The following is a 131,746-nucleotide window of genomic DNA, read 5'->3' as shown; positions in this document are numbered from 1 at the left end:
TTTCGTCCTATCTATCTGTCTGTCTGTCTGTTTATCTATTTGTCTGTCTGTCTGTCTCTTCTGTCTGTCTATATAGATGTCTCTCTGTTTCGGCGTATCTACCTGTCTGTCTGTCTGTCCTGTTTGTCCTTTCTATCTCTTTTGTCTGTCTAGTCTTATGTGTTGTGTTGTGTTTGTGTGGTGTTGCTTTGTCTGTCTGTCTGTCTGTCTGTCTATCTATCTCTTCTGTCTGTCTATAAAGATGTCACTCTGTTTCGTCCTATCTGTTTGTCTTTCTGTCTATCTATCTATTTGTCTGTTTGTCTGTCTGTCTATCTCTTTTGTCTGTCTATATAGATGTCTCTCTGTTTCGTCGTATCTGTCTGTCTGTCTGTCTGTCTGTCTGTCTGTCTGTCTGTCTGTCTATCCTGTTTGTCCTTTCTATCTCTTTTGTCTGTCTAGTTGTCTCTCTGTCTTGTCGTGCCTGTCTGTCTGTCTAATGTGTTGTGTTTGGGTGGTGTTGCTTTGTCTGTCTGTCTGTCTGTCTATATAGATTTCACTCTGTTTCGTCCTATCTATCTGTCTGTCTGTCTATCTATCTATTTGTCTGTCTGTCTGTCCTGTCTATCTCCTTTGTCTGTCTATATAGATGTCTCTCTGTTTCGTCGTATCTATCTGTCTGTCTGTCTGTCTGTTTGTCTATATCTGTCTGTCCTGTCTATCTCTTTTGTCTGTTTAAATAGATGTCTCTCTGTTTCGGCGTATCTACCTGTCTGTCTGTGTGTCTGTCTATCCTGTTTGTCCTTTCTATCGCTTTTGTCTGTCTAGTTGTCTCTCTGTCTTGTCGTGCCTGTCTGTCTGTCTGTCTATATAGATGTCACTCTGTTTCGTCCTATCTATCTGTCTGTCTATCTATCTATTTGTCTTTCTTTCTGTCTGTCCTGTCTATCTCCTTTGTCTGTCTATATAGATGTCTCTCTGTTTCGGGGTATCTACCTGTCTGTCTGTCTGTCTGTCTGTCTGTCTGTCTGTCTGTCTATGCTGTTTGTCCTTTCTATCTCTTTTGTCTGTCTAGTTGTCTTTCTGTCTCTCTGTCTGTCTGTCTGTCTCTTCTGTTTGTCTGTCTAGTTGTCTCTCTGTCTTGTCGTGCCTGTCTGTCTGTCTGTCTAATGTGTTGTGTTTGGGTGGTGTTGCTTTGTCTGTCTGTCTGTCTGTCTATATAGATGTCACTCTGTTTCGTCCTATCTATCTGTCTGTCTATCTATCTATTTGTCTGTCTGTCTGTCCTGTCTATCTCTTTTGTCTGTTTAAATAGATGTCTCTCTGTTTCGGCGTATCAACCTGTCTGTCTGTGTGTCTGTCTATCCTGTTTGTCCTTTCTATCGCTTTTGTCTGTCTAGTTGTCTCTCTGTCTTGTCGTGCGTGTCTGTCTGTCTGTCTAATGTGTTGTGTTTGGGTGGTGTTGCTTTGTCTGTCTGTCTGTCTGTCTATATAGATGTCACTCTGTTTCGTCCTATCTATCTGTCTGTCTGTCTATCTATCTATTTGTCTGTCTGTCTGTCCTGTCTATCTCTTTTGTCTGTCTATATAGATGTCTCTCTGTTTCGTCCTATCTATCTGTCTGTCTATCTATCTATTTGTCTGTCTGTCTGTCCTGTCTATCTCTTTTGTCTGTTTAAATAGATGTCTCTCTGTTTCGGCGTATCAACCTGTCTGTCTGTGTGTCTGTCTATCCTGTTTGTCCTTTCTATCGCTTTTGTCTGTCTAGTTGTCTCTCTGTCTTGTCGTGCCTGTCTGTCTGTCTGTCTAATGTGTTGTGTTTGGGTGGTGTTGCTTTGTCTGTCTGTCTGTCTGTCTGTCTCTTCTGTTTGTCTATATAGATGTCACTCTGTTTCGGCCTGTCTGTCTGTCTGTCCTGTTTGTCCTTTCTATCTCTTTTGTCTGTCTAGTTGTCTCTGTCTGTCTGTCTGTCTGTCTCTTCTGTTTGTCTGTCTAGTTGTCTCTCTGTCTTGTCGTGTCTGTCTGTCTAATGTGTTGTGTTTGGGTGGTGTTGCTTTGTCTGTTTGTCTATCTATCTGTCTGTCCTGTCTATCTCTTCTGTCTGTCTATATGGTTGTCTCTGTCTCGTATCTATTTATCTATCTGTGTGTCTGTTTGTCTGTCTAATTTGTTGTGTTTGGGTTATGCTGCTGTGAAAGATCACGGTCTTATGCAGCCTTTGTGCTTTCACTTCATGCTAACATGCTGTAAACGTTTCTGGTTGTCAGAGTGTTTGCTGTCACGGAGCAGTTAGGAGATCAGCACATATGCGGTGGTCGCGTGGCCCTGCTGCATGCGCCGCTCGCTGTGAATACTGATTTGGAGTTGTACATTAGCTCTAGTGCTGTGTAAATGTGCTAAGACAGCACTCTCACTGCAGAGAGATGTTATGTAAGCCAAGACTAGCGAGACCCATTACATCTCTCTGTTTCTTAATAAAGTTCATCTCTTTCTTACTGTCTTACTGTTGCTTTGGAGTATTTCTCGAATCATACATAAAAATGTGCAAAAGTGCTTTCTCAAAAAACATTTCATGCAAACAGCACAACATTATGCAATGCCTGCAAAAGCCTGTCATTCTCAAAAGTACATTTTTATGTCAGTGAACATCAAAATGACAACTCCTAATGTCATTGTTCATGACAGTCAAAATGTGTAGTCAAGTTGTCAATCTAACAAGAGTACACAATTATCCTGTAGTTGTGAGTATTTTCTGATGTGAACTACAGTGTATGTCGACAGATTTGATAACGATGACTAACCTAACCTAACAAGGTGGCACTTTATCAGTTTAAACAGTATGTGTTTTCTTTGTAAAATATCGATTGCAAGAGATCAGGCAGAATTCACATTTACACTCTTACTTTTTTTCTCTAAACAAATTACAATGACATTGTGATACCAAGCCTATTTAACAATACAAATAAAAAAGAAAGTTTTTTTTAAACATACACTGTAAAATCTTTCAAAACCCAACATGGCCTTATCAGCTAATCTTATTTAAAGTTCTCTTAATTACTAATAAGTCATTTAAAACGACTCATATTGGCATCCATTATATTTAAAGGAACAGTATGTAAGAAATTTATATTAATTAATCATAAAATTGGCCTTATATGTCACTAGACATTAAGAAATCATTTTCATTTCAAATACTTAAATCACTGACAACAGCAGTCCTGCCAGGATATTGTCATTTAAAAAGTGGAGTTGCAGCCCTCAACTGATGTTTATGTTGTCATTTTGTGTATTGGCCACCAGTTGTGTGATTGCAGTACCAGTTTTAACCACAAGTTTTGTGATTGCAATACCAGTTTTGGCCACAATCCTACATACTGTTCCTTTAAGTTTGGACAGGTTAGTTAAAATGACGGAGATTGACTAAAGCATTCATAGTGTTGCCAGATCCCATTGTGAAAAATCCTTTTTAGATGTGTTTAATGTTTTAGCAATTCATGTGAAACTTTGGGAAATTTATAAAGTGAGAATGTGCAGGTTAGTGTTAGCGATGTATCTGATTTATTTCTGAAAAACAAGGTCTGAAGTTATTTTTTTCTTGATGCCATTGTTTGTTTTCCTTATAATATCTGTCAGTGGCGGCCGGTGACTTATTTTTTCGAAGGCACTCTATGCGAAGTTCGTCACAACATGTATTTTTATGTACTAAATTTAATACATTTAAATAAATATACTAATAATATACCAATAAAAGGTATAGTTCTACTTGAGTAGTACTTCGATGTACCTGAATAAGTTTACTAAATACAAAATTTCTAGTGTATTATGGTGCCTCAAAATAGCGTAGTTAACACATAGATGTTCTTTAATTTATCTAAAGAAGTACTAAAGAATTTTTTTTGTTATATTAACTACAAAATTAATGCACAAAATAGTACATTTACTAAATCATCATCATTTTTGCCACAAAGAACATATTTTTTATTTTTCTTGGTGAAGATGACAGTGGTTTTGATAAACCATTCTCTGCAAGCATTTGAAAAATAGGTCATTGAAATCTGACTCCTCTTTGTGATGTCAGAAGGGGATAATACCGCCCCTTAATCTGCACTATCCAACCACGGCACTGCCATTTAGTGCAGAGATCAGCTCATTTGCATTTTAAAGAACACACCCCAAAAACGGCACATTTTTACAAAGTGTCAATTTTAACATGCTATAATACATTATCTATATAGTATTTTGAGCTAAAACTTCACATAATATGTACTCTGAGAACATCAAAAATTTATTTGACATCTTAAAAAAGTTTCTTTTAAAAAGGACCCTTTAAACTGTATTAAAACTGTGAACTGTTGGGGTCAAATAAAGTCTATTAAATTTAGAAAAATCCTCAAAAAAACGTGATTTCTTCTTGAGTGAACAAAGAAAGACATCAACATCTTTGACATGGGGGTGAGTAAATTATTGGGATTTTTATTAAAGTGAGAATCTATGATATTATTATCCCTATAGATTGAGTATCTTCTTTAGTACATATAAAGAGAAAATATTTAGATCTACAGTAATATAATCCAGACGGGATACAACCAAGTCCTCCTCTGAAACATGCGGTCCCTCTTTTTTTCTGTTTTAATTGGGATAAATAGATAAGATTGTTTTTTTTTTACATGAATGAAGCATCTTTCTATCTATATTTGGTGGCCCATCTACTGTAAGCCTACACAGATCCCCATTACACCCATTATAAAAGTCCAACATTGAAGTCCATACCTCTGCCTCACCTCATCTCACTTCTCTCTTTATCTGTCTATCCTTTGCTCACTCTTTCCCGTCACCTTTTGTTCAGTCCTGTCCTTCGTTCACACAAAAACCATCATCCTTACATTTTCCCTGTCTCTATGGTGACAGCTGCTCTACTTCCTTTAATTTCAGTTAAACAAGACTCTCAGTTTCAGCGTATCATCTCTCGCTCTCATTGTCTCAAACTTTAGAGGTCATTCAGAGTTCACACTGTTTGGTTTCATTCTTCATCCACTATCACATTAAAAAGCTGCATTTATAGTTTTCTCAGTAGCCTTGGAGCATTTCTCAGATCACAACTGACTAGATGATGAGGAGGTTAAACAATGTGTTTAGAAAAAGTAATTACATTTTTTTATGTAAGTTTCATCAAAATGCATTATACTGGTTTTCTGTTGAATAGTCTTCCCACGCAAACATCTACGAACTGTCAGTAAACTGTAAGTGTTTTCTTTTCAACCTTTTGTTAATGTGAATTAAATTGATAAATTGCTATCAAGTGAATCTTGTTTTTATATTTGAAGGGAAATTAATATGTGAAGTGTTGGGATTTTGAGTTTTGGTTCATGGCCGTAGCCAGAGTTTGAAAATTAGTGAGGTACAGGGGTGTTAAGAGTTAAAAAATGCTATTCCAGGAGAAAAAGACTGAACAAGAAAAACATAAACATCTTGGATAACATGGTGGTGAATTAATTATCTGGATTATTTATGAAAGTGAAATATTCCTTTAAAGGGATGGTTCACTTTAAAATGAAAATTCTGTCATAATTTACTCGTCCTCATGTTGTTTTTAATCTGTATAAATTTCTTTTTTCTGATGAACACAAAAGAAGATATTTTGAGAAATGATGGTAAACACACAGCAGTAAGTGACCATAAACTGCCATAGTAGAAATAAAAATTATGATGGAATTTAATGAGTACCATCAACTGTGTGCTTACCATCATTTATCAAAATATTTTCTTTATCACAATACTTCCAAAATATTTTTTCCTACTAAGTCAATGGTCACTTACTGCTGTGTGACCATCATTTTTCAAAATATCTTCTTTTTGTATTCATCAGTTTATGTTGTGTGAGAACGTGAAATAAGTAAAAAAGCTATGCCAAATCTGATCAGTTATCAGAACTAAAACAGATTTCCAAAAATGCCATTTGAATAGGATTTCAAACCACATATATCATGAATATGGATATCATACGTTTATTTTTTTTGCCATTCACACTTGCTAAATATGATCGGATTCCAATCGGATATCTAAATCGGATTTTGACTGACAAGGTACATAACAACAACATAACAGGCGCATAACCACTTGCCTTTTCTACCAGATTCTCGTTTAGTCATCTCTCTTTCATTCTTCCTTTGTAATTGCACTTTAAATAGAAAAGACAAGGAAGACGAGATCTGTTTACGTGTTTCCTAGCACGCGCACTAATAAGGGATTGGGTGTTGCTGATAATCTGCCAATCATTGGCTTTATATGGGTCAGTCTCACATGGCTCAGCATGCGGGCTGACTCAGTAAACAGATTCGCTCACTCGCCCGTTTCCGCGGCAACGTCATCCTTTTTCTTTTATGCAGTGACGATGACACCGGGAGCATCTGGTTCATTTGGGCAACCGGAATTTGCAGGGACATTTGCCTGGCAAATAAGAGTCGGATCAGTCACGACAGATTTTTTTTATCTTGAGATGGCAATCGGAAAATAACGTTAAATAAGTCAGAGCCCTTTTTATTTGTCCCTCACTCTTTTTATCTAGGGTGTGTTTGATTTGATCTAACAGTTGTTGATAATAAAATGAGTGCTTTGTTCTCTTTGAAACGTACAGTATGTCCAAGGCTTTGACTGAAACTGTACCTGCCAAACTATACACGACCTACAACCATACAGATGAAGTTGGTTGATGATGTTCTGTAGAAGTTTGCGGTGGACGGATGATAATTGAAATTCAGTGTGAAGCTCATATCACGTCTTCAGCTTTTTTGGTGAGGTGTTTTGTGTGTTTGGTGAGGTAAATTTGAACTTCATTCCGATGACATGAGTTTAGGTTTGTATGATTGGCAAGCTGGTGCATGCCTGAAATAACAATGACATAATACTTTTAATAATACTTTTATAAGTGTGAAAGTAAAAAATATGTCCAGTTGTGTTTTTAGACTTTTCCACATACACGACAAAATGTTTTTACTCTTTAGTAAATAAAAATGGTCATAAATGGTCACTGGGACATTTCTAAAGTAGCCCTTTGCACATAAAAAAGTTAATATTTGTACCTCAAAGGTACATGTTGGAAGAAGGTCCTGATATGTAATATTTAGATACAGATATGTATACATTTGGTACCAATATTTGAGGTAAAAACATGCACTCTTTGGTAGCAATACTGTACTTTATGTACCTTTGAAGAATCAATATGAACTTTAAGGGTGCAATGGTGTACTTTTTGAAAGGGTACTGCCCCAGTGAAAGCTAGATACCATTTCCAACAATTGTTTCTGACAATGTGCTGCCACAACTGAACATGAATAAATGTTTTGTATATGTGCTACTTTTTACGAAATAGACACAGATGTGAGACACTATGTCACTGTTAAAAAATGTCCCTACTGTATCTGTCTAGGGCAATACCATTTTAAAAAGTAGGCCTTCACACGTAAAAAAATTCATATTAGTACCTCATTTTGGTACCAAATTTATACATATCTGTACCTAAATGGTACATATTAGGACTTTTTAAATGGTGCTATCCCAGTGAAAGCTTTGAACCATTTTTGACCATATTTCTCTACTGTGTTTGTAAAAATGTCCCATAGTATGCCTTCACTTCATCTGATAACATCACTGTTTAGTGAACAGTACTATGTAGTAGAGAGAAAGGGAGGCGAGAAGAGGAAAGGAAGAAGTTAACACAAAGTGATTGATAGTGTATGTTTTCACTGACCCACTAGCCTGGTAGCGCGTTGCCTGGAGTCACATCAGATAAGCAGACTCAAAACAGCAGAGATTAGAGAGCCTTTAAGATGGTAGAAAAGCAGGGGATTAATGAGAGAGTGAGAGAGAGAGGTGGACATGGGGGAGCGGGATTATGGCCGGATCAAACATAATCCCTGTGCATGCTGAAATCTCCGTCTCTGAGAGCGAGAGAGAGGATTTACACATCAATCACTTCATCAATACTCCATTTCCAACAACATTAAATTTCCAGATCAATTAATTTGCTCTTTTCATTAAAATCTCAGTTGCAGTGCAAAATGTTTAACCCATAACACACTTACAGGATGACATTATCCTTGATCTCAGGATCTTTGATAACGTTCTCGTTTGTTTTGTTGAAGTTTTCGTTTTGCTAAAATCAAATACACTCACCTAAAGGATTATTAGGAACACCATACTAATACTGTGTTTGACCCCTTTCAGAACTGCCTTAATTCTACGTGCATTGATTCAACAAGGTGCTAAAAGCATTCTTTAGAAATGTTGGCCCATATTGATTGGATAGCATCTTGCAGTTGATGGAGATTTGTGGGATGCACATCCAGGCCACGAAGTTCCCGTTCCACCACATCCCAAAGATCCTCTATTGGGTTGAGATCTGGTGACTGTGGGGGCCATTTTAGTACAGTGAACTCATTGTCATGTTCAAGAAACCAATTTGAAATTATTCAAGCTTTGTGACATGGTGCATTATCCTAGCAATCAGAGGATGAGTACATGGTGGTCATCAAGGGATGGGACATGGTCAGAAACAATGCTCAGGTAGGCCGTGGCATTTAAACGATGCCCAATTGGCACTAAGGGGCTTAAAGTGTGCCAAGAAAACATCCCCACACCATTACACCACCACCACCAGCCTTCACAGTGGTTACAAGGCATGATGGATCCATGTTCTCATTCTGTTTACGCCAAATTCTGACTCTACCATCTGAATGTCTCAACAGAAATCGAGACTCATCAGACCAGGCAACATTTTTCCAGTCTTCAACTGTCCAATTTTGGTGAGCTCGTGCAAATTGTAGCCTCTTTTTCCTATTTGTAGTGGAGGTGAGTGGTACCCGGTGGGGTCTTCTGCTGTTGTAACCCATCCACCTCAAGGTTGTGCGTGTTGTGGCTTCACAAATGCTTTGCTGCATACCTCGGTTGTAACGAGTGATTATTTCAGTCAAAGTTGCTCTTCTATCAGCTTGAATCAGTCGGCCCATTCTCCTCTGACCTCTAGCATCAACAAGGCATTTTCGACAACAGGACTGACGCATACTGGATGTTTTTCCCTGATGTTTCACACCATTCTTTGTAAACCCTAGAAATGGTTGTGCATGAAAATTCCAGTAACTGAGCAGATTGTGAAATACTCAGACCGGCCCGTCTGGCAACAACAACCATACCATGCTCAAAATTGCTTAAATCACCTTTCTTTCACATTCTGACATTCAGCTTGGAGTTTAGGAGATTGTCTTGACCAGGACCACACCCCTAAATGCATTGAAGCAACTGCCATGTGATTGGTTGATGAGAAATTGAACAGGTGTTCCTAATAATCCTTCAGGTGAGTGTATATAAAAATAAGCAATATGGAGCTATAAAAATGATATTATAAAAGTATCAAATATACTATAAAAACTGTGGTCTAATGAGAAACATTTATATTGAAGTGTAAAATAACATTGACTTTTAATTGAAGAATGAACATCTGACCTCAGTTTGTGACATTGTTGGGATCTCTTCTGCAACTTTAATGGAGAAATTTCTGTGATTTTTTAATCTTTTTGTCATAAAAATATCTGAAAAAAATCTTTCCTCACAATTCTAATACTGCTGTCTCAGAGAAACGTTTGAGATATTAAGGAGATCTCATCTATAATTTTTCCTTTTGGTTTTGGGAGGTAGCTAGGTGGTTTCTCAATGGCCAAAGTTCAGAGTCCACTGCATTGCGTTAGCAGCACAAAGGTCATGGGTTTGAACCCAGGGAACACATTTACAGATAAAAATGCATCACTTGTAATGCACTGAAAGTTGCTTAATAAAAGCGTCTGCCAAATGTGTAAATGTATGAATGCTCAGACACACCTTTCCTAAACAATTTAGCAAAAATGGTGAATGACAAATCACCCGATTTAAATAAATATAGGGTTTTAGGTCAATGTAAGAGATAGGACACTCCATGTCATCTCCATATAACACTGCAATGTGTTCACACAGATTTGAACATTAACTGCATTTTGGTCAGAATTTTTTTTATTGTTCATATCCATTTATCATGAATCATATCTGTTCATCTGTATTCTCTCACACGTATAAACCATCTGTATGGATTCGCTCACGCCCCCACCCAGCCCTTAATTGTACGATTACGTAGGTTTAGGGTCAGGATGTCACGGCTGTTGCTATTAGTTACTGTACCAAGCAAGCAGGAACACACGAAAGCTTGAATTTAACTCAACAACAATACAGAATAAAGAGATATTGATTATAATACAACAAATCCAGATGTGTACAAAGCTCTTTCTGTTTTAGCTGTGATGTTCATTGCATGATAGAGACAGATGAGCGTAGACGGTGAAAAGATGAAAGACATTCAGAATAACAGGGGCTCTGCGGGCTAGTCTGGTAAACAGACTGTATCAAAAAAAAAAGAGGCAAAACATGAAAAGAAACAAATCCTATAGGACCTCAAGCTTTAAGGTGAAGATGAGAAATGAAGTGTGAAGAGGGTAAGGGGTTGATGGGGAGGAGCCATGGAGAGAGTAGCACATTGTGTGCTGTCTGACTTGTTCCACTAACCTACTTACTAATCGCTGTGTGTTTCATAAGAGCCGCTGCCATAAAATTGCATCACAGAGTTTATTTCTGCACGCAGTCCCCGCTCCTCTCGTCATCGCTGCCATTTAGGAGTTTAAAAATGATCTGCACACAGAGGCACTTGGGTTATTTCTTTGCATCGCATGGCTCAACTTTCATTATTCAGAAAATTGGCTTGTGTTGGAACATTTTTCTTTTTTGTCATGATATGTTACTGTTACTATATATACAAATGTTACTGATATATAATAATACATAAAAGACTCAATGTTATTTTATCTTTGTATAAGTTTGAATAAATGAATGAAAAGAAATGAATGAATAATAACTCATGTGGTTGTTCAGCAGATATACAAAGATTAATGGACCATTACAGGACCTTATTTATTTAATGACTCAGTAATTTTCTTCTACAAGGATTGTGATTAATAAAAGAGCCCATTTTGCATAATAAACCTCAAATAGCTCCTAATGGGTGTGCACATAGGAAATAACAAAGCACTGGTGACAGCTTCAAACACATTAAACATTATAATGTGACTTATTGTATTTTCCTTGTGCTAGACTCTAAATATGATTTAGTGAGTCATTACAATTATACTTGAAAGAATCAGACAAAAACGTCAGTATAAACAACAGTGAAATACCCATAATCCACTGCATTTAATTAATTGAAGGGTCCCAAAGGGTCTTAAGGACCTATGGGAACCTATGTGCTTAGGGACCTGTGGGAATGTGAATTATTCTAGTTTTATTAAAGCTCTATTTGTCTTCTTAATACCAGTTTTGTGTGACATCATCACCAAGGGTTATTTTAAACTATTTCCCTATCAGTGCAAAAACGTTGACAGCACTGTGTTCATTCACATGGTTATAATAATCAGCATAATAAATCAAATTAAATACAATCATTACGGTTAAGTAATTGCTCGTCCCACCTTAAGCGCTGAAGGGATGCGCGTCCCCGTGAGGACCAGGCGAAAGCGCTCGAGATCATGTGAGAGTCCACGCGTCAGAAAGTAGGTTAGCAGGGTAGAGTGAGAGAGAGTAGAGCACAATTCAAAGCGTAAACACATCGCGAGCCGACAGAAGACCGATTCAACTTACTTTGAGGATCTCTCCTATGTTATTACAATGTTCACAGTCGGACCTGAAAAGTTATTTTCTCGTGGCCGTCTCACCTAAGTCAAAATATTGCTTCGCAGTTCGCACCCTGAGGACTTTCAACAAACCTTTCAACAAAATGAGAGGTAAGATGTTTGCCATTTATTTGTTATTAGGTCGACTGTGGAGTCTATGAAAAGTACGCAGAATTGTTCGTAAACCTGAAGTAAGTTAATACGTGAAGAGATTTTGACAAACGTGAATTTTCATGCAGGATGACTCTAACGATCTGCAGATATTACTGACAGATTGAAATAAGCAGACTTGTACAGTAGATTAATATATTATTTTTTTGTCGTTTTGCTGGTTTTCTCCCTGTGACATCATTCACGCGAACATTAACGCGATGTTTTGCGGCGCTATGTTTGATGTTTATTATTAGATGTTTTAACGTAGCACAACGCAAGTTTGAAATTCTGACGCTTTTTGTAATTTTTCGCTTGATAAAGCTGCTTCAATGTTAATTTCATTATGGTTATAAGTAAAATCTAGTGTTTTTTTACGAAGAAACCTAAATTATTGCGTTAATACCCATGTATATCTTCTGAAAATACGCACGTCGCAAAGAAGCACTTTTAAACAAGATAATAATACTGTAAATCTTTCAGTGCTAATGTGATATGGTTGTATGTAAATGTCGGGGAGGGTCTACTGTGTTGTTGTTTTGCGAAAGCAGCATGGCCGGCTGTGTGAGGAGCTTTTTAGAATCGGCTGTTCTACTGACCTAGTTATGTCACTGAAGATTACACAGCAACATTCACGGGCGGGAACCGGGATGGAGGGGGCGTGGCTTCGACAAAGTTGCGCAAACCCACGCGCTCTGTCTGTGATCGACACAGCCCTTGAGGTTCAACCTGAGTTTGATCCTGACTTCTAAGATTCAAGTTTTGACATTAACAAAATACCAAAATTGAAATGACTTTTTTATACCACTAATGCATGCCAATGTTGTCATTTAATATCAGTTTTGGCAATAAACATTGTTTTAAATATTAGTAGATGTTTATGTAATCAATATGAATTAAATTTAAATCTAATACGCTTAAATAAATAAAAATAAATTTTAGAATGTTCTGATTTGTCATGTAATATAATTGCAATTGTGTAATTTAGTATGGTTATCTTGAAAAATTGAGAACACACCCCTTAGAAAAGAATTTTTATGCATTTTATGTTTATTAATAAATATCAAAGTTGTAGCATGCTTACCATCTTTAACACTTTCCACATTCACTAATTGTTACTATTGTAAAACAATAATAAATAGTAGGGCTGGATATCGATTCAGGGGTGCGTTTCCCAAAAGCATCGTTAGCCAACAAACATCTTAAGTTCCATCGTTACTAACATCTTTCAACGATTTGGTGTTTCCCGAAACCATCACTCAAACAAACATTCGCAAACTGCATCGCTAACTTGTGCCGTTGGAACGACAGCTCTTGACCTGTTGTTAGAAGCATCGCTCCTTGTTATTATTATATGTAGGCTTTTGAACAAAATAAGCAAAAAACATGTAGTACAGTCTATATCCATCATTCGAAATATATTAAAATTTTATTTTACGTCTTTAAATTTGTAAACAGAATGAAAGCGCTGCATTTAAAAACTGCGCATGTGCACAGACATACAAGCATACAAGACCCTGTGAGGAGTGACGTAAGAGGGAACTTGCGCGTGAATTAAATATCTTGAAAATATATTATATTGAAAATAACGATGCAATATATGTTATTTACAGCAATAATCTGACATTAAATCGATTTGCACAGATTAATTAGTACTTCACCTCCCACGTGACATCATCAACTATGTTGTTAAACCAACATCGTTCAAACGACGAATGTGCGACAAAGTTACATGCTTTCGGGAAACAGTTGTGACAAGGTAGTTTGTTTCTCCAACGATGCATCGTACTATGGTCGTTCAGCAACGAGTGACGTCGTTGTTTGGGAAACGCACCCCAGATCTCTTTGATTTCGATTCACAAGCTATGAAATCGGTTCTCCTTTCGTTTTCGATTCTTGGATTGATTTTTATGCTCGATTCTCGATTCGACACAAGGAAATAAAGATTAAATACAGATACTATATTTATTAAAAATAACAGGGAGCATACGTTTGCAAGTGGGTAATTAATAAAAAGTAAATAAGAGCCACAAACCTGTATATTAAACTCTTTTATTTTAGGTACACTAAGTTGGGTACATTAAAACAGAACCCATCTCAAATTTTCATATGCATACAGTTATGTTAAATACAATACAATTTTGATGCAAGATGAAAATGTATGCTGAAAAAAGTCAGAACAGTTGCATTCCTTAATCAAACAGGATCAGGTTATTTAATTTTTTTAAAATTTATTTGTGGCCTTTGAGAATCGATTCTGAATCGACCAGGTAAAAAAAAACGATTAATCGCAAAACCAGCCCTAAAAAAACAAGATTTTTTTGATTAATCGGTTTTTTATGTGGTCGATTCAAAATCGATTCTCAAAGAGCAGAATCGTTTTTTTTTTCATATTTATTTCCGCAAACATTGAAAATAAGATTAACGTTAATCTAATTACTAGTCTTCTTCACTAGATCTCACCCTCTTTTTTGCCTTGCGCGATGTTACCAAGGAGCGAGAGGCGAGCCTGTCATTCATTTTTTCAGTGCTTAAAATAGTGTTTCAGGTGCTTCATCGACGTTGATGCCACCTTCACATAAAAAGTCAGAGGTATAAAATCATTTTAGATTTTACAAGCAAGACGACGACGTTAGTGTTGTGGCTTTTAATTTCTTTTTATTAATTACCCACTTGTAAATTGCTGTTCACTGTTCTTTTTATTATTATAGTATTTGTATTAAATCTATCTTCATTGAGTTGAATCGAGAATTAAGTATAAAAACCGACCCGAGAACTGGAATCGGAGCCGACCTTTCTGCTGTACATAAAGTAAATATTGCAATTGTAATTAATTTTCAATTTACTTAACTAGTGGCCCAAAAATGTTGGGTTTCTTTTGTCTGTAAGCACAAAGTGAGGATTTTCTTTCTCGGTTTATAAGTCCATCGACAAATGTCAAAGCCAGTTGCGAGTGTACATGTCCGGGCACACTGTCGTGAGGTGGGGCTGTGTTTAAATATACACTACATGGCTTATATTCACTAGGCAGCTGAGCATGAAAACACTGTGTGTCTTGATCGGTGTCACCAAATAATATAATCTGAAAACAGCCGGTCTAAATCAGAGAAAATCTGCACATTATCAAAAATATTTTTTTACGTAAATCTTGACATCACGTTTTTTGCATGGTCTGTCTTCTGTTATAATGTAACCTTATGGAAACTCATCATTTGGTCATTTCATTTAAATAGGCTGAGTAAAATCTTAACATTAATTATTATGATAAAAGTCTTTAGTTTCATTTTGTAAATGTGTGTTGCTGTTATGTGGTTACTATTTGTACCTGCCTCCACCCATGTTACACAATACCAATATGACGATACTCACCTTCTGTCAAAGAGATACCACACACACGCACACATTAATTAACACATAAAGCATATTTTCCAAAAGGTCGATTGATAAAGGTCATAAAGTCTTATTTTGGAGTGTAGCCATATGCCTCTTCTAATGTTTGCTTTGGCAGTAATACAGTGGTTGACCTTTGGTCTGCAATGTCCAGACAGCTGGAACATATTGTACGAAGCATAACTTAAAGTGACTGACACTTTGACTGTTTTATACTGTATTATCATGTCACTGGGTGAGAACGGGTGTATTATGTAAAATAGGCGAGGTATTACTGTAACTCACTTTTCTTTACTCTGGCCTACATATGCAAATCACATTGTCAAAAATCCTTACGCTCATCACTGTGACAAAGAAGGAGGAGCGAATTGTATGAGTCTAAGAATAAGTCTTTAAATAGACAGGACAGATATACATTTTTCAAGTAAGCTTGACCAAAATATTGATGACTCATTCTGCACTGCACAGATTTTCCCCGAACAGATTCTCCCTATAATGCTGGGTACACACCGAAAGATTTTTTACATCTTATAAGATTTTTAAAAATGCGATAGACCACAAACATGACAAAAAAATCCTAGATTTAACCGTTTTGCTCCTATAGTGTGTGGTGTGCCATTATGTGTCAAAAGACAGCACACCACACACAAACAGATTTGTAACCAGAGTCTCGACTGTGAACACAGGAAATCCCACAAAATCTCGCGAGACTTCAGAATAAGCATGGTGGACGATATGCAGGAAGACATTTCAATGATAGTGCTTGGAATAAATTTTTCAAGACACGTTGTATAAACATTTGTGCTGTTGCCACAAATCAACAAGCTGATCCTCAATCTCTGCTGTCCACATTAACTTCACTTTGGCCGTTTCTCAATCCGAAGGCTGTAGCCTGCAGAGGTCGCATATGCAGGCTGCATACGTCATGAAACCTGGTTTATTCAAGTTAACTGAGCATTACATTCGCAAGTCATAAGTATATTACAACAATATACGATAAATTAGGAATAATAGTCAATTTTATAACTGTTAATGTTCTGAAATAAGACTTGATGACGTATATGCAGCCTGGAAATGCAACCTACGGATTGAGAAGCGGCCTTTGTGCTGCGCCATGACTGCTTCCGTCTTCCCTCATCTCACTTTCTGATTGGATATGATTTAGTTTCACGTGATAATCTCAATAGCGTGCTCGCGTTTGTCTTCATGTTGAATATTTACGATTCATGATCGGCGCGGCTCCGACGTTCTTCCAAGTAGGTTCGGACACTCTTAACACACCTCACACGAAGGGACAATCTGATAAAATAATCTGTACAACCATTGCGATACTCTGGGCATAGCTAGGATTGTCAGAAGGGGGGAAATCGGTCGATTATCTTTTGGTGTGTACCCAGCATAAGGAGGTCATTTCCATTTACAATGCCCTCCATAAGTTTTGGGACAATAAATCAAAATGTGTGTGGCAGGTCTATCAAAAGACGGTCCAGATTCTATTGGGGTAGGGGCGTTTGTTTAGGTGATTTCAAATATCAACATTGGCTTTCAGAGATCATGCACCCCGCCTTTAAGTGATGAGCTGTATCCTAATGCATTAATTGTTCACATATAAAAAGCAGAGCATGTAAAAGTTGTAACTTTGTGTGCTCTTTAACATTAACATTACATTTTTATAACAATATTATAACATGATTCAAATAAAAAATTGTACATTAACAAAGATAAATAAATGCTGCGCAAATATTGCCTATTGTTGGTTCATGTTAGCTATCCCTTACGAACATTAACCATGGTTTATTGTGATAAAAGTGTAACCATGTTTTTAGGTGTATTGATTACTATCAGCAAAACTATGGTTTTACTACACTACCCATGGTTTAATTATGGTTTTGAAAACCATAGTTGTCAAAACCATGGTTATTTTGTGGTTACCATGGTTAATTTTCATAAGGGATGTGTGTACAATTTATATAAATATATTTGCAGTCCTTTGTGAGAATCAGTCATGTGACCCTTGCCCACAAAATCATAATTCTCATGGGGTATATTTAGCCAACAATCCAACAACATTTTTTTTTGCCAAAAAGTAAAGACCCATGAAGATATTTTGTAAATTTCCTACTGTAAATATACCAAATATATATTTATTATTAGTAATATATGTGTTGCTAAGAACTTCATTTGTACATCTTTAAAGGCCATTTTCTCAATATTTAGATTTAATTTTTGCAACCTCAGATTTTTAAACAAGAATTTCTTTGCCAATATTGTCCTATACTTACAAACCATACATCGAAGCTCATTTATTCAGCTTTTAGATGATGTACAAATCTTGTTTTGTGGTCCAGGGTCACAGATTAGTTCATTTCTGTGTTGTATGTATTTGTCGTGATTGGTTCCACCTTAAGACAGTGTAAGGGAAAGGCCTATTCAAATTGCATGTTCCAGGGATCCTCCCATAATAGCCCTCCCCTTTTTCAGTGAGAAAGTATGTCAGTAGGACAGCGAGTCCACATGGGCTTAGAACCAAGATGAATGAAGTGACACTCGGAATCAACCAATCACAGACGCAGCTGTTCAGGCCACATCCAGTAGGCTGGCAGAAGCAGAAGGGGGCGGGGCCTCTCCATTATTAGACTGAGCATCCCTGAATGGCGTGTTAGTGGAATGTTTGCAGACGAAGGTTATATAACACGGAGAGCCGTATGGGAGGGGCACCTGAGGGCTTACCGATTTTCCATTGCATGCCACTGTGTATCTTGGTCATTGCTTTCAGCTGACAGACGAACCAGAAAGACAAAATGGAGGATGTTTTTATGCAAGTTACAGCAGCTTTGTTTTGTTTTTCACGTCACCACTACATGCAAAGTTTGCTTTTTGTTACATAACACTCAATGCATTTTCTTTTTTTTCATCATTTAATGATGATGTGTGAATAATAATTAAGGACTTTAAGAAAATTTTGTTTATTTATAAGCAGATATATAACAATTTTGTGTTTTTATTACAGCTCAAATTGAGATTATACCGTGTAAAATCTGTGGTGACAAATCCTCTGGAATTCATTATGGAGTAATCACGTGTGAAGGATGCAAGGTACCCATAATCCTCCATCAATTTTATTACTGTAAAAAGTACAAACTATGCAGCTTATCCCTATTTCTGGGTCAGTTTATATCACTAAATATGTTTTTCATTCAATGCAAAGACATGCCCAAGAAAAGCCGCACCTTGTTTGAGTCATACAGTACAGTTGGATAACATCTTTATTGTTCGTAGGGTTTTTTCCGGCGCAGCCAGCAGAACAATGCCATGTACTCGTGCTCGCGACAGAGAAACTGTCTGATCGACCGAACCAATAGAAACCGATGCCAACACTGTCGCCTGCAGAAGTGCCTGGCACTCGGCATGAGTCGTGACGGTGAGCTTGAGTCTAAATGTTGAATTAGGATACTTGGAGAAGGACGTTACTTAACTTTCTCTTGTTTACTTTCTGCAGCGGTGAAGTTTGGGCGCATGTCAAAGAAACAGCGAGATAGTCTGTATGCAGAGGTACAGCGGCACCAACAGCTGTCTCAGGAATGTCTGGCAGGTTTGGGGGGCCGTGAGGAGACAGGCGATGACAGCACGCATAGCCGGCCGTACAGCAGCGGTGAGTCCAGCGATGCCCTCAGCGACCTGGATGACATCGCCACGCTGCCCGACGGTTTGCTTTTCGACCTACCGTTGACCCCGGAGGAGGCGAGAGAATACTGCGATCTCGACATACTAGGGGGCGGATCCGGAAGCGTGGGAAGTGGAAGTTCGTCCAGTCAGAGCTCGCCAGAGCCGAGCACTGTAGATTTCACAGAAGCTGGTAATGGGAAACATGAGTACATGCTGTCTGAAAATAGTCGACTTATGCACTCAATCTTGGGGTCCCTACCAGAAACATTCTCACTAAATAATATAGGTAAGCTACCTTTATAGATTCGCTTTAATGAATTGAGAGAACAGATTTGTGCTTATGTTGATTGTGTGCATTTGTGTTCAGAGCGGATCACTCAAAATGTGGTGAAGTCTCACTTGGAGACGTGTCAGTACAGCGCAGATGAGTTGAAGAAACTCACCTGGAACCTCTACACACCCGAAGAAACTCGTAGCTTTCAGCTCAAGGTAAATTTGCAGCTACACATCTGTACTAGATCATGTGAATGTCATTGAATGTGAACTTTAGCTCAGAAATGAATACTGGAATCACATACCTCAGAATATAATTCTTCATAACCTAAATTAAGTTTTTTTTCTTATACATATTTCTACACCTTTCGGTTGGAGTGTCCACTTGTTTTTTCTCCGTTTTTATGCGGGTTCGTTGAAGGTTACAAAGTAGACAATACTGGACATTATTGGAGTATATTCTTTAGGGCTGCAACTAACGGTTATTTTCATAATCAATTGGGTGATTATTTTTAGATTAAAGGTGCAGTGTGTAAATTTTAGCAGCATCTAGTGGTGAGGTTGCGAATTGCAACTAACGGCTCAGTCCACTGCTCACCCCTCACTTTTGAAACGCTTAGAGAAGCCACGGGAGCTGCCACCGAAAAAACATGTCATTGTCGGAGACAACTTGGTAAAAAAAGTTTGTCCGTTAAGGGCTTCTGTAGAAACATGGCGGCACAAAATGGCGACTTCATCTTGGTGTATGTAGATAAAAAGTCTCATTCTAAGGTAATGAAACCTAACGTTTCATTATAAAAAGGTCTTTATACACCCCTAATAATATAGTTTTGTATATTATTTAGCATTTCTGTCAAGAGATCCTTCTAAAAATGACACACTGCAGCTTTAAACGACTAATCGGTTAAAACCTAAATATCTACTCAAATTCGATTTTTCACTTAATATAATTAAATACAACCCTAAATTATAGGGCATTCACGTGTAGAAGTGTAATAATAATAATATAATATTATTTAGTTACATTTATATGGCGCTTTTCTGCAGCACTCAAAGCGCTTTACATATGAATGGGGGAATCTCCTCAACCACCACCAATGTGCAGCATCCACCTGGATGATGTGACGGCAGCCATATTGCGCCAGAACGCCCACCACACACCAGCTTATTAGTGGAGAGGAGACAGAGTGATATAGCCAATTAGTAGATATGGGGATGATTAGTAGGCCAATGGGCAAGTTTGGCCAGGGCACACCCCTACCCTTTTTCAAATGACATCCTGGGATTTTTAACAACCACAGAGAGTCAGGACCTCGGTTTATACTTGACAGTATAGTGTCCCCATCACTATACGGGGGTGTTAGGACCCACACAGACCACAGGGTGAGCACCCCTTGCTGGTCTCACTAACACCTCTACCAGCAGCAACCTGGCTTTCCCAGGTGGTCTCCCATCCAAGTACTGACCAGGCTCAGCCCTGCTTAGCTTCAGCGGGCAAGCTGTCTTGGGCTACAGGGTGATATGGCTGCTAGTTAGTAGGGTTGTGGCAATAGACGATAGTATCGTGTATACACGATCGTCAGACATATCGCCAATAGCATGCTTTCATGACAATAGTTGGCGATGGTTATTATTATTATCATCTTAGTTTCACATTAACATGCACATTGCGTGCCTTTCCTTGCATGAGAGGGTTTGTGGGCTTCACTTTGCGCGAGAGAACTTGTAACGCGACTCTTGCTTGGACCTGAATGTGCACGGCATGGACTCCTTTTGTAATGCTCATGATTTGGACTTTTCATTGCAAATGAGCTTGCAATACGGATGGCTCTGACATTTCCTTTTACTAGAGAGGTTGTTACCGCCCAGAGGGTTAAAAGCAACGAGTGTGTTGTTCCCGCTTCCTGGCACACAGGACATGGCTTTTTTCATGCTCGGATTAATGGCATCAGTTTTAAGAAGGTTGCGGTTATGACAGTGTTGCCCTTGCTTCTTTTTTGTCTATCAATCAAGTGACTTGTCATAAATGAGTAAAAATGAACAAATAAATAAACTAAAAGTAAACTACTGCCCTGCCCCCGATACTATCTTGTAGCATATCGCCCAACACTAAAGTGTACTTTTAAAAGTTTGAGTTTTGCTAATCTTTCTGATTTTGATATTTTAATCCTTATACATGTATACATAAAGTTTGTGCAGCTTTTAAATAGTAAAACATCTGTAAGAAGACTTTAATAAGTGCACAACTTGGGCTGTATGAAGCAGACGTGTGTCCCTGTCCAAAACTACGGTGGTGCGGGAATGGATGTGACATTAAAGAACAACTAACCGATAATGAAATTTGTTAACAAGTATTTTAAAAATGATTGTCGATTTTATTGGTTAATTGCAGCAGCTTTAATATTCTTCAGTTCATGCTTGTGTGACTTTGGTTGATAAACTTCTGATGTCGCCAGGATTCCCATACAGCAAAATATTAATTTTAATATATATTGTAAAAAACTGTATATTCTTGGCAATTTTTGATATTTTAAAATATATTTTTAAAATAAATATATTTTAAAGTATTTATAGACGGTTACATCGGACGCAAGTGATACACGTCTGGATCCGAACTTTACTTCCGGTTTCGTTTTTTTAATGGTCTGACTAGTTGCTAAACTGATCTCTTGAACAAATACCTCGTCGACAATAACAAATGTTTTGGTTTCCTAGGTAATCTATGTGTTGTTTTTTTGCTTTTTATATAAATAAACTACGTTTAAAGTACTTTGTGGTTATTTATTCTTAGCGGAGTTTACTGGAAGTTACGTGCGGGCCGCGACAGCCGCTTGTTTATGTTGTTACTGCTGAAACCGTCTATATTTACGTTGCGTTAAAATGTGGAAAAACAACGTTGTATATTACAAACCTGAAACAGAACGAGTTTGAAAGGTTATAATTAAGTATATTTTCAGCTGCAAAAATGTACTTTTATATTACTTTACAAACATTTATATTTTGGCAAAGAAAAATATATATTTAATTTAATTTAGTTTAATTTTATCTTTCTACAAAATGTATTTTGCATATATTTAAAACAAAATTTTGCCTCGAGAAATGTATTGTTTTACCATATGGGTTGAAAGTGTTCAGCCAATGTCAAGAACTTCTTGTTTACAGGAAGCATATTGGCAGCTTGCAAATGGTACTGTAATACATGATCAAAATACATCTGTATGCGTTATTTACCTTTGTTTTATTCAAATTAAACTTAAAGTAGCATCAAAATGGAGAAAAAACGCCTCTAGTGGACATTACATCGAAAGATGCAGTGATATGTACCTGGATGAATGTATTTTAGGTTGTGCAAAAATGTTTGCAGAGGTACATATGTAGCTCAGTTGGTAGATCATTGTGTCATGGGTTTTATCCCAAAGAAACACACATACAGATCAAATGTAAAGCTTGCAATGCACGTTAAGTTGCTTTGGATAAAATGCATAAATATCTAAAAAGTGGAGGTAAGTTTGACATTTCTAAAAAGCTACACCACTATTTTGAATGTGTCTAAATCTGCGCTTGTTCAGTCTGCAGAATGGATGTGGCAACATTGTGCCCTGCACCTCACGAACGCCATTCAGTATGTTGTGGAGTTTGCCAAGCGCATCTCTGGGTTTATGGACCTCTGTCAGAATGACCAGATTATCTTGCTCAAAGCAGGTCAGTGCCGTCTTCATCTCATACAGATTACACATTACTAATCCCAGATTAGACACCAGATTTATTGCTGGTATCAATTCATCCAGTCAAAGACATGATGTGGCATTTCTGATGTACACTCAGTCTTTATGAGTTTCAATAGTGTTATGATAACGTATGTGATTAGATAATTACAGGTGGTTATCAGTATATTTTTATTATGCACAAAAGCAGACGTTTTTAACAGATTGCACACACAGTGTTCAGTTCTGTCCACATTATTCTGTGTTAACTGTTGAACTATAAACTAATGTTTGTCTCCTTTTGTGTTTGTTTCTCCAACATTCTTTCTACTTCAATTTTTTGTGCATACCATATGAAAAATTTTATCCCTTCATGATGACGCTACATTTTGGTGTTTTGGAAATATTTGAATTTTGATTTTCAACTATTTGAAAAACAAAATAATTACAAATGTCTGTTTTTTATTTTTTTATTTTTTGCATGATGGAGCATATTTCTGTTGCTCCTGTCTCCTCTCTATCCTATCATCTCTTTTTCTGTCTGTCTCTTCCTCCCCTTTATTTTTTTTTGCTGCTGTCTTTCTTTCTATAACTGTTCCAGGATGTTTGGAAGTGCTGCTGATACGAATGTGTCGCGCTTACAACTCTTCTAATAACACTATGTATTTTGACGGAAAGTTTGCCAGCCCTCAGCTCTTTAAAGCTCTTGGTGAGTCTCTGGTTTTGCTTATATTAACTTACTGCCATAAAATATACAATTTCTGCAGTGTAGAGTTTAGTATGGATAATATGCATTTTATACTTAGATGGCATAGGATACTAGATCATGTGTATTACATTAACCTGATCATGCTGTGCTGGGTACTGTTTCCCACAATGCAACATACTTAATGAATCCATAAATTTCCAAAAGTGATATCAATCACAATTTTTACAGTTTCTTCATTCAGATGCAAAATCCGCTAAGTGCGTATGACATTGTTTTTTATCAGACTCTTAAAGGAACACTACATATTTTTGAAAATATGAGTTAAACATTTGATTTTTACAGTTTTGGAATCTATTATGTTGATCTCTGGGTCTGGCGCTAGCACTTTTAGCATAGCTTACCATAATCCATTGAATCTGATTAGACCACTAGCATCGCGCTCATAAATAACCAAAGAGTTTTGATATTTTTCCTATTTAAAACTTGACTCTTCTGTAGTTACATTGTGTACTAAGACCGACGGAAAATTAAAAGTTGTGTTTTCTAGGCCGATATGTCTAGGAACTATACTCTCAAACTGGCGTAATAATCAAGGACTTTGCTGCCCTACCATGGCTGCAGCAGGGCCTGAAAATAGTCCCATTAGCCGTGTTTGCACTATCGGGCTTTAAGCGGGCGTGCCAGTGCCTGCCGAGGCCTGTGGCGTTTGCATTGTCACTTCCGGGGCATGATCGTGCTTCACTGGTGCTTCGTTGGGGCTTAAGGCCCGGCTTTTCTGGCCCGCCGAATTCCTTGGGCCAGAGCGGGCTTCTCGGGGCTAGGGGAGTGGTAAAGGTCAAAGGCGGAGTTTATCTGAGTCTCTGGCAAGATGCTTATCCATCTGGTTTTCTGAAGCGCTGCGGAGCTATTGGCTTGATTTTGTGATCGTGTTTTGGCTACACAGCTGGAGGTCTGAGGCTATTGGCTCCGTGAGGCCCATTTGAAGCCCTGGCTCGCACAGGCCCGATAGTGCAAAAGCGGCTATTGGTAACTTTCAATAGCAGGGGACTATTTTCGCGGTGCTGCGTTATAAAATTGCGCCTGCTGCACCCATGGTATGGGTAACACCGGAATGAGAGTATAGTTCCTGCAATATCTGCTTAGAAAATCGCAACTTTTAATTTTCCGTCGGTCTTAGTACACAATGTAACTACAGAAGAGTCAAGTTTAAAATAGGAAAAATATCAAAACTTTTTGTGGTCATTTTTGGGCGCAATGCTAATGGTCTAATCAGATTCAATGGATTATGCTAAGCTTTGCTAAAAATGGTTCAGCCAGACACAGAGATCAGCTGAATGGATTCCAAAACGGTAAAATTCAAATGTTTAACTCTAGGAGAGCTGGAAAATGAGTATATTTAAAAAAAAAGTGGAATGTCCCTTTAATAAATTCTGGCAACAAACCGATATTTCTAAAGGGCTTGAGGCCAGAATTCAGTGGATTTGATGTAAAAATTATTTGATGAATGAATAATATGTGCTGAGAGCATTCGGTTAATAACATCTCATTTTAGATGGAGCAAGTGTTTAGCGGCTTTTGTCTTAATTGTTTATATTTATCGACAATATCCATATGTGCACAGGCTTGTAGTGTTTCTTTACAAAGTAACATCGCCATCTACTGGCCTGCACAAGTTATACAAAGGATTTCCTTGTTTGTAAACACTGATTTTTTTGACAGCATTGTCTGTGTATGTTACGCAAAGGAAAAACTTCTCAATTTTTTGTCTCCTTTGTCTTGTATACGCAGCCGCAAATGTATGGTTAAGTAACCCATCAGTACAGTAACAAGTGTGTGTATGTATTTCTAGGGTGTGATGACCTGGTGAATGCAGTCTTTGAACTGGCTAAAAACCTGAGCCGTCTGCAGTTAAGTGACGAAGAAATGGCTTTATTCAGTGCTGCCGTGCTGCTGGCACCAGGTAAGATGCTCATGCCTGTGTCTGGTACAAATAAAGGCTGGATTTACACTGCAGATCTTGTTGCCCAATTCCGATTTTTTGACGACCTGTTTACATCATCTTTTAAATGCGACTTGTATCTGATATCAGCATTTACACTAAACACTTGGCAAAACAATTCGAGGTAGACATACTGACACGTAACAGCTTAAACTACTGAGGAAGTAAAACGTTGCGATATGCAATGTACACAGTCACAAAACAAGACATAAAACTTCCAACATTACTCCAGTAAGTGAAGCCGTTGTCCTACATTGCACTGAAAATATCCCATTCTTCCGCTTACATTGCGGACGCAAATGCATGTATCCGATTCATATCCGATTTATTTCCACATATGAATGAGGCCTGAAACCGATCGGAGAATATCAGAATCTATGCGCTTTTTTCCTGCTTACACCTCCGTGGGTCATATCCAATCTGTGCCACTTGAGATAAATAAATTGGAATTGAGGAACTTCAAACATGCAATGTAAATGCGGCCTTGACCCATTTGGTGAAATAGTAAAATCTCTGTTTTTAAAAGCCATGTGTATTTGCTTCAGCAAAATGAAATGCTACATGCTCTCACAGTTTCAAACATTACATTTATCAGATCGGCCGTGGTTGACAGAATCTCAGAAGGTTCAGAAGCTTCAGGAAAAGGTTTACATGGCCCTGCAGCACAGCTTGCACATGAGCGGGGCCGCCACTGAGAAGCTGGACAAGGTATGTAACCAGAGTCTTTTTTAAAGACACATAGATAACAAATCTGACCACTAAGTCTGTCTGTGTGAGTACGTCAAGAAAAATAAAACCCAACAAAGACTAACTTTTATTCAAGGAGTCTCAGTAATGGATCTACAAATCTAGGAATGGTTCTCGGTTCATTTTAAGTCAGACATGACTTTTTTTAATACGGTAATATGCATTGGGGTATATTTACAAAACAGACTCTTTTAGGGAACTAAAACTACTAATGAAATGTAGGCCGCTTCAGAACAAGTATCTATCACATGCATAAATGTAACTATAAAGTGTACTTGCAAAAGTGAGAAAAGGTATTAAGTGTTACATCCTGTTATTGTACTTTAACCTGATAACTACCTAAACCACAATGTTTTATCTGACACTTTGACTTCTTTAGGGAGTGAGCAATTATGATAGCGAGCGTTTTATTTATCAGATCTTGTTCTGCTTTCCTGTTGCATGCAACCTATGAACTGTATAGTGCCGCTGCAGGATATACATATATACAAATTTATTAAATGATATTTTCTTTTCTAAGACAGGTTTGGTATCTGCAATCGGTGCAAAATATCTGATTCATTGGACTGACTGTTGTCATCTTACGTTTGCAGATGGTGTCTAAACTCCCACGGATGAAGTCGATCTGTAACCTGCACGTTGACAAGCTGGAGTTCTTCCGTCTGGTTCACCCAGACACGGCTTACAACTTCCCACCTTTGTACAGGGAAGTGTTCGGCAGCGAGATCAACTTCCCTGACTCCACCAACAGTTAGGAGGAGAGAGAGAGAGAGAGAGAGAGAGAGAGAGAGAGAGAGAGCACACTGTAGAAAGAGAAGAGATCATTAGATGTAAAAACATACAGGGGCCAACACAGTATTTTAGATTACATGCTGGCCTGCTGTCCAATACAGAAATAATTATTTTGAAAAAAAAAAAATTAGACAGTAGGATTATTCCTGGGATTGTGCCACCTTATCTAGCTGTTTTATTTTACGGAAACACTCCTAAATTATCATTTATGTACAGAAGAAACAGCCATATACAACTGATGTATAGGCAACTCTGTACACAAAAGGATAAAGGAGTTTATATGGTGATTTTTTGGATTAAATGCCTTTCATTCCATTGACTTCCATTTAATCGCGCTCGTTGCATTTCACTACGTTCAAAAGTTAAATTTTGTTGAACTCCGATCTGCGAATTCATCACCAGTGAACAGTAGGAGATCTTGGAAATCCAAGATGTAGGAAACATGAATAGAAGCAATGTCGCACAATCCCCTCTTGTTCAACACTGATTTGAAAGATTATAAAAATCATTGGATGACTATGTCACTGCATAGTGGACTGGATTATTAAAATATTTTCTTTCAATATAAATTTGGTTGTAAAAAACGACTTGCGTGATGTCATATCCTGTTTGTCAGGGGTCTGCGTAGAACTTTCGCATGTTGAAAGTCTAATGTGACCGCTGCAAACCTTTCTTCCACATACTGTAGATCATAAACCTTCTGGAGAGCACAACACCCTTTAAATGAAGTGTTTAAAACGAAATTTACCTCACCTAATCGCTCTTTTAGTGTTCATAGCATTCCTGTCTCCAATTTGTTGACTTTGTCTGAGTTGTTTCAACCTCAGACGAATCATGAATGTATCCCACAAGCTAGAGCACTTATTTTGTTTTGAGACAGAATGTAGATGTTGCACTTTCAGTCCGAAGTTACGCTTTAAAAAACGTTGACAATCTACTTTCTAGAAAAAAAAATCCCAGGTATTTAGTAAAAATTAAGGGACCAAAATTTTATCACTGCTGTTTTAAATGAGTATTCTGAGTTATATATATAAACAGACGTAGATCCTCTGTTGGCCATACAAAAATGCACGGACAAATCTCCATTTTATATTGGACAAATGGTTGCCCAAAAACTGCTATTGTAAATGCGTCATAATATCTTTTTATATTTTAATTTGTTTTTTTACAAACTGAGAGCCATTTTGGTTATTTTTATAGTAGTTGACAGCTTCACTTGTATTTAACTTGGATTAACTTAAAATCAGTTTGTTGAACTATTATTCAATATGCAATCAAAAGTAGATCTGTCCGTTTTTCTTTGAACAATTAACCGGGTAATTATTACTACTACTCTATAGTCGTTGCCAAACGTTTGTTTTTACGATAAAGAAACGAAAACCAAATGCACAATATCATCACATTCACATTTGTTTAAATAAATGAATACCTCAATCTGTTTTAGAGTACGTTTATGAAAACAAGTTTTGGTGAACACAATATTTAAAGCAGTTATTCCACCCCGTACGTAAACATTTGCTCAGGCACATTTTGACAGTGTTTGGTGCTGCTCCTTGTTATACATTTTTAGATTTATTTTATTTTTTTATTAAGTCAATTTAATGAGAAACCTCAGTCCTTTGTCCCTCTCCCTTGTAAATGCCACTTTAAAAGAAGCAACTTTCATTTAATTTATATTATCATTTAAATGATTATTTTAAATAGGAATGTATATAAATTAGCATATTTAAAAGAGAGAGAGAGAGAGAGAAAGAGAGAGATGTAAAGGTGGAGCAGGTTTACTGGAAATGGGAATGTTAAAGGAGGATCAAACCAGGACTATTACCAGCTGGCTCCTGCGTGTACATGGAAAATCGTACCAGAGAAGTAAAAGACTTTGCTTTGGACGGACTTCCACACACTTTGTTGCTGCTGGACATTGCAACCTGGCCTCCAGAGGTATCCATTCTGGTCGAAAAATCTCAGCCAAACTGGATTGGGATCAAAACAAAACAATGTTTTCTGGAACTCTGATAATCTGGTTTTTCACACACAAAGGACAGTAGGATGTTCAGAATGTCAGTGGGATCTCTGTCCGTCAAAGGATACGGATACATAAAGTTATACTGCGGCTGCATTGAAAATGACAGTGATTTCTGTTGTAATATTTTGTAAATTGTTGATCACCTCTCATATGTCAATGTTTGTGGTCGAGATCTCGTCCTTCCATTGTTACCTGCATGCCCACGCAGTTTTGACTAAGTTATTAAAGGCTATTCCTCTGAATCATGGTTCACAATATTGTTTATACTAGTATATACTGTGCAATGGTTTTAGGCAATTCTCAAATGAATGAGTGATCATACAATCTACATGAAAGACTCAAATTAAATGATATGGCGTTCAAGTCTGTCATATTTCTATGTGGCCAGCCATGTTCAGGAAACTTCATTGAAAGGTGTGGTTCATAAATATGGGAATTCTGTCTATGTAACGTGTTGTTTTGACAACCCCAACCTCTAGGCCTTTGACGCATGCCTTTCTGTTCAGAAGAAATTGTGTTGTCTCATTTAGTCACTTTGTACAACAGTATATATGTGGTTCCACGTTTATTTTGTTTTTTTCTGTAGAACTGTGTTTATCACAAAAAAAGAGTTATTCTCAGGGAGACAGCTGGTCTCTGTCTCAGCCAGTATCCTCTGCCGACTATACACACATACACACTGTCGTATACCCCCCACATATGCACCCATACACATGTTGCACCGAATAGGAGACCCGTATTCTCGATCACTGTGTCCTGTAGCTATATTTAAGAAAAATATATATATATTTTTGTGAATGTCAATCACAAAGTGTCAAAGACCTTTCCTTTTTCTGCTAATGTACTTTTAACAGGTTCTTTCAGCTTGAATTGTATAAGACATAGAAAATGAGAGAAAATTAAATAAAATCAATAAAAACTAAAAATGGATTTTATTCTTTTAAAATGAATGCCGTTCTCTTTTGTGGTTTTCTAATGAATTTTTTATACATTTACATTTACAGTAGCCTATATGTGCTTATATATGTCATCGTTCCTACCTAACTTAACTTAATGCAATTAGTTTGACACACCTTAGATGCTATGCTTATCTTAAAATAAAACAGTAATAATAGTACATGTGTAAAAACTAAAGGTGTGTTTGTAACAATTTCTTACAGAAATAGTTTTTGCTTGCTCAAAAAAAAAAAAAAAAAATCAGTACCAAAACAGGCAATGGTGTTTTTAATATCATTTACAAACAATTACCATGGCAACTGTACACTGATAAATGTTTACCCGGAAGTTTACCAACGCAGGCAGTCTACCCGTTTACAAAGTTTACTACATGTTTAATAATACATCGTTTATAATATTTAATATGTAATATAAATAAAATTACAAAATACCAAATATACATGAAATCGTGACGTCGAACCCAGTCGACCAATCGGAACGGTGCTTTTATATGCGTCCGCCGCTTGACAGCTTCCTTGATTGTAATGAAGCGTTCGTGTGACGCTGAGCTTGGCAGGTTAAACTGAGCAGGAAGAAGCGATAGTTCACAGCACTTAGGAAGTAAACATTTTCTTCTTTTTCAAACAGTCTTTGAGTTAAATTTAAAGAGACGACGCGAAGATGTCTGTTGCCGGACTGAGGAAACAGTTTTATAAAGCCAGTCAGGTGAGTAGTGTTTCCACGTCAGCCAGTGCACGAGCGCAAATCTGAAAGTATTTTGCGGCCAAAACTATTCACGACTCTAATTTCACGACTTATGAAGTAACCGATACGACTTTTGTCGTTCTTTTATTTATTTATGTTTACCGAAAGCATTTGCTGTCACCTGTTACGATGAGGTAAAAGTTTGGCTATGTGTCTGAAAGAAAAGTGAGTTGTTTTGATAGGTGATTACTCACTAGATTTTGAGACAACCCCTTTATAGTTTGAAAAAACTTTGTTTCTTAAAACAATTTGTTATCCATATAGTTGTTTTACTGATTTTTTTTAATGTAATGACAAAGGTGAGTGTAAGGATTCAATATTTTAGTTGTTATACAGGGAGTGTAGGGTGAAGGGTGGGACACTTTTCTATTCATTGCATTGACAAAAAATGTCTAACTATATCCTAAAATACCCTATTGTAATGTGCATAATAGTGTATTATCAAATGCTTAAATGTCATGCAGCTTACTGGAAGAAGAGCACTATAGCATTGCATGCAATTTTGGCCAGGATGTGGCCAATAGTTTGGTATAGATCAGGGGTTCTCAACTTTTTGCAACTTACAGCCCACCAATGACTGTTAAAAACATCCCGAGGACTACCTTTCCAAACATGATAGTATCAACGCACAGATAAACGATGCATTTGTGACATGCCTTTCATGTCTCTTAAGTCGCAAAAGGTACCTGGTGGTACCCCTTGAGATAAAGGAGCAATATCATTTCGAGCAGAAAAAAAAAATTTAAAGGGGTCATATCATGAGAAATTTTTTACGATATAAAATAAATATTTGGTATCCCAGGATTGCGTATGTGACATTTTAGCTTATTATACCCCATAGATAATTTATTATAGCATGTTAAAATTGCCACTTTAGGTGCACGCACAAATTTGGCATTTTTGGGTGTGTTCTTTAAAATGCAAATGAGCTAATGAAATGCACAAATGAGCTGATGAAACACTGATCGCCATGATGGTGGTTTGTTAAAATTGAGGGTATCCCACACAGGAGTCACAGGGAAGTGCACGGACAGCTTGATTCTGTGTTTGAATTTTAAATGTGATGCAATGCAGACCTGCTGTTTGCACCCCTTAAGTGTTACTGCATCTGAATGAACATACGTTTTATCTGACCTGACGTGATTGCTGTTGCGATATTCAAACATAAATGAGCTTTTACATCATGCATTTTGAATGAGCGTTTTTAATTTATATTAATTCCTAAAAAAATCTGTTAAAATAAGATATACTGCCTACGCAGCCCACCAGATGGCGCGTCGAGGACCACTGGTGGCCCATGGCGCACCTGTTGAGAATCACTGGTATAGATCATGTTTTGGATTAAGTAAGATGTATGTTCACACAGTGGCGGCCGGTCAATAGGGAAAAAAACTACTTTAAGAAAGCAACTTTACCACTTAACTATCACCCCCTTTTTTTGAGTGTGGGGTGAAAAGTTGATGTGCACCTTCAAATGAATATAACTCTGGCATTTTTGGTCTAGAAGCCTAATCTTGGTCTTATTTTCAAGAATATTGTTTTTCACTGAAGTGTCTTGGCTTGGGGCGCAGCACTCTGCCAAACCCTTCCACTTATGTTGTTAGCAAATCAATATTGTTTTTATGTTTTTGAACTCATGTGATTGGACCAGTTTCAGGGAGTCCCTTACCACTCTGCAGATTGTCATTTAACTGACAGTACTGACCAGTGGAAGCAAGTGAAATATCTGGAGATAACAGAAAATCTGGTTTTATTCTGACAAAACCACCTTGCGATGCAAGTCATGCCTTTTATTGTTTCCCTGTTTGCTATTTTAAAGTGCTGGCACCAAAATGTTGGCACTAAAATGCAGCCTATGTTATTCGTAAGCGATTTTGGACAAATATGATGTTATTTATTGTGAGTGGCGCTCTGTGGTGTGAGATTTATAGCTGTCACAGCGGACAGAAAATAGAAAATGTGTTAGATTTTTAAATACATGGCGCAGTGTGTTGCTGCGCTGGGCTTCTCACCCGATGTGTGACCTCCTTGAGGCTCAATTTTTTTGGAAGCTTACTGTGTTTAAGGGAACCTCGAGACCCATGCAGAACGAGCTGTATGTTGTCTGTTGTGAGGAAACACATAATCCAAGAAGCACAGATGAGCACGTTTCTCTCAATCCAGGCCGACGCGACCACTGATGTTGCCACACAGTGCCAAGTTGTGCTTGTGCTGCTCTACATTGATAGAAATAAACAACTTATTGGCCTGTGATTAGGCAATTTCACTGTGTGTGCATGCGCGCGTGCGTGCGTGTGTTTGAATGATCACCTTAATTTGTATTACTGATAATAGACTCACATTAAACTCAGATTCACAGACTCATAGTACATTTATTGCATGCTAATAGTTGACTTTAACCATAAAACTTTAAGCATTTTTGCTAAACAGTAGTGATACATCACCTGATAAATGGATATTTACAGTCCTGCATTACTACAGTAAAAGTTTGATTTTAAGTTTGTTTGCCCCCTCCACATTTTTTAAGCACCAGCCTCCACTGCATTTACAAGTAGTGTCACCCAAACAAACCTATTTAATTCAGATGATGTACTCTTTAAAGGCTTTAAACCAGGGGCGTAGGAGCTATTTATATATATATATATATATATATATATATTACACACATATACACACACACACACACACACACACACACACACATATACATATACATATATATATATATATATATATATATATATATATATATATATATATATATATATATATATATATATATATATATATATATATATATATATATATATATATATATATATATATATATATATTACACACATATACACACACACACACACACACATACATATATATATATATATATTATATATATTATTATTTCAGATTTAAAAGTCTACTTGCTGTCCCAGTGACGAGTGACTTTACAGCTTTGCGTTTTTTATATCTCGAGTCAGCTTGAACTTTGCTTGTTCAGTGCAATTGGCTCGAAATTAGAATAGTTTTTTGCTACCATCTCTGTGCAAATTTTTTTGATTTTAGAAAAAGATTTGGTTTATTAATAATAAGATTATAAAAAATAGGAGAAAGAAAATGCAGGAAGAGACAGTTGTTATTGCCATAGAAAGCGGAGACACGCTGAAACAGCACACAAGCTTTAGCTCGGTAGCACTCGCGGCCGTTCTCTGATCGACGGGGTTTACACAAATATTAATCAGACTTGAGACGCGAAGTAATTAAACTAGGACCGACCTGGGCCCGACTAACCATTTAAAAAGATACCGCACGGGTCCCGCGTCCTCCGTGAAGACCTCTAATGGTAAAACTCTGCTCAAGTTCAGAAACATGGAAGGTTACAATGTGACACTGAGCTTGCTTCACGTCACACCCAATTCATTGAGAAACAGAGAGCATGTGAACGCACACACCGAACTCATCGTGGGAGAGACACGACGTTTCTTGAAGGCTCACGTTATAAAAACGTATTCTTTAAATACACATATCTGTTTTAATAAATGCTCGTAGTAAATCATTGCATATTGCCTAAAACATAAGGTAGGTACAAAAATAATCCGTGATACATTTGCGACCCATTAAAAATTAGGGTCGCAATGGCATTTCAATAGGTCCATAGCGACAAAACGACCAACTTTCGGAACCTGCACTTAAGCCTATAATTTCTTTTAAATGCATGATTAATTTAAACAAAAGTTGCAGAATGGATTAATTTGGCGACTCTTAAATCGGCAGAGATAGGCAGGCAATGCAAAACAAAATCTGACAATGGGAAATAGTGAGGAGGACAAAACTTAGATTTTGAAATATGGGGGCGATCTCTCCCCACTGCGATCAGTGGTGGTTCTGGTTGTTGTAATGTTTGATGTTTAATTGCTAATATGGAAATGCAATTGTTTATTGTGAGAAGAAACCATCTAAACACTGTCTTGATTCTCATTACTGTGATAAAGTTTTTACTGACCCAAATATTGTTTTAAATGATTCACCAGTGTGCAAATTTTACGATATAGACTTATGTAATGCCTTGTAGGAAGTTATGACTACAAGTGATGTTATTTTCTAAGTAGTGTTATAAGCCAGCCACATTATAAATAGCACTGCTTAATTTCATTGTATTGTTGGTAAACTATATTAAAAAACAATTTTGTGTCGTGTTTTAAACACAGAGTCAGCAGATAATGAACATAACTGTGAAGGGAGATTTATAAAAGTTAATTTGTTTAGCTGGATTAACTTTAAATCATCTGGATTTAAGATCGTCATTATGCACTTAATATTACGGTACCTTGTTTATTAAACACAGCACCTGTTAAGATTTTTACATTCAGTATCAGAGACACAAAGAGGCAGTTTCTCAGACAGGGTTTATCCTATTCCTCAACTAAAATGCATGTTTGTGCTGCCTCAATTTACTGTATAAACATCTTGCACTGACATATCTTGACATATATCAATGCCATTGTTTTCTCTCAAGATGCACACCTGTATTGTTTATTTGTAAGTCGTGTTTGTAAAAACTGACCTAATGTCCTAATATAACTAAGGGCTTGTCCAGGATTAATCTAAACCCTGTCCGGGTAACCCCCCCAAAGAGGTTTTGAAGTATGTTTCGGCCTTCAGTTCCAACATTCCTTCATCCTTTTGCCGGAGCAAACAAATCAGACATGCATCTACATGTCTCCGAAATATCAGAGTAAAGCATCTTATGAAGGCATTGCATACAGCGTGATTATGAGAGAGATAAAAACATGCTGTGCAAATATATGTCAAACTTAGTTTTTTTTTCTAAATAAATAAATAAGTTAGAGGGATAGTTCAGCGAAAAATGGAAATTACCCCATGATTTACTCACCTGCCTCAAGCCATCCAAGATACATATGTCCATCCTCTTTCAGGCTAACCTTAATTGAGTTATTTTAGAAAATTCCTTGGCTTTATAATAGTGGAAAACAAGGTTCACGACTTTCAAGCCCAAAAAAGTGCATCCATCCTTTACAGACAAAAATAACTAGCTTATTTTAATATCTATGATAACTAGCTTCCGGTTGACATTTGCATCAAATTGCCCATATTTCCCCTTTGTCTTAACGTTTAAAAATATTTTCATATTATCTGATTATCCTAACAAGTGTAGTGCTGGAGTTGCAGTATTTTTTAAAGAGGTCAGTTAACGAATACAAATTCTTTAAGAAAAACGTTTCACAGCAATGCTATACAAGAACCATTTATTTTTACCTTTTTTTTTACCATTTAAAGAGCTACAAGTATAGTTTTCCCCTTTATCTGAGGGGCTGTCCACACGGAGACGCGTATCACTGTATACGTATAAATTTGTTATCGTATTGGCGTTTCATCCACACGGATCCGGCGTTTTGGGAGACTGAATCCGCTATTTTTTGAAACCGGGTCCTAAAGTGGATAAATCTGAAACCGACACCCTTGCGGTTTCGTCTGTACAGCCAATCCGTATATTTTGTGAAGCAAAAACGTCATCACATCACGTGTCGGAAGCGTCACACGTAACAGCAACAACAATAACGGCGGACTACGTGATTGTGTTCGTGCTACAGAAGCTACTAAAGCCTACTAGCTTTATTACAGCTAAATATATTGCTTCTATGCAATTGTGTGACCAACAAGCGATAATGGACAACACCAAACGTTGGTTATGCGCATGCTCAAAGTCTTCTTCTCCGTGTATAGTGTATATCTGTGGCAGAATTACAGCGCCCCATACTGGTCCGGCATATATACTACACCGCTTTCAGTCGGTTTCAGTGGTTTCGTGTTTACGGAAATTTTTTTAGAGGAAGGAAAAAAATTATCGGATAGGGAATGCACCGGCTTCGTGTGGACATAGCCTGAATTTACAACGCTGATTCCACTCAAAATAGACTGTTCAACATTCAGACGTTATCACACCCTGAAAAAAATTTACTTGCTTTGCTTTATTTTCCAACTAGTGTTGTTAGTGGAGGCGGGTTAAGGGGCGGGGACATACATTTTAGGGTTGGACAAGTTAGTACTTTACTGTATGTATTCTTTGACCATTATATAAATGCAGGCAAAAGCAGATATCCTGAACACAGTTACACAAAAGGGAACAAAAGCAAGGGTCTCAAGTTATGTTTTTAACTTGATATGCCTTTGTAATATGCAATGGTGGTGAAAAAATAGCGAGGGCACTTCCTGCTTGAAAATTTCTTTAGTAGTCTCTCTTTTCATTTGGCTTATTTCCAGTGACATATTTATCACAGCCTCCGCAAGGAGGAACTTAAATTTGTGGGCTTGCTGTCAGTGAGATTATGATCTCTAAATTGTGGGCCGGCAGTTATCTAGATGGAGAATGCTTTTTGGAGTTGTGCTGGCCGAAATCCTATTTGATTTCACCTGCTTGATTTTGGAAAAGTAAAACTGTGTGTGTGTGTGTGTGTGTGTGTGTGTGTGTGTGTGTGTGTGTGTGTGTGTGTGTGTGTGTGTGTGTGTGTGTGTTGGATCATGCACACCCAAAAAGATTCATTACAGGTGTGTTAGGAATTCATTTAAGTTTAGTCACCAAACTGGATTCCTATTCACTTAGTGTACACGCCCACAGGAGTAGTCAACAGCCAGGTTTCTTTGAGCCTTGTAGCATGTGTTTCTCTCCCTTTGTAATAATTTCTTTCTCTCTTTATGTTTTTTACTCTGTTACACTCTTTTGTAAACTTACATACTGTTTTTGGAAAATGTTTATTGTCAGTCTTTATTAATTATTGTCCTCTGTCAGTCGTAACTAATGTTTGTTACCATGTTGGCATTTACGTTTGTGTGTTTCCTGCTATGTAAACATGTTACAACATTGCCATTGTTCATGTAAGTCTGTAACACTGCTGTGTTAGATTTGCTTTAGGCCAAAGATAATAATGCAAACAGATCTGGAGTTTGTTTAAACTGCTTGACTTCCCTTTTATGTCAAATTATGCAGCACTTTAACTAAATTTTATTAGTATTAGTCACATCAGTGTTAGAAATGTCCGCTGAAAATACACTTTTATGTGTGTTACATTAAGTAATAATTTTATCCATCCTGTCTGTGCTCAGTAAATTAAATATATAGTTCACCTGTCAAAATTACTCTCTCTCATGTTGTTACAAACTTGTATACATTTCTTTGTTCTGATTAGGGATGCACCGATATGGAAATTTTGGCCGATACCGATAACTCTTTATATTTGGGGGCCGATAACCTATATATATATATATATATATATATATATATATATATATATATATATATATATATATATATATATATATATATATATATATATATATATATATATATATATATATATATATATATATATCAGACCGATAATATTAAAAATAAGCAGTTATCGGCCGATAATGATATGCTGGCCGATTTATCGTGCATCCCTAGTTCTGATGAAAGATATTTTGAGAAATGTTTGAACCAAACCATTTGTGGACCCCATACACTTTCATAGTAGGAAAAAAGAATACTATGGAAGTAAATGGGGTCCACAAACGGTAATACCTAATATCTACAGTACACTGCCATAAAAATGGTGGGTTATTTTCAAAAACAGATGAACACATCCAGTTAGATTGTAGTATAACCTAGGCTGGGTTGTTTCAACCCAAAATGCTGGATTGTTCAAAAATAAACTTTTTTGGGTTAATTTTAACCCAATGTGGCTGGGTTTGTGCCCGTTTTTAACCCAACGTTGGCTTGAACTTGAAAATAACCCAGCATTTTGTAGTGTGTACTTCGAATTGTGTTTGTGTCCAATGTTAAATAGATTAGTTAAGGTACAGGCAGTTAATCTAGAACTTTATAGATGTACAGTAAAATAACAATGGTTAAGTTAGCTTAGCAGATTTTTAAGTCATATTGATAAAAAAGTAGGTATGTTTACATGCAACCAAATTTATAATCGTATTGATGGCTCAATCGGATTGAAAAGCCTTTATGTAAACACCTTAATCAATATGTTTGAGTTCGATCAGATGCAAATTTTGAACATATGTGATCGTATGTGATCTGATCATCAGGAGAAAAGTATGCATGTAAACACGTTCTCAATTATATGCAAAAATACCTTGTGCACATGCGCAGAAAAATTGTGCTTAAATTATATCTTATATTTACCTCATTTTACGTATATCACATATCACATGATTCTCGTCACAGAAAACGCAATGGCCACACGCATTCTGCAGGGTTCATGTGTACTTCATAGCATTACATAAAGCAATAAAATAGCTTTGTGCCTTTCGATAAGTGTGTTTTCTTTGCCTATATCTGAAAACTTCATAAGAACAACTTTCTCCAACTCAACTTTGACTTTGTACATTTATCCAGAGATAAAGCATGAACTCGATGAGAGATGCTGTGCTCTGTGTTGCAAAGTCATTGCTTTTTGGCAGAGTTCAGATTTCGGGCTACTTTTAAACTGCTTCGGAGAGTTGATTTTTTTTCCGTGGGTTAAAGATCAAAGGATTTTGTTGATAAGTTAATGGTATTTGAGCTCCGAATAGTCTTTATGATGCTTTTGGGATAGTTTTGAATGTCCATTGGGTTGATTTTGATATGTGAATCTGGCAACCCTGGCTATGCGCAGACAAAGTTCTTCTATGGCATTGTGAAGCAGTGTAGTCCATATATAGACATTCTTCAAGGCCTATTTTAAAATAAGATACAAAAATGCTTGTGAACAGGTGAACATAAGTGCTAAATGGAGCAAACAATTCATAGGTCAGGGTTATTAAGTTTTTTCAGTCATTATAAGGACTGGATATCAGGTTTTGCCACCCAGGCTTGCTGCTTGTTCTGTAATATTTTCTAATTGAGAAGATTACAGTACATTGTTTCTTGTTTAACACATCACGCCATACACACGGCCTTATGAGTGAAGCTTGAAAATATAAGAGAAATTTAAAAAGAGAATATTAGTGAGGATGAACATTGCCATACAGGAAGTCTTTGATGAACAACAGGAAAAGTTTGCATGAGAAACTCCTCAGATAGAAGATTTAATCTCTGACTCCCTCAGAAAATGAGTACAGAGAGATTTATCACCCTCCATTTGGTATTATTTTCCTCTCTGCCATGCAATTCGCCATCTTATTACTATTATTTATGTGTCGTAATTCTTTATCACAGTGAATGTCAAACTGGGGGCCCTGAGATGGTGCCAGGGATTTAGGTTTAATGACATTTTATAAAAATACATTAATTTATCATAAATTCTGTGTATTTAAACCTCAGAAAAATAAGGCTACTAACCAACAGCAGTACATTGTATAATTTAATAGGTTTATAATGTTTTATGTCATACATTTTTTGGGGGGGGGCACAAAAGGACGCACCATACGCAAGCCGAAAAGGTTTGAGAACCACTGCTTTATCATGCTAACTTTTTTAGGTTGTATTGCTGAAATAATGCATGTTTCTGGTAGGTTAATAATATAATAAAGATAAATGTATAAGCCTAATACTTGTCTTTATGTGCATTTTAGCTGATGAGTGAGAAGGTGGGTGGTGCAGAAGGAACAAAACTGGACGAGGACTTTAAAGACCTTGAGAGGGTAATACATTTTAAATATTCACTTTGTGATGTTAAAACTATGAGCTAAATCTCTTTTTACAAGAATTTGTACTGTACATTTTAAAATGAACTGGATATGTTAAAAAATACCATCATCGAGATTCAGGGATTTAATTCTTAGCCACTGGACACAAAGTCGTTGCATGTATGTGTTAATACAATATCAAAAATTTTATATAAACATTATTTACAGCTTAAATTCTTTTAACAGCATCTGTGTCTGCAAGTATGTAGCACCATGATCAAATATTTAATATATGCAACTATCATATTGTTTCAAGTATATAACCATAAAGGCAAATTCACACAGATCCAACAAACTCATTTATTCCTAATGAGAATGTTTGTTATCGGTTATGTTGTTTGCCGTTTGTTGGATCAGTGTGAATTAGTTTATTGGTGTTGGTTGTCATTAGGATGTGATTTCATATCATTGATTTTACATTGATTTCAATCTTTGACATGACCTTACTCGGTTAATTTTAAAGATGTAAAAGATAAGGTAGTATTTTCACACAATGTTCTTTACATTATGTTGATTGATGATTTTATGTAGAAAACAGTAAATAAAAAAAGACTTCAGATGAGTTTTATAAATATAAATATTTTCAAGTGTTTTCTACTTCATATGGTGCCAGTACTGGCCTTGTGCAGTGGGATTTCTGAATTGCCGTATTTTAAAGGGGTACTTCAGTGAAAAATGAAAATTACCCCATGATTTACTCCCTCAAGCCATCCTCGATGTACATGATTATGTTTTTTTTTAGATGAACACAATCAAAGTTATTTTAGAAAATGACCATGCTCTTCAAACTTTATAATGGTAGTAAACAACAACTTCTGAATTTGAAGCCCAAAAAAGTGCATCCATTCTTTACAGACGTAATCCACATGACTCCAGGGGGTTATTAAAGGCCTTCTGGGGGTAATTGACTTGATTTTGTACGAAAAAATCTTTATAAACCATAATAACTAGCTTATATATAACTAGGTATCGGCCAATACCATAGACTGTAAAAAATATGGACATGGTGTCCGTGATTCCACCCATAGGTTTGTGAAGAGCTTTTATGAAGCTTGAAGTAGGCGGTGCCTGTCATCGCCATCTTGGTCGTGCATCATTCGCAGATAACCAAAAATGGGTAAAGAGGCGGGACGTGGGTAAAGCTGAGGCTAGCTATATAGACAAAAAGAATTGTACCAGGCTGTAAACATTATTTTCTCTTTTTTACCTTTACAAAATCGCAGAAGGCCTTTATTAATGTCCCCTAGAGCCATGTGGATTACGTCTGTGAAGGATTGATGTACATTTTTGGGCTTCAAAGTCAAAATTTGTTCCCTGGACCCTGTTTACGACTGTTACAAAGCTTGAAAGAGCAAGGACATTTAAAAAAAATTGATTTTGTTTGTCTGAAAGAAGATAGTCATATGAATCTCAGACGGCTTGAGGTTGAGTAAATTATGGGGTTATTTTAATGTTTCACTGGAGCATCACTTTAAGTAGGTGTGACCGGTGACATGCTCCTTGTCTTTGTTCACGAGAGCTGTAGATCAGCGTAATGGGTGGCATGTCTTGTGTTGACAGTGTGATGTAAACTAACTCACACACCTGTTCTCTTACCTTTGTGCTTTACAGAAAGCTGACATCACCAGTAAAGCCATAACAGACGTACTCTCTAAGACCACAGAATACCTGCAGCCCAACCCAGGTAAAATACACACGGTCATGAGACAATACAGTAAAACCAGAGGAACTCTGATATTGTGCTTGTGCCAATTTGTCCACTTTGGGGCACCAATGAAACGTGAAGAGCTCTTTATAGTATTAACTCTTTATAGTATTTACAAAATTTAATGTTGTGAATTTAAATTGATAATTTTATTATATAATTTTGATGTTGTGATGTCCTGTCTGAGTGTTCATTTTAAAATTTATTTATATCCACTTTATTTTTGACATAAATGTGAGTGCCGCCATCTTTGAGCTCCTTTGTGTAAGACTTCCAGTGAGCCACTAAAGCTAATGGTAGTCATATTGCGAAGGACACAAGTGTGCCGTTTTGACCGGCTTCATTATGAAATCCAGGAAGACTGGCATAATTTGACATTTAATCAATTAATATAATAGATGATAAGTATTCAATTAAATAAATAATTTTTGTCAACTACTTATTTTTTTCAATGCTAAAATTGGGATGCTAAATTAAAAATCAGTGTGATTTAACGATTGTAGTATCAGGCTTGCAACATAACAAAATTGAAGAAAGTGAAGGGGGTCTAAATGCAAACTGAATGCTCTGTATATGCCTGATTGTCTCTTTATCTGTCTGCTTACTTTTCTATCTGTTTCTCTACATAAAACCTTGACTGTGTGTCTGTTTCATTTCTCGGTCACATCCGTATGTGTGTCCTATAGCATCGAGAGCAAAGCTGACCATGGTTAACACAATGTCTAAGATGCGTGGTCAGGTGAAAAACCCAGGATACCCACAGGCTGAAGGACTTCTGGGAGAATGTATGTTGAAATACGGGCGAGACATGGGAGAGGAGACCAACTTTGGTAAGTACAAAAGCCTGAAAGTTACCGGTTTTACTCATTAACATTTATCAAATGCTATAATCATAAACTATACAGTACACACATTAATTTTAGCATATGTGTATGTAAAGAGGTGGAGTATGAGTTGTGTGTTATATGTGCAAATCCTGGAATATTTTAATGGATTTTTTCATTATGTTATTTTGTTTTTTAAAGGTTTCTTATTATTATTTATATTAAGGTTAAATGAGATGTTTTTCACATCTTCTGTAGGTGGTGCTTTAGTGGAGATGGGAGAAGCCATGAAGAGACTGGCAGAAATAAAAGACTCTCTGGACATTGACGTCAAGCAGAACTTCATCGACCCTTTTCAAACTATAGTTGAGAAAGACCTAAAAGACATACAGGTAGAAAACAGCAATCTCATTGCGAGTCAGATCATAAAAAGATTTTTATATACATAAATTATGAAATTTGATAGTCAAATGCATGGAGTGCATAGTTGTTTGCCCTTTCCCTGATAAAAGAAAACTGTTTTACACGTTTACATGACCATACGTGTTATTAGTTGATTAAGCAGAAGCAGAGTAACCCCTCGTTCAGACAGCCAGCGACGTTATCGCTGTGTGTCGCCCGTCTCTTTCAATGAGGCGTTTCTAAATCTGCTTGTCATAAACAAATGAGTACCATCCACGCCAGTAACTGACGAGAGAAGGATGACGTGAACTCCACTGCTTTGTTCTCATTGGTAGTCGCTCCCGAAAGTCGCTCGACATTTGCATAAAGTTAAACTTTCTCGCGTCGCTGGACACGCCCATACGGTCGCCAACGGTCACTTTCGCTCGTGTCGCCGGAAGTCGCCAGGTTTCCATTGAAATGTATGAGATCGCGTCGCTCTGCTACTGCTTGTCGTTGGCTGTCTGAATGGGGCGTAAGACTGTACATGTAAATGCACTCATTTGAAAGGGTGTTTATTGTTCCTCAGCATCACCTGAAGAAGCTGGAGGGCCGTCGTTTGGATTACGACTACAAGAAGAAGCGTCAGGGAAAGATTCCCGATGAGGAGCTCAGACAGGCGATGGAGAAATTTCACGAAACAAGAGAGGTGGCAGAAACAAGCATGCAAGACCTTCTGGATACTGATGTAAGATCTCCTCCACCTATCAAAATGTAATCTAAAGCAGGGGTTTTCAAACTGGGGTCCCTCAAAAATATACTAAATAATAGGGGTGCTCCGATCAATGCCGATATACACTAATAATACCTGGCCGATCACTATTCTGAATTGCACAGCCGATCTTATTCACAGCTATTTCATGTACTACGGCTTTTGATCAGTAAGTCCTTATCGATCTGATATCACTGTTAGTTTGAGTCGTTTATAACATGCATTTGAAAAAGCAACACTGGCAAACATAATCATTATACATATTCTTTATTATCATGAATATACCTGAAAAGGTTTGAAGAACAGCAATATAAATATATCCTTAAGACATTTCCTGGAGCTGCGTGTGTATGGTTCTTTGTCTGCAGCACATATTAAGTTTCTGCACGAGAGCGCCCTCTGGCTTTTGGATGTAGTGGCATTTCACCGTAATTCATTGAGAAGCATAGCAAGCATCATCGGCTGATCGATCAGAGCATCCCTACTATAATGCCAATTATTTGGAAACAATCTTTAGCTGTCTTTATAATAAAATTACTATTTCTAACAAAGTTTAAATGTTTTTATACAAAAATATATATATAAATGGATATATTTCATAAGTGCATGTCCTTCTCATAAAGTTCATCATATTTGGGGGTCCTTGCCATCATAAAGTTTGAAAACCCCTGATCTAGAGCTTCTGAATTCTTATGACTATGTTAGGAATAATTGACGACGGGCCATTCGAAAGTAATGCACAGCAAATACTTTGAATAATTCAAATGACCTGAGTCGATTATTCCTCTTATACCACGGTAACCACAGACATTGCTCCTGATGTTTATTTTAAGACATTCGACAGGTCAGGTGTGCATTTATCAAAAAATAATGCATACCTGTGGGACATTTCTCAAGCAATCAGAATAAAACATTCAACAGGCCTGTGGTATAAACCATGTTAAATGTAAAAATGTATATGTCACACTTTACATCGTGGCAACGTAGCATTTGGCTTATTGCAGTTATTTATTAGGTATCTAAAATGAATTGCTTGCTGGGGAAAGACTTGTCTGCCGAGAACAACAATGTAAATGAGGTGGTAGGAGGTACTGCTGTGTTTCAAAGCCATATGCAAACTGCAAACTGTCTTTCACATTGAGGTGCCAACTATCTGGTGTTGTGGTTATAAGGATACAAAGACAAAAAAATAACTCTTTCACTGGATCTTTATTTATAAGCATCAAATGCCCTTGTGTTATCATCATTACTATTTTTTACACTGTCATGCGCACATCATATGTCCTACAAGTAGATGCAGTGTTTATCACAAACTTAAAAGATGCCGCCTTCACTTTCCGGTTTCCCGCGGTCTGTTTGCAATCGCTGCAGTGGACTGGCAATCTGAAGCACCGGGAGACCCCTGTCTGCTGCCTGCCTCCGGAAGGGAGCAGATGGAACCGGGACGCGATCAGACAGGGGAACTGGGACGCGCTTAGGACATTACATTTGTCTTTTCTTTTAATTGCATGACCGTAAATATGAACACAAGGCTCAATGTAACATAAAACAAATGATTATTTGTCATTAAAAACTTTATTAATGTGAAAAAATACTTGAATTATACTTGCATGAGCAGCCATCTTGGAAAATTTCTTACCCGTTTGAGGTCCCAAAAAATCTTTTGTTTAAAGGGTTATTTTGCCCTACCCCTCCAACTACATACAGTAGAACTGGGAAAGTGTAGGGGTAAGGGGTAGAAATGGAATTGGGCCTTAAGCCCTATTCGGACGGGATTAGTTTTACAGATGGCCTAATGTAATTTTACCACAGGACGTCTGTAATATTAATGGTCAATTCGGACGGGAATCAAAATCTCAGTAAAACATTTAGAAGTGGGAGGGGTAACTCGATTGCGCAGCGCGTCACCTCTCGTCATCACGTGCACATTTTACCTTGCTTTCAGATATCGCATGTGCAAACAACATGACACAGACGAGGAAAACGCGAAACACTGTGTTTAATTTCAGTTTGGGGAGAACGTCAGTTTCAGACATGGTTCCGTGCCTCTGAGAAGTACATTTTGATTAGTCACATTGCTCATGTGGGTGATGCAAGTTTGTATCTGGCTTGAATCATTCTGGAATCATTTCTCTTTATCTACTGTTCTAAAATTAAAAATGGTGCAACAGTCAAATAAAAAGAAACAATATCAGATGAAACAATACAAATATTATTTTAATTTTTAAGATGTGAGCGATGTTTGGCCTTGTATGAGTCACTGTCACGACTTGTGGTGGTTGCTTACTGGTTCACTTCAAAAGAGCCTCTTGCCAGATCTTTATGTCTCTAGATATGTCTCAGATTCCAGCTTAAATGTGAGATTGCAATTTTTTTGTCTTTGATGCAAAAGTTTTTTAAAAATCTGCACCGGATACGGCCAAAAATTAATCCTGAAGTGAAAGCAACAGTAATAGCAATGCTCGACTCAGCAGGATGACTCAAATCACTTCTCTTTTAAAAGCCTTTAAAATCCAGCACCAGACAGAGTCCCTGTCCTGTCACTTATTGTTTTAATAGCTGTTAAATATTTTAATTTCGATAAGTACATTGGATGATGTCAGTGCTCCATATTTTGGCCTTTTCCACACAGTCACATAGCAACACCTGAGCTAATTCATTTATCATTCGGTTTCGTCTACTTTTCTGCATACGCTCTTAATCCATTAGGATATTTCTGTAACTAAATAAGGTTATTGATCTCATCACTTAAAGAAAGTATCCAAAAGTATTGTACTATGGTCATGGTTTTGGAGATGCACATGGGCATCACAGTATTCTTGTCATCTTATAAAAACCAGGGTACGCATATACAACAGTCATTTAGTATAATTGCATTTCCCTCTTGTAATTGTAAAGTGAGATGCCATGGACGTTATACAAAAACAATCCCTAAAGAGCAACTTTGATATACTTTACCTTTTGTCAAGAACACAATGTGATGTCACATGACTCTATCACTCCATGCATCAGTACAACACACCATCAAACCCAACGGAGAACTTTATCTCATGTTTCTTGTTTTCTCATGACATTTGAAAATGTAATTTTATATTTTCTTTCCTGTGTGTTTGTAGGTGGAGCAGGTGAGTCAGCTCGCAGCTCTGGTCGAATCTCAGCTGCAGTTTCACAGACAGTCGATGGATGTCCTGGAGGAGTTGGCTCAGAAGATGAGAGAGAGGTCAGACAAAGCGCCTTCATCCTTTTACTGATAGATGCTTTATTGTTCATCTCTGTGTGTATTTGTGGTGGTATTCATGTTTTATGTGTATGTGTCTCTATAGAGTAAACCAGGCTCAGTCGCAGCCCCGTCAGAAACGGATGCCGGCGTCCAGACCCAGTTTTGATCATTCGGGAGCTGAAGATTCCAATGGAGGGTGGAGTCCTGGCGGTGCTCCGCCCTCCTACTCAACCTCAGGTGAGCTCAACTGCTCACATCGCAACTAAATGTTTGTGTTTCGAAATTGAGGTTGGTTGCAATTTGCAGTGTCACCACTAGATGCCATTAAAAACCCACATTACAGATTTTATTTAATATTTTTACCTACAGACGCATAAAAAATCTTTAAAGTGTCTTCTTTAAAACAAGACCAAGAGTAGTCTTCAAGACCAAAAATATTTGGTAAATTAATCTGAAGGTGTACTTCACCTTTTCACCCCCCACACTCAAAAAAGGCTGTGCCAGTTAAGGGGTTAAATGGTGTTTAGTGAAAAACATGTTACCTTTTATAGAAGAGAGTGGTTACTGCGTTAATGGTAAATGGTGTTTCTGTAGCTTACTTGATAGAGCATCCTGTTTATAATGCAAAGGTCATAGGTTCGATCTCAAGGAACATGCATGCCGGTAATATGTATAACTCTTGAATACATTGTATGTTGCTAAAACTAGGTGAATGAGTCAGTCACCATTTAAATTTGTCAATTTTTTGACAAGAAGCACAAAAGATGTCCACATGAATCACGAAACCGATTGAGTTTATTATGTAGTCTCTGGTTTCCACGGAGACAAGACAGGAAGACACAAAAGATTGACCGGCAGATCTAAAGTATCGATCGAGACTCTGAGATAGATTGTGTTTTTCATACACACATGGAAATGTATGTTGGTGTGGATAGTTTGTGTATTTGTTGTTGTCTGTGCTGGTGTGTACCATCAATACCTGGCAGAAACTGACTGTTGTTTCTCTTTCTTCAGCTGCAGCCACCTCCGTCAACAGGGCATCTTCACGCAAAAACCGTAATTGTGAGTCACACACACAAATATACATTTGACACAATCAAAAGCTGTAATTTATCTTCTGTCACCTGCTTTCTATAATTGCAATGAACTCTGAAACCTTTCACAAACAAAATCAATCTATGATTAACAACTATCAGTGCCTATGTTAAGCATACATGTGTATCAGTAACATTTTACCTTTCCATAATAAACCAAATCAAAGCCGATCAATCTGGCATGCCATATATTGTGTTGGTCACATACATTTTTTTTTTAAGTTTCTTTTTTTCTTTTCACCATCTTCCTCACAATTCTTTTTTTTAAATTACATTTTATATGTCTATTCTATATCTATATTCAATAACTATATTCTATATCTATTCAATAACTATATTCTATATCTATTCTATAACTCTATAACTATATTCTTTATCTATATTTTATATCTATTCTATATCTATTCTATATCCATGTTCTATATCTATTCTATAACCCTATATCTATATTCTATATCTATTCTGTGTCTATATCTATTCTATATCCATGTTCTATATCTATTCTATAACCCTATATCTATATTCTATATCTATTCTGCATCTATATCTATTCTATATCTATTCTATATCCATGTTCTAGATCTATTCTATAACTCTATATCTATATTCTATACCTATTCTATGTCTATATCTATTCTATATTCATGTTCTATATCTATTCTATAACTCTATAACTATATTCTATATCTAATCTATAACTATAACAATGTTCTATAACTCTATATTCTATAACTATATTGTATATCTATATTCTATAACTATATTCTATATCCATTCTATAACTATATTCTATATCTATATTCTATATCCATTCTATAACTATATTCTATATATATTCTATAACTCTATAACTATATTCTATATCTAATCTATAACTATAAAAATTTTCTATAACTCTATATTCTATAACTATATTGTATATCTATATTCTATAACTATATTCTATATCCATTCTTTAACGATATTCTATAACTATATTCTATAACTATATTCTATATCTATATTCTATATCCATTCTATAACTATATTCTATATCTATTCTATTACTATATTCTATATCTATTCTATAGCTCTATAACTATATTCTATATCTATATTCTATATCTATTCTATAACTCTATTCTATATCTATTCTATAACTCTATTCTATATCTATTCTATAACTATTCTCTTACACTATATCTATTCTATAACTCTATATTCTATAACTATATTGTATATCTATATTCTATAACTATATTCTATATCTATTCTATAGCTCTATAACTATATTCTATATCTATATTCTATATCCATTCTATAACTACATTCTATATCCATTCTCTTACACTATATCTATTCTATAACTCTATATTCTATAACTATATTGTATATCTATATTCTATATCTATTCTATAACTCTATATTCTATAACTATATTGTATATGTATATTCTATAACTATATTCTCTATCTATTCTATGTCTATTCTATAACTCTATATCTATATTCTATATCTATTCTATAACTCAATATTTACATTCTATATCTATATTCTATATCTATTCTATAACTACATTCTATATCCATTCTCTTACACTATATCTATTCTATAACTCTATATTCTATAACTATATTGTATATCTATATTCTATAACTATATTCTATATCTATTCTATAGCTCTATAACTATATTCTATATCTATATTCTATATCTATTCTATAACTACATTCTATATCCATTCTCTTACACTATATCTATTCTATAACTCTATATTCTATAACTATATTGTATATCTATATTCTATATCTATTCTATAACTCTATATTCTATAACTATATTGTATATGTATATTCTATAACTATATTCTCTATCTATTCTATGTCTATTCTATAACTCTATATCTATATTCTATATCTATTCTATAACTCAATATTTACATTCTATATCTATATTCTATATCCATTCTATAACTCTATATCTATATTCTATATAGAATATATATAACTCTATTCTATATCTATTCTATAACTATATTCTCTATCTATTCTCTATCTATTCTAGAACTATATTCTCTATCTATTCTCTATCTATTCTAGAACTATATTCTCTATCTATTCTATAACTCTATATCTATATTCTATATCAATTCTATGTCTACATTCTATATCTATTTTATAACTATATTCTATATCTATTCTATAACTCTATATTTATATTTTATATCTATATTTTATATCTATTCTATACTGTATATATATTCTTTATGTATTCTATTCTTCTCTCTCAACCTCCTTTGTTATCTGGTCTCTTTAGCGTCGGATCAGCCGTGTTGTAAGGCGCTGTACGACTTCGAGCCGGAGAATGATGGTGAGCTGGGATTCAGTGAGGGCGAGATCATCACGCTGACCAATCAGATCGACGAGAACTGGTTTGAGGGAGCCGTACGTGGCCAGAAAGGATTATTCCCCTGTAACTATGTAGAGGTGATGGTCCCACTCGGACAGTGATCAGACACAGAAGTCGTCAAGACGAGGGCATCAGGTACAGACACACCTGGGGTAAACACAGGACTACTGCTTCACTATGAGCACTTTGAACTTGTTAAAGATGTCGGAGGATACGTGTCTGGATTATATTAGACCTCAGGATAAAATAAAGAATTACTGTATAGTATGTAAAAATTCAATCTGTGGTAAGGGGGTTCATTTTCCAGTCAAATAGATCTTTTTCATACTATTTCCCTATGAGAGCTTCTGTTGGTAACTTCTGCCCTCTAGTGGTCAAATGTGAATACAACTATACTTAATGTTGGCTGGCATTTGTCAATTATAGATTAGTGGGCGTGGCCTTCTTGTTTTACTTGATAATACAGCTGTTTTGAACATGTTAGGTTCATTTTAAAATAACTTATACTACAGCTAGGTTTGTTACATGTACGTTAAATGCTTTCTGTATAATAAGTGTGTATAAATAATAAGGACTGACCCTGTAATGGGTTTGTTTAAGATACACCAAACAAAAAAGCAAAGCCGATAGACAATGTTTAAAAAAAATGTTTCCCTGCATCATTTTTTTTTATTGAAAATGTTAGGATTTTTGTAGGAAATAATTATTATGTAAGGCACGGTACATATTAAGTATCTGCTTAATGAAAATAAAACAGTCAGAAAAAGGTACAAAAGGTGTCACTGGGACGGTACCAAATTATCTGTCCTAAGTACACCTGTCACCTTTTACTCTTTTCTCTAGATACTGTACTAAACTAAACCTGATATGTTACTGTTTTCACAGGGATGTTAGGAAAGGGAAATTTAAGAACCAGTACTGATTTAGTTTCTCTTCAGGCCAGGTTTATTGTTTATCCTCTTAAATCAAAATGACCCCGCTTAAGTTTTGTCTCTCACTTATAAAACATACTTACACATAGGAGATCGAAACCTTGAGCCTTGTTTATAAAACAGTCATTTACGAAACAGATTTCTGTGTACATTGATCATACTGCAAACAAAGTTTTTATGTATATTGTCACATTGACTTTTAGTTTACCTCAAAAAGAAAGGATTTATGAATGATTGACATATATAACTATATAAATGAATTCTGGTGTTTTATACTGCTGTGGGTAACCAAATGTTTACATACTTATAACGTTGTATTTAAAGTCGGTTTTGTGTTCACCTTCTATTGTATTGATGCTATGCTATATTGTTAATGTTACAACAGCTGCAAATAGCAAATAACTCACAGCAACTCTCTTTAAATACCGAATTTAAATAACTCCCCATGTTGGTCTTAAACAGACAGTGATGTTTTTGCAATACTTGTTGATGATATCTTTGAATAATGTGCCAAAGGGAGAAACTGGATCAGTTTCGATTTGCAGGCTTTACAGGGCAGATCCAGGTGGAGCTGATCAAGTTTCACATTTGTTTTTCTTCCCAAATCGTTTTTGACATAGTGACTGCAATAAGACGTGTATAGCAAATGCTTAAAAATAAATGGTTCCAGTTTTATTTTGTTTAAAGTTATTAGTGTAAAAGCATCAAAACAGGGCGCTTCATGTATTTGGTATCACTGAGTACCGTGGTTTACCATCAGCCCTTACTGTACTTCAAACCAGGAGGATAAGATTGCACCAGCACATATTTACTTATGCAATTTGTATCCTGAAATAAACCAGCTGTTTAATTAGTTTGTTATTTGCCTGACCTGCCCTGTAAAACTATATAACATTGTGCCATATTTTCCCTATGCTGCTTGAAAGTACTTTATGCTTAACGTCTTACACACACCTCTGAATGACTAAGTGCCTTACTGATGCTTTAGATGTTGTTTACACTACGATTAAATGAATATTTTTATGTACGTTAGGTCTATGGAAAAACTATAGAGTCAGATTATTTGTCCCTGATGAACATTATCAGACCTTAATCTGAAATCAGGTTCAAGATTAATGTTATAGGTTATTAGAAAGTATTGAATTATTATTATTAATCAGTATTTCCTGACATTTGATTTATTTCTGTTGTCCAGGGATAAGAGAACTGTGTATTTTTATCTTAATAAACATGGAAAAAAGTGTTCTTGTTGTCTGAATGCGCTCTTTTTTTATATCTGCTCTTAGTACAGGATTATGTAAATGTATTCGGATTTTGTTCAAGATCTTGTAACACCCTGAAAGGGTTTATGTTAGAGAGCGATAATGTATAAGCAGCAGGTTGTTATTGCAAAATAATCTAAAACAACTGTACATTATCCGGGTTATTGCACGGCTATTTACCTCATTTTTTAATTAATGCAGACCTTTCCGTGAGGAAAACACCTTTACTTTCAGGTCTAAGATAAGACAAGATGTTCAAATGTCAATTTGGTTTAATCATTAAAAGACATATTCATATTTAGTTTTGTGTAATATTTTACTGTACCTGTCAATTGGATTTGCAGCATAGAAACCGTGTTATTAGTTTTGAGCAGTTGTTATCTGAAAGAACAAACTTGGAATGTCACGACTGGCCAATCACGAGCCACGTAACAATTTGCAATTAAAACAGACTGGATGTACAGGTACATTATACGGATGCTTGCCACATTCGACACAAAATATTCATTTGAATATTTTATTAGCTTATCTTTTAAACCCAGCACAAGAAAATAGATAGTGGAGCGATAAATAAAATCAGGTGTTTTCAAATATATATTAAGAGTTTGTTTCAAATCGCAATAAATCCATTTTGACTCATTTGTGTAAATGTTTTCTAGCAAGATGAAAAGCACAATTTTCTGTTACAAACTTTCACATAGCATCTTTAGGTTATAAAAACATTAAAAATTTAAATCCATAATTTGATTTTCAAAGATTTATTATAATTGTTTTACAATGGTGCGCTGTGATTGGTTAAGAGGATTTATTGCATTCTGCAAAGAAGGAAGACTTGTTTTTTTTTATCGCGTTTTGGGAAAAAATGAGAAAAGATAATAAAATAACAGCTGATATTGGATTTTGCTTAACATTAAGAATTTACTTTTTAATACTGACCTGAATTTAATTTTTTTAATTACGTTTATCGTGCTTTGGAACTAAACTCTTCATATATATATATATGAAAATAATATATAAGTCTTTGATAAAGACATATAGCAAATTTAAATAATACCAGATTTGTAGTTTTTGCCTTTTTTTTTCTGGGGACCCCTTAGAACCTCCTAGGGGGACCCTGATGGTCCTCTGACACCTATTTATTAATGACCACTCGCAGTACCCGGATGAGTGGTGCTGATAACAGACCTCAGAACATCTATACTGACCAATCAGATTCAAGTGTAGACTCTGGTAAAGCTACATTTAATTCACCCATCCTGTATTGCATTAATATTTCTGTATTTGCATTTTGCACAGTTTAATACGGTTAAATCACATAATTTAATATATTGGTTGTAGAATAATTTTACATTTTTATCGAAATGGCTATTGTTAAAATTATTCATATTTTTATTATATTTTGTATAATATAAATTATAATAAATTTGTATTTATTTGTAATAATTGTTTTAAAAAGACAGAATGAATGAATACAGATTTATTATTGTAATTATAATGTGTTTGTTAATTTATAATTTATTATGAATAATCGAAATAACACGTAACCCAACAAAATTAAATAGCCTATGTCCTTTATTGATGCAATAAACTACCAGCCTTTAACCCAGGCTTTTATTTATAAACGTAATGCAATGTAATCGCATAGTGCCATATTGAATCTCTCGTGCCGTCTCGTGCGTTGTGCCTCTGAATCCGTGTCAGTGACGGATTAATCACGCGTGTCCACTGCCATACATCTCTCACCCGAAGAAGGCGTGTCACTCCCCCGGCAATCACATCAGCGTCTCTTTGTCCCCGTCGCCGTCTGTCGGTACCGGGCTGTGCTGCTGGAGTCATGGCGGCGGCGCCCGTGAATCCGCGCACCGGGAGCCCGAGAGCGCAGCTGCCGCCGTGCTATTACGAGGGATATCTGGAGAAAAGAGGACCGAAGGAGAAGGTAAGCGGGTCGGGGGTTTCATTGTGTTATTGTGACAAGCTAGCTACATCATAACGCATATGCGGTGCGTGGCGGCGCGTGGTTCGTGGGCAATATATTGTGTGTGTATACGGGCGAGGTTTTGCATTTGATCAGCTGTCTTATTTAATAACAAGACAAGCGACTTCATACACTCATTTTGAATGTACATGATCAATTCGTTTACTCTGCGTTATGGCACCCTGTGAATGCGTAACTTATGTGCCCACTTGCATTGGTTGGGTGCTTTAAATTCCTGGCACCATCTAGAGACAGACACACCTTAATGCGGACCAAATGGAAAGTGTGTTGATAAATGATACTGTATATCACACACGCGTTTTAAATCACCAGACATGTATGCATCTCTATCACATTACACGTGCAGCCTAATTGCATTTGCTGTTATCTGCTGGCCATTTAATATTATTGAGTTCAGTTCAGCACAAAATGAGTTTTACCAGGATTCAGATTATGGATAATATTGTAGGTTAGACCTAAAATTGAATACAATAGAATAGGGTGTTGGCAGAGAAATTTGCATACACAGATGAGTCCCACTATATTCACGGGGGAATACGTGGGGTTCAGGTGCACAGCGTGGACCTCTGAGTTGAGACAGCTGTGCTCCGGGTCACCGCGATGCCCTGGGGAGCCATGAGCTGCCACAGAGATCCAGACGGAAGAGAGATTTAGAGACAGATGAGCATTAATCCGTGCAGAGATGACTGCTATTTAGTGCACACTTTAAAACGCAGTTTAGACAAACAGCAGCACTCCAACACAGAGTAAACAACTGTTCTGAATTTAGAGTTAGTCATTTATGGCTGATCAATCTTGCGATAAAAAATGTTGGGTTGCTATAATTGTTTAAAATATGGACAAAACCCAAAAAATTGACTTGTCATACTGTCAACACTGTTACTCTACATTGAGTTTGACAGTAACAGAGTTGACACTGACTTATTCTGACAACAGAATCATGATTCAGCTATAAAAGATTTATGTTGACTTGCACTAGAAAACTACACAATAGATCCACATAAAAACACACAAAAAAAGTTTTGCATGGTCAAGCATCTTTTTTTTTCAAAAAGTGAGATTTGTTTTTATGTTTCTATCTTTATGCAGGTAGCTCGCCGTTTGTGGACCTGCTTATGTGGAAATGCGTTATACTTCTACAACAATGCTAAAGACCCACAAGTAAGTGAAATCTGGGCGATTTTAGTTTTTTAATATAAGAGGAGCTTAACCCCCTAATGAGGGTGTAGTAAAAAATACTATGACTGGAAATGCTAACCTTATTGACGTATTTAACTGTATTTAAAAGATGGGCTTAGCATTTGTGTTCATTTACTGTTGTGTACTAACTTTTTTTTTTTTAATAAACATAATATAACCAAACATGATATGTTTTTAAAGTATGCCTTCATGGGCATTAAGAACTCAGGGGTGAACACTTTTAAAGTATCTTGAATTGCTCCCACATCACATTATGTAAACTCTTTTTATATTAAAGGTCATATTATGCACAGGACGTAATATAAATCTCAGGTGTGCCTGGTATGTGTCTGTAAAGTTTCAGCTCAAAATACCCCACAGATCATTTATGATGTCATGTCCAAAATGCCCCCAAAAAAGCACTGTTTTCATGTCTGTACCTTTAAATGCAAATGAGCTCCAGCTCCTCACAGAGCGCAACAGAGTGCCTTTGGTTAAAACTAGGGCTGTCAAAATTTACACGTTAATAACACGTTAAAGCAAATTCATTTTAACGCCACTAATTTTATTAACGCACGATTAATGCAAAAGGCAATTTCTGTTTGACCCTTGGTCTAGCCCACAGCTGGATGAATTGAGACGCTGAAAGTGACCCACGCTGTCTAGATGAGTCGGAGGTTTTCATAAAAATAAGAACATTAAGCTTGTTCATTAAACATCTAAAATAATCTTTATCTGTACTTTTTTTGAGAGTTGTACCGTCCCAAATCCATAATCTAAAGCAAAGATGCGTCTTCATTCTTTTGCTCGTATTTTGGTTTCGTTTGTAAAGCATGCAGAAATGATAGAAAATAGACTGCAGGACTTGCTTGATGTTAAAATAATTATTAAGAGAGAAAAAGTTCGGGACCTGATTGATTTTAAAAGAGTTATTAAGAGTACAAGACTCAAAAGCGATCGGACGCCGACATCTGAAGTGCATGAACACAACGCGCAAGTGCGCGACCCCGATAGAAACAGACATCTAACACTAAATTACAGTTTTAAAAATATCTGTTTTGACAAGAATTCACGCAGGTATGACCTATAATCTGTTATATCTGAAGTGAATGTTTGGTTAACTGTTGAGGAAAAGTATCTATGTGTGTCATCATATTAAACCCTTGCATTAGCCTACAGTATCTCAAAGCGGTCTGTCTCAATGTCAAAATTAAATAATAAAAGAAAAACATATATTTAACATATATTGATATTGTTTTTGCTTTGCATAAACAGGTGTACTGTAGTTCTGTCATATTTTGTCAGATTCCAACAAATTCCAACAAACAGATTTTTTTATAGAGAATGTTAAAATATAAAATTTGCTCATCCCAACTCAATTTGCCAGCACAGGTCACAAATGATGCAGCAGCAAACAAAAAAAATGGATAAAGAACAAGGTCTTCTAAAGGAAAAATCATATATAAAACTATGGCTGATGGTTCTGTTGAAAATGTAAACAGGCTGTTGTAAACATATATTTGCATATAGGATATATATTTGTCTAAATCCATGTTGATTAGAGCATTAAAAACTTACATTTAGGTAAATTTAGAACAGATAAAAATGTGAGATTAATTTGTGGTTAATTGCGAGTTAACTCGTGAAATCATGCGATTAATCTAGATTAAATATTTTAATCTATTGACAGCCCTAGTTAAAACAGATCTGATTTATGTGAATACAGTCTGAGACAATAGTATCTTTAGGAGCATTAGTGCTACACGTGCTAACAAACACAAAGCTTTTGGGTAAAATAAACCAGTCAATCATTAGCTGTGGGTGGGGCTTTATCATTGTGACATCACATTAACAAGAGAATCAAAACAGCATGTCTATAGAGACTGCTTTGGTTGAACAGGGGTTAAAAAAGAAGGAGAGGGTGGATTTGTTCACACACTGCCGACACAAATTTGTCCAAACCAAGCGTGCCGCACAAGCCCTGAAAAGTGAAGCCAAAACGTCTCGATCGCCCCCCCAGTGACTGGTCCCAGTATAGGTCATAAACCCCGCCTCCCCATGTTATTCAATGGGACTTGAGACCAACTAAAAAAATTAATTACACTTCAATTATCTTTTTTCCGAAGCATTTAATGTAGTTTTTATCACGCTGATGTACATTCAAATGTTTGTTTTTAAAATAGGTTTGTGTTTAGTTAGTTATTTAATAATATAAAAACTGTGGCGTCACGTCATGACTGACAGCTGTGATATCCTGTGATATGCGCATTCTACGAGAGCGAGGGCGGGGTTTTGATTTCGCGGCTTCACTTCCTGCTCACTACTGCGCATGACTGGTCCCGAAATCGCTACTGCGCAGACTCAAGACCCAAGATGTCAGCGCCATGTCGGGACACTGGCGGCTTCACTTTTCACCAATGGAAGAGAGCGAACAGGCGTCGTCCATCTTTTTTTACAGTCTATGGTCCAAACGCTTTTAAAAAGTGGATTTTGCGTAATATGTATCCTTTTAAGAACTACACAGATGCAGATGTCATCTAACAGTTATCGCACACTTTGACGTTTGCTGTGCTCTGTGCCGTGACTGCGCTAAACAACGCAGACTTAAAGATGGGGTGGAGCTGAAGCCCACCGCCATTTTCATATGAGATTTAAAGGGGACTAAAGCGATCACAAATTTGTGTACAGATTGTGGAATAAACCAGGTTTTATTTCTACTTTATTTTCTACTTTTACCATAAAGTAACAAATAAACTGTTTGGTAAAGCACGTTTTTGAATAATTATTAAAAACATAAATTTTTTCATTGCACCAAATAACATAATTTTGTAAAGTTATGGCTCTTACGGTGTAATATATCAAAAAGTAAAATATATTGAATAAAAATTTACTTTACCATTTGGTTGAGAGGTAGTTAAATGGTTAAACCTGACAGTGTACAATCAAAGTAACTGTGTATTTATTAAAACAGTAAGACTGCAACAGTTTGAGATAAACAATTCTGCCATCATACAGATGTTTCGTTCTCAATAAGCAACACAAAAGCCTCCGTCAATCTGTGAAGCATTAGGAGAAATCTAGGAAGACATGTTTTTAAACATCTAACACAAATCACAAAGTCTATCTTAATCTTATCTGCTTAGTGGACAAATTCAGTCAGAGGAGAGCAGATGTCCAACAGTCGGGCTTTGTTTAATTCTGTCCTCAGCATTTATGTTCATTCTGGACACTTTTGAGGAAATGCTATGCAAAGTTTCTGTTATTTGTACAATACATATTTGTTAATATTTAAACATTTAACAGTTAACATATACCTTGAATGCATTATGAGACACTTAATTCATAAATGTAACTGTTGATTGTTTAACAACCCTGTTTACTAACTGATGTAGTGTAGTGTGTTTACACTGTAACACTTTAACACACAAAAGGTAAAATAAAAATTCACCTAGGTGTCTTTCCAAACCTGTACTATTTTTTTTTTCATTTTTTTATTATTAAATTCAATGTTTAATACTTTGAAGCTCCAAAATATATCATAAATGTTACTCTACATGACCAATTCTAATAATTATCACTTTAATTATTTGCCACCTTTATTTTTGTTTTGGGGTAAATCGTTTCTTTAAATTTAAAGCTATATGTGTATTTGCAGTATGTAGAGAAGTTGGATCTGAGTGGATTTGTGTCTCTGATTGACGACCCAAGCCGTGACAGAAACCTAGAAGCAGCGCGACTAAACCTGCGAATGAAGGATGGAGAAATCAAACTTACTGTGAGTATCAAATATCAGTCAAAGTGCACGGGGTCATATTATGAAAATCAGACTTTTTTCATGTTTAAGTGCTATAATTGGCTCCCCAGTGCTTCTTTCAACATAGTCAATGTGAATAAGATCAATCCAGTAACTTAGTTTTGGTAAACCATTTTCTGCAAGCATGTGAAAAAATAGCTCATTGAAATTGGGCTCCCCTTGTGATGTCAGAAAGGGATAATACCGCCCCTTAATCTGCACTATCCAACCACAGCACTGCCATTTAGTGCAGTTTTCCCTCATTTCCCTTCACTTTTTGTAAACACATACCTCATTTCTATTTACGTTCTGTAAACATATACCTCACTTTCCTCATCCCTAACCCTCTTTTATCATAAACCCTTTCAATGCGTGTGCACCAAACATATATTTTGACATGACGAGCCACACGTGACACATATTTTGAATTCGTGCCCTTCGGAAGAAAAGTCACCGGCTGTCACTGTACATCACTTTCCTCGTTTTCTGTAAACACAAACTCATTTGACCCCATGCTCAGTAAACGCAAACTTTACTTTCCCTTACACTAACATATCTTCCTTATGCTGTGTAAACCTACATCACTTTCCCTATTTTCTGTAAACATACCAATAACATTTCCCATCATGCTCTGTAAATGCATACCTCACTTGCCCTTATGGTCTGTAAAAACATACTGTACCTCACTTCCCATCATGCTCTGCAAACGCATGCACCTCAATTCCTTTACCCTCATAATCTCAGCTCATGGGAGTTATTTTTTGGTTCAATCTTATTAAGTGGCTTTTTGAGTCATCTGAACGTCTGGATGTGATATTTAGGGAAACAAAGTTGTATTTAAGTTACCAGGGTGTTGCCGTAAATGCTTTAGAGGATGAACCAGGAACTAAAGTTTACTAAATAGGTGTAGGTTATATGGAAACTTTGAGAACAACTCACCTACTAAACATACAATATAAAATCTAATAAACATTTCTACCATTTCACTTTAACCTTGAAAGTTAGTGGGATTGATAGGTTGGCATAAATGTTGCTGAAGCCTCCAATCAGTTTCAGTTTGTCAGGACATTATTTTATTACCCGTTTACACTCAACACAAATAACACTTCCAGTAAGAACCAGATTAGATAAGATCATAGATTATAGTGTAGTATAAATACTTAAGACTACTGGATTTACAATTGCCTGCAATCAGAATTGCACTGTAAAAAAATCCTGTAGAAATTACAGCTGGTTGCCGCTGGTAACTTACCGTAGATTTAAATTGATGTTATTTACTGGCAACATTTTGTTCAAAGTTAAATGAACATTAAACATTTACAAGTCTTTGTCTTTACAGAGTAAAACTAAAATAACAGCCTCAAGCAAAGCATTCTGGGAAACAAAATCTGAATAAAAAAAAACAGAAAAAGGTTGATGATAATTTCTAGTTCCCAGAATGCTTTGCATGAGGCTGTTATTTTAGTTTTACTCTGTAAAGACAAAGACTTGTAAATGTTTAATGTTCATTTAACTTTGAACAAAATGTTGCCAGTAAATAACATATATTTAAATCTACGGTAAGTTGCCGGCAATCAACTGCAAGTAACATTGTAATTTCTACTGCATTTTTTACCGGGTAGAGCAAAGCAGAGGCTTGAATATATAGACAAATGACTAAAAAGAGGAACAAAATCACTTCCTCAAACATTTACTTTATAGTTGCTCTCAACAAATCTTCTTTCTGTCTTCTTTGTACTCACATATTAAACCATTAAGCATATGAAAGCTCTGTTATGTTTCACATACTTTCTGTGCTTGTCCTTGTACTTTAAAGGTGACATAGAATGATTGAACGGGGTATTTATCCTTGTTCTGTGATGTGACATGTAGACATTTTTTTTTGTTTGGGTCTGTAATGCCTTAGAAGCTTCCTAAAAACCTCTCTCAGATAGCTCTATTAGGGTGGGGGATTTTAAACAAGTGGTTTTGCACCTATTTGGCTCCCCCTACTGGCTTAACTTGCAATCTCATTACTGATTGGCTGACTTTGCTGCCACTCAAAAAATGGAGCCAATTATTTTAAAGTGGAGGGGTAGTGAGATGCATGTGATATCATAAGCATCAGTTTATCAGATTGGGCCGTTTTCTGGCTGACATTTCTAAAAGAGGAATTTCTATGAGACTGAGATGTTTAGCGTGTCTAGCACTTTTTGTATGTTCGTGAATGCGGGTAGACTACCATTATTCAACAAAGACAAGGTAAAAATGGTTTTTCATTCTCTGTCCCCTTTAAATTACTCGTACGATTACTCTCGTAACTTTATGGATGTGATGCTTTTTTAATCCACAAAAACTGTGCATATATTTGCATATTAATAACAGATTGCAGTGTATAATGTATTAATCTGTCCTTCTCTTATTCCAAGGCTCCCAATCTAGAAGCCCGTGAGATGTGGAAAGGGTTCCTCTACTCTGTAGTAGATGTAAGTCACAAATGAAGAGTTTGGTTTTAAAATCAAAACTCAGTTTTTTCCTCAATTAATATCAATCAAACTGCAGTTGGTTTGTTTTGATTTAAGCCTTCATGACTAAAAAACAGCAAAGAAGCACAATAAAAACATGATAGTATAATAATAAACATGTTTTGAGGTTTAAAAAAAACTGAGTTATCTCGTCTTGGAACCAAACTCTTCAAATACTTTTGAATAGATGAGTCTATGGTAATGTCTTGTAGTTTCTTAGTATATCAAGATGAACTTTTGCATGAAACTGTGAATATTCATATTGTTTTGTTAATCCGGCTTCAGACCTTTGCACTGTAGGCGTTTTTAGAGAATGCCACACAGATCAGAATCACAGACGCATTTAGGTTGAAGAAAACCTTACATATGATACAGTATAGTGCAAAAGTCCTAGGTCACCACCAGCTTTGTTGTTTTAATTGATCGTCCATAGTTATTTCTCACTAGTGTGACCTCTTTTGGCACCAAACACATGTATGAAGATATATATAATAGAATTTAGGGTTTAATTTCATTAAGGTTTAAGAGATCCTGCAGGTTCCTGCTATTGCTGAAATGTAAGAGGTGATCAAGTGTAAGAAGAAATACTTGACAGTGTAGCTCAAAGTTTTAATAAGTTTTTCTTTTTCTGCATACAAATTCCATGTATGCTTCTGGCTGTATTCTAATAAAGAGACTGAGGCTTTGTCCACACGGTGCATTCCCTATCCGATCATTTTTTTCCCTTGTTCTAAAAAAATAATCCGTAAACACGAAACCCCTGAAACCGACTGAAAGCGGTGTAGTATATATGCCGGACCAGTATGGGGCGCTGTAATTCTGCCACAGATATACACTATACACGGAGAAGAAGACTTTGAGCATGCGCATAAGCAACGTATGGTGTTGTCCATTATCGCTTGTTGCTCACCACAATTGCATAGAAGCAATATATTTAGCTGTAATAAAGCTAGTAGACTTAGTAGCTTCTGTAGCACGAACACAATCACGTAGTCCGCCGTTATTGTTGTTGCTGTTACGTGTGACGCTTCCGACACGTGATGTGATGACGTTTTCGCTTCACAAAATATACGGATTGGCTGTACAGACGAAACCGCAAGGGTGTCGATTTCAGATTTATCCACTTTAGGACCCGGTTTTAAAAAATAGCGGTTTCAGTCTCCCAAAACGCCGGATCCGTGTGGATGAAACACCAATACGATAAAAAATGTGTACGTATACAGTGATACACGTCTCCGTGTGGACAGCCCCTGAGAAATAAATAAATATGTTCATTATGCAAAAACAACGAATGTAATGGTTGTCTAATGGTGCGTTCACACCAGCACGTCTGGTGTGAACGCACCATTAGACAACCATTACATTCGTTCAGCGTTCAGCGTGATTTGCATGTTAAATCAAATGCAAAGACACGAGAAATATCCGGCGATCCAGTCCGCGAATGGCGTGGTGCGAATTAAACGTTTTTGGCCGTTTGACGTGTATAACGGTTAATATGCGCATATTGTGCTAGCTGAAAAATCTGAAGTTTGGCGGATATTCGCGCCGCATTAACCATTTAGGAGCTTGCTTCAATAGGGACATGATTAAGACATAGCGAGCAGAGGCAAAAATACAAAACAACAATGGAGGACACAATCATCTCTTCGCTGTATGTGGACACATTTGTACGTTTATAGAAAAAAAGTTGTAAAAAACGATATGAAGAGTTTCGTTGCAAAACGAGATAACTCAAATTTTTTTTTTCAGAAATCTCGTTTTTTGGTTGTGCATTCCAATTAATATCAATTCAACTGCAGTTGGTTTGTTTTGATTTAAACCTTCATAACTTAAAAAATACAGCTAAGTAGCACCATTAAACAAAATAATAACATGATTACATAATAATAGACATGTTTTGACAAAAATGTTAAAAACTGAGTTATCTCGTTTTGCAACGAAACTCTTCATATATATCTGCCGTCAAAGTCAAAATCTGCCGTGTTATTCTGTCATCTTTTCTCCCTTTTTTGACCTCAGGGGATCAAAGAGAGAAAGTCTAAAATGATAATAACTAAAAATAGGCACTATTTATTGAGCATTTATGAATGATAATCTCTAAATCAGTGGTGGGGAACCTTGGTCCTGGATGGTCACTGTCCTGCAGAGTTTAGTTCCAACCCTAATTAAACCACACCTGAAAAATCTAAGTCTTCAGGATTACTTGGAAATGAAATTCAGGTGTGTTTGATTAGGGTTGAAACTAAACTCTGCAGGACAGTGACCCTCCAGGACCCAGGGTTCCCCACTCCTGCTCTAAATAATAAAATATTAAATCTTTATGATCTGTTGTATGATGACATCACTTATTGATGTTTTTCTTGAATTTAACTTTAATATAAGTTAATGTGTCAAGCTTTTCACCATGTCATAAAATTTTTTATCATCTTTGTTTTTATCAACACAATTTTGCCCTTTGATCAACAGCTGAAGTACTAAACCAAAAAAATCAAAAACATCTCACACACACTAACTACAGTAGTGTTTCAAAGATCAGAGTTGATTCCTGGCATGAAAGCGATCTTAACGTTTAGCCCTGTAAATGATATGGACATGCATTAAATGTTTCGTTGCAGCTGGCCGTGCCCACCACCCTCACCCTCCTGCCCGGGCAGCTTCACATGCTGAGGGAGGTCGTAGAGAAGGAAAAACTGCGACGGAGGGCTCGCGCTGCATCCCGAGCTCCCGCGTCCCCCCTCTCCCTGCCGCTGGTGGGGGAAATACCTGCGTGAGTCTCTGTTTATCTCCACAAGAGGCCCAGAGATGGGTTGACATTCTTCACTTCTTGTGTGTTTATTCATTTATTAGTGGTGTGTGCTAAGGTGTTTCTCTTCCTCATACTTACTGGTTGGGAGTTGAACAAACACTAAGAGCTGAATATCGAACTTTGGCTTAAACCCTGCAATCAGGGTTTGCAAAACTGGGGTTTATGAATTGCAGGGGGTTTGTGAGGGTTTTTTTTATAAAAAATTAAAGAATCTAAATAAAACACTTGGTAAATATTTTTATTAGTTTATTCTGCATGTCATGTGATTTTTACACAAAAGTGCAAATGTATCAAAAAACGAAGAACTCTCAAATGAAAAATAAAAAGAAATAATGCAATAATATTAATATTCCTCTAAGATAGGACGAGTAAATTATGAGATAATTTTTACTTTTTGGTTGAACTGTTTGTTGATAACTTCACCTGTGGTGAAAACATAATAAAAGTTTTGTTTGGAGCTGTGGTGTGCCAACTTTTTTCTCTTTTAATGTTGGATCAAATGTTTATCTTTACATATCAAAGCAAGATGAATAATATCTTGCGGATCCGTGCTATCCATACTTTGTTTTGCAGGTGTTTCAGACCTGTATCTCGTACTGAAGCTGAAGTGTTGTTGGAAAGACATCCAGACTCTGGAAACATGCTTCTCCGACCGGGAAGAGATGGGACTTCACTCGCCGTCACCACACGACAAGACCTGAACGGGTAAAAACAGAAGCATCTCTTTCCATCAGGTGTTGGTTTTTATGAGTAGACCGGTGGCTAGCGAAACCAAGCAATGTAGTGTAGTGTTGTGTAGTGTAAATGTACTTTATTTTGTATTTCCAGGTCTGTGTTCAGACACTACAGAGTGACACAGAAGCAGCAGGGTGGTTATATCATCGATGTGGAAAACCCAGTATGTGAAAAAACATTTTTTTCTTATGAAGTCACTCAATGCGGAGCAGCTGATAACTTTAACCTTTGGGATTCTCAGCATGCTGCTTTCTTCCCCATCTCCAGATCCCCTGTCCCACCCTTCATGATGTCATCAACGCTCTCATGGAGAAAACCGCCGGCACGCTTCAGCCCTTTATATTAGAGGAGCCGTATGAAGAAAACATCAGTATGTTACACTACACATACAGTTCTGTGCAAAACTCTTAGGCCACCACCACCAGCTTTATTGTTTTAGCAAAGTTTTAATCTCCATCTGTATTTAACATCCATTTTCACTCTTTTTATTAAGATACAAACAGCAAATACAAGAAACATGTACACAAAATTAAAAACAAAACCATTTTCAGAAGTACATTTTTTATTTAAATTCCGGAACAAAGTAAGATTTATATTCAGAATACTGAACATATTTTTGCAAAATATTTAATGTCCTTACGCAAATCAGCCTGAGGGTGGTGCTCTGAGGTTGATTGGCAAGTTCTAAAACAGGGGTCTCCAACGTTGTGCCCGTGGGCACCAGGTAGCCCGCACAGAGTCTGTGAGGTGCCCGCCAAAGCACATTCTATTAATATTCTTAATTGTAATATTTATTTATTCAATATTTTTTATATTAGCTTGGCTTGGTTTATGTATGTTAACATTTTAAACAATACTAAAACATATCAACAAGTAAAATCAAATAAAATCAACAAGTAAAACAAAAAGGTTTTGAGTAGACTATATCAAAAAGAAGCCCTCCAGATTGTTTTATCCATTCATGGTAGCCCTTGATCACAAAAAGCCTGATCTAAAATGATATACACATCATAATGTAGTATTATTGAATTATTGAAATAAAATGAGGTGTGGAAAATTTAAGAGAGGTAAACAAAGTTAACAATTAACCAAAAAGTAAGTGAGTGCATGGGAAACACAATATTATTAATATTAAAATATATTTCACGTATATCTTTCATTGGTTGTTCTTCTTTTGCAATCGTTTCTGATTATGAAATGAGTATTTTGTATATTCAACGTATCACAAGAGCATATGGTTTGTGCTTTTACAAATTTCATAAGACTTTATTCAGAATTTGGTCCGATGTTGTTTCATATTTGAACTTGATTTGCAAGTTTTATGTCATAATTTTTCTTTGGGGGCCACATAGGGCTGCACCATGCGCAAGGAGGGCTGCATGCCAAAAATATTTGACAACCACTAATTTAGGTTCCACGTGTACACAACCCCTTAAACGGGAGAGAACCTTATATGCACTATGGTAACTGTCAGGTTAATCTGTACCCAGCTCTTACATTCAGTTTTTCTGCCAAAGTTATCTTCTCAATCGGACATTGAATGAGATTGGCCGGAATAAGTGGTTAAATAAGTTCTGCAAAATTTTATGTCATAAAATACACACATATTTTATGTAATATGTGTGTATTTCCTGAATCAGCAATTGGCTAAACTTCTGCAAAGACCCGCCTCCTGTGGGCAATTTCTCCATCTCCCTTCAGCTGAACTTGAGATGAGCAGACAGGCAGAGGGGAAAGCAAATATTTTCCACAGATGATTTTCTATCATGTCACACCATATAAATATCAATGTAAATAATTAACAAAATAAAGATATTTGAATAATTAATTTAATTATTTTGTTTGTGTGGCCCAGTTGGGGCGGCGCCCTGTATTGACCAGCTGCCACTGAGCCATAACATACAAAAATATTTACACAAAAGAATTACATTACACAATTTGATTAAAAAATACAGCAAATATACACAATAAATATAGCATAAAAATAAGAGAGGGCTTGTATTTTTTTTAAATTGCTGACCTAATGAAGATAAACAGCCAAGAATGGATGGGATGCTCTCTAATATGACTATGAAGATGCTAATATAATAATATGTACAGCATTAGAGGAGTTCCTGTATATATATATATATGATTTACTTATTTTATTAACACTCAACTTCTTTCTTTTTTAGCGTTTGTGTCATCCAACGATGAAAACGGCGAGAGGACTCTTCACTGCGCTCCCACAGGACCCCTCTCCAGAGCTCCTGCCCTGCCTCCTAAACAAGGTATCACATACATCCCAAAAGCTTTAAACATCAGCTGTGCTCTATTTACACTGAAGACTAATCTGCTGCCAATTAGATTATTGGTTCAAAACAGATAAGCGACAATAAATGAACTAATAATCACAGTTATGTACTCATGCAAGGCAATGTGTACTGTACCTTGCTTGTTAAAAGCATCATCAACATATACGTAACAACATAAATTAGGTAAACAGTTTACCTTAAAAGGCATTTTTCAAGGGGGTTAAATTACATGAAATGATTGCCATCATGAAATATTTTTAGAAATTGTGTCAGTCGCATGCTTTTAACTGAAGCATGTCAAATATCTCTGCTTCATAAATCTCTGCTCTTGACAAACAACGTGCAGAAACAGCTGTGTCTTCACTTTAACTTGTGTTGCGAAAGTGTGAAACAAGTCTGAATCTGTGCTCAAGCAGCGAGAAGTTATAACATGAGACGCTCGAGAAAACAACAGTTTGTTGTGAACACTACAAAATGAAGTACATATACCCAGGGGCGTAGCAGCCATTTTAAAAGTGGGGGGGACAGTAAAGCTGCTGTTCATAATAATACATTCCAAAATAGAATACCAATTGGCATTTTACAGCACCCTAGTGGCAATTTTGGGAACATGCCATGATAGCTTACATGAACCTATATTTGTGAAATCATACTCACAATTTAAAAATACTGCAGGACTTTGAAACCAATGTGAGACCATCTATAGCCTACTTTATTTTTATGAAATAAAGATATTTTATGATAGTTACAATATTTCAGTTACACTACATTTGTATTTTGATGAATATATAGATTTCATCTACACTAATTTTATACAACATACATTTTATGAAAATATAGCAATAAAACCTAAATCAATGTATTTACAAGTTTTTAATATTTTCAAGATGGAAGTAAGTTATTTAATCATACATGGCCGTGGGAAGTGGGGGTGCTGTGGGTGCTGTAGCACCCACTGTTGGCGAGAGGGAGATTTTTTTTAAGTAAAAATATTTTGCACAATTTATATATTACTTATGAATATTTTAGGAGATTATTTTTGACACACGTATGTTATTACGTGTATTTTGGATTTTAATTTCATTACTGTCTGTGCCTACCCATCTCCGTGGCCTCATCCGAGCGCACTTTCTCCGCCTTGCGTCTTTTGAAGACATGGGTAAGCAGCACCATGACCCAGAATAGACTCACACACCTTTGGCTAATGCATGCCCACACAGGAATTCTGAACTCCCTGGGCATTCGTCCCCTAGCTCATGAGAGACTTTGGACTCTATTATACAACCGGCGCAATGCGCGACGCGAGTGTCTTTTGCTATAGTAAAGAGCGCGTTGATATTATGCGCATACAGTATTAACGGGATGACAACGCGGGTTTGCTTATCACATACATGAATGCGAAGAAGCACAAAAACGCTTTTTAATATGAAAAATTAAAGGATTAAAATGTAAAAGATTATTATTGAGTCTCTTGGACATAAATGATGACCGATTATGAGACGTTAGAAGGCGTAAATAGCTGCTTCATCTAAGTAAATAAATGCTTTACTTTAAACGAATGCATCTTTTTTTTTATTTAAATGCTACCCCACGAATTTATTGTATATAATGACTATGTACCTGTGGATATGGTGAGATGAGAACGTTTGTAAATTCTTTATCTCTTGTTTGTAACAAATAAAGAATTTTTAGAGTACAAACCTTATATAAAGCCTAATATATTCTAAAAATGTAATTATACACCATGTATTTATTTTATAAAAGTATACAATATCAGAACTAAACCCATTATTATTTTTGTTCCATTTATGAATTGTAAGTTAAAAAAGACAGTAATAGTATTATTTAGTAAAAAAAAAGATCTATATAAAAATATACTAGGTATGTTACTGTGAGAATATTTTACCACTGTTAATCGACGTGTGATTTAAAAACGAAAGTAAAATATTTTCGTCCGCATGGATATTAAAAATTGTTAATTAAAAAAGTTTAATTATTATTATGTTGTTATAATATTATATGTTGTATTAAAATATGTTCTATGTATGTATATCTAAAGTTATAATGAAAGTAATTTTCCCTGGGATTATTCAAAGTATTTCTGCTTCTGATTAATAGCGCATATATTTATCTGATAACTGATGATGTCTGTATGTTTCAGACCCTGGCTGTGTGCACTGAAGTGTATATGACAATAAAGTATTAAAACTCAATGTATTTATTTTTAAAATGTATTTAAAATAGGCCTATAGGCTCATAGGTTTTTTGTTTAAAAAAAAATTATTTCACAGCACCCCCTGTTCAAAACATCAAAACTTCCAAACTTTTTACAATTAAACTAGATTATCTTTAATCCTGTTGCTCCATTACTTTAAACTTTGTTTTAAATCTCTGATTAACTTTAATGTTTGATGAGTTCAAATAGATTTTCTACAATTAAATATGTGGCTAAATCATCAGAAACAGACACCGCGAGCGTGGTGGCACTATTCAAAGATGCGTTTATTATAACGTCTCAACAGAGTGAGTTTGACGGCTTAAAAATATTACTTAACACTACCAGTGACAGCTCCCGATGCTCGTATGCGCTTCTCCTCTGTCATGCGCGCTCCAGTCAGAAACTGAGAGCAGTGAATAAACGGACACACGGCGGTGCTTCATGACAAATGCGTCGCGTCGGAACATCTCGTTCATTCATTATATCACAATAACTGAGCTTCGCAATATTTCCTGCCACATTGCTTCGTTAATCAATACAATTGATTGTTTTAATGATTGTCAAATGTTTTTATTTGAATAAGATCTTTAGATTACCGATGTATAGTGATTTATAATATAGGCTACAAAAAAATATATTACATTTGCCTGCATAAACTGTTTATTTTCTTTATGAATGACAACGTCAACATTTGTTGCTGTTTAATTACACCGGCAGATTCATCAGCGCAGATGATGGGTTTAGCATAAATAAGTTTTAATCTATATTATAAGGTTTGTAAGCTGTGTTTAAATGTAAGTGGTGCAACACAACTCGAATTAAAATTAAACTGAGATAAACAAACCATATTTTAGCTCTAAACTCTGCTTATTTTAATCTGTGCAACCCACGCTGAATCCTGCGCAGCGTGAGGAGGTCCATAGTGTATTTTAACTACAGTAGGTTAAATCATAACATGAAAACTTTATCTCGTGATTTGTGTCATCACGACATACTGCAACATTATCTAACGTGTGTTTGAAAAAATTATGTAGGCTAATCGTCCTTTGCTTTTTTCTGGGGTGCATTTTATCCCAGACGGCGTAATAGCAAAAGTAAATGAACAAACGAAACTTCACAAGAGCAACAAGAGATTTGAAGCTCATGCAGACACGCTCTGTGATTGGCTGAATGTTAGTTCACTCAAATCTAAGTAACAAATCAGAGAACACTGTACATGACGCACTGCGCTGTTGCTCGCCGGAGCTCGCCTCCGTCTCTCATTAAAAATTTATGACTTCTGGCCACTTTGATGCTTGGTGGCCTTGTGAACGCACAGTAAAAGTGGGGGGGTCGTGACCCCCCCGTCCCCCCCGGTTGCTACGCCCCTGCATATACCAATGGATGTTTACCAAGCACATTGCAACTTATTACAAGGGAAATTTTACAAGGGTACATTTCTGTGCACCTTTGCACATTATGATTGAAAGGTCATGGGTCACACTGTGTGGGATTTGAACCAGTAACCTAACAGTTGAAAGATTTTATCCATGGAACCACATCACTCTTGGTTTATACAGTTTCACCCCGAATCCTCCAAACTAAGTGTCTGTGATTTGTATGTATTCAGTAGGTACAGACAGATGGACCCTACGATCGCAGACGAGGTCTCCCAGTTCCTCCCCTCGATCATTTTCACCAACCGGTTCCCCATCAAACTCAATGAGAAGGCTGGTTCTGTCTCCCTCACCTCTTTCACAAAGTAAGAGTCTCACACATATAAGTACTGATAAAACAAAATCTGTGTCCATCCCACCACAGAAGTTACTGTAATTATGATGCATTACAGCAGGGCTTCCCCTGGTGGCTGATGGGGGGATTGCTGGGGGTTTGCGTGTTTATGAAATTAATTCATTAGAAATGAATTATAAAATAAAAAAAGAATAATTTTAAAATCTATCTATCTATCTATCTATCTATCTATCTATCTATCTATCTATCTATCTATCTATCTATCTATCTATCTATCTATCTATCTATCTATCTATCTATCAGAAAACTGAGAACAGATAAAATATTTAAATACTAGTGATAAAAACTTTTAAATGGATAAAAATTTAAAGTTTATGAGGTTAAACATGCATTGAAATATTAACAAAAAATTTCAGGTGGTACTTCAAATAAAAAAATTAGATTAAGAGGGTTCGGCTAACAAGAAAGTTTGAAAACCCCTGCATTATATAATATGATATTATATATATTCGATATATGATATTGGGTTACTAAAAAATCATTAATTACTAGTTACTAATGACATCTTCAATCATGTGATTAGATTACTGTACATTAGATTACTCTCTCTAAAAAGTATTTAATTACTTATTACTTTCTAAATCCTATTTAGTAAATGATACAAAGATAATATGTCTTGAATAAATCATATAAAAGTACATACATTATTTTGGTGGTCACACTTTTTAAGGTCAAATTTTCACTATTAACTACTTTGGCCCCAACATACTCCTAATAACTGATTAATAATACTTAAAGTAGTTGTTAAGTTTAAATATTGGTAGGAATTGTGTAGGATTAAGGATGTAGAATAAGGTTTTGCAGAGTCAGGCATTAATATGTACTATTTAACCCTAATAAGACCCTTGGGGTCAATTCTACCCCAAAGCCGCTTTTCTTTAGTTTAAAAAAATGGTTCCCTTCAACTTAGTTGAATAAGATTTTGTGACTTTTCCAGATTTTCTGTCAAGATTCATATAAAAAACTGGGCTTGATTCTGTCGTTTTAAAGAGGCGTAAAACAATTCACTTAATTAGTCCCTTTGGGGGTAAAAATGACCCCAATTGAAATGAATGGGAAATGCAAAAAATATTTTTTTTCTTTTTATTTGTCAAAAAAAAATCTATGCATCCAGAATAAAACTGAAAATTTTAACACAGAAAGGTAGGCCTGGTACAAGAGTACAAATGTTACATAGAAAATAGATACTCAATCACACACACACACACACACACACACACACACACACACACACGCACAAACACACAAAGGTATGCCTGCCACAGAGAGCATTTCTTATAGAATTTGGCAAAAAACAGCCACAGATGCATAACAAATATGTAAAATACTCACACAGGTGTGTGCGCACACACATACACGTGCACGCATACACACACGCACAAACACACACAAACACAGACTCACACACAAAGACACATTCAAACTTACACACACATAAAGACACACACACACACAGAAAGAAAAAGTCACACAGAAACACACACACGCACACACACACAGACACACACACACACTTACATTCAGTCAAATTCCTGTGGCGTTTTGTAAAAACAGACATTTCAAAATGCATTAAAAACTACAAAAAAATCTACTATTTGAAATAATATTTATTTTGAATGTCCTTTCTAATGTTTATATAAACATAAATTCACAAAATGTTGAGCAGTTGGCCACACACAGTAAAATGAATGGGTCTTTATGGGCCTATGCTGGTCGAAATGATTTCTTTAAAGGGATAGTTCACCCAAAAATGAAAATTCTGTCATCATTTACTCATCCTCATGTAGTTACAAACCCTTATAAATTTCTTTGTTCTGATGAACAGAAAGGAAGATATTTTAAGAAATGTTCATAATCAAATCATTCGTGGACCCCATTTACTTCCATAGTATTTGTTTTTCCAACTATGGAAGTGAATGGGGTCCACGGATGGTTTGATTACAAACATTTCTCAAAATATCTTCCTTTGTGTTCATCAGAACAATGAAATTTATGTGGGTTTGTAACAACATGAGAGTGAGTAAATGATGACAGAATTTTCATTTTTGGGTGAACTATCTCTTTAAACTGTAACCATAAAACAGTTTTTTTCTAAACACCAAAGGGCTGAATTCAACACATAACATCTAGATCATCTAAAAACACTTTAAATCAAATTTAGATAATAATATATGTGAATTTTTCATAAAAATTTGATATTTTTCAGGCAAGCTAATGGTGTAGTTGAGGAATTGAGTGGTAAACAGGTATAAAAGTACTTCATATCTCCCAAAACACAGCATTAATGTATAAATGGGAAGTAAATTAAAAAAATTATATATTATTTGTATCATTAAAAATTTATATATTTTTTGTAATCACTCTTTTAAACTCTGGGGTCATTTTTACCCCCAAGGGACTATAACGTATACAGGAAAATAGGCTCTTATGAGAGTTAAGTACTAATAAACAGCCAATATCGCTGTAATATTAATGCAAATAACCAACCAGTTAATAGTGAGAATTGTAAACTACACTAGTAGTGTGTTATCATTAACTCACCAAAGTATTTAAAGTGAGAAGGATACATAAAAAACAATGCATTATAACGTTAGACTTTAAATTTTGATGTTATATCCACTGTTGCATTATATATCATTAATTTACAGTCCAAACACAGTATTTAGTTCAATTACATCAGAAGTAACTTTAATTAAATTACTGGAGAAATAAGAGAAACCCCTTACTTTACTTTTCAAGGAAAAAGTAATTAAATTACAGTAACTAATTACTTAGTTACACCCAACACTGAATACAACACAGTGCGTTTTAGCTAGCTGTAAATACACAAACAATGGCTCATTTTGTTAAGATTTTATTGCACCTTCCGCATAAGCAATATAAATGACATAAATAATCGAACAATAAATAAGCAACATTATAAATTACCTTTGCACTCTGCATTTGCAAAGTAGCAATTTTTTTTATAGGTACATAAATTCATCCTGTTTTCTTTCCATCAGGCCTCACAGAAGAGCTCAAACAGAAGCTGGAGAAAAGACGGACCAGTCAAGAGTGATTTCCTACTGATGACTCCGCCCACCCGCCACGCCCACCCTCTGTCGTCTTATTCTGCCAGTGCCTTCCAATAATGACTTCCGACCCCTCACACAGACACGGATTCTCCGTAATCAGCAATCTTCCCTCTGTGTGACTGTATACTACTGCCGCTTTATTTGATCCTATAAACAGCACAAACACCAGAGAGCCGAGGTCGCTCAACTATCCTGCCTCATGCCACTTCAGCATGGAAAATTATCCTCAGAGATTTTGGAAACTCAGCTGAAAAATCTGATCCAGGATTCTCCGTTTTCATTAATATAACTGAGATTTATCCCTCAAATCAAGAGGACAGTCGCACATTTAATAAAGAAGCACATTGAACAGGTCTCACAATAAAGGATTTGATCGTATTGCTGATTTCAATCAAGTGTTAACTGTGAACTGGGCTGTGAAATTAAAGTTTAGTGCTCTGAGTGTCTTAGTCCCTACTGAAAAGACCAACCTAAGCTGGTTGAATGGTTTTTGTTGATCTCCCAGCTTGGTTTTAGCTGGTTAAGATGGTATATCATGTTGTTTTTAGAGAGGTTTTGGCCACTTTTTAGCTGGTCAGGCTGGGAGACCAGCTAACCCATCAGCAAACACAAGCTGACCCACCAGCTTAACCAGGGTGAAAGACCAGCTCTGCCAGACTGGGAGGACCATCTTAAACCAGTTACTTCCATCTTATACCAGCTAAGCTGGTTTAAACTAGTGGGTCAGCTGGTCTTCCAGCCTGACTAGCTTAGAAACCAGCCAGCTACACCAGCTAAAACCAGGTTGGGAGACCAGCTAGAAACTGATATATTTTGAAATTAAGTAATGCATTTGTACAGTTGCATTAGAAACACTGAAGTCTGTGGGGTTTGATCTTGTAAAGCTGTCATTATTAAAAATATAACAGAGACAGTTCAGCGTTCTGAAGTTCAGTGTTTCTAAGATTTGTAAGCATTTGGGTTGATAGATGGTTGCATCTTTATTTCCTGTGGCAGTCTTTAATCAACATGCATGGTGCTACTGTGACTTTGTAGATATCTGTTTTCATGTGATGTTAAAATGATTTCTTTGCTATTTATAATCGTAATATTTATGGGAATAAAGGGAAGGTTTTGTAGAAGTTATAAGTTATTATCCTTGCATAATATATAAATATATTTTTTAAGTTATTAAAAGCTATCTATAGTATTACCACAATACCCCAGAAAACACCTGCAGTGCAATCACATTACATTAGCTACTAGCCAAAGATTATGTGAGAAAACCCTTTACACAGGTGACACCACAAACTGCACCTGCTAAAATCAATCTGAAGGGAATTATTTTGCACACTGGATGTGCGTTATAACCACTTTCCTTACGAAAATGTGTTTTTTGTAGTAAAAGTCTAGTAACTTTTTTGTGTATTTGTTTTTTGGTGTATTGGTTACCATAAGCAAAACCATATGTTTTTTGAATGGTTATTTTGTGGTAACTATGTTTTTTTTACTAATTTCATAAGGGTTATTACATAACTTCGTACCACATGGGTAAATATCTAGACACAAATACTTATATGAAATATTTTATGTAATTTCTTTAAAAAAGAATAGTGCGCAGGCGGAGTGATACAGCATCTGCCTGCACAACTGGAGGCTGCACTTTTAGGACCGTAGTTTTAGGACCGCAGTTCTAGGACCCTGGATTTTAGTGACAACGCCACCTAGCGAATTAGAGGACCAGCAAAGATGGACGACAAACAGAGTGTGAGTATCAAATGTGAATCAATTTTTATTTGAACATTAAATACAATCGTGATGCATTTCATTGGAAAGGTAACGTAACCGAAGTGATCGTGATTTGCTAAATAGTCTTGAAATCATAGCCATCATACGTATATTAGATAATGATGTAAATGAATTGTTAGCACATTCGTTTAACTAAACTGTTCCATGAAAGCTTGTGTTGACTGTTAGTGACAGCACAATAAAACTGTATTACGTTGGTTGTAAAAACCTGTTAGTTAATCATTGTTTTATTTTATTTTTAGTTAAAATAATCTGTTTTAACTGTCACATGCTCACAGACTTTTTAACGTTACCACACAATACATGTTATGGCAACGTTAGCCCTACGTCTCCTTATTTACATATGATTTTATAATGTCGATTGAGACATATGACGTTTTTATAGTCAGACATAACAGTAAGCCATCATAATAATTGACTGTTAAAATACCATGTGTTAGATTGTGTCATGTACTGTAAGTTACTCTATATGAAATGCTTTCAAGGACACAGCTCAGGGCAGGTAGAAGTATGACAAAAAATGAATTAATTAATTGGTTATGTACTAGACTTATTTATGTATCTGAAATTAACTGAAACTATGTTTTTCAAGAAACACATAACAATTCAGGAAGGCAGAGCCATTCCTGAACTACAGAGATGCACTACATGCTGTAAAGATTTCCACTGCCCATTCTGCAGCTCTTCTTTGTTTCATCCAACTAAGTTGAGCAAAGTGAAATACCATTTAGAGAGCCATTTTAAACGTGCAGTTCTTCATGAAGGTAACATTGGCAAACATTCTTTTGGGAAATGCAATGTAATTATTAATTCAATTTTAGCAATGAACAAAAACAACTGACTGTATGTTTTGTTAACCTGATTCAAATTTTAGGTATAATTTATGGTGATGACCATCATAATGATACTAAATTTTATTGTTCTTATATTTTAGGGTATACCATTCACAGATGTGGATTGGATTGCCGACCAAAGTGGCATTACCACTGCATCCACTGCAATTCGATGCTGATACGTAGACAGGACTTCATGAAGCATCTGTCTTTTTGCAAGGGTAAGCACCCTGACACAAGCACCACCATCCCAGCTCTAGCTACCTCCGCCATCCCAGCTCCAGCTTCCTCCGCCATCCCAGCACCAGCTACCTCCGCCATCACAGCTCCAGCTACCTCCGCCATCCCAGCCCCAGCTATCTCCGCCATCCCAGCTCCAGCTACCTCCGCCATCCCAGCTCCAGCTTCCTCCGCCATTCCAGCTCCACCTACCTCCGCCATCACAGCTCCAGCTACCTCCGCCATCCCATCCTTAGCTACCTCCGCCATCCCAGCCCCAGCTATCTCCGCCATCCCAGCCCCAGCTACCTCCGCCATCCCAGCTCCAACAACCTCTGCCATCCAAGCTCCAACAACTTCCGCCATCCTAGCTTCAACAACCTTCACTGTGCCAGCCACCCCAAGTAAACAAATACAAAGGGTCAGTGTGAAGCAAGTACTGCGTAAAAATTGTCCCATATGCCAGCTTAGCATGAACAGAACTAATTTAAAAAGGCACATAGAAAGAAAACACACAGGAAAACATAAGGATATTACAGCAAGTTCACACCTTCCAAGTGAATGCATAGATCCAGAGAATGGAGTTTATTCTGTTCACAAATCTTTTCATGGGGCCACTACACCTCTGCATGTTCAAAATAAAGTCTGGGGGGAAAATCAAAATGTTTTCTGTGAATCTGCTGAGTGCCAAGTGAACATGGAGCTGGCATGGAGAAGTGGTTTGAAAGCACATCAATGCGTACACCTTAAATCATTAACTTACTGCACATCCTATGTCTCTTCTCCTGTACTTAGTGAGGAAACACTTAATGAGATGGTGAATAGCCGGTGGTTTGGTGAGGATAAAAAGAAGGTCTGCCTTGATCTGCAAAACCTTGCGAATGCCAACCATTTACCTCTGTCTGTATACTCACAAATTGGAATCCCTCAGTCCAAAAAATACATATCTGTTTTTGAGCCAACTGTTTCATATTACAGTCGTTTAGGAAGAGTCATGGTGTCGTATGACACCAAAAAGAATTCATGGCACTGCCCTTGTGCAAGGACAAAACGATCATGCCAACACAAGTACATTGCAAAATGGCACTTGTTTCAGACTCACCGTGAACTGTTCAGAAAAGTCCGGTGCACCGAAGAGGTGGAATTCCCAACATCAACAGAGGATGGAGACAGTCATGATGAGGTTGAGCTGGGTAACATTCCATATCCGCCAAAAGATGGCCAAAAGTTCAAAGCCTTGGTTGAGTATATTTTGAAGTTCAAAAAATTACCTGCTGTTCTGCCAGAACATTTACGGCATCCATTATTGGAAAAAGAATACCCAAGGCACCTAATTCCACTGGAGATGATGTGCCAGCAGTGCCCTGGCAATGTGCCCCTGAGTGACCCAATCCTCATTACAAATAAGGCCAAAATCCTCACCAATTTCCGCATTGTTGAAGGTAGGTCAATTAAACTTTATTTTTATCTTTTGACCATCCACTGTGGTAGATTTGCTGTGCTTTCATTAAACATTGAATGTTGTGTAAACTGTATTGTAAATATTGTTGAAACCTCTGATTTCTAGACTGCTCTACCTACTGTAAATCTTGCCATCAATGCGGAACCCACTACCGTTACCAAGAGTGGAAAGATGGCCTACACAATTTTAATGACCGGATAGTCCTTGATCTGTCTTTATGCTTAACCATAAGGAACATGATACAGGTAAAAAATTAATTTCAATTAACATATAACATGTTAATGAATCTTTTTAATTGGTAAATGTATGAAATTTAAACAGAACATTTTCTGTATGTTTACTAAAATGTCCTTCAGGTGCATACTGCAGTGAGCAGGGTGGTAGAATACTTAGAATTGACTACAGGGGTAAAGTTTCCCTCAGCTAATACAGTTCTTCATGGGTATCTTCATTTTGAAGCACTCACTGATCACGATTACAATTATTCCTGTGTAAATTGTGGTGATCATCCTCCAGTGGTCATCATGGATCTCCACAAAAAGGGAGCCTTCCATTTGGCAGGTAAAATGTTTTTATGGAACAGACCGATTTAGATGTCAATTACTGACCAGGTTACTTTCAGAATTTACTATTTGTATAAATTTTTTTCACATTATTTCTTTAGTAAGTGACCTCGCACAACCTCCAAAGGACTTCAATGGAGAAGTTGATATTGAGCTTTTTTGGGAGGCACTTTCTATGGAAAGGATCAGTCGAGGATTTGTGACAAGTAATACAAGCCAAGATTAATTTGTCAACATGAAGCAACCTTTTCAATGACTGAACAATTTTGTTGCAAACTAATTAAAAAACTAAAACATGTCACAAAACATGTTTACAATTTTCAAGTTGTTTTAATATATTTCTTGTATTTTGGTATTTTGATAAAGGTGACCTACACAATCCACTTAAAGTTGCACCATCTTTCCACTTCTGGGCACCGTGGATAGGCCGAAGCACATGCAAGTCAAACCGTGTTCTTAATACTGAGTTTGAAAAAGTGCGTCCGCCAAAACCAGCTGAGGTCTGCGAATTAACAGTTTCTGAAGACCGCCTAACAGAGGAGCTGTACAAGCAGAAGGTAAAAATACAGTTAATTATATTTGTGTTTTTAGGAGTGATTTACAGGCCATTATTTTACCTGAAAACATGCTACTACTCACACTTTTTATTTTATTTGACAGGTTCAAGTTGTTAGGAAATTATGCAGGGAGTGTGGGTTGGATTCCTCTGGATCGCGAAATGACCTTCTCTTGAGACTGTCGAATGAATTAAAGTCAAGGCACACTTATGACAAGGTCTTCCAAAAGATTTGGGCTGCTTCAGGTAAGCAGTGTACTTTACAGTGTACTGTATGTGTAAGATACTTTTATTGATAAGGTTTTTCACCAGGTGGAATAACTTCAAGTGGTGTTACTCTTTAAAAAGTGTTAAAGTGATTTCACATACACATATCAATGAGGATTACAAACTTTTTAGTGGAATTAACATTAACTTTTTTTACAATCTGTTCGTCTTTCCATTTCAGGTGGTTGGGCAGTGATTATGTGCCCTTGTGGCATTGTATACAGTATAAAGTGCAACATAAGAGCTGAAAGCCCACGTGACTTCACAGACATGCTGCTTTCTTGGAAATACTTGCCAAATGTTGTAATATACGACTTCGCACGTGGACTGGCGACGCACATGAATCTGAGAGAGCCAGAAAGGTTGCCGTTCAGCCCATTTGAAGGACGATTGAAGGCCCCAACTCCAGAAAACATAGCACTAGCCAAAGAGGGGAAACTAAAGGTCTCCCTTCCTTGGTTGAAGTGCAAGAAAGTGGTCCCAGACTGCGATGGCCATCCCATAACTGGGTCTGCAGAGCATTATGCTCTGTATGATCGCTTTCATGAGGATAATACTAAGGATGCTCGTGATGCCCTGCGGAAGCTTGGCCTGGTCCCGCAACTTGCAGGAGTAGTGAACAGCCAAGTTGCGGAACAACTGTTTGCAAAAATGAAAAAAAATAATTACTACTTAAACATGGCTTTGCCTACAACTCATCTGTTTCTCATGAGGAATATCATTCACCACTACAACTGTCAGAAAAACAAACAACGATTGGGCAACATAAAAAAGGCTTTCGATACCAAGATAGCTATGAATATCCACAGCCAGGCAGTGTTGGGTAACTTTTACAATTTTATATGCAAATCTATCACAGATACAGCCCATTATTATTCACTGTTTTGTACGATTAAAATATTTATTTATATTTTTAGAAATTACTGTCATAAAGACACATTCAACTGCTCAACCTGGTGCATTGAAAATTTTTAGACTTGCACTAACACATATGACACACACATTGTGATTTGCTACTTTTGATTCAGCAGAAGCCGTGCCCAGGACAGCAGCCCTCGGCACTCCCCCGACAGCCGCTTTTGGCACGTCTCCAACAATGGCCCTCGGCACGCCTCCGACAGCCACCTTCGGAACGCCTCCGACAGCCACCTTCGGCACGCCTCCGACAGCCACCTTCGTGACGCCTCCGACAGCCACCTTCGGGACGCCTCCGACAGCCACCTTCGTGACGCCTCCGACAGCCACCTTCGTGACGCCTCCGACAGCCACCTTCGGGACGCCTCCGACAGCCACCTTCGGAACACCTCCGACAGCCACCTTCGGCACGCCTCCGACAGCCACCTTCGTGACGCCTCCGACAGCCACCTTCGTGACGCCTCCGACAGCCACCTTCGGCACGCCTCCGACAGCCACCTTCGGCACGCCTCCGACAGCCACCTTCGGCACGCCTCCGACAGCCACCTTCGGCACGCCTCCGACAGCCACCTTCGGCACGCCTCCGACAGCCACCTTTGGCACATCCCCTGCAGCGGCCACTGACTACTCTTTGACATTTAAGCCCTATGCAAAAGAATGGAATTCTATCCAGGACAAACTGGTAAGTTATTTAGTAAAAATAGTAATTGTTTTTCTTTTCACACAATATTTTTGTAATAATATCTGTATTTGCAGCTCAATTATGTGCTGGACACCGAACGGCCTGCAGCGGAAATTATTGTTAAAGAAGGGCCCTTATGTATCACGCGTGAAGAATTCTGGAGCCTGGGGTTGCTAAGAGACATGGATTCTCATGTGAGTACTGGGAAACAAATAAACACAAGGAAGGTAAACGTCGTGTTTTTTATTTGATTTCATGCTTGTTCACTGATGAGTTTTAATTGTTTCTTGCAGATTGGGAATGCCTGCTTGAAATTGATTCATGAAGCATCTCAGCAACATGTATGCAACTTTTATCTGAAACTAAAGCCTAAATTTGTGCTTTTATTTTATCCTGTTATTTTATTGTCTACTTTCAAAGTTGCTGTTTTTTCTCATAGGGAAAAGACATTTATATAGAGGACATGTTCGTTGTTCCTACATGGAAGGATACACAAGACAACATCACTGCCAACTTCCCAGTGAGTCAATATGAAATATGTATAGTGTCACAAAAATGTAGATCTGCATAATGACAACATTTTTCATTAATTTTAGGAGGATATTGACATGAAAGACTTCTTAGTCTTTCCATGTTACACCAAGGCAAACGGGCCAGAACACTTCGTTCTCTGTGTAAGGGAATGTTACTGTTACTAAATACTAAATAGTACATGTATTGGTAATTAAGTTGATTAGTTCATGTGTATTCCAACAAAGTGAACAGCAGCTCTACTCTTTGTCCTAATGACTTTTAAACTTATGTGAATGTCTTTAACCATTATCACATTATAGATCATGAAGCCACTTCTGAGAGAGATCCTCTTTTTAGACTCGCAGTACACATTGCATGAGTCTGGGTTTGGTGATGCTGAGTACAGAGCCATATTTAGGTCCACATTTGAGGCTGTTTGATAAGTTCATATAGCAATTCACATTTTTTCTATGTTCCTATAGCCTGTACGGATATGTTTTGGCTACGTTCCTATAGCCTGTACGGATATGTTTTGGCTACGTTCCTATAGCCTGTACGGATATGTTTTGGCTACGTTCCTATAGCCTGTACGGATATGTTTTGGCTACGTTCCTATAGCCTGTACTGTTATGTTTAGGCTGATAATGTCTCTGTGGTTGTCACATCTATCTGTTTAAAATTATTTGTATATTTTATTGTATAGAAATCTTGCTCAGGAAATTGATCCTGGGAGCTGGACTGAGAAGACTGGGCATGATATTATGGTGAATAATGTATTGCTTAATTTGATATTCCAATGAAATATGATTGCATGTAATATGCATTTGTGATGGCAGCTTTGATCTACCAGTCATGTTTCCGGTATCACTAATTTTACCTTATTTTTTGTTGATTATAGGGCTTGCCACGCCAGATCTGTGGAAATGACTGTGGGATTTTTATGCTTATGGTAAAGTGTCCTGTGTGTGTGTGGTAAACATCCGCATGTTTCTGTCAACATAGTAAATAAGATGTTTTCCTTCTTCTCTGTTTCAGTATACACTCTGCATTGTGACAGACACATGGTTTGAATTCCAGGGGGTGAGTTGATTCAAAAATGTGTATGAGGATGAAATTGATTAAAAAAATGTACAATTTATAAACTAACGACTATCCTTATCATTATCACATTTCTTTCAGATGGACATGCCTTTGATTCGGAAGTGGTGGTGTCTTCTTCTTATGGAGCGTTTCAAAATTGATGGGTATGACAGCCCTAAACAATATGTGTATATTAACCTGTTGACTAAATCAAGTTAATATTATAAGTAGACGCAAATGTTTTTTTTTTTGCTATATTCTAGATTAATCTTGTTATTAATTTTTGAAAGGCATGGCCAGAGGTTTGCCTTCTGGACTGATGAGGCCAGAAGCTTGTTACAGGGAACCCTTCAGCCAATATACAGAGTGCCAAGAAAACGTGCCCCCACTGAGGAAATTCCAGTCCACATGCAGGCTGTCTTTGACCGCACTGCAGAGGAAAAGAGACTGGTGGATTATATTGTACAGTCACCAGGGGCTGAACAGCATTTGGTGGTACTTAGACATAGTCATCATTACATGCTCACAGTAAATAAATCAACCAGGGCTTTTGTTAAAATTATTGTCAACTATGTGCCACATTTATTGGCAGTCACATGCCAGTAAAAATCCTGTCTGTGCCTGTAGGATGTACTTAATGGGAAGACTTCAAAGTGGTATCCTCCGAAGTCCTTTCGCCAGGTGCCTGTCTACCTTGACAGTGAAGAGCAACAGGACAACCTTTGTGCTTTTCTGAAGTGTGTTCTGTATAAAACACCCAAGAAACTGAGCTTCACAGATGAAGTGCAGTTAATATGTGATGTTCTGTTTCCAGAGGTATATATAACAATACAATGTATTGTGCATGTTTCTGCCCTTTCAAACTGTACCATATGCTGCTTATCTACAGACCATATTTCAATTAACAATTTTCTTTTGATAGGCCATCATATATGGCCTGGCTGGGCTTCAGAATGTGTCTCTGCAGGACGCTGAGCACGCCTTCCTCTCTGGAACACATTATCATCACAGGTTAGTGTAGAAAATTTAATTGTTTTTACACAATGCCCAATGTATCCTTTTAACAGCATTTTTGTTAACCAGTCATTATGTTCCTTATGTACTATTTCAGTGAAGTGGAGGAATTTAATAGAAAAATAGAAAAACAATTGAGAAAAGAGGGGAGAGCATCCAGTTGGTAGGTAGTGCTGCTGCATAATTATGTCACAATGTGTGCTTTTAATATTTATATTTATCTCTCTATATAATGTTTTCTCTGATGGGCTGTATTGACATGAATGTTTCAAAAACCTTTGTTCCCATAATAAAATTAACAGTATGGGATAATATATGAACATTACTTGGTATGAAGATTGAAATAATTTTGTATTGTATATAATGTGTGTGTGCTCTGTTGTGACTAAGATATTTGATAATATTTGAATTAAAAAATAGAGAGTTAAACATGTTCAACTAAATGTTCCTGGTTTCATTAATTTCTTTATCTTTCTCTCTCTTAGGAGTCAGTGAAGACGTCCATGCAGTTCTTCCTATGTTGTTCATGTCATGAACACATTTGTTTTTGTGTATGTTCAAATTCACCAGTTCGAGTTCTGTTGCAATATATAATTTTATAAAATATACACAATTTTTAAATCTACCTCCAGAGTCATTCTTGTGTATTCCCTCTGTACTTGAATATGTGATTGACTGAAAAGGCTATAGGCATATCATTTTTCCTTGTTTATTTTACTTGATGAGTTATTAAATAATGCAACTTAGACCCAATAATTACTCAACATTCTTAGAAACCAGATTTAATTTCAATAAAGAAAGCAGTATTTGAGTACGGTGTAATAAACCTTTAAAAACTTTAAAAGTAGTTAAAATTGGGTGAAAATACTGCTTTGGCATTTTTCGAGTAGCATCTGCTGGAGTTTCGCTAGGTGGCGCAGTTACAAAAAAAACTAGGGTCCTAGAACTGCGGTCCTGAAACTGCGGTCCTAAAACTGCATCCTCCGGTTGTGCAGTCAGATAATGTTGATGAGCGCTGTGTTATCAGTCTAGTCAACACATCCTCATCCCATTGCGTCAATATTTGACGCCACTTGACCATGCGTCAATATGTTACGCGGAGGGTATACCCTTCGCGTCATTTTTTGACGAACTGGGGACTTCAATACTATTAGGTACGCGAAATTAAACAGTTGTCGCCTGACATTGGGGTTAGGGATAGGTTTGGGTAGGGATGTCATTATGTAAATCTAACCCTAAACCGACGCGAAAATGGTAAGAAAATGGTACGAAAATAGGAAAGAGAATGCAACGGACTCAATAGTGGTCGTTTTCGAAAAGAAAGAGACTCAAAAATGTCGGTAATCACGCTGCCAAACACCACAATCACAACATATATTAACACCTTAATGAATTACTATGTGATTGTGAAGGTTTCAGTTTTTTTCTGTCAGTATTTATTTGTTAATAAAGTGCCGCAGGGATGAGGTATTTTTTGTAAACTAACCATGAAGTCAGCGGGACATGGTGGGTTTCTTCGCGATGTAGCCCATTATTTTTCTTTTAGATTTCGCAAAAAATAAGCTCCGTGTTTAACAAAAGTTTATGACCCTTACACGTTTTGTCTAACAAGTTAGTCTTTATAGATTTAACCCAACGTTTATGAATTTTGAAGTCAAAATTTGTTTTATTTCTAATTTTGGGATTTACCCGCAAGGTGGCGTCGTTTCTCAAACTGAATGAGAAAGAAAATATCACACACAAACTCTAAGACACTAGCTTGTAAATGGGAATTCCTTCAGCATTTTCAAATTTGTTGTAAAATCAAGGCACAGATTATTTCAGCCTTGTTAGCTGTATTGGTCTAAATATGTGGAAAAACTTCCTTTACGTTACATTAAAATGATGGAACGACTTAAAAATACAAAATATCAATAGGTGATCTACCTGACCCACATAAAAATAGTATATTGTAGAATTTACTATAGAAAACTGTAGTAAAATTCCCAGATACTTCTGTATTTTTAAACCCTACTGTAGTTGGTATAAAATTTACTGCACAATAAATACTATAGTATACTCTAGGGCTGCACGATTAATAAAACGATCTTAATCCAGCATTTCGACGATTCAGGTAATTTTAGGAGGAAAGACGCAGTCTCGTCAGTTCTCTAGACAACACGCATTTTTTTATTGATTCTTAAATAGAATATACAGCAAGAATGATCTGTACATCAATAAGGTCAACAAATCAAAACAAAAGCAAGGGAGGGGTTATAAAAATATAACGTAAAAAAGTAAAGAAAAAATATTATACAGCTTTTTTGTTTGTACACTCAGATATTGAGAGAACATAGTGCCTAATAGCAGCAAGCTCCAGAAAACTTGGTTTCTTAAGGAATTTTGACTTGTGCAAAAAACATTTGGTTAACATAATAAGCAAATTTATCACATAATACTCTGAACATAAATTTTTTATCATAATGAGTGACACCAAACAAAAAATTTTCCCACCGCAATGTAAATTGAGGGTAAATATGGACAACAATAAATTGAGCCACCACCAAAGCCCTCCAAAGTTTCTTGGTATCCTGGCAAGACCAAAATAAATGCAACAGTGTTTCATTAAGCTCTTCACAGAAAGTACAGCTGATATAAGTCTTTTATCATTTTTTCAGGTAATAGTTAGTGAGGTAAAACCTGTGAAGCATTTTGAATGAGATCTCTTTAACTTTGTTGGTTAAAAAAACTTGTGTGGTATAAGCCAACCTTTTTCCCAGCAAATCTCAAATGACGTCTTGACGTCACATTTATTAGTGCGCAGCCAGATGTGCTCGTGCTCTCTCCACTGGTACAGCGGATGCTTTCGCCGAGAAGTTAGAAAGAAAGAAACAGAAACTAAAGAGAATGAGTGAGGCAGAGCAATGCGCAGGTACGTCCGACAAAGAGCCTTGACGTTGTTTTAGTACCAAAAAGAGGATCTTATCCCTTCCGAAAGGTTTTTTAGCACAGGGGGAAACATTGGCTGCGTCCAAATAACCACACTTGCTATCTTTGTACGACCACCTGACTGCTTACATTACGTTTTTCTGTAATTGGGCCCAAGTGTAGTTGGGGTGAAGATGAAGCGTGCCTGTAGATTTATTCTCCCGATGGATGTTCACTCCTTCAGCGAGAGCGTCAAAAAACGCTCGAATGCATTCTCTGGAATGCTCTCAAGCGGAGGTTCCCGCCTTGCGATTGGTTGCCGCCGAACCGCGTCATAGCTCATTACCGTGAAGTAATGTTAATCCATGTCTACTTGAAATGTATATATATATTTTTTTCTTTAAATAAAATGAATACATAATCACTCTACAATAAACATTTAACTTATTTTAAACTTTCAGAAGCATAATTCTTTGCACCTGTAAAAACTAATTTGTACATCTTTAAAATAAACTTTAAAGTTCTTGAGAATCGTGATCTTAATTTTAAGCAAAAGAATCGTGATTCTCATTTTTATACAGAATCGTGCAGCTCTACTCTAGCATGTTCTTCATGTGGGGGTAGTAATACTAGTATGTGTGGGAAAGCGTCATCTCAAATATGGCAGAAATTCTAGAAATGAGGTCTATGGGATGTCATCATTATAGTAAACAGACTGTTTGCGCGTGCATACGTGCATGCTTGTTAACCCAACTTTTTGAGGTTTGGGTGGATGTTGGTTTGGGGTTCATGACATCTTGACTATAAATAGGTGTGTTTGTTTTTTGTCATTTACGTAGTTTTGAAAGAATGCATTCATTTAGGATAATGCATATTGTACTTTTTAGGAAAGCCATCCAGCAAGAATGAAACAAGTTCTTCAGGATTATCCTGTTAAGTTGTTTTTGATATGTTTGTTAATGCGTGATATTAATGCGTTTTTACAGTTGTAATATTTTGGGCTGAAGCAGAAATTGCATTGGCCCATCGTTGTGTCGTTTCACCCCACTTCAGTGTGAAAGGAAATAATTGTGGTTTTGTTTTCAAACTGTTTTATGTCAGTGCGTGAGATTGACACATTGTATTTTGTTCTTCTGGTTTTTCTCATTACCTGCTAATCCACAAAACTTAGTCTCTCTCTCTCTCTCTCTCTCTCTCTCTCTCTCTCTCTCTCTCTCTCTCTCTCTCTCTCTCTCTCTCTCTCTCTCTCTCTCTCTCTCTCTCTCTCTCCTCTGTCACTTGTAGTGACTTGTAGGTTTAGTTGAAGTAGCATTTGAAATCAAGTCTTTTCTTGCTTTTCTTTCCTGCAGAAGAATGTCTTTGACTTTACGCTGCACAGTCCGTGCAGTTTATCTCTGAAACAAAGCGACAGACACCATGAGCTCCGTTCAGTGCAGTGACAGGACACACAACACTTTTGGCTATAATTTGAGGCTCAGAGATCTTTGATTTGTTTTGCATTGAGTTGTATGGATGTTTGTGTGTGTGAGGAGGAACTGCTCACGCAAACACAGGAGAACTGAGAAACTAACTTGGAATTTGGTTACATGGTGAGTTTTTTAAAACCACTGCAGTGAGAAGTTTGCAATGAGTAAAAATGTTTTGTGTCCCTTATATTGTGCTTTCACAGGAAGTGAAATCAAGAGTTTATTATTTGCATGAGACTAACAGAGATGATCCTGACAGAGGTTTTTGATGCAATTCACGGTTAGCATATTTATATACCAAGATACTTAAATGAAAATATATTTATAGTTTAATACAGTATAGTTATTTAAAAAAAATTTTTTTTTTTAAGTTGATAGTAAAGGAAATCATAGTTATAAAACATACTGTATACATTTTTATAGTCATTCAATAAGAGTCTTTGCAAACCTTTGTCAGTCTCCAGCATGCATTGACATCAAGACAATTATTGTCAAACCTGTGTGTGTGCGTGTGTGTGTGTGTGTGTGTGTGTGTGTGTGTGTGTGTGTGTGTGTGTGTGCGCGTGTGTATGTGTTCGTTTGTGTGCAGACATGGTTATGGTTTAGGGGCTCTAAAAATAAATAGCAAACTTGGTAAGAGCATCCTTGCAGAGAAAATTGATTCAATTAAGTAGTTTGTATACATTTTTAAATAGTCCCGATGTATTTGAAGGCTCACTAGTGTAGTAAATTCAAACACATCATATAAACAATGTAATTGGACCTCACCACAAAGATATGTGTGTTAGCTTGTGTGTGATCTGATAAAATATGCCTTTATCTGTCAGATCTGCACTCTCGCATGTTGCATCTCATATATTCATTGACATGTCAAATTATAAATGTTTGGTTTTCCAGATGTTGGCTGTTTCTGTGGACATGCAAATTATTTATGCATGTTGTTTGTATATGTGTATTTATTTTACTATATTCAGAATGCTTTACTCCCAATGGGGTTTCTGGTTTTAGTGGCGTGGGAAATGGTCGTCTTCATTTCTCAGAATAACGTGCTGTGAACAGAGCTAGTTGAAACGGGTTAAAACTTGACATACCATGCATGTTTTTGTTGGTGGTGTTTTTCTGCCAAAAAAAAAGGTCGCAAGCATTTGTCTTAAAGCTTAAAAAGTGCCCATCTTAACTTTCTCTCTTTCTCGCCATAAACTTGAAAAGAATGAGGCAATAAATACAGTCCTTTTGACTTAAAAAGATAGTTCCCCCATCAATGAAAACTCTGTTGTTTGTACCCCCAAGTCTTTTTTCTTAAATGGAGATTTTTATTTAAAAAAGTGTTGTTTAGGGCTTTCAGGTCACCGTTTAGTCCCATAGTAACAAGAAAACCATTTAAACATCAAAAGAAGGAAAATGCGATATACAATAATTTAAATAACGCAGTATACAAGAATCATCGGAAAACTGAATAAATAAGCTTTCCTTCTATGTATGTTTTTTTAGGAAATGGCAATATTTGGCCGAGATACAACTATTTGAAAATCCGCTAAACCACATTTTGAAATATTGTAGTAAATGTCCAAAATATCTTTAAAGAACATGATCTTTACTTAATATCCTAATGATTTTTGACATAAAAAATGTTGGCCATTTCTATAAATATACCCTGCTACTTAAATATGTTTAAAAATGATATAATCAGCATAAATGTTTTACATTGTTTTCTTTTTTAGAAGTATTTTAGTCAGTTATTGCATAACATTGTGATATGCATAGGGTTGGGTATTGTAAGAATTTACCGGTTCCAGTTCCGGTTCCGATTCCATATAATAAAAGAAATCTGAAAAGTAATGCACAATACTTAAACAATTCCATTTTTGTTTATTAATCACTGTCAAAATATTAAGGTGAATTAATATTTTCAGTCACCATATCATTTATTCCTGTTGAAGTAGTCCTCGTAAGGTTTCCTACCTGGTAAAGTGGACATTTTAGGAGTAGTAGTTCTCAAACATTCAAAACATATGATTTGAGATTTATATATGCAGGAGCAAGTGTTTTGTCATAATACTTGTACAGCAGCCTTTGCAGGATATCATTTTTGTATATACACGCATGCATTGATGCACATGGGCTTATAAATAATACATACATTTTTAAATATGAAATGCTTAAACGCTTTGAAGAGGAAGTTTTAGACGGGAAATATGAAGCATATGTTAAGAAATTAAGCATATGAGCTTGACCATTTCGGTTGGTGCTCGAGTCGAGCACCGAAGCACCCACGGGATCGGCGCCATGTGCGTGTTTATTATAGCACTTTCTGTCAACAGCCCTAGAATCCACACTTTTTGACTTTCTTTTAGACATATTTAACACTAAGTACACAAAGCTTACCTCAGCAGCCCGAGTGTTTTTTATGGTAAGCTGCGTTAATTTGGTTGCGTGACTGTAAACAGTGGCTCAACGTAATATTCATGAGGTAAGACATGGCTATTTAAAGTGCATTGCATTGCAAAAACATGTTCCCAACCCTACTTGGGCCATAAGTTATGTTCCATAAGTTATGGCCCAAGGTTGTTTTACGTGCTGGTTGCAAAATGGTTGCTTTTCCTTTTCACATCCTGTTGGGTAACACCTGGGTAACGGTTAACTGTTTTTTAACAGCCTTTTTAACTTGTGAGACTGTGATGTTAGTTAACTTTATAATACTTTTCAAATCTTCCCCCTTATAGCGTGCATGTCTTGATAAACTAGATTAGATTGTGAGGTTATCGAGTAGCATCACAGGATGTAGTGAGGTTAGATGAGGTTTGTGTTGTCATGGGTCTCTGAAAGCAGAACGGTATACTGTCAAGTTTTCAGAGAAAAAGCTTTCATCCACCCCATTAGCATGACTATAGCAATGACAGATATACTGCTGCCAGCACCCCTAACGCCTTCTGTCGCTTTCTGACTTTCTCTCTTTTCAGATGCCTTCCCAGAGGTCTTTGCAGTGTCTTTGAGGTGGTTTTGCAGTTAAAGTCATGTATCTCATAATGGAAGCAGTCCTGAATGAAAGTGAAGAGATGTCGATGATGAGGATTCTCTGACAGACGGATGGCACAGAGTTTTATCCTGAAATTATCATTTGGATTTTGACAGATTGTTGTGTTGGACTGAAGAATTGAACGCACCGCTATGTTGCTGTTGGCTGTTTTGTACGTGTTGTGTCTATGGAGTCCGGGTGGTTTTGGATCAATACCAAACTGCGTGCCCAGAAAAACAGTAGCCCTTAAGAGTAAGTTGACTTTTTCTGCACATGGTGAAGTGTTTTTTCTTTTTCTGGTGTGAATTTTATGTTTACAAGTAGTTTATATTAATAACTCTGGACATGTTCAACTATTTTTTATCAGAAAGTGACCAACTTTTTTTCAGTTCAATGCAAGCAAATATTACACTGTAAAAAAATCTTTGCTGCCTTGTTTTTTTTAATCAAGTCAGGATTTACAAGTCGTATCAACTTACTATTATTTATCTTGACAAGAGATGAGTTGCTACAACTTATAAAATGAATTATTTTTTTGTACTATATTTTATAAGTAATAACAACTCATCTCTAATCAAGATAAATAATTGTATGTTGAAATGACTTGAAAATCTGAGTTGATTAAGGCAGCAAATAATTTTTTACATTGTATTATTTTCAATATAATCCAAATTGACTTATACTTGTATAGCGCTTTTTACTTTTTTGTGCATTCTTGCAAAGCAGCTTTACATGAAATGAAGAAAACACAGAAAAAAATATGAAAACACAAAAATGTGACCCAAGACCACAAAACCAGTTATAAGGGTCACTTTTTTATATTGAGATTTATACATTATCTGAAAGATGAAAAATTAACTTCCCATTGATGTTTGGCCGACATACAATTCTAAATATCTAAATATTGAGAAAGTTGTCTTTAAAGTTTTCCAAATGAAGTCTTAGCAACACACATTACTAATGATAAATACATTTTTGACCTATTAATGGTAGGAGATGTACAAAATATCTTCATAGAACATGATCTTTACTTAATATCCTAATGATTTTTTGCCATTGATAAATTTGACCCATCTTGTTGGCTATCGCTTCAAATATGCTACTTATGACTGGTTTTGTGGTCCAGGGTCACAAATATGGGAAACAGAAAACTATAATTATACTGATAATAGTGAAGTAGTAAAAACCTTCTGTTTGTAGTTGTACCATAATATTTAAAGCTGTATTAAAGTCCCCATGAAATTAATACCTAAACATTTTTCTACAGAATATTTCAGTGTTCATTATAAACTATTTATCCGTTAAATTGTGCCCTCATGAACTTATGCCGATCTTTCTGTGATTATGTCAGCTACACGGCTTGGGCAAGTGCATCCATTAACTGTTAGTCTATGGCGAGTTCTGTATCTGAATGAAACGCCTACTTTTCATATCTTATCAATTCACAGTGGAAAACAAAAGCCATGTCCGCTATTGATGACATATTTTGTAGGCAAATCCTGGAAACATTAATATTATGTTAGTATTAACCCTTGTGGGTTGTTCCCATTCACTACCCTTTCAGGTTGTTTGTGTACAAAAAAGCCACTGAATTTAACGGCTGTAAAAATGTATCAGATTAATATCATAAATCTGTTAATCAACCTCAGTACTGATCAAACATACCAAATGTTTACAAAATTTCCATGATTTTAACTCTTTAATTGACAAGTTCATAATTGTGTCACTGATTTGATGGAAAATAACACACAAAATTACAGATTTTCAATATAAAAAGTTATTGTGGACTGGATATTTGTTTACCTTTTTCACAGTCTTGGGCATGTCAAAGATTGGTAAAAACATTGGCTTTGGTGCATTTTCAGTTTTTGTGCAGCATCAGTTTTTATTTTTTTCTCTCTAATTAGTTGTTTGTGGCTTTTTTTGCCCCATTGACTTCCGTTATAACAAAATTTTTTGATTGCGAACCCATGACACCATATAATCATGCATTCTTTATTGTTGGTGTTTTTCTTTTTGCTAAGAGGTAAAATTTGTCATTTTTACTGTTGATCACCATGTGGCACCATTAACCCTTTAGTAGGCCTGTGCAAAAAACAGAGCCTAATTTCTGGCTTGTACATTGAGTTATATGGAGTATAACAGTGTAAAAAAATGGAAACGTAAAAAAATTGGAAAAAATATTCATCTGATACATGTTTACAGCCGTTTAATTTTGTGGCTTTTTTGTACACGAAAGGGTAGTAAATTTGCCCACGATATATTGTTGAGTTTTTGAAAAATTTCAAAGCATTTTCTCAAAATATGTGTAAATATAAGATTTGTCACCAAAAATCATTCCATTTGCTGAAACACAGAGAAAGTTGTGGCTAAATTAAGACATAACAAAACAAAAATGGCCAAAAATGGCCTCAACAACCCACACGGGTTAAGGGTGCGATGTGCTCGGGGGGATGGGGGTTATCCCCCTCTGGTCTCTATATATTAAAGATTGATGATTAATTAATCAATCATGATAAATGGTCATCAAACGACATTATAACAATAAAGATAATTCAATATAAGTAAAAACAACAAATAAGCTCAATACCCTGAATAATCAATACACTGTAAAAAAAACGTCATGTCAACAGAAATTAGTTGTCACAACTTATAAAATATAGTTGAGAAAAGTCAACTTAAATGTATAAGTTATAACAACTCACCTGTAGTTATAACAACTCATCTCTAGTCAAGATAAATAATAGGAAGTTGAAATGACTTGTAAATCTGAGTTGATTCAACAAAAAGTTTAAGGCAGCAAAGTATTTTTTACAGTGTATAAGCCTGTGGTTCATAATTTATTTTCTTGATTTTTGTGATTTTTTTTTCACAAATAGTATTACGGTATTACAAACAAACACACATTTAAAAAAATTTTTTAACATATAAATACTTTTTTGCAAGTATTTATATGTTAAATGCAATACAATACATAAGAATAAATAAATACGGTAAATATAAGTAAAGTTTGTTTTGGAAATAAAAACAGTCTATTGATTATTCAGAGTAAGCTCTACATTTGTGTGACTTTTCTGTTATTGGCAAAAACTGAAAACTTCTGCCCTTGACTGTTGTTAGATAACGGAGGACGTTTGTTTCGTGAGGACAGTTTTTGGAATTACACCACAATGCTGTTGAGGAAAGATCTCAACGTGCTCATCCTGGGTGCCAGAGAGGCAATTTTTGCCCTCGATCTGGATGATATTACAGTCAAGAAAGCCATGGTGAGGACTTATTCATGTAGTCAGACACATAAGCATAATCTAAAAGCTCTGATTTTGATCATATTCAGTTTATTTTAATTCTACTACACGAGCGATAAACATATTTGTAATGTATTCATTGTGTTTAGGTGGAGTGGTCAGTCACAAAAGAAGAACAAAAAGAGTGTGTCATTAAGGGGAAACAGGGGGTAAGCTTTCACTTCTGAACTCTTCAACTCTTTGTGTCGTTCTTGATTAACATTTTTATAAATAATGAGTTTAACAGTGATATGTGGCAAACTAGACATTTTTGTTTGTATGTTTGTTTTAGAATGACTGCAAAAACTACATAAGAATTCTTCATACAAAGGACAATGGCACAATGTATGTTTGTGGAACCAAAGCATTTAACCCGACCTGTAAATACATGGTGAGTTTCATCACACGCTTCCATCACACTGATTTTATGCACATTTTAAAGTATCAAATAAGAAACGAGTTATAGAAATGCCAAATTTCGAATTTCTTAATTTGCAAAAATGTTTTTACGCTCGCTTTTAGGAGGTTTTTGACCTTTGCAATTAAGAGTAATGTGAATAATGTGAGATGGAAACACATTTGCCAAATAAATTCTGAAGTAGTGAACATTAAACCCACGTGTCTGATCATCTAGCTCAGGGGTGTCAAACTCATTTTAGGCTGTGGGCCAGATGGTAAATAACGCCATGAAGTGCGGGCCGGATAATTTTTTTAAACCTTAGTGTGCTGATAATTGTGTTAAAATTAACTTAACAAACCAATTAATTAGTTTGTTTAGCAAGAAAACCAGAGAAACACACAGCTCTGTGAAAACTACATTTCATAAGGTCACACTCATACTGTTCATACTATACACACAAATTTACATCTGTACAAAACCCACTGGCCTTATAGGTTGAAAAGCTTTAATTTACCTTCTTTTGCATTAATGCCAAAATTATTTATAAACCATTCACTTTACTTTGGAATATATTTGTAATGAGAACAGTCATTTAGAAAATGCTAGATGGGGCAGTGGCCCAAACCAAAAATGGCACTATGGGGGGTGGTACTATTATTATGGTTTTAATAAAGTATTATACATATTATGTATTATATTACTAGCATCAACTTAGACAAGTGATTATAATGGGAAATATAATAACAAGAATTAAAGTGTGACAATCTGCTAAATATTCAATATGATTTACCTGCTGGCTTGATGGAGCTTTGAATGCAATGTTGAACTGCTGCTAAAAGCCTCTCTTTCCGTTCTCTGTCGTTATTTTGTGAAGGCATTGGTGTTTTTTGTATTTTTTGTCTACAAAGAGTGCCAACAACAGCGAATTTAGTGTTTATATTAACTTAGATCTGATCGGGAACATTAAATCGATTAGACAAGCATTGTTACATTAATAAGAATGTGGATATTTTGTTTTTGTTAGCTTGCTAAGTTGTTAGCACTTTTAGAACATCGACAGCAAATCATTACCGGAAGAAATACATAAACAAACTTACAAATTACTAATTCTGCGGTTTAACAACTGATATAATGTAATGAATCTACCTGTTAATGCAACGAACTTTGGAAACTGTCGTTTTCGCTCTCCATGCAGAAAACACGAAGTGGATCACCGGAATCAGTGGATCTTTAGCGGTAACAATAAAACGGCAAGATTTTTGGGCACCGTGTTTAGTCTATGTTCTGCGTTTTGCTGTTTTCCGCAAGTCTCTCATATTAAAAACGAACTAGACACCCGCCTAAAAGGGTTTTTAAAATATGTATTTAATATTTAATAATACTGTATAAATCATCACGCGGGCCGGCTTGGACACCTTTGCGGGCCGGATCCGGCCCGCGGGCCGCATGTTTGACACCCCTGATCTAGCTGTATCAGCTGTCGTTGTCTTTATCATATCAATTACAAGCCGCACTGCAGTAAATGTATAACTTGCCCAATCGTAACTAAATGCAGCCATGTCTCTATTTTTGAAGCATGCGAAAATGAATGTTTTATTTACTGTTGGTTACTAGGTTACCAATACCACCATCATTCACTCAAACTTGATGGAAACGCACCTTATTCATATTTCTTTTAATTTGTTTGCAAATTTTGAAGATTGGCTAAACGTTGGGATGGAAACACAGTAAAAACAGATGCAGACTGAGCTACAGTATATACAGTACTGATGTATTATTATTATATGTTTTGTTGTTTTAGTCATGGGATGATGGGAAGCTGGTTTTAGAGAACAAACAAGAAGATGGGAAGGGGAAATGTCCATTTGATCCATCTCAGCGATACACATCCGCAATGGTCGGTACGTTCCAGCTCAAATATTGCAATATCTATATTGAGCATTCAAAAGATGACAAATTTTCAGCAATACTGCAGTATTTGATGTAAACTTGCGCATTCCCACAAAAAAACTGAAGGGGTTTAAACAAAACTATTGGTAAAATACTATTTACGTGACATCTAAACATTTTTTTCTTTAATAATATTTATGGCCTGTACTAATAGGTATTGTGTATTGCTTCTGTAAGCACTATAGAAATCAATTTGAATTGAATCTCTGTCTCACAGATGGAGTGCTGTACTCTGCAACCTCAATAAACTTTCGTGGCTCAGAGTCGGTCGTGATGCGCAGTTCAGAGGAAACCATACGGACAGACTCTACAGACAGCTGGCTCAATGGTGACACATTAATCACTACTAACACAATACAACTACTGCAGGGTTCGACCCTCGCCATGCTTTCTGCCGAGTTAGGCTTTAGCCTATTTGTTTCCAGACTCTTTTAGTCCAATAAATAAATGTCAAAACTTTTGGAGAACATGCACAAAAATGTACTCCTCATGAATCTCATGATTTGGTTTTGCTTCGTTTGCCATTTAAGAACCAAATTTCATTCACATGGCTCACATACCGGAGGGTGAGAGGAGCCCAGAAGGCGATGATGACAAGATTTATCTCTTCTTCACTGAAACGGCAGTGGAATATGACTCCTACAGCAAGGTGCACGTCTCTCGAATAGCCCGCGTGTGCAAGGTGAACCAGACCTCCTCATCTCCTAAGGCACTAATACACACAATGATTCCTATTTTTCTCACGTGACATTATCTTGTTTCCATAGGGAGACGTGGGTGGGCTGAGGACACTGCAGAAAAAGTGGACATCGTTCCTGAAAGCGAGGCTCGACTGTCCCATTCCAAACACCAACTTGCTTCTTCTGGTCCAGGATGTGTTTCATTTTTGCCCTGGCGACTGGACCACTTGCGTTTTTTATGCAATCTTTACCCCAGAGTCGTAAGTCTGATTCTTTACCTTTTAATGAGATTCACAGATTATTTCCTCCATCAGAGTTGGTATGGACATCGCATAATTGTGTGATTTCTGTGGCATGATTGATTGACAGGGACTCCTCACAATACTCTGCAGTGTGCGCATATGGAATCGAAGACGTCAAGGCGGTGTTTTCTAAAAGCAAGTTTAAGACGTCTGTTGAAGTCGAGATGTCATCTGTGAAGTGGGTGATGTACTCGGGTGAACTCCCCGACCCTCGACCCGGAGCAGTGAGTCCACCTTAGGTTTACTAAAGCAACACTGCATACAGAGTACACTAAACTAAAGGCCGAAGTATAGACCAGTTTTTACGCATACGCAAGGGTTTGCGTACAGTGTGCATAACGCAATTTTCATCATCAGAAGAGTGCATGCGTACTATACGCACACCGCCAGATGTTTCAAACCCTGCGTACATTGTACGTAACGTGTAGGTTGCACCTGCGCTTACAATAGAATGTAGTTTGTAGCCCAGGAGATATACTTGCATTTTGTCGAAATGCGCATGCGTCGAAGGTCTGTGTACACGTATGAGTCATTTAAACTTTACTTTGGAAGGCTGTGCATTAAACTGTGCGACAGACTATACTCCAGGCTTAACTCTCCCTCATGTCTATTTCTAGTGCATCGACGATCACGCCAGAAGTAAAGGCATCATGAAATCGCTGGATCTGCCAGACAAAACACTGCAGTTTATTAAAGAAAAGCATCTGATGGACCAGGCAGTCAAACCTATTGGAGATCGCCCCCTGCTGGTGAGAAGAGGCGCAGCGTTTACTAGAATTGTGGTGGCCACTGCAACTGACCTAAATGGAGACACCCATCAAGTCATGCTCATCGGCACAAGTAAAGATGTCTCATTAAATAAATAGTTCACCGAAGATAGAAATTAGCCCATAATTTACTCACCTTAAGAGATCCTTAAAGTTCCAATTTTTTTCTGTTTTCGAGGCCTCGATTGTGTTTACAGTGCTCAATATAACATGTGTTAATGTTTTGTGTGTAAAAAACGCAGTATTTTTTACACAATTTACTTATCTGTATAGCGCTGTTTTCATTGTCCTAAAACCGGGATGATGTCTTCCTTGTTATGTGAAGTCCCTCCTTCAGAAATACGTAACAAGTTCTGATTGTGTAGTTTGTTTAGTGTGTGGTGATTCGACAGCAGCTTAGCTTAGCAGGGCTGTTTGAGCTTAGCTGGCGACTGACGTATTCCTGTGGGCGGAGTTTACACAAAAATTTATTTTTTGGCCCTGGGATTACATGTCGGTTTTTGCGTAGCGTAGCCATTTTAAGCTAATTTAAAAAACGAAAATTCTAAAATTTTTCAAAAATAATTAACCTAATTAAAAATTTTGGGCAATCATCAATAATCACAGTCAAGATGGTTTTAAAATAAAAATGTCCCTAGGATCTCTTAAGGGTTAATGCTATCTTGACCTTCTTTCTTCAGCTAAACACATTTAGGGTGGGTTGCAACTTGCACCAACAAGGATTAGGCCTAAATCTGGTTTAAATCAAAGCTTATTTAATAATTCTGTTGCACCAAACTTTAAACCTGTTTAAAAATAATCAGGTTTTCTGTTAAACTGCCATTTTGATCCAAGTTTAAATTTTACAGTAAACCTAGATTATCTTTAATCCTGTTGCTCCATTACTTTAAACTCTGTTTTAAATCTCAGTGAGGGATTAACTTTAAACTTGCATATGAGGAGGATTAAATATGTTTTTTTACAATTAAATGTCTGGCTAAATGATTAGAAACACATACTGCGAGCGTGGTGGTGCTATTCAAAGATGCGTTTATTATAACGTCTCAACAAAGTGAGTTTGGCGGCTCAAAAGATTATTAAGAGCACCGGTGACAGCTATCACAATATCTAAGCTTTGCGATATTTCCTGTCACAATATTTCCTGATCTGTTAATCAATACAATTGTTTTAAAAGATTGTCAAATGTTTTTATTTGAATCAGACCTTTAGATTAGCCTACCGGTGTATGTAGGTGAATTATAATACAAAAATTGCATTACCTTTGCTTGCATGAACTGTTTATTTCCGTTTTGAATGACAACGTCAACATTGTTTTTTGTTTAATTACACCGAAAAATTCAACATGGCGGACAAAATAAATCGCAGATGAAGGGTTTAATACAGTTTAAAGTTTTAATCTAAGATTTGTTAATCTGTGTTTAAATTTAAGTGGTGCAACACAACTCAAATTAAAATTAAACTGAGATCAACAAACCCTAGATTAGCTCTAAACTCTGCTTAATTTAATCCTTGTTTGTGCAACCCACCCTTAGAGTTATATTAATGGCTCTTCCTAGTTTTATAATGGGATTGAATATATCCAGGGTTTTTTAAACTCATCTATCATCAGAAAAAAACTCCAGTGTGGGTTAATATCTCTCTTAAAATGAAATGATTCATATTTTGAGCATATATAGCAAGTAAAAATGTCGCATTTGAATGTAAACACATCTAGATAAAAAAAAACCACGCCAGCTGACCGTCGATATGCAAGGCGTTGGTTATCATGGTTCTCGTGTACTGTTTCACTTTAAACACACATAGTAACCCACCACAGTCATTTGCAATGGCATATTTTCAACGCCATTATAAAGCTAGGAATAGCCAGGATAGGCCGTCATATACAAGTTAAGGTGAGTAAATTATGGGGTCTATTTCAACTATCTGTGAACTATTTCTTTACTCTTTCACTGTCTGATAAGTTCTTTGACTTTTTAAAATCACATTTTAACTAAGAAATTGTTTTTTTGTGTGTCAGAAAGCGGATCTGTGCTAAAAGCTGTGAATTATAATGGTGAGATGATTATCATTGAAGAAATTCAGCTGTTTGACCTCTCACAGCCCATCAAGATCTTACGACTTTCAGACACCACGGTAACAAACTATTAATGAGATCATCACTGAGCTTCTGCAAAGACATTAACAAGACAATGCAATGCTATAACTATATAGGGGAAGGTGCAAACAAAAATAAAGTAGCTACATGAAGGTGTTGCAAATATGACCACCAAGTGGACGAAATTTCCTTTAAGGGCTTTAATATCTAAGATGTGTTTTGGGTTATGAGTCATACGAGTCAAATATAGTTGTATGTGATCGACGACATGCCCACATTTTCTTAACACATTAGTTATGTTTATCTTATAAACAGTTGTATGCGGGTTCAGAAGTGGGCGTGGTGCAGGTGTCAGTCAGCGAATGTGGGCGGTACCTCAACTGTCTGGACTGCGTTCTGGCCAGAGATCCATACTGTGGCTGGGACCTCGATACAGGCCGCTGTTCTACCATAAACAGCACACATAGTACCAGAAACAGGTGAACCCCAATACTTTTACACAAATGCACCCTTTTGATAGATCCTGATGACTTCCATCCTGCCGACAATGCCAATATGATAGATCCAACTATGGCTACGTCCAAGATACCACAGATCCAACTTTAGATCTGGCTCAAAAGATCTCTCTCATGTCAGGGAAAATTACTCAGTGCGTTACTTAAAATGTTAACTCTGTAGTGCCACAATGCAGATACAGAGATTCATAAGAAAACAGCAGGCAGGAGACAAATAAAGTAGGGCTTTCAATCGATTCAAAATTTTACATACTCTGTGATTAATTAATCTAAATTAATTGCATACATAACTTTTGCTGTGAAAGTATTAAATATTTTCATTTTAATGAATCAATGAATAATCAGCATTAGTGACATTAAAGTTCAAAAACTCTTTTATTATTATTTTCACTGTGTATAATAATGGCCATAACAATCAACAAAATGACCTACAGTAATTTGCTAAGGAAATAAATTCAAAATTGCTTCAGGAAGATTATTTACCTAAAGTTTAACAGTGCAGTATCAATTACGGGACGTGCTAGGTCGTACCTCCGGATTAACGTTAACTCCTGGATGCTTTGCATTGATGTGGTACTTAAGTATTATTTTTTCTCAGATTAATTAATCAAAATTAACGTGTTATTTTGACAGCCCTAAAATAAAGTAATAATAAAAAAATAATAACGATTGTTTGTTGAATAATGTTAGTTGCGTTCAATACTCAGTTTAGCTTTGTCAATTGTCTGCAAATCGGTGAAGTCAGACGTCAGACCATCATCAAAGGTAGTCTGACCATCGATGAAGTAAGTCCGACCAATGATGAAGTCAGACCATCGATAAAGCTAAACTGAGCATTGAATGTAGATCTAAAGTTGGATCTGTGGTATCTAACAATTTTGGACGTAGCCATAGTTGGATCAATCATTTTGGCGTAGTCAGCAGGATCTAGCAGCTGTTATTTTAATCCCATCTATATTCATATTACTGCAATGCAAAAACAATAATTATATATTATTTAAGTTGTAAAGCATTTCTATATTGGACATAACACTTTACAATACATTTGTTAACATTATTAAATGCATAAGCTAACATAAACTAACAATGATGAGCAATTGAGTTTTTCAGCATTTAGCAATTTTTGTTAATATTAGTTAATGCCAGTATGATTGCGTATGTTAGTTAGTGCTGTGTTCAAAATATCGAAACGACGATACATCGTCATGGACGCCTGACAATGGGCGCATCGATACAGCACCTTCCGTATCGATTCGGATGTACTTTTGAAAGTAACGTGACGAATTGCTGTTGATCCGTGATCCATATGGAAAGTACGCATGTTTTCCGCGGAGTACGTAGAGTTAAAGGTGGCGGGGTATACTTTCACTTTGCGTGTCTGTCTCGCTGGCGCACGTGTCTGCATAGTGAGCTGCGTAGTCGCGCTCTCTCTCTCGCGCGCACATTAAAGTCAATGAGTTCAGTATGAAAGCGCAGATATCTTAGCCCAGTGGTTCTTAACGTTATTCCTGGAGGCCCACTGCTTTGCACATTTTGTATGTCTCTTTTATCTGACAGACTCAGTTCAGTTCATGGAGATCTCCTCTAATGAGCTGATGATTTGAATCAGGTGTGTTAAATGAGGGAGACATACAAAATGTGCAGAGCAGTGGGCCTCCAGGAATAACGTTAAGAACCACTGTCTTAGCCTATACTACTGCAAAGAGCTTTATTAGCCATGCTCTTATAAAACAGTACTAACGCATTTGAGAAGAAAAACGACAAAGATTTGCATGTGAAAAGTGTACGTCTAGAGAAGAGATACAGAGCTACTTCAAACTATAACTGTCACATTAATAATCTGATTTCTATTAAATAGTATTAAGTCTGACTGCATGTTTATAGATATATTCATAGATGTAGAATAATGAGAGACAAGAGTAAGGCACCATCTTTGTAAAACTGCTTTTAAAAAAAACATAAGTTAAGTACTACCTCTGGGATTTTAAATATTTCTAATAGCTAATAAATGAATGGCAAAAACACAACTGTTAGTCAACACTGCTTATTCAAATGTACAATAAACAAATAATAAAAAAATAATAATAATGTTACTAAATTCTGAACAAAAATGTAATTCAAAATAGTCTTGTATCGTGATGCGCATCGTATCGGGACCCTTGTATCGGGATACGTATCGTATCGGGGAATTGTTGGCGATACACAGCCCTAATGTTAGTTCATGTTGCATTAACTAATGTAAACAATTACAACTTTTGAAAAATTCTTAGTAAATTAACATAAACTAAGATTAATAAATGCTGAAGAACTGTTATCCATTGTTAGTTCATGTTAGCTAATGCTCACTTCATGCTTATATATTTATCCTTTTTTGTTATTTAGGGTAAACATGACCCATGTATGTATTTTTGTGACATTCACAATACTGATATGTATTTGTTGTTTCCATTTAGTTCTGTGATTCAAAGTTTAGAGGGCAACGCCAGTGGATGTTCACCATCAGGTTTGTTATGTATTTCACTTAGAGCTGTCACAATGATTAAATAATCGTCTCATCACGATTGATTCAGATCACCGCAATGATTGCACATCTTTCTAAAAAACACAAGGGGGAGCTGCAGGAATGTATTTTTTTGCAGCCACTTCAGACATGTGGTCCATGTCTACTATGACCTTAGTAGGATTGGCGACTATTTAATGCCGGTTCTGGTATAGTCTTTTTTTCAGACACTTTATTGTGTTTATTTCATTTGAAGAATTTTCAGTTTTTGAAAGATAAATTCATTAAATAATTACTTTTAAATATGTGTTATGTGTATAAATATTTACTGCCAGGTTACCTTGCTAAATATTTAATTTAAATAATCACAACAATGTGTGAAAATTAATTTATAAACAAAAAATGTATGAGAATTAATTCAAAATGAATTGTATTTATTTATTTATTAATGTCAACATGTTTGTCATTCTAGAATAACGATAAACCCAAACCTTGTGTTACAGATAACGATAAGGTGGTTAGCCGCTCGTTTTTCCCCGGCAATACCGTGAAGCTGTCGTGCCAGCCGTACTCCAACCTGGCACAGGTGGAGTGGCAGGTGGACGGACGGCCGATCACAGCATCGAGCACCATTGAGATCCTCTCCGACGGTCTGATGATCCTCAACGCCTCAGAAGAGCACAACGGCCACTACACCTGCGATTCAGTCGAAACCGTATCCCAGTGGAAATACAGAACCAAGCATGCAGCGTATGACCTGAAACTGTGGTTGGGAAGCGGGACTACAGCTTCACTTCATGATGTTGGAGAAAACTATAACACCCTAGTGGTCGTGGTGGTGTTGTTGTCGCTATTGTTGGCTGTGTTAGTCATTTGGAACTTGTACAAAGGTCATTTACCATTGCTGTGCTTTCGCAGAAGTTTAGGAGGGAACAAGCATGAAGACCAGCTCGACTGTAACCGGGCTGAGGATCATAAACCATCAACTTCTATGAGGAACATGAACAGCAATAATAACCACGCTGACAACCAGCGGTGTTCTGACGCTAGAGAAACCGACAGACTGTCAACCACAGTTGGTTCCTCGGTTCGGGTCTCATTGAAATACATAGACGATGAATCTGAGATCTGAAGTGATCTGATTATTGGACTCGCTAATGTCTTTTGTTAAGCAGACCAAGCCCAATGGTGCTGGTTCATCTTCGCAGCTATAAAAACTAAATGTCTGCTCAGTGAACTTTCACATCTCATGTTAATTTCATGCAGACAGGATATTTGGTCCAACTGTGAGTTTCAAAGCACCACGCACACACACACATGTTAAAACTCGCAGTGGGTGTTACCCAGACACAAGTATGTTGCCTTTAAAAGCAACATACGACCTGAACAAGAACGAACTTCCTATATTTCAAAAGATGTGTGTCAAATGACTGTAGCTTATGTTATAAATGTGACCTCAGTCAGGGTAGACGGCGTATTTACTGGTGTATCCTGTCCTTGTGTATATATAGGTTTAGTGATCGAAAAGGTCGACATTAGCATTTAATTTAGTTAAAACCAATAAAACATAATAAAACAAAAAAATTTCAGCAAAAATAAATATGGCATCTACCCTGACTAATAAGGTCCATACTGTTTACTTTTATATTTTTTATATAAAAAAGTAAGAAATAAAAATGTTTTGCAGCTCCATACTGGAAATAATCTTTATTAATCATTAAAAAACAAAAAAAAGAGAACATTTTATAGACAAATACAAGCAACCAAAATAAAAACAAAGGGTTTAAAAAGAAGAATTCGAAAGCAAGCTTTGTTCCTGCCTTGTGGAAAAGGTACAAAACTGTATTTTTATAACAGGTATCTAATGTCTCCAATATAGAAGTTTAACCCATTAAAAATGTTTTTTCCACTAACAGGAATACAAATGACGTCAATAAAGAAATGTTCTGCCATCTCAGTACACATTCATGTATTCAACACCCATCAAATTCACTTTTTATAAATGTACAGAAACTGTTCAGTTCTGTTCAACTGTTTATCTTCTATAGCGATATCTCTTGAAGTGGAACCACAACTGAAAGATCCCATTGGCGAATTGGCATCGGAAGCCATGACGATGCGAATACTCCCATTCGCGATTAACGATCTTAAACGCGATGTCCTCGTACGGCGGTCCGGCGTGAAAACGCAGAATCCCAAAGTCTTTGTTGTCCGGGCAGGGCTCCAAAAAGTACTGCGGCGTCGACCGCTTGTCGATGAGATCGGGGTAGAAGATGTTAAACTTGTAACCTTGGACGATTTTGGGCGGCGGGTTGTCGAAGTCATAATGCGTCTGGTTGTATTTGTTCCACTCGAAGCCGGTGTGAACGCGATTGAAGAAGCGAGGTTTGCGGGGACGGTATTTGTCGGCCCACAAATACATTTTTCCAGTCAACGGCATTTCCACGCTGAACTGGGCCTCGTCGCTGCTCATGCCTTCTTTAGCACGCCGCACAAACGCATCCTCCGCACTTTCGTTTGCGTCACCTAGCGCAGGAAGAGGGGTAAAAGTTGCATGAGTACAGTGTTGAGTTAATGCAGAAATGCCAGTTGAACATTTTTGTGAAAAATAACTTGCATATCTTAAATATTTATGGAGTAAGGTCATGTCAAAAATTTAAATAAATGTGAAATCAAACTTCATCCCATCTTTAGATTATAAAACATTAGCGTAGATTTCAGAGGCAGGGTAACAAACTGTTATGCTGAATGCATAAAGAACACATTAGATGTTGCATAGATTAGTTAAACTAATGCTCTTCTAGGTTTTACAGTTCAGTTTCAATGCATGTTCTGTCCTTTTACTATGGTAACAAGCAAATGTTATAGAGAGATACGTACCCGTGACCGCCAGCTGTCTCCGGGCCAGCACGAGTCTCTGCATGTCCTCTTCTACATCGATTATGTGAGTGTCCAGTGGAAGTTCAGAGGGTTGCAGAAGGGTTGGACTGTAACGTCCCGAGTCGTACTCTGCCTGACTCTGCTGGATCAAATCTTCTTCTGTTAACACTGCCTCTGGTGCTTCCTCTTTCTCCTCCCCTCCATCTTCACCGTCTTTCTTCTTCTCCTCAGACCGCTCACCCTCTTCTCCCGCCGTGTTTTTCGTCCTTTTACCCTCCCCTTTATCGGGCCTCTCTGCATCTTCTGTCGTCCGACTGGCACCTTGCCGTGAGCTGCCCGCCTCCTCGTCTGAAGACTCCGCCCTTCCGGTGCTACTTTAAGACAGATTGAATCAATCACACATTGGGCATTTCTTAAAATGGAACACTAGGCAAGTAGATATTAAGATAAGTCAAAATCTGAGTATTTTCTCCAAAGACAGCCTCAAAAAAACAGTTTAAACTGACCCTGTTATCTACATCACAAGCATGCAGTAACCAATCACGTCAATGGTCAGGCAGTCTGAGCTGGTGTGATGAGGCAGTGACTAATTTGCCTATTCATATACCATAAAGGCATTAAGGGATCAAATTATGGACTACAGGGGGACTTTAATGTAATATATGGGTTCCTATACTTTCTGACCACTAAATCACATTCATATCCATTGTATTTAGACATTTTTGTAAAAACATTTGACACAAATATTGCTTCATTTAAAAAAACAAAAATCCAGTTAAGCACTATCAGAAAAATATATGCGCACTATAGAAAGTCACAACATAATGATTAAAACCCTGATATAAAAATTTACACGGAAAGTATCTTCTGACCGTCAAATAATAATTGACAAATCTGATAATCTAATATTAATTAGTCCTGGTAAAAGCATGATGTGATGAAGATATTCTGTAATGTTTAAGAGTAAGACATGAAATCACTCACATTGGTCGCTCGTTCTCTGACTCTTCTTTAATGATGGGGAATAGCGGCTCGCTCTCCACACCCTGTTCCCGTTTCAGTTTAAACAGCTTCTGTCTCAAAACGTCCTGGTGGCGCTCTCTCAACCTGCACAAACACATGAAGATCTCTTTTAATGTTACCCTCGGTCCAATCCATGAAGATTTTATTCACAAAACCTTAAGTTTTGATACGCACCTGGCTCGTGCCATGTAGACGCGCACCTGCTGCAAGAGACTTTCCCAGTATCCGATGTCCAGGTTTGAACCTCCTGCTTGGATTTTATTCTCAATGTTCATATACAGAGCCTGAAGCTGACTGTACGTCTTGCCTTTAAAGATGGTTTGCACGTCTGTACTGACCGAAGTGTTGATGCCCTCACGACGGTCACCTGCCATGACACACAATGGGAGACAGTTAAATGATTTATTTCAAATTCAGTACTTTGAGGACAGATTGTCAGGGTGCACTGCATGTGTTTGTATAATATTTAATCTTTAAATAAAGTTCCTGTATATTTCATTTGCAAATAATTCAAGTAAGAAGATGATGTATTCGATGTAAAATAAACCAAACTCTGTTTTGCACAAATCAAATTTTATGCGGTTCAAGATGAAGAAACCTATGATGTAAGTGTGCTTGTGTCCCTTTTGATTTACGCGCATGTTGATTATGACCACATATACTAATGCGTATGAATGAACGAGTGCATGTCAAAGCACCTGGCCCTTTTCCTGACGCCTCCAGTTTTCTCAGTTTGCTGATCTCGTCTTCAGTAATGGTGGTCATGTCCCTCCAGAAATCCACATTTTTGCCCTGTTCCAGCTCCATGTAAATCTGCAGCGAGTTAAAATTATGCATGTAGACTGTTAAATGATCAGTAATGGGTTGTGTGAGTCACAGTATGAAAACTATCAAACTACACCATCCTTCTTTCTCTCTCTCAGACCCACCTTGATGTCCTCCAGCAGATCTTCCATGTCTGTGGCGGTGAGGCCGTTGAGGAAGGTGTACGGTTCGTGCATCTCCACAGACAAATCATCATCTTCAGCACTGATGTACTTAGCCAGCAGGTCGATGGGCTTCGCTCGACCGTCACGGATTCGGATCTTAGACCTGGATCACAGAAAAGACTCTGATTAGATTATGATTCAATCAGTATGATTCAATGTGCTCCTCTGCAGTTTTAACTCATTTTCATCATCTATGCAAGACCTATTTAACCCAAGCACAAATTATTCAATTTGTTGGTCTTAAAGTTAACATTACAGAAGGTCAGAAAACCAGCAGCAGAACTGAGCATTAAAATAATTGAAGAAGAAAGCCTGTATGTGCCTTAGTTTGGCCTGGTGCAGATGAAAGTTGTCTTCTTGCTCCGCCCATGTTTTGAAATGCTCCGCCTCTTTCTCTCTCTGTAACATCTCCAACTCTGTCTCTCGCATGGATTTCTCACGTTCTCTTTCCAGACGCAGCTGCTTCACCTGCACACGCCAAGAGAGAAACACAGGTCATTATTTGAACTTTTGCGACTCCGTGATTAAAAAAATTACATGAGATTCATTTTTGAAAGTTTTACAAAAATATGTCAACATCTCTTGAACATCTTGTTAACTTGTAGCAACACACACGTCAATTCCAATAAGCATACATACTAATGTAATGCGTACCTTTAATCAACTGTAGGTCATTTTGTATAGGCATGAGCCAAATGGGTGATTCTCGCGAAATTAGACTTATAAGGTGTCATGAAACATTTTGATAAAAAAAGTAAATGCAAAGTAAGAGTATCAAAATAAGAAACATACAGTTACAAACATCTCTTCATGTACTATTTCGCACATGATTTCAAATGACATCACACAAACCAATTTTGTTGTTTTTTCCACATTTAAGAGGAAAATTTTCATTACGGCAACATGTCCATGACTGGATTTGGGTTCTTTGACATAAAAATATTTATAATAAAAAAATCTAAAAAATAAAAAGCTTCAGTGCATGTTATACAATAAACATTTACAGTAAAGAAACATGTGGTGTTTGGTGATCATTTTTCTCATTTCAAATTTTATCATCCTCAGCAAAAATTTTGAGTCATTATTTAAGCCCTCAAGGAACTAACATAAAAAAAACAATTGTTGGAAGGGACATAATTGACTGTGACACTCAGTTATTTTTTCCCTCCAGATAAAAGTTGAAATTTTGTTTGTCATAGTACCTAGACAACTTTTTAGTTCTCATTACCGAAACATGAGTTTGTAAATGCATATATTTAATGTAATATGATGTTGCGGTAATGATCATTTTTGATAATGATAATCTAAAAAATTTAAATAATTCTGTAGGAATTTTTTTTTAAATCCTCTAAAAATAACGGTTATAGCAATGTGCAAAAAAATGGCTTCAAGGGCTTTCTGATGCTGGACACCTTCTAAATCTGGATTTTGTGAGAATCACCCATATGACTCTTGAACTTAAATAAAATTAAAGTGGTACCTTTTGCAATTCTCTCCGGTTTTCCTCCTGGATGCGTTTGTTTCTCTCCTTGAGGTCTTTTTCTGACAAATGTCCAATGCCCTTCTTCTCCAGAGCCTGATGGATGAACACACACACAGAGATAAAGACCCTGTAAACATCACTGTGATGTCATTACGTATCCCCATCCCGCCTCATTACCGCATAATCCTCACTCACCTTCTGCCACTTAAACGTGCCGAGCAGGTTGTTATCTCCGAAGGGATTGTCTGCATTGGTGTAGCCCATGTACTCCTCACTCCAGCCCATCTTCTCCCTCTTCTTCCTCTCTTTGGCCTCTTTCTTGGCTAGACGTCTGGCTCTCTTTTCTTCCGGAGTCTCCAGCGCTTTCATCATCTCCTTCTGTTTGTTCTTCTCCTCTTTGACGGCGGTAGCGTCTCTCGTCGCCTTCCCGCCCTGGTCAGACTCGGCCGAGGAGCAGGAGGAACTCGAGGACTCCGAGCGTCTTCGTCTGTCTCTGTCTCTCCCTCTATCTCTGCTCCTCCGTCTCTCTCCGCTTGGGCTCCTACTGTGTTGTCTCCTCTTATCTCTTTCGCTGCTCCTCCCATCTCTCGCCCTTGACTCTATGCTGGATTGTGAGGATGACCTCCTCCTGCTGTTGCTCCTTTCATCCTTGTGTTTCGTCTTTTTCTTGTGTTTCTTCTGGTCATTGCGGCTGTCACCAGGAGAGCTGTAATTATACGTTAAAACACGACATAGTTTGTTTAGCAAAGCATTGAGTTAGCAGCCCAAAGGTCATGGGATCGACTCTAAGGGAGAAAACATATACTAATATAAGTTATACATTGACTCACTTTTGATTAAAAAAAAAACATCTGCCAAAGTAGAAACATAAATGTCTTTAAGACTATAATTTGAAGACCACATAAGAAAGTCAACACGATTAACCTTTCGCTTATGAATAACGAGTTCGTTTACTATGTAAACACATAGACAGGTATGATACAGGCAGACATAGTAGATAAGTATGTAGCCATTTTAACCATAAGTTTGGTACTTGAAAGTCTTAGGTTTTACGTACCGATCTCTGTCTTTAGATCGTCCGTGTGATCGCACTCTTCTGCCTCTCTGCTCGCGGTCTGAGTCGCTGGAGTGACCGGACTCGGCGCCTCTGCGTCGGCTCGGGCCTGCGGAATCTCCGCTGCTCCTGGAGTCGCTGCTGTCGGACCGGCCGCGTCTGCGAGAAAATTTCACCGGGGATCGGTTTCGACCGTGTCTCTCTTCGGGAGACCTTGACCGCACATTTCTGCCTCTACTTCGGTCTCTGTTTCTAGAATCAGAGCGGGATCTACTCCTGCGATGCTTCCTCGAGCTCATTCTCGCGGGTCCTGACAGCGACGCGTCGCGTAAATAGGTAGGTGATGATGTTTGTAATTGTTCTTCTTAAAAACATCCGCTTTATATAATTTTAAATATATATTTAGATAAAACAATAAAACTTATTTGCATTGTTGTTGAAAATACGCAACACCAATAATTTCTAATGATTGTTCATATAATTGTATGGTTTATGAGCGGGCAATATGCTGGACGTCTTATTTGGGGTCCTTCCTTTCGGTACTCGAACGTTGTATGATTACTCTGTTGTATTAAAACAAAAGTTGCCTTGCACCGTTACTTAAGTTAGTTATTAAAAATAGTTTTGGGGAGTGTATTTGTATTAGTAATGATGAAATAAAGCTAGTTTACGAAGCACCGATGCTTTTCATTCACGTGTACTGTAATAGGATTCCCCTTCAAAACGATGCACACTAGCGACATCTTGTGGTCAAAATGCGAAACATCTGCCACTGGGAACCCATTCATTCTCAAAACTCTTCATAATTTTTTGTAATGTTTCGTGAAATAAATTACTTTGTGATCTGAAAAGCATAAAATCAATATAAGTATATCATTTATATAATTGTTTCATTATATTTATGTTTGTGTGTGTTAGTGTTGATGTTGTACTTACTCACACATAATAAATTAGTCTTTAAATAATTTATAAAAATGTAATTATTAATACATTTATTTTCCTGTAGCTCAGTGGGTAGAGCATTGTGTTAGCAATGCAAAGGATGTGGGTTCAATCGCAGGGAACAAACAATTATAAAAATGTATAGCTTGAATGCAATGTAAGTTGCTTTGCAAGCATATGGCAAATGCATAAATGTAATGAACATGATGGTGTGATAACCTTTTTGATTCTTACTGTTTTGTTTAGTAAAATTAAAGAAAATAGTATTTAGGAATATTTTCATTGGTTTGATTTTTGAGGCGTTTTGTCTAAAGTTTTTCAATTAAATGTGATAATTTTTTCATGCATCCTACTGAAATGTAATGAGAATTTGTTATCTCTGTTTCTCAACTCATGCTGAAAAGATGCAAAATGTTTTGTCCTGTTGTACAAATTTACAAAAACATTGCATGACAATTGAACTTAAAAACATTTTTTAATAAAAGAGTGCCATGGTCACCCAATGTTTCCCTTAGACCATACAGCAATTTTTCACTTAGTTATGATGCACTCTAGACATTGTTTGATGTTTATAAGCACGCAAATGTTAGCTTGATGTAAGTTGAATAGAGGAAGCAAAATGTGTCAGTTACGATCACGCTAAAAATGTAGATGATCACTTCCTTATCTAGTAGGAGGTTTAGACATTGAGGTTTATTTCTTTTTATTATTATGGCTAAAGATCATCATTACCTTGTGCCCTTTATCATTCTTTTCCTCTCTGACACAGGTAATAACTTTATTTACTTAATTAACTAAATGTATGATTATTATCATCACCATAACAGTAAAGATACAGCACTGTGTTCAGTTAAATTTAATAAATAAGACTGAATCAAAAGCAAAAAGACAATGCATGGGGATGTGATGAGACATATGCATCACATTGTCTTTTTCGCTTTTGATTCAGTCTCATTTACTAAATTTCTTCCTTATTTACTTTGAGGTTATTTTAGTATTTTGCAACATCACAATTGTGTTATAATTAAAATGCATACATCAGTGATGTCAGAATGTTTTAACCCTTCAATGCATACCTCGGGTCTTTGGCATCATTCACTACTCTCCCCCTTGTTCATTTTTAAAGTTAGACCTCCAGCTAAACTGTCCTCAATCTATGTCTTATCAACAATTTAACAAGAGAAAAAACACAAAATGTAAAATAAGAGCTGTTTTATAATACATTAGGTAAAGTGTATATAGGATTATAAAGACCCGAGGTATTGAAATTGTAAGTTAAAAGTAAAGTAATGTTAATTAAACAATATGATTTTTTTTCATGCTTTTTTCCTATGTTATTGTGACTAAAATGATGGGCAACATGGTGGTTCAGTGATTGACACTCACAGCAAGAGGGTTCATGGGTTGTGCCTGGCTAAGCCCGAGGAAGCCTTTCTCTCAGGGGTTTGCATGTTGTCCCTGTTAGCTTGGTTTCCTTTTGGTACTTCAGTCCCCCCCAGTCTAAAAAGTCTAAAGAGTCACTCAATTGCCCATAAATGTGTGGATGTGTGTGCCTAAAAGTGCCCTGCAATGGACTGACCACAGGGTGTAACTTGCCTGTGGCCCAAGATGCTGGATATCCAAAGACCCAAGATATGTAATAAAATGTGAAAAAATTAGATTCATAAAATGTTTTTTTATCAAAAGTAATAAAAAAATCGCTCCAATTTTGAAGGAATATTAGCTGTGAGTATACCAATATTCTTTTTACAATATAACCAATACACTTCAAAAAAACTTTCTTTTGTGAACACCACTGTGATCAAAAGTATCAGAGAGAAGTAACCACAGTAGCAAAAGAAGAGCACAACTTAAAGTTTTCTTTCTAGGAAGTGTAGATGACTTTGTTTTAAATAACCTTAGCACATTTGCGACCACAGAACATCACTAGATGACAATGAAGTTTATTTAGCGCCTTTTCCACTTTACAAACGTCTTCTATCCACTCCACTATAGTACACTGATCTGGTAGCTGTGTTAAAAATGTTGATAAAGTTAACTTTTTAAAATAACTTTCTCTGTCTGTGTTGCTTCACTGCTGATTCTTGCCATACTTCCTTTGCCGAACTGCGCGCGCATGCTGCCACGTCATCCTTGTGTACAAACAGTAAAAGGGTCTATTAGATCTCAGATGATACTGATTTCTGATTTCTGATACTGCTCTGGTTTGCTCTTGGTCCACTCTTCTCAGTCTCTTCCACATTTTAGTTTCTGCCATGAGTATATTTAGACCATTTTTTAAAGGGTGCACAGTGTGCACAGTTCACAGAAATGTATGCATAAACAGACAATACAATAAATATTGTAGAGTGTCCACAATATTTTCCACATACATTTCTAACAATCTGATAAACCTTTCTACTAATATAACATTGTCACATTTTAAACCATACATTTTCGACAGAGCGAGGGTTAACTGCACATTCCCGTACTGGGGTTTGGAAATGTTGTGAGCATTTATGACAACGTTTTAATTCTTCAGATAGCAAAGTGCAGCAGAATGCTGAAGACATCTGAGACTGTGCCGTTGCATCAAAATGGCAGAAATGTCTGAAAGATACAAGGATGCAGCAAAGAACTGATAATATTGTGCATATTAAAGAGTTAAAAAGACAAGTAACAGATGGAAAAAGTTTGAATGGGCATGACACCTCTGTATATGGGTTTTCTAATATTAATCCATGTTCATGCCTATTTTTTACTCATTTTTATTTTGATTCTGTTTGTTGTTGTATTTTACGGTGGCTCATTGCTGCCACATACATATAATTTTTTTTACTCAGTTATGTCGTTATAACGACATCTTTTCTCGTTATAACAACATCTTTTCTCGTTAAAACGACATCTTTTCTCGTTATAACGACATCTTTTCTCGTTAAAACGACATCTTTTCTCGTTATAACGAGATATTTTGTCGTTAAAACGACATCTTTGCTCCTTATAACGAGATATTATGTTGTTAAAACGACATCTTTTCTCGTTATAACGAGATATTATGTCGTTAAAACGACATATTTTCTCGTTAAAACGACATCTTTTCTCGTTATAAGGAGATATTACATGTCATTTAAACGAAATGTTTTTCTCGTTATAACGAGATATTATGTCATTAAAACGACATCTTTTCTATTTAAATTTACATATTTTCCGTATTAAGGAGATATTATATCATTTAAATTACACATATTCTCACTCGTCCTGTTTCATTAATCAACCCTTCAATGCAGAACTGCTTTTTGCAAGATCATTGGAAATTTAACTCACCTAATTCATTCTTACTTTATTCTTTTAATTTTTACTTTTTTATTAATGTATTATTTATTATATAGGCAATGTTGACAGGATGGATGCAGCAGACTGTACGTTGGAACTTCACTTTCACAAGAATCAAACGGAGCATTTGGAAATGGCATTATTCTTTGTGCACGAACTTGGCCGTTATGGGAAGCTATTCATATCACATCTGAAATGTAGGCCTATTTAGACTGGATTTTTTGTCAGTCAAAGTGTAATTCGACCCTAGATGGTGTGGTTTACCTTATTACAATTTTATGCTGTGATCAAAGCTGTATTTTTATTTTTTTGTGCAATATTTTGCTCATGACATTTTTGTTTTTAAAGAAATAAAATGTTGCCCAAGTCATTTCAAGTATTTATTTTGTTCAATTCATATAAAAAGTTGCAGAAGCAATTTAATGTCTCACCCAGAAAACAGACTGTCACAGCTAACACAAAACTTTCCCCTAACGTTAGTTTTTGGTTATCTTTCGGTCATTTTATGGGGACAAAATAATAATGTTCTGGGAATATTCTTTTTATGTTCCCATAAAGTTGCAGGGTGGTTATTTATAAGTAACTTATACATGACGTTTTTGTTGTAGTAATTTTTTTATATTTTTTTGGGAACCATAAATAACGGTCCCATAAAGTTGCAGGGTGATTATTTCAAAATAACTTATACAGATAAGTTCTCTAATGGCTGTTATTATTATTTATTTTATTTTATTTCATTTGAGGAAATGAAGTGAAAGCATAATTAAACCCATTATTTAGTGTGCACGTCTGATATGTGCGTGCTCTTCTGCACCAGGCACCGCTCTTCACCAGTAGGCCTATACCCGCTTTATTTTGTGCTCAGCAAAAGGCTTGAACTCAAGTCATTTAAAAAAAATAAAGTCATTTCGTTTTACCTCTCAGAGACTTACCTATTTTTAGCTTTTTTTTAATCATACTTCATGTAGTAACTTAAATATGTGAGAAGGAATATTTGAGTAATTTTCGATCGATTTGACACATCTATATGAGGACAATATGATGTTAGAAGCTTTTGATTAATGTACAAACGGATAGGCGACTGTGACTGTGGTAAGATCGGTTTCAAAATGTTTATTTGTCATTTCGTTTTTACCTCAGAGTCTAACATTATTCTAGTGATTTCCTTTTTCTTTGTTCATTTAGTGACTTAAATATGTGAAAACGAAAATATATTTTAGTGATTTCCAATAGAGAATAAGAAGCTTTTGATTGTTGTAAAAACTGAAAGCTAGGCGGCTAAACTGATATGTTAAGGTAAAGTAAATTAAATGTTTATTTATTTGTCATTTCGTTTCACCCCAGAGTCTAACATTATTCTAGCAATTTCTTTTTTTCTTTCTTCATTTAGTAACTTATGTGAGAACGAAAATGTATTTTAGTGATTTTCGTCTATGAAGAGATGATGTTAGAAGCTTGATTGTTTTAAATTTAAATAACAGAGAGGCGACTTAAGATCTGTTAGACTACATTGACTAAAATGTTTATTCTTTTAAATAAATATCTGTTTTAAGTCATCTATTGTGTTGAAGTCACTGGTTATTTATATATTTGATAAAATACAATGTTATATAAATACCATGTGCGATGTACAAATTGTTTAAGTATTTTTATTTAAAATAACCTGTAATACATTCATATAATATTTCAATAGACAATTATATAATAAAATAATTTAATTATTATAGATTTTTATTAAATATATTGTTTTATTCCTCCGTATTATATTGACAAATATTTTTATTTTAGATAGATATAAAAACACAGAGTACACGACTTCGGAGCAGATCCGCCACGGAGTCTATTGCTATCTGGGGTCGATTTACACTTTGACAAAAAAATCCAGCCTAAATACATTTCAGATGTTGCCGTTTATGAATAGCTTCCCATAATGGCCAAGTTCATCCAAAGAATAATGCCATTTCCAAATGCTCCGTTTGATTCTTTTGAAAGTGAAGTTCCAATGTACAGTCTGCTGCATCCTGTCAACATTGCCTAATCATAATAAATTAATAAAAAAGGAAAAAGGAAAAGAATAAAGTAAGAATGAATTAGGTGAGTTAAATGTCCGAATGTCTTGCAAAAAACAGGTCTGCATTGAAGGGTCGATTAATGAAACAGCGCGTGTGAGAATATGTGTAATTTAAATGATTTAATATCTCCTTAATATGGAAAATATGTAAATTTAAAGAGAAAAGATGTCGTGTTAATGACATAATATCTCGTTATAACGAGAAAAACATTTCGTTTAAATGACATAATATCTCGTTATAACGAGAAAAGATGTCGTTTTAATGAGAAAAGATGTCGTTTTAACGACATAATATCTCGTTATAACGAGAAAAGATGTCGTTTTAACGAGAAAATATGTAGTTATAATGACATAACTGAGTGAAAAAAATAATATGTATGTGGCAGCAATGAGCCACCGTAGTATTTTGTTTTTTTTATGTATATATTTTTTAGTATATTCTCACTTATACTGTATACTGTTTGTGAGTTAGTAGCATACTGTACAGCACATTATATACGATCCTGATGTTAAAAGAGAACTGAATGAAGTTTGATGATTTAAAACAGGTTGATGATGAAAAATGAAACTTTTATTTTCTGTCTCCTCAGGGTTCAGTACTGAAGACACTGTGTTTGTGATGACAGGGGATTCTGTACAACTGCATATACAGAGAGATGGCTATGAGTTTTATGATATAGCCTGGAAAAATGAAAAATCTGAAAATGTAGTGAAATATTTTTTTCTGTCAAAAGAAGTTAGACTTCACCCTTCTTACAAGCACAGAGTGGCGTTTAATACTGAAAGTTTGTCTCTAACACTGAATAACGTGGAGAAGACAGACAGTGGAGTTTACAGAGCAATAGCAAGTGGAGTATCAGATAAACTACTTGCTGAACACAGAGTCTCTGTTATAGGTGAGCGTGATAGAGAGTGAATATAAAAATCTTTTTTCTGTCCCATCACACACAAACAACAAACACAATACAGTATACAGATATATTCATGTAGCTCACAAATCAAATCTCTCTTTTTGGTTTACTAATCTTAAAATGGCAAGGCCCTGTCTACACCTGGTATTAAGTTGCGTTTTGGTCAATCAAGTGTACGAGAGAAACACATCCCCATTTACATCCCATCTCTTTTGTTCACTTTTGACCGCTACGGTAATTATTTTGAGGGGATGGTCTAAATACGAGCGGGAATAATGACAGGTTAAAGTTGATGCGCAGTAATATTATGTCAGAGTTAGGGTTTAATATTTTTCCCGAAAAATTTGATCAAATCAAATCCCGGGAAAAGATGACCCATTTTCCGGGAATCCCGGGAAATAGCTGTTTTTTAGTTTTTCGTTTTTTGCACAAGTAATGTATAGATATCATTCAAATATGCGTTCCCAACATGTTTTATATTATTTGTATCATTATTAGGGCAAGAAACACAGTTTATGTCCATATCAACAACGTTTTTTGCAATGATCAATTCTGCTGTGGATCAAGTGAGCTGCGTGCTTGACAGCCAGCCGTAGCGAAATGCCAGGTGGATTGTCTGTGACTTCTGAAAATCTTTAAAATTATAAAACTATAATTTAGAATAACTGAGGAATAATCACTCGAAGTTAAGCAACAATTTCTTTATAAGGGCAGGTATATTTCTCTTTTAAATAAATATCAAACGTTTAACTTTTGATTAGGGATGCACCGATACAGATACTGGTATCGGCCTCGATACCACATTTTCTAAAGTACTCGTACTCGTTAAAAGTCCCCCGATACCAGGGATCGATACCACGGTCTGAGAAATGTCTATGTTTGAGCGGTGTGTAAGGGGTTAATGCCTCTTGTGTTGTCCAAAGAGGCAGAGTTTACAACAAACTGGAAAACTAGTCCCTTGTTTTTTTGTTAAATTATATGACTAAAGCTGTTACCTGTAAATTTAAATCTTGTTTTTTATTAAGTACTCGGTATCGGCAAGTACTGAAATGCAAGTACTCGTACTCGTATTCCAAAAAAGTGGTATCGGTGCATCCCTACTTTTGATGTTGATGGGCTTTCTTCAGGAACTTTCTCATGCTGAGATTCTAAATGTCTGCGCAATCCGCTCATCGATCCCCTGAACACCTGATAACCCGGTCACAACACTTGCACTTTGCGTTTTCATTATCCACTCTTTTAAAATACTCTAAGTAGGCTACTAATGCTGCATTGAATTCAACATTACAGTAAGACAACAATAGACGCTCACATTTGAAAAAAAAAATTCCCGTTTCCCGTCATAACTTTTCCCAGGAATCGGGAAATAGTCTTGATAAGATTCCTGGGAATCTCGTTTCTCTGTATTAAACCATAGTCAGAGTCCGCTGCTTGATTTGTTATTAAACATGTTGCACAATGTTTTGTACATGTATGTGTAAAAGTTTTCTCAAAATGAAACAAAAATGAGAGATACTGAGAGAAAGTTTTAATTTTAGCAATGATAGTCTGAAGAGCGCACTGTGGGTTCGCAGTAGAAGTCAGGATCGATGTAAAAACATTGTGCTTGGTACATCATACATTAGATCAGAGAACACCTGTGTTCAGTGTCGTCCACTTGTGATCCAATTGAGCAAAAATTTCTATCTTAATACCAGGGCAAGCAGTAGGCGAGGCGAATAGTATATCCGAATTCATAGTAATCAAAAAACAGTAGGCAAAAAGTGATCCCCAGGAAAGGAGTTATCCAACAAAGAAGAAGATGGAGGGGCGTTGTATTATTAAAAAATGCCTGAAAGCAGTAACATGATCATATTATATAGTACCTACTGTTTTAATGGTCGATGAGTAGGTACTTCATCTTATTCAGTACTGTCACAATATGTGATTTCGGACGCATCCCAGGTGTAAACAGGGCTTAAATGAACAACAGTTCATGCTGAGTATGAGATAACTGAAGTTTTTCATTCAGTGATCTTTTACATGGCAGGGAATGAAATAAAAAACCCAACTCCTCCTGGTCAAAGTAATACTGTGTTGAGTATTTTGATGCTGGTGGTTGTTGTTGGAGCGATTGTGTTTTGTAATTCAGTGTTTTACTGTTGCTTCAGGAATGAGAAAGGAATGTTTATCTTATTTCATATAATGATGAATTGCTTCTTTAGTTATAAAAAAAAATAAACGTAGTTTTCAGTCTGTTACTGCAAGATCAGTCAAATGCAAAAAGTCATTATAATGTTTCCACAAAAGCTGTAATGTGTAAACTAATCCTACACATTTTTAATTTCTCAGATGTTCAAAATGATGATAATGCAGACTATGAGGATGTTAAGGTAAACTGTATATCTGTACATATTACAAAAACATTATCATGCTGTATGTATTTGACATTCTAAGATCATTTAAATGAATGAGACTCTTAAAGGGGACATATCATAAAAATCTGTCTTTTTCCATGTTTAAGTTCTATAATTAAGTCCCTGCTTCTATCAACCTAAAAAATGTAAAAAAGGTCAACCCAGTAGCTTAGTTTTGATAAACCATTCTCTGCAAGCATGTGAAAATATAGGTCATTGAAATTTGGCTCCCCTTGTGATGTCAGAAGGGGATAATACCTCCCCTTAATCTGCACTATTCATCAGGGGCGTCGGACCGGGGGTAAAACCAGTACTGATTACCAGAGCCCAAAAGGAAGAGAGGGCCCTTGAAAAGTCTAGAATATATTATGGGGGTGGGGCATGAGCGGCCCATCAGGACTGCCTATGCATAGGGCCCGAGATCTTGTGCAACGCACCTGCTATTCAACCACGGCACTACCATTTAGTGCAGAGATCAGCTCATTTTAAAAGGACACATTTGGCACATTTTTGCTCACACAAACAAAGTGGCAATTTTAATAAATTATCTATATGGTATTTCGAGCTAGAACTTTACATATGTACCACCTGGACACCAAAGATTTATTTGACTAAAAAATTCTTGTGAAATGACCCCTTTAATAATAATAATTTACACACTAATGTACGGCTCAGACTCATTTCAAATTGAATACAGAATACATTAACAATTCATTTTGAGTTGAGTTTAAACCTAAAATGTTTAATAAAACACTTATAAAAGTAACATTTGTGTTTTTAGGTTAATAAAGTTGACAAATTAAAAGTTGCAACACACTTTAGTAAAGATAATAATAATTGTTTTATGTTTTATTAGTCGTTTAAGACTTTGGCCCAGACACAGAAGATGTCAGAAGACACCTGGACCAGTGTTACCTATTCCACAATATAGGAATGAAACTTTTATGCTTCCACAACATCTTCTTAAAACATTTAGACACAACTTAATTACCTGGACATAAATGACTTTTCGTGCCATGTCAGATGTCAATTCTAATGTATAAATGTCACGGCCGGGGGCGTACCCGAATAACTAAAGGTCACGCCCCTCTCAACTCTTCCACCTCGAGGAGTTTCCCAAGACCACCCCAATGACCAGACAGACGAGTAACTACAGTTAAAATAAACTTTATTAAATATTTAAAAGGAAAGGGGGAAGGGGGAAAGGGCAATTTAAAACTAATGAGTCTTCTTCTCGCCTCCAGGGCCACTTGAGACAAAGACTGGGGACAGGGGCTCTTTTGGGGCTCTGGTCCGAGAATCCGTGGCACGCTCCGCTTCTTCCTGGAGGCAGAATCAAATAAAAGTTATGCAGTGGTACGTTGTTCTAGGTCGCTACTCTTCTCACCCTTCTTTCTCTTTCTTTCCCTCAGGTCTTAGTTGCGTGGCTCTTTGGATCAACCCCGGGGTTCTTCGTTCACAGAGGGTCTTCGAAAAAATGGTAAGCAATCACTATAAGCACAGATTGTTTTCACTCCACGGGATATGTCACTCACAGTACTGGAGACCTTCGTTCACAGGGAGCCTTCGTTGGAACACTGGTAAGTTTTTGCTAACAGCACAGGTTAACTTCACTTCACAGAGTATGTTACTCACGGTACTGAGGGTCTTCGTTCACACAGAGCCTTCGTTGGAACACAGGTAGTTGTTGCTATAAGCACAGGTTAACTTCACTTCACAGAGTATGTTCTCACAGTACTGAGGGTCTTTGTTCACGCGGAGCCTTCGTTAGAACACAAACAAGTATTTGCTATAAGCACAGGTTAATTTCGTTCCACAGGATATATTACTCACAGCACTGGGGGTCTTTGTTCACAAGGAGCCTTCGTTGGAGCACAGGTCAGTCTTTGCTATAAGCACAGGTTAATTTCACTTCACAGGATATATTACTCACAACACTGGGGATCTTCGTGAATTGAAATGAACCTGTGCTTATAGTAAACGCTTACCTGTGTTCTAACGAAGGCTCTGTGTGAACGAAGATCCTCAGTGCTGTGAGTAATATATCCTGTGAAGTGAAATTAACCTGTGCTTATAGCCAACGCTTACCAGAGCCTTCGTTAAAACACAGGTAGGTATTTGCTATCAGCACAGATTAACTTCACTTCACAGAGTATGTTACTCACAGTACTGAGGGTCTTCGTTCACACAGAGCCTTCGTTAGAACACAGGTGAGTGTTTGCTGTAAGCACAGGTTAATTTCACTTCACAGGGTATATTACTCACAGCACTGGGGATCTTCGTTCACACAGAGCCTTCGTTAGAACACAGGCAAGCGTTTACTATAAGCACAGGTTAATTTCACTTCACAGGATATATTACTCACAGCACTGGGGACCTTCGTTCACACAGAGCCTTCGTTAGAACACAGGTAAGCATCTGCTATAAGCACAGGTTAATTTCACTTCACAGGATATATTACTCACAGCACTGGGGATCTTCGTTCACACAGAGCCTTCGTTAGAACACAGGTAAGCGTTTGCTATAAGCACAGGTTAGTTTCACTTCACAGGATATATTACTCACAGCACGGGGGACCTTCGTTCACACAGAGCCTTCGTTAGAACACAGGTAAGTATTTGCTATAAGCACAGATTAACTTCACTTCACAGAGTATGTTACTCACAATACTGAGGGTCTTTGTCCGCTCGCAGACAGTGGACTTTCGCTACAGCGTCAGTGCACCGTGATCCTTCGCCCATCCACTCAAGCTGTCCGGGCGTTGTAGGGACTAGTGGGCTCAGTGGCACGGAGCCAAACGCTTCCCGAACTCCCCCTCCTACTTCCACGGCCGGGGTCACGAGTTGGGGCGAACTTTCGTCGGGGCCCCGCACACCACGAGCTCTGTTGGAAAGGTCAGTACACACACAGCTATGACCCTCAATCCGCACGGTACACTTCCCACGTTACTCACTGGGTTTCACCACTGTCTGCTCTTTGGAGGAACGATGCTCTCGTTGACACACCCGGGGCACAGGGCTTAATTTTCTCACTCTCCGTAGGACCCAGGCCACAACAGATGTCGTCGTCTCGCGACTCGTCCGAGGCTAGGCAGTTTGGGCGCTACAAGCACAGCATACACACAGCAAGTAAAGCGTAAACACCATCAATCAGTGAAACTCACCCACAGCACTCTTATACAACTTCACGTGGTTTTTAAATCGCCCTCGCCACCTGGCTACGACTCCCTCGAGAGGATAGTTGGGCGATAGCTGGACCACCGATGAGAGTGAGATGTGTGTTATTCACAGGCCCGGCGTGTAGTTTATCACTCCTCTGGCTTACCTGCGCTTCCTTTTTCCACAGGGCCACTGCTCGATTGGAGAACGGTGCTTCCTACCAATTGCTTCGTCCGTGCTTCCGGTCACCCCGCGGCTCGCCCACGCTCCCCTCTCCAGTGGGGCCAGGGACCTCAAACACAAGGAAAACACACACCCGCAACTCCTCTTCAAAGTAATATACAGATAGGTATTACAGCTGTGACTCACTCTTCGTTGTCAATGATTTCTAATATCTGCACTGTTGAATGCTCTGTGTCCGCTCTCTCACGAATGAAGTCTCCCAGCATTCCTTCGCTAGCTGACTGTGCCTTTCTCTCTTCCCCAGGGAAACGATCAAGCCAGCATAGTCCGTCTGCAAAGCAGCAACACAGGGTATACAAAGTACACCACAAGCACCCCGTTTTATGTCTTCAAAGGTCTTTATATTCTATACCTCTTCTCCTCATCAGCCTATCAGCAACCGCTGTGCAAATTATCCCCACCTGGGCGAAATCAGGCTTGATTTCGTCTTCGGGGAAACCCCGGAATTCCGGTGTTCAGAGTAAAGCGTCCGGGCGGAACCATCGTCTTCCACGCTTTTGGTTCCGCCCTTACAAACCGTCACCGGTGACATCAATGTTTATGGCCTCTTATTGTTTTTATGCTGTTTGTTCCATTTCAAATCCAAGCAGTGTGAATAAACCGGTTACATACACGTTTAAGTTTATACTAAAAGAAATTAATAAAATATAAAAAAGTAATCTGAGTGTTAACCACTGACAATTTACACATACACAACACATTTAAAAACATTTAATCTGTTTACAATAAAATCAAGGACATAAAAGACCTGATCTGGTTTTATTTTCCTGATATTTAAGGGACAGTTTAGCAAGAAATGAACTTTCTATTTTTATTTCTTCACCCTTAAACTGTCATGACTTTCAGTTTCTGTATGAGAAACTTTGAAGATTTTTACTGGAACTTAGGTTTATTTATACTGGAACTCAATTATTAGTCATAATTGAAACAAAGCAGGTTTGGAACAGCATTAGCTTAATGATAGACTTAAATTAATGGGTGAAATGCTTCTTTAAAGTTACTGCAAGTGTGAGTGATGGATTATACTCACATTATAATTATATTATTTATAAAATATACTTAGCCAGGGCTCCAGACTAACTTTTTTCACTTGGAGCACAGTGGCCCCAACTGAAACTTTTAGGGGCGCAACCAGAAAATTTAGGGGCACACACTGTTAATCAACATGCTATCCAAATATTCACATTTCTACTAATTTCCACTGTATTACTAATAAAAACTTTAATGATAGATACAGAAAGTACAATGTGCTGCTTTCAAATTCAGTGTCATATCACAAAAAAAGGTTAAATTTACTGGTCGCACATGTGCAACTGGATGTAAAATTCGGTGGCACACCCCATTTGGTGGCAGTCTGGAGCCCTGTTAGCTGGTCCTGTTTTCTTGGACTTTGTTTGCTAAAATAACTGTTTGCTGTATGTGGGCCAGGTGATAATGTTCTGGAATGTGGGATGGGGGGTGCAGGTGATATTAGCATTATAAATACAGGACAATAAGCTCACCAGACAGTATTGTGTGAATTCTGCGGAATGGGTGAATCCTTTGAAATGTATAAATGTGATTGGAATTGATTTGCATCAAGATTAATAAGCATGGAAAAATCAGTGTGTTTTTTATTTCAGAATTCTACCAGACAGGACTGTCTTATCTACAATGTGTATGATGTCATTTATATCATCCAAATTCAGTGATAAGAGACTTTGAGATGGGACTCTGATGAGGAGGAATGTGGCGATGCCTCTTAACTATAAAAGAGAAATTAAAAACTTTGTCTGCCCATATGATGATTATTTTGACATGACGGCAACAAAACCAGCCCGTTCAAGAACACAGACCTTGCCCCATGACAGGTATTACTGTCTGAAAAAAGATTTTATCAGTCTCAATACTGATATTTCTGTTATTGGCATCACTAATGATGCCACCTCCTTTCATATACCACTGGAGTTCCTCAGAAGGTTTGTGTCAAGGCATAATCACGGCTCTGATAGATAACACCAATGAGTACATTTTACAATAGAAAGGAGTTTTCATAAACAACAAAATGGGATTACTATCAGTGAACATGTCTGCAAACACTACTGTAAACACAGTAAATACCTCTTTTCTTTTGCAAATACAAACTAAGCATATTTTTATAATAAATGATTTTTCATAAAAATATGGTTTGTCTGGTTATGATGTATTGTGTGATTATGTATATTGATATCAGGGGCGTCATGCACCAATTTTTTTTAAGGGGGCACAGTGTGCACAGATACAGAAATGTATGCATACACGGACATCAAACGAAATATTATAAAGCTTTCAGTCTTTTCCATGGCACTATTTTGAGCCTTCCTGCCAAAAACCTCCAAAATAAAAGTGTTGACTAACTTTCATATCAAATACTATTCAATCGGAATAATGACATATTGGCATTTACATCTGGAACGGCATGTTTTGTTTACTCACGTTTTGTTTAATGACTTGTTTAATTGTGTCAATACATTTTGCACAACAACTGCATAATCCTATAAAATTAATGCAATTTTAAATCCATAAAGTTTATAAACAACGAAAATTACATAAGTTATAGCCAGATTGATTTTAATGTTCAATAATGATTCAAAAATTTTTTTAGATAAAAATTATTAGAGAAATTGATTTTTGCATTCAACTTTACCTCATGTGAACATGTGTGATATTCCGCGTCCCCGTGAACTTTGGCGAACTTTGGCGTTGAAGATGAATCTAATATAACGTTGAGACGGTCACATTTTAAACCATACAACCATACACAGAGGGGGTTAGCTGCACATTACCGGTACTGGGGTTTGGAAATGTTGTGAACGTTTCTTCCACGTTTTAATTCCTCAGATAGCAAAATGCAGCAGCAACAGCAAAGAGCTCGTGAACGCGCTCAGACGTTGATGACATCATTGACTGCGCTGAATGCAGCGCCTGCCGCCAGCATAAAGTAATGTAACACGATCAAAACGGCGAAAATCTCCGAAAAGTGACAAGGATGCAGCACATAATTAATAATATTGTGCATATTAAACAGATTAAAAGACAAATAACAGATTAATGGACGCTTCTTTGATTTTGAGGCTCAAAAAACCAAGGGGGCAAGTGCCCCCTCAGTTTGAATGGACATGACGCCTCTGATTGATATATAGGCTATTGTTATTGAGGTACATAAGCAGTATACCCTGCAGAGTAACTCTTAGATGTTATTGTTCAGACAGTAAGTGAAATCACAGCAATTCTGCTACACCAAAGGCCCAATGCTGTAATATTACAACCTTTTTATAAAAACTTACCAAACTGTCAAAAATGTAAAAACCCATTGATTTTTGCATTAGAGGACTTACGTCATCACAACTCCGTGCAGCCGCTCTGGAGAAGCTGCACAGACTGAGCTAGCCGGCTACTCTCGAAAGGCTCTCGCGGTACTTAAAAACCATATGACACAAGGTGTGTTCAACTTCATGCGGCGCTGCGCAGACCGATCGGCGGCTGACTTGAAGCAGTGCATTCCGGTTAGTATTATTGTCCGACTTCAGCTGGCGCTGCATGCACGTGACTGTGTCATATGGTTTTTAAGTACCGCGAGAGCCTTTCGAGAGTAGCCGGCTAGCTCAGTCGGTGCAGCTTCTCCAGAGCGGCTGCACGGAGTTGTGATGACGTAACAGCTTTACGTGATTGGTTGCCTCACTGATGACAACTATCACGTGCGTTTCAAGTTTAATCCAACCTTTAGCTCCACTAATAAACATTATAAATTCATGTTTTAAAACAGGAAAAAACACTTTAATATGCTTAAATATGTTGTATTGTGTCTTGTAATAAAATAAAAATGAAAATAACAAACTCTATTGGTATTTTAATAATAGGCTTGTTTCCCGTTATTTTCGGGTATACAGTATGAACAGCAATTAAAATATTCGATATAAAATGTTTCTGGTTGCAACTTTTTATTAAAAGGTTTGTTTTATCAAATTCAGCATCTAATTCACTTCATTTGCGATTAAAAACAAGGAAACGCGGCGCACACGTCACTACGGCAAGCAGCAGGTGTCCGGCTTGACGGCTCCGTCTTCAGTTCCTCCCTCGACTGCAAGCGGCAAACCTCGCCGATCGGTCTGCGCAGCGCCGCATGAAGTCGAACACACCTAATGATTCAAAACAAAAGATTTGTAAATGTTTTCGACTCAGGGCTTATGAATCAGTTTCGAAATAGCCCATCACTGCGGACAGTTCAAAACATTCATTAGAATGGCAGAGGATCATAATGTTCATACTTTCTTCATCATTCTTCTCATCTCTAACACAGGTAATAAACTTCATTTATTTAATGACTAAATGAATTCCCTTACAAAAAATCCTGCAGTGTTGGTTCTATGTGCAGGAATCCGACTGAATCCTACAGTACAGGGTGTTTTCATGTAGGCGTCCTGTAGCGCTGTGTGTGACTTTTTCTATGTGCAGGAATCCTGTCGGACAGAACAAAAATCTTACAGGATAGGGTTTCCTGCAGGAGTCCTGTAGGTTTGTTTACATACAGTAGGACTGTGTAATATCACAATCTATGGTAATATCCTACAGAAATGTAGGATTCCTGCAGGATTTATTACTCATAGGAATCCTTTAGGTACAGTATGTCCACTGACATGTCCTATATGATTGTACTTCATCACTGTAGGGCGCTACAGTGACATTTTATTTTTTGATTTTCATTCAACATAATCACAGTTAAATTTGTCTTATACAATAGTTTTAATGAGTGTATTGTTATGTGGGAATTATTGTTTACTATATATGATTACACATGCTATCTAAATATTGGGAAAATATTTAAAAAGAATGTGACCCTTGAACAATAGTGTATAATACTAAAAATACAGGCTAAATTGTAACACATTGTATAAAAACATCAGTTATTGTTCACACTGTCAGTCCATATTTGATTTTGGTGCATATACGATTGGAATCCAATCACATGTAGAACGTGTAAACGGGCAAAAAACACATGAAATCTATTTTTTCTAATCCGTTTCAGGCTACACCAAGAGGTGGTTTAAAATACTTTTTAGTTTGACCGCTCTGATCGCATTTGTGTAGCTTTTCGGTTATGCCATGGTGTCGCGTCACGTAAAACGTAAACATGTCAGACGTCGAGGCAGATTGTCGTGCCAGCGTGACGTCATTGCCATAGAACATTCAGAACGCGGCAGAACGCTACAGGACACACTGATCGGATCTGAACAATTGTGATACACAATATGGACAGTGAGTCTGTCAAATCGGATATGCACCAAAATTGGATATGGACTGACAGCGTGAACAAGGTATTTGTTGTTCGCGCACAAACGAGTTGAAGTTCCCTCACTGTAAATATCAAAGAGACATCCTTGCTACTGCACCATCTATTGGAGAATCAGGTGAGTTAAACATTATTTTTTATTGATTAAAATACTTCAGTATAGACCCTGTGACTGTTTGTACACAATGATGACGTGGCAGCGTATGCGCGCGCACTCAGGCAACGGAAGTATCGTAAGAATCAACAGTGAAACAACACAGACTGAGAAAGTTATTTTGACTTTATTAACTTTTTCAACACAGCTACCAAATCCATGTACTATAGTGGAGTGGATAGAAGACGCTAGCAGATGGCCAAAAATAAAGTGTCCAGATACATATATACGTATATTAGTGTATTATATTAGTGCATCCAAACGCAACAACCAGACATTTTGATGCTGGGAAACCGTTTTGATAAACTTTCTGAGTTGCTACCACGTTAGAACCAATGGGGAACGACACCACTTCTGTTGCCTAAATGTGTGCGCAGGCTATTTGATCACGTGAGCTGTAAAAGGGTCTATAAAGAAAATAAAATGTTGAAAATATAGTAATGAATAAGTAGCAAAGGCAGTTGGACTGGTACTGACAGGTTACCAAGGTAACATATTAAAACCTCAATGAAGTTTACTGATTTGTGTTGT

At 36.7% G+C, this 131,746-nt stretch overlaps 6 protein-coding genes and 1 pseudogene across 14 annotated transcripts; 5 read left to right on the top strand and 2 right to left on the bottom strand.

The window, feature by feature from the left end:
- The first annotated feature begins 11,575 nt into the window (after positions 1-11,575).
- Positions 11,576-30,123, top strand: rorcb (RAR-related orphan receptor C b). Of its 2 annotated transcripts, none has more exons than XM_065276789.2 (10): positions 11,576-11,831; positions 18,271-18,356; positions 18,540-18,681; positions 18,760-19,212; positions 19,294-19,415; positions 22,769-22,901; positions 23,505-23,612; positions 25,462-25,572; positions 26,207-26,319; positions 26,952-30,123. In XM_065276789.2, the coding sequence occupies exons 1-10, from the start codon at positions 11,705-11,707 to the stop codon at positions 27,111-27,113; spliced, it is 1,557 nt and encodes a 518-aa protein (XP_065132861.1). In that variant the 5' UTR covers positions 11,576-11,704; the 3' UTR covers positions 27,114-30,123. The 2 variants fall into 2 exon arrangements, with proteins under 2 accessions (XP_065132861.1, XP_065132860.1); XM_065276788.1 differs by lacking the exon at positions 11,576-11,831 and adding an exon at positions 17,678-18,078.
- LOC135767537 (5S ribosomal RNA) lies at positions 20,616-20,732 on the bottom strand (annotated as a pseudogene).
- A 514-nt stretch (positions 30,124-30,637) lies between the features above and the next one.
- sh3gl1a (SH3-domain GRB2-like 1a) lies at positions 30,638-53,108 on the top strand. The gene is made up of 10 exons (XM_065276787.1): positions 30,638-30,835; positions 40,436-40,504; positions 42,161-42,233; positions 42,941-43,084; positions 43,337-43,470; positions 44,049-44,207; positions 47,348-47,451; positions 47,555-47,688; positions 48,466-48,513; positions 50,841-53,108. The coding sequence occupies exons 1-10, from the start codon at positions 30,791-30,793 to the stop codon at positions 51,032-51,034; spliced, it is 1,104 nt and encodes a 367-aa protein (XP_065132859.1). The 5' UTR covers positions 30,638-30,790; the 3' UTR covers positions 51,035-53,108.
- A 1,665-nt stretch (positions 53,109-54,773) lies between these two features.
- stap2a (signal transducing adaptor family member 2a) lies at positions 54,774-76,663 on the top strand. Its single transcript, XM_065275730.1, has 11 exons — positions 54,774-55,063; positions 56,213-56,284; positions 59,958-60,077; positions 62,504-62,560; positions 65,215-65,366; positions 65,979-66,110; positions 66,234-66,303; positions 66,408-66,510; positions 68,315-68,410; positions 72,262-72,393; positions 75,446-76,663. The coding sequence occupies exons 1-11, from the start codon at positions 54,962-54,964 to the stop codon at positions 75,499-75,501; spliced, it is 1,092 nt and encodes a 363-aa protein (XP_065131802.1). The 5' UTR covers positions 54,774-54,961; the 3' UTR covers positions 75,502-76,663.
- A 540-nt stretch (positions 76,664-77,203) lies between these two features.
- LOC135767147 (uncharacterized) lies at positions 77,204-84,759 on the top strand. 5 transcript variants are annotated; one of them, XM_065276783.2, is made up of 17 exons: positions 77,204-78,069; positions 78,240-79,799; positions 79,925-80,064; positions 80,176-80,380; positions 80,484-80,588; positions 80,749-80,939; positions 81,043-81,184; positions 81,387-82,028; positions 82,237-82,802; positions 82,877-82,996; positions 83,096-83,143; positions 83,223-83,322; positions 84,019-84,079; positions 84,214-84,264; positions 84,351-84,395; positions 84,495-84,559; positions 84,686-84,759. In XM_065276783.2, exons 1-15 carry the CDS (start codon positions 77,862-77,864, stop codon positions 84,367-84,369), a joined length of 4,158 nt encoding a protein of 1,385 aa, XP_065132855.1. In that variant the 5' UTR covers positions 77,204-77,861; the 3' UTR covers positions 84,370-84,395; positions 84,495-84,559; positions 84,686-84,759. The 5 variants fall into 5 exon arrangements, with proteins under 5 accessions (XP_065132855.1, XP_065132854.1, XP_065132856.1 ...); XM_065276782.2 differs by having other exon boundaries at positions 82,234-82,802; XM_065276784.2 differs by lacking the exons at positions 84,495-84,559; positions 84,686-84,759 and adding an exon at positions 83,399-83,476 and having other exon boundaries at positions 82,234-82,802; positions 83,242-83,322.
- Positions 84,760-88,197: 3,438 nt separating this feature from the next.
- On the top strand, positions 88,198-107,242 carry sema4e (semaphorin 4e). Of its 3 annotated transcripts, none has more exons than XM_065276779.1 (15): positions 88,198-88,320; positions 92,743-93,050; positions 95,919-96,064; positions 96,193-96,252; positions 96,375-96,473; positions 98,284-98,383; positions 98,650-98,760; positions 98,963-99,114; positions 99,200-99,372; positions 99,482-99,638; positions 100,032-100,254; positions 102,199-102,314; positions 102,592-102,755; positions 105,245-105,294; positions 105,795-107,242. In XM_065276779.1, the coding sequence occupies exons 2-15, from the start codon at positions 92,951-92,953 to the stop codon at positions 106,421-106,423; spliced, it is 2,280 nt and encodes a 759-aa protein (XP_065132851.1). In that variant the 5' UTR covers positions 88,198-88,320; positions 92,743-92,950; the 3' UTR covers positions 106,424-107,242. The 3 variants fall into 3 exon arrangements, with proteins under 3 accessions (XP_065132851.1, XP_065132853.1, XP_065132850.1); XM_065276781.2 differs by lacking the exon at positions 88,198-88,320 and adding an exon at positions 89,617-89,905 and having other exon boundaries at positions 92,767-93,050; XM_065276778.2 differs by lacking the exon at positions 88,198-88,320 and adding an exon at positions 89,617-89,905.
- On the bottom strand, positions 106,980-113,043 carry cactin. 2 transcript variants are annotated; one of them, XM_065276776.1, is made up of 10 exons: positions 112,724-113,043; positions 111,862-112,372; positions 111,664-111,759; positions 110,506-110,651; positions 110,124-110,286; positions 109,893-110,007; positions 109,369-109,561; positions 109,156-109,278; positions 108,172-108,542; positions 106,980-107,817 (listed from the first exon to the last, which is right to left on the bottom strand). In XM_065276776.1, exons 1-10 carry the CDS (start codon positions 113,017-113,019, stop codon positions 107,327-107,329), a joined length of 2,505 nt encoding a protein of 834 aa, XP_065132848.1. In that variant the 5' UTR covers positions 113,020-113,043; the 3' UTR covers positions 106,980-107,326. The 2 variants fall into 2 exon arrangements, with proteins under 2 accessions (XP_065132848.1, XP_065132849.1); XM_065276777.1 differs by having other exon boundaries at positions 108,172-108,545; positions 112,724-113,019.
- Positions 113,044-131,746: the final 18,703 nt, after the last annotated feature.

The sequence above is a fragment of the Paramisgurnus dabryanus genome, chromosome 6 (genome assembly GCF_030506205.2).
Source record: "Paramisgurnus dabryanus chromosome 6, PD_genome_1.1, whole genome shotgun sequence".
In the NCBI taxonomy this organism is placed as follows: domain Eukaryota; kingdom Metazoa; phylum Chordata; class Actinopteri; order Cypriniformes; family Cobitidae; genus Paramisgurnus; species Paramisgurnus dabryanus.
This window is presented reverse-complemented; position numbering and strand designations above follow the sequence as displayed.

Bases quoted from the DNA above. Each gene is read 5' to 3' on its own strand.
- rorcb (XM_065276788.1), top strand. From the start codon at position 17,928: ATGTTTGCAGACGAAGGTTATATAACACGGAGAGCCGTATGGGAGGGG. The intron at 23,613-25,461 runs GTGAGTCTCTGG...ATGTATTTCTAG, and splicing joins TCAGCTCTTTAAAGCTCTTG to GGTGTGATGACCTGGTGAAT. The intron at 25,573-26,206 runs GTAAGATGCTCA...TACATTTATCAG, and splicing joins TGCCGTGCTGCTGGCACCAG to ATCGGCCGTGGTTGACAGAA.
- sh3gl1a (XM_065276787.1), top strand. From the start codon at position 30,791: ATGTCTGTTGCCGGACTGAGGAAACAGTTTTATAAAGCCAGTCAG. The intron at 43,085-43,336 runs GTAAGTACAAAA...CATCTTCTGTAG, and splicing joins GGGAGAGGAGACCAACTTTG to GTGGTGCTTTAGTGGAGATG. The intron at 47,452-47,554 runs GTCAGACAAAGC...GTGTCTCTATAG, and splicing joins GCTCAGAAGATGAGAGAGAG to AGTAAACCAGGCTCAGTCGC.
- stap2a (XM_065275730.1), top strand. From the start codon at position 54,962: ATGGCGGCGGCGCCCGTGAATCCGCGCACCGGGAGCCCGAGAGCGCAG. The intron at 66,304-66,407 runs GTATGTGAAAAA...CCCCATCTCCAG, and splicing joins TCATCGATGTGGAAAACCCA to ATCCCCTGTCCCACCCTTCA. The intron at 72,394-75,445 runs GTAAGAGTCTCA...TCTTTCCATCAG, and splicing joins TCCCTCACCTCTTTCACAAA to GCCTCACAGAAGAGCTCAAA.
- LOC135767147 (XM_065276782.2), top strand. From the start codon at position 77,862: ATGTATCTGAAATTAACTGAAACTATGTTTTTCAAGAAACACATAACA. The intron at 80,940-81,042 runs GTAAAAATACAG...TTTATTTGACAG, and splicing joins AGGAGCTGTACAAGCAGAAG to GTTCAAGTTGTTAGGAAATT. The intron at 84,080-84,213 runs GTGAATAATGTA...TGTTGATTATAG, and splicing joins AGACTGGGCATGATATTATG to GGCTTGCCACGCCAGATCTG.
- sema4e (XM_065276779.1), top strand. From the start codon at position 92,951: ATGTTGCTGTTGGCTGTTTTGTACGTGTTGTGTCTATGGAGTCCGGGT. The intron at 96,253-96,374 runs GTAAGCTTTCAC...TGTTTGTTTTAG, and splicing joins TCATTAAGGGGAAACAGGGG to AATGACTGCAAAAACTACAT. The intron at 102,315-102,591 runs GTAACAAACTAT...TCTTATAAACAG, and splicing joins TACGACTTTCAGACACCACG to TTGTATGCGGGTTCAGAAGT.
- cactin (XM_065276777.1), bottom strand. From the start codon at position 113,019: ATGAGCTCGAGGAAGCATCGCAGGAGTAGATCCCGCTCTGATTCTAGA. The intron at 110,287-110,505 runs GCACATACAGGC...TCTGTGATCCAG, and splicing joins CTGCACCAGGCCAAACTAAG to GTCTAAGATCCGAATCCGTG. The intron at 108,546-109,155 runs GTGAGTGATTTC...TCTGTCTTAAAG, and splicing joins TCAGAGAACGAGCGACCAAT to TAGCACCGGAAGGGCGGAGT.